The 134,679-nt window shown below is 42.5% G+C and overlaps 2 protein-coding genes across 7 annotated transcripts; one reads left to right on the top strand and one right to left on the bottom strand.

Annotated features, from left to right (window-relative positions):
- The first annotated feature begins 19,639 nt into the window (after nucleotides 1-19,639).
- Nucleotides 19,640-89,015, top strand: tle2b (TLE family member 2, transcriptional corepressor b). Of its 4 annotated transcripts, XM_028403007.1 has the most exons (21): nucleotides 19,640-19,729; nucleotides 19,930-20,001; nucleotides 34,951-35,048; nucleotides 36,605-36,668; nucleotides 50,815-50,859; nucleotides 67,386-67,448; nucleotides 68,907-68,981; nucleotides 70,634-70,814; nucleotides 72,003-72,019; nucleotides 73,902-74,042; nucleotides 75,953-76,006; nucleotides 78,390-78,557; nucleotides 78,856-79,015; nucleotides 79,594-79,763; nucleotides 79,847-79,923; nucleotides 80,894-81,143; nucleotides 81,427-81,674; nucleotides 82,212-82,359; nucleotides 83,301-83,451; nucleotides 83,552-83,628; nucleotides 85,948-89,015. In XM_028403007.1, the coding sequence occupies exons 4-21, from the start codon at nucleotides 36,648-36,650 to the stop codon at nucleotides 86,053-86,055; spliced, it is 2,154 nt and encodes a 717-aa protein (XP_028258808.1). In that variant the 5' UTR covers nucleotides 19,640-19,729; nucleotides 19,930-20,001; nucleotides 34,951-35,048; nucleotides 36,605-36,647; the 3' UTR covers nucleotides 86,056-89,015. The 4 variants fall into 4 exon arrangements, with proteins under 4 accessions (XP_028258808.1, XP_028258806.1, XP_028258807.1 ...); XM_028403005.1 differs by lacking the exons at nucleotides 19,640-19,729; nucleotides 19,930-20,001 and adding an exon at nucleotides 24,159-24,967 and having other exon boundaries at nucleotides 70,637-70,814; XM_028403006.1 differs by lacking the exons at nucleotides 19,640-19,729; nucleotides 19,930-20,001 and adding an exon at nucleotides 24,159-24,967 and having other exon boundaries at nucleotides 79,663-79,763.
- Nucleotides 89,016-91,741: 2,726 nt separating this feature from the next.
- tle2a (TLE family member 2, transcriptional corepressor a) lies at nucleotides 91,742-124,147 on the bottom strand. 3 transcript variants are annotated; one of them, XM_028403802.1, is made up of 20 exons: nucleotides 123,621-124,147; nucleotides 115,217-115,386; nucleotides 106,503-106,566; nucleotides 104,028-104,072; nucleotides 101,702-101,764; nucleotides 101,320-101,424; nucleotides 100,664-100,877; nucleotides 100,269-100,285; nucleotides 99,467-99,562; nucleotides 98,988-99,032; nucleotides 97,849-98,010; nucleotides 97,343-97,469; nucleotides 96,257-96,453; nucleotides 95,874-95,953; nucleotides 95,102-95,351; nucleotides 94,580-94,827; nucleotides 93,690-93,837; nucleotides 93,435-93,585; nucleotides 93,105-93,181; nucleotides 91,742-92,807 (listed from the first exon to the last, which is right to left on the bottom strand). In XM_028403802.1, the coding sequence occupies exons 1-20, from the start codon at nucleotides 123,642-123,644 to the stop codon at nucleotides 92,700-92,702; spliced, it is 2,391 nt and encodes a 796-aa protein (XP_028259603.1). In that variant the 5' UTR covers nucleotides 123,645-124,147; the 3' UTR covers nucleotides 91,742-92,699. The 3 variants fall into 3 exon arrangements, with proteins under 3 accessions (XP_028259603.1, XP_028259604.1, XP_028259605.1); XM_028403803.1 differs by having other exon boundaries at nucleotides 101,350-101,424; XM_028403804.1 differs by having other exon boundaries at nucleotides 91,743-92,807; nucleotides 101,383-101,424.
- Nucleotides 124,148-134,679: the final 10,532 nt, after the last annotated feature.

Here is a 134,679-nt window from a genome sequence, read left to right as displayed (position 1 = left end):
GGCTAACCAGACCAACAAACAAAGACTGTCAGTGTTGTGATGTGCATCTGCTCTGGATTCCTTGCTAATTAATGAGAGGTTGTTTTTTTTACGACAGCACAGAGGTGTTTACTGCAGTGACCAAACGTTCCATCTTGTGTCTGTTAGACTAAAGTTTACATTAAAAAATGTCTCATTCTGCTGTTAAATAAGCGCAGACACACCGCCACTGAAGGATGATCCAGATCTGAGTCTCCGGAACGCCTGAGGGGGGCCCTGTAGTTCACAGCAGCTCCACCAGGAGGAAGTGTTGATTTATGTTTACCAGCACCTGTAATGAGGTGAGAGCAGCAGGTAATTGCTCTGAGGTATTCTCACATGTACCTAGGTCTCTGTGTGTCACACTGGATAGGAGGGAGCTTCCTGTTCTTTAGGCTGCGTTGATGAAGGTTTATCTATTCTGCACTGTGTGTACCCACAATGGCTGTTACACCTCAGAAACGGCAGATCACGACCTGTTCAGCACCTGCACATAATCCTCATTTAGATGCTCTGTCTATTAGCTCACAGAAATAAATTGGTTTGATGCATTCACAACTACTTTACATCATTCACACACACACACACACACTGGTAGGCGGGTAGATGCAGATCTCATTTGTTTTTTTTTTCCTGAGTGAATGACAGTGTTTTTTCTTGGTTTTCATCCTCATTTTCTACTCACTTCCCTGTCACTCTCTCTGTTTGCCTCCCCCCCCCCCCCCCCTTGTCCACACAGCCTGATGGTGTGTGTGTGTGTATACATGTGTGTGTGTGCAGAGAGAGAAAAGAGAGTTGGGCTTGTGGACCCTCTGAGTTCCTGTGGTTGGAGCCCTTCTTCCTCCCTTCCTCTCTCTTCCTCTCTCCCTGCAGACAGCTCTGGATCTGACTCTTAAATAAATATGAAAGTGCCCTATTTTTTCCTCTTTGCGTCTGAGGATTCACACACTGCTCACTGCCGCAGCAAAGGAAGGGGAGGGTTCCTCTCATCCACTGTTTTTTCTTCTTCTGTAGAGCTCAGTCAAGTTGTTTAATTAGGGGCATCTTAATAAAAAAAACACAGCTAATGCTGTATTATAATTTTCTTAAATCATTTGGACCCTTTGGTTTTATATAAAATGGACAAACTACCTCACATAATCCCAAAATGAGGTGAAGCTGGGGCAGGCGGAGCCAGGTGTGTTAACAGGATTTAGAAGGCAGAGAGTGAAGTACTTTCATATGGAGCCAGAGTTTTAGTACTTTGTCTTGATTTTTCAACTTGTTTCCTGCTTATTCCTCCGTTACACAAGGGTGTTATATGTTAACCTTTTCAGGACCATAAAAGTCTAATGAAGCGGCTGTCTTTGGTTTCTTACAGCTGTTGTCCACACATACAGATTCAACAGCTGGACATCAACAATTTAAAGAAAAAAAAGCCGAGAAAAGCTCAACTTACTGCCAGACAAGAGCCAATCATTTTTGGTTCCCACACAAACGGATATGTCACTGCAAACACAGCCTGTCCTGTGCTCAGGAATCAAGCTGTACAACAGGAAATTAAAGGTTTACCTGAGTGAACTGTGGCGACTTCATCAGAAAACAACCTATGCGTATTATGTGCTGGACACAAAGGTAGTGTGTGTGTGCGTGCGTGCGTGTGTGTGTGTTGTGATGCAACGTGGAGGTCACAGGAAGGCAGAACCTGGAAAGCTGAATGCAGCCGACATGACATGCTGCTCACTCCGCTACATAAATCTAACACACACTTTTCATTATATACGTGTCCTTAAAGACATCAAAGCTCTGCTCGCTCTTTTCCTGCCAGGCACTTCACACCATTCAAAGGAGAGCTGTCACTTACTGCTGCTGCTGTTCATACAGTGCTTAAAGAGGACGACAGTCGGTCTCTGCTGCCTGAGTTCTGGACATCATGTTGAGGGGAACTGACTCTCACAAACCAAGAGGTTTGGGAACCTCTTCTTTGCATCCGCACTGTGTTTGTGTACTAATGTGAATGCAAAGGCTGTGCACTGGAAAACTGTGTGCATGTGATGAGTGTGAGTGAGAGAGAGAGAGAGAGAGAGAGAGCGAGCGGCGGAGAGCAAGAAGCATCTTGATTAATCATGATTGACTCATTCAGAACCCACTCGTCTTCCCCCCTCGCTCCAGCTCTCCTTTATGGCTTGATTACGGAGACGTACTCTATCTCTCATTACCTCCCCCTCCTCCATCCCTCGCTCTTTTTCTTCATCCTTTTCTCTTTTCACTCTCTCTCCCTCTCTCTTTCTTCATCTGACACCCCCCCCCCCAACACCACCACCACCCTACTCCGCCCATCCACCTCCCGCCCTGCTGCGCCAGTTTATTCATCCGTCCCCTGGAAAGGAGGCTGTCAATCTCCGTCTGCCACATCTCCATCCTCCAACACTCCATCCATCCATCCATCCATCCATCCATCCATCTGTCTCGCCCTCTACATCCTCATCCTTCGTTTTCTATCTTTGTCTCTCTTCTTTTTTTGCCACTTTGTGACTCTCTTACACACAAAATTTTCTTCAAAGGCTTCCTCTATTTATCTTCATCCATTTTTTTCCCCTCTGCTGCATTCAGAGTGATCTGTCGTTCCCTGTGTGTCTGTGAGGCGCACTCAGAAATGGAAAGAAGCAAACACACACACATTTCTCTCTCTCTCTCTCTCTCTCTATCTGTGTACATGTGTGTGTGTTGGTGTCTCTCAGCCTCAGCTGGAGGAGCAGTCAGTGTTGACACATCTCAGTCTAATACAGATGCTTCCAGAGATGCAGCCTGGGAAACTGTCTCTTGGCCTGCTTTTCTAATCTTGTCTTGCAGTTCCCCATAGCAGACACACACACACAAACATAAACACACAGACACATCGTATGTACATGCGTGAATATCTGTGTGTACAGTATCTGTACTGTGTGTGTGTGTGTGTGTGTGTGTGCAGCTGTTGATTTTCTGCAGCAGACAGAGAGATGAGACACTATTCAAACTTTAATGGAGTCACACAGATACAAACAACCTTTTCTTCCTCCCTCCTCGGCTGTCCTTGTCTCTCCTTGGACCTTCCTCTCTCTGCCTCCCTCTCTCTTCCTTCCGCTGATATTTTCACCTTTTTTCACCTTTTGTCTCTCCTCTCTGTGTTCTCCACTCCCCTCTGTCTTCATCCTCTCATCCTCTCTCTCCTTGCTCCTCTTGTTTGCGTCTTTCATCTCCCACACTTCATGTTTGACTCATAACTGTGTGCTTCTTATCTATTACTCACCATCTATCTCTGCCGCTCAGCCTGTCTTACTCTGCTGTGTCTCACCAATGTGTCATAGTTTCTCTTCTCTCGGGCACAGCTTTATAAAATCTTGGCTGATTGAATAGTCTCCTTTACTTCCAATGTCCAGGCAATTGTTGAACACATAATCTGAATCTATTTCCAGTATAAAGCAGGTGCTTCTTCTGTCTTGCTGGAAAGGGGGCATTAAAGCAAACAAAGCAACAGATCCTCACAAATGAACAGAACTTTCAGTTTACTTTCACCTTAATGACAGATGGCCATGATATCCACTAATGGTCTGGGCCAAACATCTGGCCATAGGGCTGACGATCATGTGTATAAGGGCTGCCAAAATCCACAGAAGAAGGCGGAGAGGTGAATTGCTGTGAGTTTGAATGGCAACACAACAAGGCAACTGGGCTTGTTGTTCATGGAGGTGATTTTGCTGCTCCTCCAAGCAGGTCCAGGTTCCTCTCGAGCTCTGGAGTGAAAACGACCGGGATGACTTAAAAACCTCATTGACATTTTTACATGTTACAATCTTGTGTCCTCTGTTGGACCATTGCTTTTTGTCGGTGTGATGTTCTTCATCACTTTAGGTTACTTCATGGTGAAGTTCAGGAACAGATTGTGGTTTGTCACCTTCACTTCATGCCAGATATGGTCCATATTCTAGGTCTGTAGGGGCTTTAAATGAAAAGATCAATGCTGCAAATCAGTTGAAGTAATTTAAGGGATTTTAGAATCGGAAACTGGACTAGCTCGCCTCTTAATAATCATATTTCTGAAATATGTCCTTAAAACGTGTTTGTTCTGGTTTATAAATATGCTTCTCTGTCCTCATCAAACATTTACAGTGTTCTGCACAATATACTGGTTTTCATGTCACAGCTTTCTTCTTTCTTCTGCCTGCTGCGGCACTGTGTTCCTGCCTCATTTCTAACAATTGACAATCATTAGCGTAACCCATAACCATCAACAGGAATGCATATCAGCTCTGCATCCATACGGAGCTCTTCATTTTGCTCCAGAGGTCAGAGACTCCACACAGAGTTTTTAATGGATGCATAACACTGATATCAATCTTCAATTTCTTTCATGGAAATAAAGGAAATAATCTCTGACAACTGTTCCTCTAGTGTCTGCTGGTGCTGTTTAAAGGAGATGAGAGGATGCTGTGAAGTTGTTTTTCTTGGTTTAATAACAGAAAAAACATTGTTTTATTCTCCTCTGTCCTTTTTCCATTTGATTTTCCTCTGTGTCCCCCCTCCGCTCCCCCCTCTGCCTCCCTCTGTAGTCTCACTGCCCCCACTGGTAATGTTGTTCAGTGTGGAGCCCTCCCCTGTGTGGTTAGTGGGCTGTTACCCAGCTGCCTCTGATACTTCCTGCCTGTCACTTCCAATCCTGGTGACAGTGCGCCTAAAACACACACACACCCACACCATAAACTGTATGAAACACATACACACACACTTTCTGACACACCGTCGTTTGGAAAAAAATTTTTCAAATGATATGCAAAACACACACGATCCTGTAAAAGCCTTTTGTGTCCAGATGCACACACACAGACATGACACACTTAGAGACACTTCAACACACACTGGCAGTCGTACGTATGTAAACGTGGAAGCACATGTGTAAGACACACACACACACAGCAGTGGAGTAGACTCCCCATCGCTGAAAGCCAAATTCATTTAGCGCCCTCTCCTCTGTGTGTGTGTGTCTCTCTCTCCAGCTCTATTTGCAGCCTGCACGCCGCTCCTCCTCCTCTTCATCTCCTGGCTGCCAAAAGAGAAACCAGGTCTTCTTCCTCTCTTCTCTCTGTCTTCTTGTCTTTATAATCATTTGGTTCTCATTTCTTCTGCTTTCTGTTGCACAGTTTTGTACGTTTTTACACTCACACACACTGTGTGTGTAAATAGATTAATAAATCAGGCATTGGTGAAGCAGCGTTGGAAACCCCCAGTCTACATCTGCAGCTTTCATCCACTAATGCTGCTTCCCCAGCAGAAGAATTCTGGTATTAGAGCGGTTCCAAGCAAACCAGCCTGCATTTTAAACAGTTTGTAGATGGACTGTTGTGTCACCATAACAACAGACTTCTCATTGTTTAGCAGCAAGCTTTTAGCATCTGATTGTAAATATTTACTTCAATTTGAAACATGTTCCGTTCCATTTCTCATCAGGTTGTGCTTTTCATGCAGCTTATTGCTCTTCATCGCTCCTGCCTTCCCACACATGCGTCCTCCCAGTCCCTCCTCCATCCCATCCACACCGCATCCTGGCCTCCGTCAGTGGAGATGGATATTGTGCCCAAAAAAAAGCAAAAAAAAGCCCATTATTCAGCTGTCATGGTGATGTTGAAGGTGCAGGGATCACAGATGGAGGCTTTTTTCAAGGTGAAAAGCAACTTTGTATATTTAAGTCACAAGATGGCACATGATGATTGGCTTCGTTAGCACAGGGGACACGGCATTGGCTGGATCCTAAAAGTTAATTCTCACCTTCCACCAGTAATAATGCAGAATTTTCTGTGGTCATGGTAAATATTTGTTATGTTCTGTAAACCTTCTCACATGCTGTTCTCACTGTGTTTCAGGCTTGCTGTTACTGAGCTGCCGTCTACACTGATGCACTGCACCTTGGTATTGTGATGATCAGTTTGTTGTCCTAACGACAGCAACACGGAGCTGTAAACTTTGAAGGACAAACTTTTGAATGGACCACGCTGGGCTGACATTCACCCTCACAACTCTGCAGATTGTACTGAGGTGTTGTTAGCATGTTTGATATGTGTTGACAGTGTGTGGGTTCACGGTCGGCCTGTCCCTTCTTCCTCTTCAGCATGAGCTCACCTGTCCCCTGCGCCCGGCCTCTGTTGTTGTTTCTCGAAAACACTTTCATCCTGATCCTCATTACTAATTTATCCTCGCATCACCTCCATCTATCAGCGCTAGCTCAAGTATGAAAACACCTCAGGCTAACTCGCTATAGTGGTCTGCTTCCTTCTCACACCATGGAACCCTCTGCTTCTTTTCCCTTTTCTTTGATGTACTTTAAAAATATCCTCTCTTTTCTTTGGTTCCTCTTCAGTTACATCTCTCTTTGTACATGTCCAAGTTTTTTGTTTTCTGACTCTTTCACTGTGTTTATACTTTTCTTATGCGCTCTTATTTCCCTCCTGTTTTTCATTTCTAGCTGCATTTATCCAAGCTCTCCACTAAAAGCAACCATTACAATGAGTGCCAATGACAAGATAATGGCCTCCTTGTAGTTAGTCTCTTAAACACAGTAATGCTAATGTTAGATCCTCTCGGTGCCTTTGTGTGCTTCACAAATATATTCCTGCCAACATGTACTTCAGAATCCTAATTTTGTTGGTTTTCTATTTTTTCCTTTGTTGTTCATATTAAAAATTTATACCAGTCTTCTGCAGAGCTGTTGCTCGCAGATCAAGGTTGCGAACAGTCTGAACTGCTGTTGATGCTGCGGAAGATATTTAGACACTTTTGGATTTTTAGGCTTTTTCCACATCAGATCATCAAGTGTTTTTGTTGTTCGGAGCTGCTCCGTGGCAACAATTCAAACTTCATAAATACATGGTTGTTAGGCTGTAAAATGTTAGGTTTGCTCAATTACTGAAATGCTGATTCTTCAGTGCTATACAAGTGTTTTCAGCTGTCATAGCTTGTGTTAGTGTGAGAGCCTGCAGCCCCGCAGATAGAAATCCATTAAGGTCTGTCCACACAGGTTATCCGGAACACTGTCTGTCTGAGTGAAGTACATATTCATAGTCCTCAGAGGATGTTGTGCACTGATCCTCTTTGTTGGTGGAATTTTATGTGTAAACTACATTTGTGGTTTTCAGGTCATATCAGATTGATTTATAATGTGCTGTTAGCATCCTAAAAGGGGCGGGGCAGTAAGGAAACCCATGTGACACAGATACAGGAAGTGGCCCTATCTTATATCTGAACTGCATCTGTGGCTACACTTTCCCAATGAAAGCATGTTAGCACAAATTAACGTGTTTATATTAACATGTTCGTGTTACAATACATACAGCCATGTCTAGTCAATCAACAACCTCACCGGATTGTTTTTCTTCATCTGAACACAGGGATTGAACTTCCCAGGCTGGATTTGCATTATTACAAATGTCAGTGTGACTTTTTATTTTTGAGGCTTTATATAGCTACAGATGCACAGGAGAGAATGATGCTGAGAAAACACAACACTGCACCGCCTATTGTTAAATCCATGATTTTAAACCATGCATTTTGTTGTATCTTATAAACAGTACTTTCAGAGTGAGATCAGGAATGTACTGGTAGGCTGCCCATGTCTGGATACCTGCGCTCTGCAAAGAGGATTGCATGTAGGTGGCTATTAAAATAAATTGTTTCTCCAAAGAGACTCTTCTGCCAGCTGAATTACTTAGTTGTCAGTAATAAATATAGCAGCTTCACACAGACTGGATGAAGATGGAAAGATACATTTTTTAAATTGCTTAAATTGGGCTTTGGTTTGTGTAAATGTCTGCCACCTCCTTCTCTCTCTCTCCTCCTCTCTTCCTCCTCAGCAGTCCTTGCAGTCTTGCTTTCCCTCCTTTCTCTTGTATTTTTCTCTTTTTCCACCTTTCTTTCAATCTCTTCCTTTCATTCCCCTCTCTCCACCTTCCTCCTCCTCCTCCTCTCTTCCTCCTCCTCTCTCTCCCTCCCTGCAGACGACCATATGCAGCTTTGTAAATGGCAGAGTGCTGTGTGGTTGTGATGTGGTCTGACTGTGGTCTGTTTGCACTGCCACTGCGGTTCATTCTGCTTACCAGCTTGTTGCTTCACCCTGTCTGGACCCGGCCGGCTGCCTGGCTGGTCGGCCGGGATGGTTGACTGACTGCTGCGTAATTTAGGCGGTGGAGCAAATGCATGCACACACATGCACACTTTCATTACCGCAAGCCTGTCATAAACTTCTATGTCTGTCTGTCTGTAGTCAGCCACCAGAGTCCTGTTGTTGCTCCGTTTCCAACAATTCTTCAATATAAACACAGAATAATGACCTACAAAGATGAAATACTTAATGTGTGGTTAGCTGGGCTGATTGGAGTTAGGATATCTGTGTAAAATGGTGTGTTTAGGTGCAGCCTGTTAGACAGGGAGATGTCCATGCAGAGGAGAGATGATGGTGGAGAGAGAAACTATTTAGAGAGAAAGTGATGGACTGTGAGGGTTTTTGTTATTTTGAGTGAGACAAGAGTAAAAGTGCAATAATAAGCTAATGTGCTCAAATGTTGTTTGAATGTCTGCAAGAAGGCGAGAGAGAGGGAGAGAGGGAGAAAGTGAGTCAGACAGAGGGAGAGAGGAAGCAGGAGGAGGGGTGCTGCCAGAGGGTGAATGTTGGAACATAGAGCATGCTGTGTTGATTTGATTAAATTCAGTTCTGTTCTATTTGCAGTAGGCCTAGTTACTCAGCTATATTTGTACAGTGCTGTCTGCTGAGTTTTAACAACACCGACACAGATCTGTGCGAGAGCGGGAGGCCTGGGATTAGGCTGTAAAATACACTTTTGAAAAGGATACACCAAGTTTTGAAAGAGATTAACCCCGTTTGTCACTTGTGTGGTTTATCTAAGCTGCCACTGATACTAAATTATTAATCCACGTGTCCCTTGTTTGGTTCTGTGCTCCGTGCTAACACTTTGACACACAGTTTGGAATAAAAATGGAAGACAAACGTCACAAATTAAAAAAACAGACCTTGTAAGAGAGCTAAAATTAAACACCCAGCTGTTATTCTATTATTTTAATAATGATTAATTTAGCAACTCTACATTATTTTGAATAGCCATATGAAATGTCTTTTGTATATATAAAACATCATTAAATTCATTAAATTCAAATGTATATTGCCTATGCATAAACTGAATTTCTGTGTGTGGATATCATGGTAAATGTGGAAGCATGCAAAACAACAACAAATCTGACCTTTTAACCTGAACTTTGCATCTACATGATATCACAGGGTTGCGTATGGATGGTGCATCACTCTGGGCACATTTATAGTGTCAGATGCACTTCCAGGATGTTTGGCGTATGCAGGTGCAGCAGATGGAGATATGTTATACCTCCAGCATAATAAAAACGAACCCATTTAAATCTAAATTCAAAGTCTGGATCGTAGTACTCTGCATGCAGCAGTGAAGGCAGCCGCACTAAGAATAAACATTAGAAATGTGTGCTTTGGAACAAAGGCCTGATCCTCTGCTGTTCCCTCACCTGCACACTAGCTGTCGCCACTGCACATCTTTCTTGCAAAATATGGAACGAATGGTTGTTTCTTCTCAAAAGCATCCCGAGTATTCTGACAAGAACCTTTTTTCATTTCTTTTCTGTAACAGTGTTTGACACCCCCCCCCACCCTACACTCCATCCTGCGTCTGAGCAGGGTTCTGTGTCTGATAATTTCTTTGTGAAACTGCAGACAAGCTTTCAAGACAGGAAGAGGCTCTGCTGTTTGAGGTCAGATACGTACACCTCTGCCTTTTAGACATCTTTCAGTAAAATGGACAAAATTAGGTTGTTTCAAACTCACAGGATCGGTGCCTAAAAGCTCAGCTATAACAGCCGAGAAGCAATGACACAGCAGTGTTAGCAGTACAGCAGCCAGTCAATGTCTCTTCTGCTCTAACACTTCAAATCATTTAGACCAATGCTGCAGTGTGTGTGTGCTCTAAATGCAGTGTTGCTAGTTAAAATCATTAAAGTCTCTGACAGAGAGTTCAATAAGTAAATATTTCCTGAAAACAAATACAATTCCAGGTATAATGAGCTGGAAACATAGCTCACTTGTGGGAGCTGAAACCAATTTGACTGAGTTTAGTGTGAGATTCAAAGTTTCTCTGTGTGTTTTTGAATTTGATGGATGGATGGAGTCAGTGTGTCGATGGTGAGTGTATAGCGTTCTGAGTCAATGTCTGGTGACAGCTTGGGAACAGTCAGCCAGCCAGCTCCTGTCTCAGGGGACACACACACACACACACACACACAGCCCAGACTGGCTTGATGCTCGCTCAATGTCACTTTGACATTTACTCTCTCAGGGAACGCTGCTGTCACTGAAGATGATGTGTCATAAAATGGAGGCAAATTTTTTTACACAATGATGTATACACATACAGCAATTCAATAATATTATGCAATATTAGTATTAGTATATAGTTATTTTACCAAGTCAACTCTCCACATTTTAATTGGTCTTATTTCACACACACACACACACACACACACACACACACTGTGGCTGACCATGTTGTCCCAGCTTCCTGCCAGATGGTGTCATTTGGTCAGACAAGGTTGCTCTGCCCCACTTGCGAAAAAAATGTCAACCCTAACAAGTTATTTAAAGGGTCACTTCATCCAAATTATATATATAAACAACAACTCACCATTATTGATGTCTAGCCATGCACATATTTTTGTACATGTGTGCCTCCATCCGTGGTGAATGGAGGATTGGGTCTGGCTTTGAAAAATGTTGCATTTGAAAACTAACCAGAAGTGTGTGTGTGTGTGTTTCCACAAACAGTGTCACAGTTACTCTGGGTAATCCGCAGAACTCACTGCTGAATACTGCACAAGATTTTAGCCAACCATGCACTCCAGTGCAAACCTCAGTGTTTCCTCTCTCATCCTTTGACTCCTGCACTTCCCTTAACCCTCCCTGTCTGTTCACCGACCCCCCCCCCCCCCCCCCCCAGCATCCTTTTCTCCCCCCTCTCACCCCAGACAACCTAGTTCTTCCATCTCTGTTCATGTTCTTTTCAGTTCATATCTGTCAGCCCCTGATGATGCCATTTCCTCCTTTCATTTCACCCTGTCACAGATACGGTTGCCACTGTGAACAAGATTGCTAGACCTGAAGAGTGTGTGTGTGTGTGAGATGGAGGGAAGGGAGAGGTGTGTGCATGGGTCTCTGTGAAACTAGGTTAATGTTTGTGGAGGTTAACTTGTGAGTGTGATGGCTGGTTTGCATGCTGTGGCTCTGTCTCAGCTGGTTAACGTTACTGAGGTAACTGCTGGCAGACTGAAGTGTTTGTGTGAAGCGGATGCGAGTGGTCTCAGTTCAGTATAGGGTTAATATTGCGGATTAGGGTGGAAATCCCTGGTGGAACACTTTTAGAGTCTGAACTTAATTGGTATGACACGGCCCAGGCAGAATGCCAAATGTGTGTGTGTGTATTGTATGTGTTCATGTTGTTGTGATATGTGTACACATTTGTCTGCAGTGACACTGACTTGCATGTATGTGTGTGTGTGTGTGTGTACACAGGGGCCAGGAAGAGCTCATGTCTAAATGTGTACACCATGTGTGTGCATACATATATGTGACACGGTATACAAATGCACAGCCTGGTGAGGCTGCTGGAAGATGACCTCCTGCCGTGGAAGGCCGCTCACCGTCACTACACAGGCGAACACTGACACCGCAGAGCGGGGTATCTCCCAGGAAGGTGTCCGTGCAGTTATCCACACTGACAAGGTGTCAGCTCACTGTGTTTTGAAACATCTTGGTGTTTAAAAAAATCAGCATCATCTCAGTTTGAGGGATTTCTGCTTCAGTTTGTAACCACATCTAAAATCATTCAAAACAACTGGCAAGAAAGCTGAATCAGTGAGGGCACTGTAGCTGGAGAGGTTTCAACCACACTGACAGCAGAAAATCAGGAATGCTCGACATGTGAGACGAGGAGTGCTCTTCCTCCATGACATCACTCCACTCCACATGTCCACAGTGATGATGGCTGCCACAGGAATGAGGGTTTTAGGTCATCCAGCATCCAGCATTTTCATTAGTCCCCTTTTTTTCAAGATTAAGCACAATCTCACTAGCTGCTGTTTTGACAGAATGATCCCATTGATCCCATTGCTGCTCTGAAGTACATCCTGATGGGCAGACATGCCGACTTTTACAAAGAAGTGATCTGTATGCTCCATAAGCTATACTGAAAACTGAAAATTGAACAATCATCGAGACCTTTTTAAACAGAAACCAGTGCAAACAAATCTCCTCCTCTCCACCTTCTATTTTCTTTTACTCTGCATTATGGTAAAAATGCCTCATTAGTAATGAGTCATTACATTTTTTAAATAAAGTCAATATTTAAACAAATATTGCGGAGACTGTACCAACACACACATTCTAACATTATATTGATTTGTATGAGGTATTAGTGAGCCATCTTGTTTTGAAGCACTCTGTCTAACCACAGAAAGCAGCAGTGAAAAGTAGAAATAAAGTAGAAAATGGGGCTGTAATGAGAACTCTGGCTCATATTCTGCTCCGTGTGAGGCTCTGGGTTTGTCACGCCGGTCGCTGCCAGTTTCCATTACCTAGTGCAGAGTCCGGACCTGCTCCACTCGGGCTCGGAGTGCTCTGTTTGCTCAAATGGTCTTGGCACGCTAATGTCTAGAAGCACCTCACTCAACAAACACTGTGTCGAGGGAGCAGCCTCAGAGTAAAGGGTGTAAAAGGCAGTTAGGATCACTTTGCTCATACGCAAGGAAAAGCTCGCCTCCCTCCGCTCTCTGCCTGCCTTACCTTTAATCTGCCATGCATACAACACAAGCTTCAGACATGTGGAAGAGTAAATGTTGCACACATCCTCTCTGTCTTCTTTCTTTTATTTTAGTCTCTTACTATGAATTCAGACATTTAACTTGTCCAGTATTTTGAGCACATTTGGGTAACCTTAGCTGTGCATGCTAACATGCTAAATTAGCATTATGCCTCGTCCCCACTCCTGTTCTGTTACTTTGCCAATATGGCTGGGCAAATACTGCACAAGATGGTGACTATATTAAATGTTTGCAACATACAGTAGATACTATTTAAATGATTGAGTTTGATAATTTATTAAATACATTGTTGTCCAATCTCATACCTACTGCAGCTTTGATTGACAAAATAAAATAGGGATTTTTGACACCTGTGAATAAATTTTGCTAATCATAAATGTGGACACTGTAGATGATATTTTATATATTTACTTATTTAATTGTGTAAAATGTCAATTTGACAGTTCTCATAACTTTGTGAGGCAAAGAAATCCCAGAGAGTCAGATGAAAAAAAAAATCATCTTCAACTTTTCTCTTCTTCTGTTCTGGTGTTTCTCCATATGTTTCTAACTCTCACAGAGGCTGTATGGGTCCGGTGTGTATTACGTATGTGTGTGTGTTTGTGCGGTGCATGCCTGCTCTGTAAGGCCAGTTGAACAACAAGATATCCCCCAGGAATCTCCAAACATGGCATCATGAATTTTTCAACACTGACATCAGCCATCTGCACCTCGGCCAACACACACACACACACACACACCAATCCAGTATTCCTAACACGCATACATGCATCTGCTCTCTCTCAGCCCGTCTCACCTCCCTCTCCTCCTCTGTGTGTGTTTTAGAACACTCTGCATCTGGTTGCAGAACCCCAGCCAGAACATTTTACACTTACATAATGCATTCTACTATCAGAATGTTTAAGAAGAAGGAGACATAGAGCAGACAAGGGGTGAAGACAAGAAGGCAAAGTGAGGCAGAAAGATATTGATAATTCTGTGTCATTGGGTTTATTGATAAAGTGACAGACCATTTTTCCAGTCCAGTGAGGCAAGCTGAATTCTGAGTCAGATGAGAAATTAAGGGGAAAGCAATGGTATGCAGGATGTATAAAGCAGCACACAGAGATGAAAAACAAAACAGAGCAGCTGTGCTGCTGCTGCTGGATAAATGACTGGCTATCACACAGTAAAGAGCTGCATGGCTTTATTTTCCTGGTCTCAGTGAAAATGATGAAGACAAGAAAAATGCAAAGGCACACACACACACACACACACACACACACACTCCAAACGTGCTTTGTTCAGTAGGGAACTGTTGACTTTTAAAACTATGGTTGCCTTTGTTAATCACTGAAAAAAGACAGTGTTAATAGACCTCCTCTCTCTTTTTCAATCTCTCTGTACTATCTGTCGTTTTGTCTCCTCCTCCACACAGCCGGCCATCAGCAGGAGGGCCCCCCCTTCTGAGCCGCGTCCTGCTCAAGGTTTCTTCCTGTTAAAGGGGAGTTTTCATGCCACTGTTTGCCTTCACTTGCTTGCACGGGGTTCAGGCTCTTGGTCTGAACGCAAATGCAGCTAGCAACTTATCCAGCTTATAAGACCCCATTCACACTGGAGAAAGTCTTCCAGCTAGAGTAGGATTGAGCCCAGACAGCCTTTAAGCTGGATGCGTTCAGACCTATTTTCAAATCTGGCTAGCACACACTTTGTCCGCACTCAATCCAGCTTCATCCAGCGTGTTTACTCTCCTCCAAACCACTAGGTGGCGCCTCGTAATATACAGAGTCCGTTCAGGCCGCGGTAGGACCGCGTGTGAGCATGCGCCGTGCAGTTTTTTGTCTCGTGTTGCGCCCCTGAACCGGAAGTATCATGTCGCTAATCGGAAGTATCACATCGCTAGCCGGATTCGCTAGCTGCATTTGCGTTCAGACCTGAGCCACATTTGAGCCAATCCGGCTAGATCCACCTCCGAGAGGTGGATTGAAATCAAGCTGGATATAGCTGGATATAACTGGATTCGCGGTGTCGCGGTGCCCGATTCTCGCTCTAGCCGGATTGATTTCCCCAGTGTGAGCGGGGTACTAGAGACAAATCTGGTGGCTATACAAATAATACTGAAATGAATTGTGTTTTCATGATGGTGTGTGTGTGTTTTAGACTTCATGCGAGCAGCTTTGTGAAGTAATGTTTTTCAAGTCAGCACGCTAACAGGCTAACAGTGCTGATGTTTAACAGATATTAGGGTCACCTGCTGAGTTTAACCTGATAAGATGCGGATGTACATTCTATTAAAATTTAAGTACCGGTAATGGTCATCCATTCAATAGTCTGATTATCTCTGTGTAACAGCAGTGGTGTGGTTGTTTGGTGCTTGTTAAAATCACCATACAAAACTTGCCAACAGAGACCAAATATGTCTTTGTAAAATTAGTCATTGTAACACAGAAGTCTATGGAGACTGACTTGCTTTTGAAACTGGCCCCTAGAGGCTGTGGGCTAAACTGCACTTTTTAACACAGTGGGCTTCATTTCTCCCCAGAGGTTGCTTGATTGTCGTTAACATGCAGGGAGTGTAGCCAACCTGCTGGTGTCTTCTCTGCCACTTCTTTACAGGCAGCAAATCATATTTTAGATGACCTCATGGTGAAGGATGATGATAGACCCTAAACATTACAAAGTGATGCTAAAGGGACAGTTGCTTGATGCATCCATATGTGATAAGCCTGGTAGTTTTGGTGCCCGTACACAGTCAAGAATACAGACATTATCTGTAGAGAGTAAACCGTCATCTTTAAAGAAATGTAAACATGTGCATTACTACTGAACAGTTACACATTTTACCATGAGGGTCTATGGGGTATTGACTCACTCAAGAGACAGAGAGAGTGAGATGATGATGATGATAATGATGGCAGAGGAGGAAGTATTTCATTTGCTGCAGTCTGCCTCAGTCCCAGTTAGTCACAGAATTGGCTTAAGCCAAGCAGGCTGAGGCACAGAATACTACAGCCTGGAGGGACTCCACACACACACACACACACACACACACACACACACACACATATACACATAAACACACACGTAAATTATGCACATAAAAATGCACACACTGTACATGTCCACACCAACATATGTACAAACACACACACAGTAAGGAACAGGCACAGGGCCACACCCTCCTCATGTGTATGCACATATATGCACACATTCATATTTCATACAGCACACACATTACAGTATAGACTGACAGACATCCATTTTAAAACGGTTTAACCTTCATAAGTGACAAAATGAGGCAGACTGTTGATCTGATCTTCAGGTGTTACAGTTCATTCATTAATGGGAACACGTGTTCTGTTGTTTGCCTCTGTTAATTTGACAGTGTTCAGAGCACAATAGAGGTCCTGATGGCTCCTTTCAAAGAATAGCCTCCTGATTTAATGATGCCAAAATTAACTGGACTAATTAACTGATTGTATATGGAGCAAATGCTGCTGCTGTGTGACCTCCATGGTCACCTGGATTTCTCACCACACCCATCACAGCAGCGGTTATTTCCATTAGTAATTATTTGCACACAACACGCTGAGATCTTTGAAAGCTAGCAAGTAGCAATTAGTGTCTCTGAAAGGAAATAAGCACATAAAAGGCCTAAAAATACTCTGACAGGACACTGATTGGTACCAACCACAGTGGTTTGCCTCTAGCACATACCTTAAATCCTGGTAGGATCACAAATCTAACAATACAGCTGCCTTACATAAAAAAAAATAAACAACTTAAAGCTCGTCATGATTTCACATAGAAGTTCTTATAAAATGGCAAGACTAACAACCCGTCAATCCAGAAAAACCAGGAGGTCGATATTTCTGCCTGTAAAAAGTGGGAACAGTGAGCGCATTTCTCTGGCTGCATCCCTATGTGTTCTTGGGGGCAGGGACCGAAAATGGTGACCGTGTGTGATTTCTTGTAAAAAATGTTGTCTTTTTACCAACCAAAACAAAACTAACAAATGAGGAGGGAGTCAAGTCCTTAGTAATAGTCCTCCACTGGACACCCATCCATCAAGCCTCCACCTGCCTCTGTACTAGGAGGTCTGCAGCTTTATTGGTCTCATGATAAGATGACAGCCAATAAGATGATATGCTCCATAAATGCAAACCTAAAATAATGTTGAATTACTGTCTTCCACAAGCATGCATTGTATCAAGAAAGTATTTGAGAATTCCACTACTGGAAATCCCTGTTAAACTATTTTTGTTGGGTGAGATATCAGTGACACATACAACAAGACATAATAAACTTCAAATTTTACAGTGTGTCTGAATATAGAGCCAACAAAAAACTATGTCACTGTCTGCACACACACACACACACAATACACAAGTGGAACAGTTCTTTCCTGCAGCCAGAAGCAGGAAATAAGTTAGATGAGGCCAGTTATGGCACAGAGTGTTACTGCACATGTCCCACACAACCAGCCAGGAAGTCACACTGATCTTAAACATACACAGTTATACTCAACACACGTCAATGCATACACAAGCAGACACACACACACACACACACACACACACACATATATATATATATATATATATATATATATCCATACGCAGTATAGCCAAATGTTTGCACTGCAAGGTCAGGAGATCACATGTGTTTGCAGGCACTCGGGGACCTGTAACACACTGCAGGTACATACACATGGCAGTTTTATTTGCCCTGTGTGTGTGTTTCTGTGTGTGTGTGTGTGTGTGTGTGTGTGTGTGCATACGGTTGCGTTCCTCTCTTTGTGTGTTTCAGTGTGTGAATAGGCGTCTATTTATCCACCATCAACCAGACCAGAGTTTATCCAGACTCCCACTTCATTGGGATAGAGTTTCTCCCTGTGCCATTTCCTATTACTGTGTGCATTAGTCAGTGCAGATCCACAGATCACTTTATTGACTGACAACTGTGTGCGTGTGTGTGTGTGTGTGAGAAGGTCAAACTGTGATAGATTTCTCTTCCAAGTCTTGTGAGTCATATCTTATTTTAAAGTAGACAAAAAGTAGAAATCACAAAAGATAAATAAACAGATTTGATTAGAAACTCAAAGTTCACCTTTCAGCTGCAGTCCTCACAGTCCTGCAGTCCTTCACAGTCCTCAGCAGAGGATGAAGGTCTCTCATTCCAGGTTGGAGGCTTTGATCCCTCCCTGAAACAGCTGGAAGCTCCAGAAAATCCTTCAGGTCTTTTGTTTATAAAGTATTATCCAAATAGAATAGAATGACTTTAAAGATGAACTCTCAAATTCAACAAACCAAAGAAAACCTCAAAGGATCCCTGATGATCTGCTGCAGAGGAGTTTGTTGTGCATCTCAATTCTAATAATCTAAAACAACAATGATAAATGTCAAGTTTTGGTGTTCGACCTTTAAAAAGAGCAAGTGAGTGCTTCTAGACAAACAACATGGGATAAAACTCCTGCTGAAGAAGCAGAGACTCCAGTTTCTCGGTTTTACTGCCGACCATGCAGGTGATGCAGCCAAGAAGAAGACTCTTCTCCGGTCATCTGCATCACCACAACAGAAAATGGCCACTGCTCAGCACCACCGCCTGCCATGATCTCACTGTTTCTTTAATAAGTGTGTACAGCCATGCATATACAGCACACACATTTATGAAAATGACGGCATCCGCTCGGAGAGGAAAAAACAGCATGTCCCCCGTCCATTAAGCTTTACATCAGCCTTCCACACAAGAAAAGACAAGACAGTGAGCAAAAAAAGGGAGTCAGCAGCTTTTTATTTCAGCTCTGCAGCAGCAGAGGTGAAACCCTGTAAAATGTGTACTGTGAAGGGAGTCATCATGGTGGAGCATGTTCTGTTAAGAAACACCATCACCCTGAAATGAGCTGCAAGAAGAGATAGAGAGAGAGCATCACATATTAAAAAAACCCAAAACAATAAAAACAAACAGAGGGCGTCATATAGGCAGTGGTGAATACAGGACCTGAAGACCATGAGTGTTCTGTCAGGGTGTATTTGTACAATTTTATTTGCCTGTTTTTTAAAAAAAGCAGCCATGCAAAAGCAAGCAAGAATGATCCAAACTAACACGGGAGACTGCCGCATTTCAAAGCAGCCTCTGCAGGTTGTGTCACAGCTGACTTTTTTTTGTAGGTTATTATTTATGTTGCCCCTTTGCCTGTTATTTTAGTTTCGGTGCATGAAGGCCACACGTTCTTCTACTTCTTTTGATTTTTACTGTTTGAAGTAGAATAGAGAACATTGGCACAAAAAAATCTTTAATTTTGTATTAGTGTGTGTGTGTTCAGTAGGAATAGTGGGATTGAAATTAACGGCAGAATTTACTGAGCATTTATGTAGCGTGACTGACAGTGTGCGTGCGCGCTAGTGTGTGTGTGTGTGCGCGGGCAGAATAATTGGAACTTCAATGCCCACAATCCCCACAGACTGCTCCCCTCTCTCTCTCTCTCTCTCTCTCTCTCTCTCTCTGTGTCCCTCGCCTCCGCCCACACCCATTCAGCGGCCGGCTCGCCTCGTGATTGGTCTGGCTGCTACGTGACATCAGAACCCAACGTGGGGTCCGCTAATCACAATTGGTTAGAACGAGGCAACGCTTCCACCAATCAGAGCGCAGATGGAGTCCACAGCCAGGCAGGAGCTGTTAAGGTGGACCGGAAGAGACGCGGATGTCCTTCTGTACAGTCTAAATAGAGATGTGTAAGAGTGAAACTTGAGGTTCTCACCTTGGGCTCGTTGTTAGTGTAAGAAACAGTACAGGGCACGTGCAGTTACCTCACTAACAGGTGAGTTGATAAGTTGTAAGTTAGGACGTCATAAGGTTTACGTAAAATGCTGCTTGATTGGCTGCTGTTTGTCATTATTTGTCCATATCGAATGTGTATACTCACACAGGCTAAAATGGCATCGTCTGTTGTGTTGTGTTTACCTTGTTGTTCTTCACCAGCACATTAATAGGCTCTGTCCTACTTTAACTTATCCAAAGGTGTCTCTGAAACCAGGATAGTTGTTGACATGCGCAGAACACAACAGGGGGACACCTAAAACCTGATCTAAGGTACAGTAGCATCCAGAGTTTATAAGTGTATAAGTGTTCTCATCTGAACCTAAACTGTTGTCAGTCTGATACAAATGTTTGCTTCTGTTGTGGGATTATATTTTTCTTCATCTAACATCTTCTGGTACTGCCAGGTTTTAGGAGCCACTGTGTTTATCCCTGAATGTGCTGCCTCCTCTGGGGGTCATCTCAGACTGCACCCCTGCTTCTCCTCATCTACACACACTTGATATTTTTCAAAATCTGTAGAGAAATCTGCAGTTGTTTTCCAGTTTTCAGCTGTAAACATACACTTTAAGACTTTAAACAGGCTTTAAAGTTTTCAGTGTGTGCTTTGTGTCTTTTTGCGTCAGGGGGTCATACATGTAGCATTAGAATGAAATATATGAAAAAACACAATAGCAGGCCTACTTGTTGCAGCTGACAAATGTGCTAACGATGACTGTTTGGTAAACACAACTGTGAGCTTTGCAGTTGTGTCACTTCTGGACTGCGTTGATGCCTGCCTCTGTCTGCCTGTGTGTTTGTACATGTGCCCATCTGCCTCTCTGCAGCCCAGTGTAAGGAGTCAGGGGAATAATTACCTGCATAATCCATTCTAGACAATTAGATAATGCTGATTAGTACAATGGGCTACATGGGGAATGGTGGTGTTTGTGGTGGGGCATCACTGAATGTTGGTGTGTGTCTGTGTTTGTGTGAAAGTGAGAATTAGACTGAAGGCTGAGGGGAGAATGAAAGAGGAGGGTCAGAGAGAAAGAGACAGTTCAAAATAGAAGACATTCATCTTTTAAAAATTCCTCTCTACATTTTGTGGCAATCTACCAAATGGACTGCAATATGTTTTTTTTTTGAGGAAGTGACTGTTCTCAGTGTTGAGGTCTGACCCCCAGCTCTGTGTGGAATTGAAAAGGATAAATGGTTTGGATGTGAATAATATGGATAAATAGATCTTTACTAGTGGAAATTTTAGTAAGACGGCTGTGCTGTCTATGAATTCTTTGAGGCCGCTGTTGCCTTTTGGTCCCATAATATCCATTATATCTCACATTGAGTCTGAGTGTGAGACTTTAGAGTCATGGCTGCATTTTTCCCATTCATGCTACCATTAGGATATGCTGCTGTAGCTGGAATATCATCATCCTTAAAGCGAAATCTGAAAGGTTGGCTTCAAATTTGTTGCTTTTTTTTCCCCAACAGGGTGTTTGTGCTGCAGATTGTGCCGTTGCAACTGTAGACCTGATATAATTATGGACAAAGTGTCTGTGATACCAATGTATGTTTTTGAAGAGCCACTTTGAGTCCCTGTGGGAAGCCTATTGCTATGTTGGCAACGTCAAAGTCCACCTAATTGTTTAATATAAGCAAAGAGGTGGAACACGAGTAGCCCCGGGGCAGGCAGTCGAAAAGTAGGAAGTTGAGCTATGAGTTGGCACCTGCCTGCTGTCAGATTAATCCTGCCCCTGATTATATGCAATTTTAAGTCTTAACATAATTAAAACAAGTGAGTCATAAAAAGATTCACCCCTCTTCAGTTGTCACTAAAAGGGAACTTATTAAGAGAGACCAAATGGGGATTGAGTCACTTTTGGAGCCAGCTCCTAGAGGCTGCAGGGTAAACTGCAATTTTTAACACGTGCACTTCATTTCTCAGCCCTGGAGGTTGCTGCTTGGTGGCACCCTGTCAGTGATTATTCCTGAAGTGTGGCGAGTGCTGTGGATTAACCTGTTACTAGAATGTGTTTCCATCAGGCCCACATCAGATTCCTGAAGAATCTGGAAGATCTGTCATAAAGATATTAAAGGTAGGGTAGGAGATTTTGAAAACTCAGTGAGAGTCAGCCAGATTTTGAAAGTAAACATACGCCCCTCTCTCTCGGAGCTCACCCCCAAGCCACGCCTCTCAACCAGTCTGTGACTTCGGCCATCATGCACGTACCTCTCTGATGTGCGCAGAGCAGCAAGAGAGTGACAGCCAGCCAACTATACGTGCAGGGGCACCTCGTAGGATTGGCTGATGTTTTTAGCGTTTTATAGCTTCCACAGATGATTAATATTCTTCGTTTTAAAGCGAAACTGCCGAACTAATCGGTTGCTATCGGATTGTAAAGAGAAGTTACACTAATTTAACAAAAAGTGCATCAGAATGAAATCTCCTACCCTACCTTTAATAATGAATTATAATAGAGCGGTGGTTGATATTCTGTGGCCTAAGATACAAAGAGATGGGTTCATTACATCCACCTGCATGAGGATTTTGCCGAAAGTCCTGGCGTTTACCTTTTTTTAGTCATCTAGGAATGTGGACCTACACTCATACAACACCTATGTTATTCACCTGATTTGAAACAAGATGAAGAAGGAGCTCAGCGATCACTATTTGAAGAGGCCAAAGTCCAAGATGCCGACTTCCACCATTAGTAGTTCAAGTCAGTAAGACACAAATCAAATGTGTCTGAATGCTGAAACTATTGACCCACCCCTCACCCTGCAGCTTAAAATAATGTATAGGCTAGTTGAAATTAGCTTTTACGTCTTGCTTTCCAATAACTAGACATCATTATCCATCCATAGTTACTCATTAAAATAGCAAGCACAGTATCAACACTTGTTGAAACTATTTTACAATGAATTTCAGAGAGATTAACACTGGAAAGCATTAAGTTTCCCCCAAAAGGATCCACAGTGTTTGGTAATAGACTGCGCTGGATAATAGGATGTCTGTATGTGACCTTAATTGAGGCTTTTGAGCTGCCCTCTGGCTCACCCGCTAGTTATCAAATGCAGTTTCTGTCTTACTGGAAACCCTCCACAGATGCCAAGACTGACTGTGTCCGATTCTACAGTGTCGGATTAATGCCTGTTTGATCAAGTTCAAAGGCAGAGCTGCCCTGGATAAACTCATTATAAACCGCGCCAAAAGATGCCTGGGCCAGACTGGTGGACTTTACATAGAAAGGCTTTAAATAACAGGTCTTAGTTGGTCCAGGTCCATTCTGAGTACTCCTGTAAATAACATGTGCACCGCAGCCAGCAGTCTAAAGTAGGCAGGCAGACATTTTTATCTCACTGTAGTGGGGATATTTCTGGGGTGTTACAGTGGTAATCCTCCCGACACTCGACTTATTGATTTTGAGGCATCCTTTGGTGGTGAGTGGACGAGACTTTGTGTATCTGCCCTGGAGTTTTGAACATTATTTCACAATGATTGTAGTCTTATTTTTGTTTATGGTTCTTGATGGCAGGTCTGCTGATATGAGGCTTACTATTTCTAAGATGTAATTATTTACTAATTTTCTTAAAGAAACACTAGCTAAGTTCAGCGAATCAGGTAGTTTCTTATATGTTTAAAGTAGGCACATCTTGGTTAGAAAGGTGTTTAAAAAGTATCTGTTCTGATACTCTTCTCACTGTGCTGTGTGGAGATAATAAGCATAGACTGTGAGAAACTCTGTGTTTCTTGAATAGCGGCTTCGGAGCTCAGTGTTGTGGTTCAAGCACGGGGGACTTATGCAGATGTGAACAAGTTGTGATGGCTCCAACCTGTTACTCAAAGTCCATATCTTTAAACTCTGTACAGTTGTCACGAGTGGGAAATACCAGGCTATGTCACCAGGCTATACTGGCCTAACAGCTCTGCGTTTACTCTGAAATGTAATGATTCATGCAATTTTTACTCAGTTTGACGTGGCATTATCGTGAGTGTTTGAGGGGAGTTGGAGTCCACTCCTGGATCTGTAATTTAATCTATATTGATAGCTAATAATAAAAACTTGCTAATAAAGGTGTCACTGTGTAAGTGCAGTTATTGTGTGTGTGTGTGTGTGTGTGTGTGCGCGCAGCATGTTGAGTGTGTCCATAGAGCTGTCATGAATTTGTGCATGAGTGTTGGAGCATTTGTGTGTTTGAATCTAGATTCATATCAGTATGAGTCTGAGTCTTTGTGCATGACTGATTGCTTTGTCTGTCTGACCACAATTGAAAAGGGATCCATCTCTATTGCCTCTCTCTCTCTCTCTACTCCAGTTCTTGCTCTGTGTGTGTGTTACTGGGTGTCTCTATCTGCTCAGTTCCACCTTAAGAGGAGCTTTAGCAGCCTGTCGTGTTTGTGTTGAAGCCAACAGGCACAATATATTACAGTCTAGGGCTTGCTGCTGAAAAGCCCGCTGGATCCTCCACTGACCTGCTGTGCTTTCCTGCTTTCCTCTTGCGTTTTTTTTCCACATTTAGATTAAAAACAAAGCTCTCTCTCTCTCTGTCTCTCTCTCTCTCTCTCCCCTCCCTCCTTCTTCTTCTTCTTCCTCTCCTTCTTATCCCTCTTCTTTTCTGCGGCAGCAGTCAAGGCAGAGGCTTCAGTGTGTCAGAAGAGAGGGTGAAGAGGAGGAAAAAGCAGAGAAGAAGAAGACTATTTGGTTGAGCTGAGTCTGTGTTTATGTTTTTATGTTTCGCCATTGGACAGCTGAGCAGAAGAGAGGGAGAAGAGTGGGAGGAGGAGAAGTAGAAGAGGGGAGCCTTCCTGGATGAAATTCTCTGTCATGTCACTACGTTTGGACCTTGACTGATCAGCGGGTGAGGAAAAAGGAGAGAATTACTGTGAGGAAGACGAAGAGGTAAAGTGAGAACAAGAAGAAACTTGGACTCTGGTTTCAGTGGGGGAGAGAAGAAGGAGTGGGTAAAGTCTGGTGCTCCGTTTTATCATGGCATTATTGGATAAACCAACTGAGGGACTGAGTGTTCTCCAGTTTCTCATCAGGAATTCACTTTAGAAGGCACAGACAAGTAAAGACTGCTGCATTTACCCCAGCTGAAAAGCAAAGACCGGACTTACTGAGTGTGTGTGGGTTTGTGTGTGTCTGTGTGACCGGTGGAGGGCAGAGGAGTGGAGGGCCAGGGGACTAACCTGGCCATCAAACGGACTGGCAGCCTCTCCTCTCCTGGGATCATGTACCCTCAGGGCAGGCATCCGGTAAGTACCTCCTCATGTCTCTTTTTCCTGTCTGTCTGACTTTTTCTGTCTGTCTCTCAACTCCAGTCTTCCTCCTGCTCATTTTTTATTGTTCTTGTCACTACTATCTTTTTTAAATACGTCCCCTTAATCTTCATGTCTCTGTGTCCTGTTGTTCAGCTTGTTGTTCCTCACTTGTTTAGTTACTGTAACATGAGGAGTGAGAGTGGGGTGTTTGGACTAAGTGGCTCCCTCTTATGTACATCTCCCTCTTTCTCTCTCTCTCTCTCTCTCTCTCACACACACACACACACACACACTCTGTCAGCTGTGACCAGGTGCCTTTGAGATCTTGCTGATGGTTGGTTGTATAGGAAGCATTCGACTGATTCTACAACTCAGCTTATATCATGCTCATGGGTGTGTGTGTGAAAGTACTATGTGCATGTTTGCATTATTGTTTATACATCTGTGTGTGTGTACATGTGATACTGTGATACTGTACTGAGTGCACGGCAATATGTGTGAGAATAGATCAGGCTGCATTTGCTGTGTGTGTGTCTGCAAATGACTCTACGCCTTCAGCTGTCCATTTGTTCATTTCTGTTGCTAAGAGCACACACACACACACACACACACACACACACACACACTCACAGAAGGTTTAATTGATAGTTAAATTCTACTTAATTCATTTGCGGAACCACTAAGAAAGGTCGTGAGTGCACAAGTGCTTTGCCTTTAATACCTCTTTGAAGTCCCTACCTCTTTTTGAGTCTCACCCTCCATCAGGACTGAGAATTTGCTGTTAATTTACCTGCTAGGGTAAAATAAAGGTTAAATACATAGACTAAAAAGCACAGAAGGATGAATGACAGCTTAGGCTCAGTCTGGCTCAGGCCATTCGTTTCACAGGGGCCCCGGTCTGGTTGCTATAATCAGATTTGGTTGTCAGTCTCTTTGTATCTGCTACAAATGGGTCAGTAGCCACTTTGCCTCACAGTCAGCCAGCCAGCCAACCACTCAGTCAGCCAGCCATCCAGCCAACTAGCCATCCAGCTAGCTATCACACAGAATTATGAATGACATTTTCACAAGAGGAAGGCATGAGGAATCAATTATATGTACAGAGAGAATGCTAATAAGCCAGCCGCTGGAAAACAAGTGAGAGAAAGATGCTGAGAGAAATACAGAGACGTGAAAAACAAAGGGAGAAAGTGAAAGATGTAAGAGCCAAGAAAAATGAAAAAAAGAAAAGAAAATGAAAGAATTCTTTAAAAAAGCATGGCCGGGGGTGGAAAGAGAAATGAAAATGAATGAGAGATGCGAAGGAAGAATAGAGTGTGAACATTCCTCTGTTCTCTCCTTTAGAGGCGTATCAGAGAGCTTCCTGCTGCGATGCTCTGCGTTTGTGATAAAGTTCAATCCCAGATTGAGCCAACTCCAACCGATCGATAGGCTCTATCTAGCTTTTTCTGTCTCTGTTCTGTTTTTCTCCCTCTCTGTTTTCCCTCTCTCTCTCCTCCTTCCTCTGCGGCCTCACTCTGCCAGAGGAACTTTATTTCTGGTGTTGCTCTGAAATGTGATCTGTAGAGAGGTGTGAGGGTGCAAAGAACGGTTGTGTGTGTGTGTGTGTGTACATGCATGCATGCAGGTGTGTATTTGGCTGTCTTGTGTGTTGGTGGTTTCAAATTCTGGGCCTGTGTATACATGTTATTATGTGTATGTGCAGGCAGTTGATCTTCTTTCTAAGTAGAGCTAGAATATTCTTCCTGTGGCTCTTTTTCATTATAGGTCATCGTTTAGATGCTTTAATTGTCCATTTTCTAATAGACATAACCCTAGTAATAGTCTTGAGTCCTTCATTTGTTTAAATTATAGCAGTATCAGATAAATTCAGGGAGGAGCAGCACTGTAGCAACACCCACTATGTCAATATTATCTTCTTTTTTTGGCTAGTTGGTGATACTGATAGATATGCACTATTTTCACTAATTTGGAAACAGATTTTTGAGTTGTCAGTCCATTGGTTAAACTTGAAGTAATATTTTTGTTTTGTGAATTGGGGACATAAATTGTTATAGACTGTGATCTGAAGAGGTTTCTTCCACTGTCATACCATGATATCGACTGGCCACTTGAAGTTAGTCAGCTGAAAATGAGGGTTTCCTCTGTAGGGATGATTCTATATCTTTGCTGGTGTCAACCATACACCGTGGCCTAATTCCTATCAGCATTCCTTGATCGCATCTCCTTTCAACCCCTCAGTGTCCCTCTGGGACATAAGATAAGAAAAGGTGTCCTCAGTATGAACAGATGAAATGTGCATCCAAAATCCAAACAGTCTGACTCTCTTCTCTCTTACCTCTCTCTGGTGGGAAAGGGTTAAAACTGAGGCTGATTTGCCAGGCAAGCAGAGCTGTAATTGGTTCCACTGGATTTTTGTGGCAACCTTTATCAGAACTGTGTGTGTGTGTGAGGATTTGTGAGAGGTGTTTTTGTTTAATTTGTGTTTTTTGTGTGTGATTTTTCTTTTCAGATGTCCCTTTTGTGGCATCGAATGTATACGTATTTGTTTGAGCAGTGTTGCTGTGCTTGTTGATTCAGATGTGTGTTTGTCTGAGAGTGCATCTCCATTATGATGTTCGGTGTGTGTGTGTGTGTGAACAACTGGAGGAGAAACACTAAAAGTGACTACGCTCACTAAGCGTGAGCAGGTTTTTTGCAACAGTGTGTCTTTATGTGACCGTAGACTGACTCTATGATATTGGTATAAATCTGCAGGGCTCATAGCATCTGTTGCAGGACGTCTGTCCTTCTTATTGCTGGAGCTGCTCCTTTAAGGCTTTGGCTGCACGTTTAAGATGGTCTTCCTGCTGCAGAATGAATTTGAGATGCCTTCCTGCTTGTGTCGTGTGATGGATAACAATCTAAACATCTAAAGTGGCTAAAACTTTTGCACATGTTAGTATTTGTCCTGTTCCTGTAAAAGAGCTTGTGTGTGTGTCTGTGTGTGCGCAGTGGGGTGTGTGTGTCTGCATTTGGGAGAGGAAGGGGAAAAGAGAGTGGTGGTAGTGGTTTGTGTGCGTGCGCCTGTGTGCAGTGTATGCCAGCAACAATAACAATAAATAACGTCCCAGTCCAACCTCGACTGTTGCTGTCAATGTACGGGCCTGTGATTAGCTGCCACACCCCAGGGAGAGAGAGAGAGAGTGAGAGTTTTACAGTGTGTTTTCATGGTTAACAGAGGTGTGAGTAACTGTTAGCATGCAGACAAGATTCTGCATGTATATTGTATATGTATGTATATGTATATTCTGTATGTATGCTCACCTGCCACAGAAATAAGCACAATTCCTTTGTCACATGTAGGCTTCTGTTCTTCTCTCCCACACATTTACTTAAAGCTACAGGCAGTAGTTGGGTACGGCTGTGTGTGTGTTCACTGTCACCCTGTGAGTTTGCACAGTACAGCTGTGGTGGCTGTAGTATCTGGAGGATGAAGATCCGAGTTTATTCTACAATAAAGAGAGACAGTGGAAGTGAAAGTAAAAAAGGGGAAGGTTTGGAGATGCTGAAAGTGTTCAGTACTACTCTAATATTTACTATTGTGTTGTCCATGAACACCAGGGAGTGTATGTGAGTGATATTCCAGAGGACATGGGGTTCCAGTGTGTGTGTGGTAAACTTTACTAAACAGTTGGAAAATTGTTGCAGCCAAAATGTATAATCATGTGTGTGTTTGTTTGTGTGTGTTTTGGGAAAGCTTCCTTCTCCTTTGGCCACGCAAAAGGTAACATTTATGGCCAAGTAAACAAACTAATGCCAACTATTTGGCCACAGAAATTGCCTAATGAGGGCAGAGACACTTATAAGAGTGTTTCTGTGTGTCTTACAGTTGTTTTTTGATGTGTGCGTAAATGAGCATGAGATGTAATTTGTGACTTAATTTTGTTGTCGCACTGACAGTACTTATCTAGTTATTAGTGTGTGTTGAATATGCGTAAGTGCTTGCTAATGTATAGAGGTTTTTAGACATGCAAATGTGTAGTGTTGTGTTTGCTTTCTCACACATTGGACCTGTCTCTGTTTTTTTGGCGTACAGCTGGGTCAGGCAGTTTGTTTTTCCCAAACATTCGGGGCTGTAATGAAAGCCATGTACGGTAAACAGCGCAGCGGAGTGCTGTCACCTCCCACAGATGACACTCTCCCCTCATTTCCATTGTCCTTGTCTTGTTTGCGTTTAATTTCATTCAGCATTTCCAAGGCAACCATTTAAAGATGGCAAAAAAGTCAAGTAATAACAATACAGCTGCAGTGAGACGACTCAGCATAACAAGCAGAGAGCAACTTCTGATCAGACATCAGCCTCCACTCAGATTAAGTCTGCTCTCTGATTAAAAACAGGCTATTTTCTATCCTCAAATCCCACGTTCTGTGTTCTTTTCTTTGCCATTAAAAGAAATGATCAGAGCGAGGCTTGGATGGAGTCCAGAGACTCATTTGGCTGCCAATCTTACCCTGATTTGTAATCCACCGCTGGCTTAGAGGCTGACTGGTGAGCTGCAGCATTAACTGGGTGGTTCCCTGATTGACTTGCTGACTGGTTAACTAGTGAAATGACAGGCTGCCTGTCTGACTCTCACTTTACTAGCTGGTTGGCTAGCTGGACGACTGACTCACAGACTGGTAACTAGTTGTCAGTCTGAATGACAGGCAGGATGCGTGAGTGGCAAAGATGCTCACGGTTCTCAACACGATCAGGACTTTAAATATTTTTTTCATGTTGGGATGCACAAGGTGTTATTTACTGCATTAGCTAAACCTTTGGGACTGTGTCCATATAGCTTTTTATTCTGCCAGAAAGCTCTGGCATGGTGCTGGGAAGCACTCCTGGCACAACCTCAGGTTTCTGTTTCTATAATAGCAGGAATGTGAAAACATAAACCCACAACTTTGTTGTGATAATTTCTGTTTGACGAATCGTCCTCTAGCTTACGAGTGACTGACAAGTCCAGAACAAGCTTCTTCCCCATTTTCTTGGTTACAATTGCAATGAGTCCTGCACATATGACTGTATAGAAACAGATGATGGTGACACTGCTGCCTCTCTGAATAGTAGAATTGATTGAACAAAAAAGACGCAATTCTCCGAAAAAGAATAAGGGGGTTCACCCTTCGAGGAGTCTGTAGAAATGTAGGCAAAACGCAGGCAGAAATGTGTATGATGAAAGAGAGCATGGGGGCTTCATAAAAGAATGGCTGATATGTACATCACATTCCCATTTCCCCTCCAGGCTTTGGTTTATCTGTCATCCTAACACAGTCTAAACCAATGAGCTGTAGCTTATGTTCATTCCTTTCTCCCTTCAGCAGACACAAACACTTGCACACACGCAGATGTGTACACAAGGGGCACTGACACTCCTCTGCCACACTTGGCATTTCTCATCTATTCATGTGCCTTTTTCCTAAATATTTCACCAGACAATTATTATTTCATGTGCTATCTGAATGTGTCTCTGCTTGTCTCAGGGAGACAGAGGCCAAAGAAAGAACAAAGAGTGAGGGCAGAAGAAATGTTTTGTTCAAATGAATGCGTCCATGCATAGGCATGCCTGCTTTATACCTCGAATACTCATGTGCCGGTAGGCAGTGTGCCACTGGCTAAATAGATAGACGGAGACGACAAACAGACAGATAGAATCATTTCTTTCCCAATCACTCCCAGACCTGCATCTGTTTCACAGTTGTTGCCTCTTCCTCCACAGGGATGGGATCGGCAGCTGCTTGAGCAGAAGACTTACAGACAGACAGGCAGATTGACCTAGTATTCAATTGATATATATATATATATATATATATATATATATATATATATATATATATATATATATATATATATATATATATATATATATATGTGTATATATATATATATATATATATATATATATATATATATATATATATATATATATATATATATATATATATATATATATATATGTACGTCTCCACACAAAACCACTGAAAACTCTGTAGTACATATGCCAGGCCTATGAGTGATGCTGTAACCTTACCACAGAAACACGACATGGGGCATGCACACAAATGTAAACAGTATAACATGGATCTAAAAACTTAATAGTTATTGTCTGCTTGCTGTGGTAGTAGAGGAACAGAAGATTTTGCTGTAAAAGCAATAACAACTTCAGTAGTTGTTGTCGGAGTGAGCGCATGCAGGTTTAGGCAGAGGTGGAGCTGTGAAGTCATTCTTTCAGAAAAGTTGAGTATTGGGTGTACACACGGAAACTGTGTTTTTCTAAATGTATACATTTTGGGACCCAGTTTCAAAAGTTAGCCTTTTCAAGCTCCTAAAATACCAAATTAAACACCCATACAACTTGTCACCATGGTACCCAAAAATGGGTTTAAATATAACAAAGTGTGGCTGGAGCCTGGTGCCCATTGGTATAGCAGTCAATCGGCAAGAGGTGGGGTACACCACAGACAAGTTGTGGGTCTATTGCTTTGACAGCTGAGCCCCCACTGTGGCTCTATACTAGATAAAGTGGGTTAACTTAATGGATGGAAGGATATAAACAGAACTCTACAGGAACCTTCAAATGTGATGCCTCAGCATAGTGACCATCATAGTGACTGACTGTCATTTGATTGAACATGCTTACACGTTATCGTGTCACTTTTACTGCTTGTTAATCAAGTCTCGCAATAAAACTCATGACTGACAGACTGACGGTTAAATACACAGATGGACAGATACTGACAGACAGGTGATGGTAATGACCAGTCTATCTCTCCTCCATCCTGTTATGCGATACAGTAAAATAAGCTTCAACCACCACTCCCCTCCCTCCCTCCCCTCCCTCTGCACATAGATAATCCTTCCTAATTCTCTGCTTGCTCTTGCCAGCTCGTCCAAATTGTGATTGACTGCTGTCCCACATGGTGTATACTGTATGTTTGTGTGTGTGTGTGTGCGCGTGCATCCGTGTGCATGTGTGTGTTTGTGCACACATATGACCTTTTTCTCTTTCTGTCTTCCTCTCCCTCCACCTCCACCTCCTAGATTAACTGGATCAGTTTTAGGTTTCAGGATCCCCTATGCTCGGGAATATGGCGTTCTCACACATACACACTCACACGCACACACGTGCACATGTATACACATGACAACACAAGAGGTGGTAGGCTGTTTTTTTGGCCCTTTGTGATGCGCTCTAACAGTCTGGGCTGCCATCTGTCACAATACAGGAGAGATGAAACACAACAACGAATGTTTGCTCTGGCGTATGTACGCTATGACTCCATCTTTGTAAACATTGCCGACCTTTGCACATATAGCTCACATATGTAAGACACCAGGTTTCCTGCCATTACTATTAAGCCTGAACTAATTTGATTCCAGCTTTTTATATTCGTCTCTTTACCCCGATAGTCAGAGCTCGGCACAAGCTGAAAATATTTCTCCTTTTGCTTCAGGACCTTATAACTTTTTTTTGTATTTTTCATTTCCTTCTTTCTCATAACACATTTTGTTGCTTTGGGGTCTATGAAAATCATACAAAAAGGTGCAGCTGGCCAATAAGAATTTTTTTCAGTTTTTGTCAAGCAGATAAAAGAAATTTAAATCTCTCTCATCAGGACACTGACAGGACACCAGGTCGACATCAACGGTGGCGGCAGATCTCTTGTATAATCCTGATCTGTGACTATGGGCTTTGTTATATGACTTAGTGCCGCTGATGTAACCGGCCAGCAGCACTTTGTCTGTGTGCGTTCACATGTCTGCGTGTTCATGTGTGCACGGCAGCAGATGGCGTGAGCAGTATTAACACAGGCCTACGGACAGTACACGGGATAGAGCGCCGAGGCGGCAAAGACACCATGACTCTGTCTCTCTCTGTCTCTCTCTCCCCTTCTCCTCAGTGTCAGTCGGATGAATGGCTGGGTATCTCTCTCAGTCAGCAGCCATGCCGCACTTTCATCATCTGTCTCTCTGCTCGTTCTTTCATTCCTCTGTACGGATGTCAGACAAGTCCATCACTCCCTCCATCCCTCTGTCCATCCATCCTTCTGTCTGTCAGATGAGTATCTATCTCTCTCCTGACTTTTCTTCCTCGTCAATCCATCCCTCTATTCCCACCCTCCCTCTGTGGGTTTGTGTGTCCTCTGTGCCTGTGTGTGCTTAAAGTGTGACTACATGAGCAGTAGTGTTTGTCTGTTTGTTTATGTGTTTTTCAATGTGCTTATGGCCACGCAGGCGTGTGTGTGTGTGTGTCTGCGTGTGCCAGATCGCTATCTCTCCCCCGCTGCCCCTCCCTCGTCCCCTCCCCTGCTGAGTGTGTGTGGTGTGAATCAAGGTCAGTAGGGATCTGTTGGCAGACACCCCCATCTATCCCCCCCTCCTCCATCCCCTGCCTCATACCCATCCACACAAACACACCCAAAGCTTTTTTGTGTGTTGTGCCCATCCAGCCATCTAGATGTCCCCACTATGTCTGCCTCAGCTCAGTTTAGCTTGGACTCAGCTCGGCTTCGCGGATTAATTACTGGGGAACCCACCGCGTCTCTGACCTCCACCGTCGGACTAATTGAAATCTAATTGAATTGTGCTTGTCTAGACTAATGAAGCCCCGCCACTGAAACCGCCAATCTTTTTGCCGTAGCTGTGGCCCGATAGCCACCCGGCTGCAGCTCAGATTGGATGGCCAAATGCGTGGCTAAATGAACAGATGACAATGCTCACCAGATATGAAAGACGATGCAACCACATAAAGTCACTGAATGTTGGCATGTACTGGTTCGCATTGTTTTTAAGTTGCACTACTACAAGTAGTTTTTTTTTTATCTGCCAGCAGTAGAAATTGTAAAAACCCGTGGGCCGAACTTGTGTTTGTATTCCACCTGTTAAAACTGTCCCCACAGTGGTTCTTTCTTGTGGTTGTTTTTCGATCAAAAAATGTTGACCTTGACATTGATTGGTACAGAAAGTAAGACAGAAGAACAGCTGACCCAAGGAAGAAGAGAAGGGAGGGAGGGAAATCTGAGAAACAGACTAATGAGGAGGTGCAGGCTTTGCAGCTTTATTACACCACAGATTAAAACTCCACAAAGTCTTATATGTCACTTCCAGGAATAGGAATATAAAGAATGGTGTCTTTTCTCCTGGTAAAGCTGCTCATTGAAAGGGAAACATAAGTCAAGTGGTGGCAAAGACACCTGGCAGCCTGTATCCTGTAGGAGTGGGAATATTCCAACCAATTCAAAATGAGAGGGAAGGGGAGAGGAATGCAAAAATAGATGGTGTCTACTTACATAAAGATCTCCTCTGAGAATAGACAATGTTAAAAAAACAACTACACCTTCAAAAACATCAACAGTGCCCTTGTTTCTTAAACTTCATGAGGACTGTGGAGGTAGAAGGGCTGCTGTCGAAAGCGCTTTAGACAGACATGGAGGGCTGCTGGTGGTGGACCCCTGGGAGGTGCCTGTTTTGTTGGGCCTTCTTTGGCTTTTAGCAGGTGAGAGACGGTGCCGTGATTCCCTATAAGTTATTCATTTGATGTTTCCTCCCTTCTCAGCTCTTTGTAGGCTGGAATACATTAGCAACCTGGCAGAGTGGAGAGGATGCTAATGTGGAAGAGAGGGAGGAGGAGAGGAAGAAAGGATGGGGACAGTGGAGGGAAGGAGGCAGAGTCATTAGAGGAGGAGGGGAACAGAGAGAGAGAGGACAAGGCTTTATGATGTGTGGGAAGGGGAAGTGACCTTCCCTCTCACTTTCATCTTGGCTTTTTTCTCCCCTTGCCTTGCTCCATGGCACACACACATGGGCACACACACATGTGCACACACACACACTAAAATGTATAGTACATCTGCAGGCATACAGTCTTCTCCTGAACACACACACACATAGTACACATGATACACCTCAGTATCTGCTTTTCATCCATTCTTTCTTTCTGTTTCCTTTGCAGGTCCCCTTGCAGCCTGGCCAGTCTTTTAAGTTCACAGTCCTGGAAACTCTGGACCGAATCAAGGAGGAATTCCAGTTCCTCCAGGCTCAGTATCACAGGTATGCACACCCTAATACACATATACATACGTGTACATACAGGATATGTGTTAATAATAAATGTATATATATATATGTAATGTGACTTCATAATTGACTTTCCTCAGTGTGATTATATACTTTCTGTTCTGAAGAACAGTACGTCTCCTCAGTTGTTATTATGGAATCAGTGCATTGATTCAGCTCAGTGGAAGTGGGTGTTACAGACTCAGAGATAAGTGACTGATTGGTTAAAGTTAGGTCCTAATCATGGACAGATGGCACGATTATTTTTGTTAACAAAAAACTGTTTTTAACACCAGCTTCTCACATGATAGCCTACTATGTAGCCTGTCAGTCTAGAGTTGAGGTGGTTTTTTTGTTTTGTTTTTTCAAAAGAAAATCCCAAATTTTGTGGTCAGCAACACAAACACATCTGGTTCTAACCTTTATGATATACAGCTATTTACAGGTTTTTTAAACAAAGCAAAAGTTGACTGTTTTCAGAAGGTTGTAAGGCTCATGTATCTGAGTTTGTAATGGAATACTTTTTTTATTTCTATGTTTAAGTCAAAATATTATCTCTGAAAAATGCCAAAAATATTTTGAGTTTTTCAACAGACTGACCTTGTATCAACCTTGACATGAAATGTCAACAAAAAGAACGTATATATTTAATTCAATCTTTAAATACAGCTGCTTTTTAGACATTTTGTGGTTAATATCAGTTTTTCGCACATATAATGAACAGCTAGGTTCAGCTTTTTTTCTACAACTGGAGCTCACTGATAACCATGTGATCATGTGGCTGACCAGCAGTGACCTTGGCTCAGAGAGAGAGAGAGAGAGAGAGAGAGAGAGAGAGAGAGAGAGAGACAGTCATAGGTTGCTCACACCTCAGTGGGCAGTCTGAACAGCCTGCTGTGATACAGCCACACTACATCACTACAGTGTTTAGGCTGTGAATCAGCACAGCTCAGGATAAACAAAGAGCAAAAAGCTTCTCATAATAATGAACATCTCATTTTTCTGAGTATTGAATTTCCTACCTCAGCACGAATGTTTAAACAGTCTAGCAGATGTCAACACACCTGCAGCAAAACCTTTAAAGGGGTAAGTGTGGGAGTTTGTAAAGATTTTGCTTATTCAGTCCATTTTTGACTTGTGCAATGTTGTGAAAGTAAATTTTACAACTCCAAACCAACTACCGGTATTACAATACTTTGCACAGTATTCTACACATGAAACCTGTGACCACAATTGCACATCCTCCTACGCACATGTGCAGTATGTATGATGGATTGCAGCTCAGGATAAGACACACCCTGCTGGCTGCTGCTGCCATAAAGGTGGAATTTTTTTGTGTCACTTTCAGCACCAATAGAGCGTAGTAGCACAGCCTCATGGTGAGAAATCATTCTTTTTAGTGTCCTTGCAGGGCCCTAAACTGTATTTGACCCGAGTCCTGTGGAAATTCTAAGTCATATCTCTGCATGCAAATAAACCAATCTACCATGTGTGTGTGTCTGTGTGTGTCTGTGTGTGTCTGTGTGTGTCGTCTCTTCATCCTGGGGCAGCCTAAAGCTGGAGTGTGAGAAGCTGGCCAGTGAGAAGACTGAGATGCAGAGGCACTACATCATGGTGAGTCCAATCACACCTTTACCAGAGCTGCTACAGCAATTTGTTAGTCCAGGCCGCTCAGAAACTCTGAAAAGGAGTCTGATGGGTCTTCATACAAGAATTACAGTCAGGATAGGTGTGTCAGCGACTTTATAGAAGCTGGATTCATATGTAGTGTGATTCTTCTCACTCTGCCCACTTACTCTTTAGATCAAATAACATAAAGCGCATTTTATTAAATAATACTGGAATGAAAATGATGGTAACATCCAACATGTATAGATTGCTCCCTCATGCATAGATTCTTTAAATTATTTGCTTTGAAACTTTACTTTGAGCATACTTTTCTTATGTCCATATTTCTTGCCACATCAATTCTTCCTACAGAGCGTCTATAGTTTTTTTTTCTCTGGATCAACTTTTTGTGTGTTTTCTCTCGTACGCTAACAGACTGAGCTCCCCGTGTCGGTGTGCCTGTGCGACTAAAGGCTCACATGTATCGTAAGCCTTCGTCTGTGGTACAAAACCCACACAGAGCCGACCAGAATACGATATGCACCATCTGCTAAGCTGCTCGCATTTCATAAACCTGGGAGAGCGGGCAGGATCAGACCCGTAAGCTAGATAGACACACAGATGGGTAGACAGAGAGACAGAAAGACAGACAGACAGACAGACAGACAGGCAGATAGACTGAAAAAAATAGAGGGGAAAAAAAAAACAAGCAGACAGACGATCTGGCAGACAGACAGATGGATATAGAAGAAGCACACAGACAGGCAGCAGTTTAGTAGCTAAAACACACACACACACACACACAGGAGGCACAGGATATGCATTCTTTTACAACTACACTCAACCTTGTTATTGTGATCTTATGAGGACATTACCCTATGAAAACATGCAGTAAACGCTACGTCTTTCTCCAAAAAACAGGATTACAGTACAACAAAACCAAAAACATGTTTTTGACTGAACAGACATAATGATAACAGTACAGTGCTGAAGGGCAGATGACACATGGCGTGTAAAGGATAGATACAGGATAGTGTTTCATTGTAACAATTGCACCATACAAAGAAACAGCTATTATGTCAAACGTGTTGAAATATCTACTGAAAAAAGCATGCTACCTGCAGCTTGTACTACAAGATGGGCCCTTGCTGAACATGTGAGAAAACCTTTTGTCAGTCATGTTGATGGATATTTAGTCAACAAATAAAACAGTAAACACAGATTACTAATGCTGTTGAAAAGCACTAATGAGAGCAGGGTTAAAGTTTAGTATGGCATCCCCTATCTATCGCACATGGAGGTATAACAGATCTGCTCCTGTCTGTCAGCTGTTTTCTCTGATCAAAGAGGACCAGTTCAACAGAAGTTACATAAGCTCACTTTAAAGTTATCAGTTAACTATTGATTCTTTCAGAATTATAGCTGACTTTTAACAGGAATTCTTATTGAACCTGCTGTACAGTATTTATGTGATTTGTCTCAAACTCTGCCATAAAACTTCTTCAAAACTTCAAAGACTTATTTTCCTCACACTTTGAACTTATTTTATGTTCTGGCAGCTTTAAATAAAAAAGAGGAAACTTGTTTACTTTCCTGAGATAGAAAGTTGTCAATCTGACATAATTTGATACTAAAAAAAATCTTTAAACAAGGCCACAATACGGGAAGAAGATGCATGAGTACATAAATACAGACCAGAGCAGATCACACACAAAGCAAAAAGATAGATTTTCAAAAACTCCCTAATTTCAGCTGTGGTTTTACAGAATGACTGTGTGCAGCAAACATCCACCTTCTCCACTGTAAAGCCCCTCCCTGCCTCTTATACAATAGAAGAGGTGTTGAGCCAGCATAGAGATATTTCTGTGGTTTTCCATAGACGGAGGCAGCGGGTGACATTTAATCGAAGTGTGTGCACATTAAATATCAAAACCATCACATTGACTGCACCGTCATTATACCAAGGATGGAGAGATATAACACACTGCTGGATGTTCAGGTTCAGCGCAGGCTTCCCTATGGCACAAGGTCAGGGAGATGTGGAGGTGGATGACACATCTATATAGGTTAGCATGGCAGACATTTAGCACCCTAGGCTATATCATTCAAACAAGGGTTCACTGTGGTGTAGTGGATGGCTAACACAGTGTTATGCTACTTCATAGGCATGGCTCAGAAATGAGAGGGAGGGGTAGAGGGAGAGAAAATGAGAGGAAGGAGAGAGAAAGAGAGGCTCAAAGGGAAAGATAGCTTGAGAGAAAAAAGGCTCAGAGAGTGTCAGACAGAAAAAAACAGGGCACTGCTGAGGGAGGGATACAAAGGGAGGCAGAGATAAAGAGAATAGAGGAGGAGAGGGAGAGAGTGATGGAGACAGGAGAGATACCAGAGAGAGAGAGAGAGAAAGAGAGAGAAAAAACAAGAAAGAGAGAGATACCAGGGGATTGGAGAGAGGAGAGAAAAAAGATGCTGTGAAGGGATGAAATGGAGAGAGCGAGAGAAAGAGTCTGCAACACAGAGTGCAAAAGAAAGAGATAGTGATGTGTTTGTGTGGGGGGGCGTGAAATGAAAAAGAGAGACAGAGACACAGAGAGAGAAAGAGAGAGAGAGAGAGAGAGAGAGGGTGCACGCACAGACACGTAAATAATGTGAAGCAACAACGGACTCGCTGCGCCCACAGAGGAGATAACCCAGAAGGCTATATTTAGCTCGTTAGGCCTGTCATCCACACTGAGGCCTGTTTCCACTGGCTGGGACTCTGCTCACCATGCTGCACTGCTCCTGCCTTTACTATTCATCAGTTTTAAATATCAGGATGAGGGCTTGGAAAGGAGGCACATTGTCATGCAGGGTTATAACTGAGACACAGTTTCTCTGTGAAAGCTTAACACATAAAATGACATGACAGTTAAATCATCATTTTGTGTCTAAATGTTGCAGTGTTGGAGAGTTATGTGACACACTTCTACCTGTTGTTGCTGTCGTTTGTGTTTCTCTCTCGTCTTTATTTGTTTTATTTACTTTCAAACTTTTTTCAGAGGAAGCTCTGGTACAAGCTCACCTGTTAGTCAATTAGAAGTCAATCCACACAAACTGTAGGGGATTGCTCAGGGGTGACATGATGGTTTCAAAAGCAAGTCAATTCTCATAGAGCTCATGTTAAGATGCTTATATTTATATTGCTGCTGTGAATTTTAAGACGATAATGTATAGAGATGGAGTCACTGCTTGTGCTCTGGTACATATTTGGATTAATAAAGACTCAGGCACTAAAAAGAGGCTGAAGTCACCACACTGAGCTAATTTGTTTTACAGTCTGTGGTAATAATAGACTGAAAAAGTTCCAGAAGGTACTTTATTTGTCTGCACTGGGTGTTAGCCAAACTTACCAAAGTGATTAGTAATTTGACTGTGACAACATCCCACCAATGATCTTGGTATTTGTTCACAAATAGCGGGATCAGTTTTCAGTCCATCTGTACTGATAATGTTGAGTCTCAACCCTTTTTATGTTTTCATTGTTTTGACAAACAATCCAAGAAAAAGTTGTGTTTTTCACCATGCAGTTTTACTGTGTTGCAAGATATTGTTATGGTGTTAAGTTTGATTTCTCTGTTTTACTGCTTTAATTCTATAGTTGGCAAAAGAACATTTACACATTTCACACTTGAAGAGATGATGCCATAACCCACTCCACTTGCTCCTGTCTGCAGAGTGTTGCTGCTGCGGTGAAGCAGCACAGGCAAGGCTTGGTTGAATTTTGCCTGGCTCACTTCTTTTTGTCTGTATAGAGCGGCACTGGCAATGTGCAACTTTAGTGTTAGCTGCAAACACACAAACATCAAGTCGCACACATTGAGAGTGTTTGTGGGCGTCTTGCTCTTCTCCGGCTGTTGTATTTATAATTCATGGCTCTCAGATTTCACCACTCTCCTGGAATTCCGCTGTGTATTTTTAAATAAGGTTGCATTGTAGCCCCGGTTAATCAGGGGGCGTAGACACGTCGGTCACATGCTTACAGAGAGTGCAGGCAGGATTCCCACCGGGAGAGCTGTTTTCACCTCAGCAGGCCTGAGGTTGAATCTTGCAGAGAGCAGATACATATGGACGAGGCTGAGCACAATGTGAAAGCAGGGGAGGGTATGAAGCTGTTGTCTTGCATCATAAAACCTCCATAAAGCCATGATTTTAATGCCAACAGACCTTGTGTGTTAATCTCCCCTGCCTAGATATGGTAGATATTTGATTTTATGTGGGGTAAAATAAAGGAAAGACTGATCCTGACATGACTGCTGTTATTCCAGGAAGGCAAAGACAAGACAAAACTCTTACAGGGGACGGTCTGCCTGGCCCCTTTAATATAGCGAATAAAAAAGACATGTCTACTGGAGGGTGACAGCTCACAGTCGGGAACATTAGGTGGCCTCTCGATCACCACACCACTGCATTAGTGTGTGTGAGAGAGAGAGAGAGTGTGTGTGTGTAAATGAGATACAAAGGAGCTGCAGGGTTTGGTGTTAATGAACGGCCATAATACTAGAAGGCAGCTAAATATTGTTGCACCAAATTTCATAACATTTGTGAACTATATTTTCCTTCCTGAGCAGCGAGACAATAGAGCTGTCGTTATTCTTGTGAAGTACTGTTCATTCATCTGTGGCAAAAATTATACTGTTCAATCTGTCATAAGGTAAACTTTAAACTGTTCAAGCGATTAAATAAGGTTTCATGGTACTAAACCCTCTGAGAGGTAATGTGTGGAATGATTCTGACTGCTTTTTAAAAGTACTACAGTGACAGACATAGTTACCTGTGTTATGTACTGAATGTTGGAAGCCTATACTTTTAGATCGTCACCTGACTGCTCTACAGTGTGTGAAACAGATACACAAACTTGATCCAGGCTACTAGAAGTGACTTCATCTGTAATGATTAGTAGATTCATTGTTTAGGAGCATATTTTATCCTTCCAAGTCACTTAATGTAATTTAATTGTTTTGTGCACACCGACAAGAATGTAGTGTTTTTTTATGCATATGTACACATTTCAGCCATTTTATGGTATGAAGTTAAAAAGCCCTCTTTAGAATGTAGGAGAGGCTGTGGATGGTCCCAGCCCACAGCAGACCTTCACCCTGGAGTCCAGCCTGTGGACATTGTTGTGTCACTCCCATCTCATTTTCCACTTGGGTTAGACACAACTTGTTGAGTTAAAGAAAGCCGGCTGCTGGCTGTCACAAAAGTTATTTGTTAAGTTATTATTATTACATCACTGAACAAAAACAGCAATGTTTCAGTCAGAAAACCAAATTCCAGTTGCAAGCATTAGTTTAAAATTTGTACCTCCTGTCAGACACAAAAAAATAACTATTTGTGTCACAAAACCATTCAAAGTTTAGTCAAGTGTTTGCCGTCTTTTGCCATATATTTTCTGATGTGTCTCTAACCATGGCTTGTTTTAGTAGTTATATGTTTTTTTTAAATAACTTGTGTGTTTTTTGTGAGTATCATACCATGTGTATCGGGATTGCATCATGGGGGTCAGTGTTTTATCTCATGCCATGCGGTCATTTGTTGGAACATTGTGAGAATGTGTGTGTGAGAGAGAAAATATCTGTGTGTGTTGTCTGTTCAGTACAGCCCCTCAGGCGGGGATGAAGTGTGTGTGTGTGTGTCTGTGTGTGTGGATTAATGCAGTGCTCTCAGCCTCTTACTCCACTCCCAGCTCATCTGTCTGATTCAGGCTGACACTCTGTGTTCTCTTCAGCAACATTACAGTCACAGACTGCTTAGAAGGGGAAGGGGAGGAGGAGGGTGTGTGGAGGAAAGGAAGGAGAATAGAAGTAATAAGGGAAGTGATGGAAGAGATGAGGACAGTGAGACAGAGAAAAATAAAACGGATAAAAGGGAAATCTAAAATAAAGACTCGGCATTGGCAGAAAGAACAGAAACAGTAAAAAAACAGAACAAGGACAGTGACAAAGAGACAGAGAGATGAAAGAGAAGAAAAGCTGCTCAAACAGAAAGGGCACAATTTTTTTTACATCAGTATATGATCGAGCGAAGGAGTGGGCAGATGAAGAGAAATGACAAGAATGGGAGAGAAGTTGAAATGAAACTGATGTGATAGCGGGGCAGGATCTGACCGGGGTTTTCTCGTGGCAAAGCAAAACGTTTCTCTGCCATCCATCAGAGGGAGTTGGCCAGGGGATTTAAGCAGGGCCAGATGTAGGGGAAGGATTGAGTCTGTTTTAAGAGTCTTAAACCTGTCTGAACTGTCTGGAGCAGGAGAAACAAACAGAACAGCCATATTCATAAATGTGCTGAGGTTTCCTTTGCAGAACACATAGTGTACATGTGTGTTTGTATACCCCTCAAACTCAAGGTCAGTTGTTGTTTCTGAGGCTCGCTCTGATGAAACTGGCTGTAAGAGAAGCTGCAGTGAGGCTGAATGTGTCTGCCGTGACTGATTTAGTCCTCACCCACTGACAGGACAGAATGGAGAAGTCAGAACCTGCTCCCCTCACCTCTGATGTGGGTTAGCACAGCATGCTAATAAATGTTTTAACATTGGCGGTGTGTGTGTGTGTGGGCAGGCAGATGAAAGAGACAAGCTCACTCGAAAGACATAAATGAACAATGCTTTTCTTAACACACTCACAAATAATACATGCTAGAGTAAACACATACCTGTGTAAGCTTCACACACACAGTATGCATTCAAACGCCACATGTGCAGCAGCGTGGAGTTGTACACACACTTACACGCACACACATGAATGTCCCATTTAGATAAATCACCTTGGATTAGACCTACTTCCTAAAGCTCATTTTAAAGTCTGCCAGCGTTCTTTGCAGAATGCATACAAGAGAGCAAAAGAGAGAGAGAGAGAGAGAGAGAGAGAGAGAGTCTGGCAACATCGTCTGACACTCTCTCAACACCATGGGGGTGGAAGGGAGGGAGGAGGGAACCAAAGAGCAAACACTCCCTGAAGAATGGAGGGGTAGAAAGGAAGGAGGAGGGTAGACAGCACAGGAGAGAAAGAGAGAGAGAGAGAGCTGAGAGAAGTGCAGGAATGCTTTTTATCTGTTTTGCCCTCATGAACAGTGCTGTGTGTGTGTGTTATTAGTGGAGATAGACGTTAGATATGAAGCATGTTCAGAAGAGTGGAGCGTTATGGTGTGATCAGATAAACAAGAATTACTCTGCAACCTCATTTATCTGAAGTAACTCGCCTGAACTGACATAACGAGTCAACACGCAATGAAAAGAATGGAATGATGATAATGGAAGTGAGTGATTGTTTTCTACAAACAATTTAAAGCTCCAGAGATTTTCTTCACATCAGTTACACAAAATGTTTTCTTGCAAACAGAGTTATGAATCATGTCAACATTTTAAACATTTTATAAAAAAGGAAAAATACACACAACTTTTGAACGGTGGCTACATATATATTTACTTAAAAGTCCTTTATTTGTGTTTATGTAGACTTGACTTAACAACCTTATAAATGCTGATAAGTCATTTCATGTGTGATGATTTGAATCCGTTTGGATAGAACAACACAGTTTGATATAATAATAATGAAATGTTGTCTGTTTTCATTACATTTGGGGATTGTTGACATTTTCCACAAATAAACTTGTTTTCTTTAGATTTGCGTCAAGGCTTTAACATCCCTTTATTTTCCTTGTATTTGTTTTTTAGTGGACAGATGATGGCAACGTCCACATTATAATATCGAACCGCAATTCATCACATGTCGTTTGGCACGTGGATTTACTGTAATCTACAAGTCGCAAGGATTACACTGAGGATATGTGCTGATGTTATACCAGTCTGCAAAATAATGAAACATTTGTAACAATAACCCAACTAAATAATGCTCCCTGACAGTGAAATTAGCACATTTTATATTTTTTAACTTGGCTAAATCCTTTAAAAAGACATTTAATTGCCCTTTACACTTGCCAGTTGACAAGTCTGCCTTTGTGTCACATCCTAATTGTGCTGCTGAAAAAAAATAAACAGTGGAAATCAATGCGGGTTCTGATCCATATCTTTCGCTCAAGTCCCTTCAAATTTACCACCTAAATTAGTTGAAGAGAAATTGGTGTCGTTTGTGGCAGAGATAGAAAAGAATCCTTGAAGTTAGCTGTTTGTGATGGACGTTGAAAGCTGGTCTGTCCACCTGCACTGGAGCTGGTGAATATCTGTGACTACTGCAGAGACATTTGACCTGATTAATACAGATTATACTCTGTCCCACTGAAAGCAAAAAAACAGATGTTAAGTGGGTGTTAGCAGTGAGGGGCTTTACTGTCTCACTCTCAAATGTATCCTGTCATTACTGTTCCCATCATTAGGTATTCAAAGTCTGTTATAATAACATAACTTAACACTTTAAATGATTCTTTAGAAGGTATTATCTGCATTTGTGTGAGAAATACGTGACACTGCCATTATAGTCTTAAAAACAATTCACACAAACACACGTACAGTACGCTCTTCTCTTCCTGCTCTCTGGGTGGGCAGTACTGGGTGTTCTTGGTAAAAGACAGTTTGCTTAAAGCCTCTCTGCCAGGCTTAACACACCATACACACACATACACACAGAGCACATCCACCACATGTGCCTTGCAGTCTGCTGCACACACATAGAGCATAGATCTTAGCGCTGAATAAGATGGCAGTGACACAGCAGAGGGATTATATAAGGCATCAGGGGGTATAATTGGAGGTTGAGGGAGCAGGCAGTTAACGGAGGATGAACCTATTAAAAAAAGTGACTAACAGACAAAACACACACACACTGTAGTGCAGCAATTTCAACTGTGCAGACAGCCACGGTGCAACTGTTAGCATAGCCCACTGCAGTGCACTTTGTAGTGCTGCTGTTAAAACACACAATGTTAAATTGTATTATGATCTATTCTAATTTAATACTTTTATGTCTGTATACTTTTAAATTCAGTCATGAGTTTCAGCTGTGTGTGTGTGTGTCAATAGACCAAACTCCCATAGAGTGTTAGTAGAGTGAAGTACAGATGGCACAAATGGTACAATAGTCACTTCACTGCTGTCTGGCCTACACCCACAGGACAACTGTTACTACATTTCACTCACTCGCTCCCTGAACAGCTAGTTATCAGACCATTTCAAAGATTTTATTTATCAACGGAACAAGTTACCGCTGAGTTACTAACTCCTAAATTCCTGCTGCTGTCTGTCATCTGTACATTGAACAGCTGAATGACGTACACATGTGTGTTCAGCTGTATGTTTTAAAACTTTAAGCTCTATCATTTTAATTAATAAGCACATATATACACTTGCTAAATATTTTGTAATCTGATTTTAAGATTAAGGGCAGATTTAAATGTCCTTTAAATGTATTTACGGTACATCATCTTCATCTCATTAACACCAGCCTCCATTTGGAGGACCTACTTGGTGACATTAATAAACAGTTATGTGTATGACCACTGCAGAGTGTGCTTTTAAACTGTTTGATGTGTACTGATATGATTGGTAAATCTGGGCAAATCGTGGGTGCAGTAAAAATATAGAAAGTAGCATAAAATGTAAGTTCTCATCTTGTGTAACAGTACGTTCCACCACTGACAGGGCAAAGTGTGTGTAATTTTAGAATTCAATGTGCCATTGATTGTAGCTTTTCACTCTGCTTTCTTCTTCCTGAACCTCAGAGGTGCATAGCTGAAGAAAAACACATTTTTTAATGGCTGTGAAATGCATTGGCATGAATGGTATTTTTAATTAAGCAATGTCCAAAACTTAACAAAGGTGAACGTTCTTTGCCTCTGGCTCTACAGAGCAGCCTTCCCATCACATCTTACATTACATTCCATAGTGTTATGCCGGATGTATATCAGAGACTGGTCAGATTACACATTTTTTACATTTTACAAATATACTCTCTATCCAAGCAACAGCAGTTCAGATGACCTTTTGATTCAATAATTTAACATAAGACATGTACAGGTACTTTGAAATACAGCAACACCTATGCCAGTTAAACTGAAATACAGATTGCTTTCAGTTCTGCGACATTTTTATGCTTTTAATTTTTAAGGGACTGCAGAGAAAGCAAACACACTTAATTTGCTCCTAAAATCTCAGCTCGCTTTATTTAAACTTATGATGCTTATAAGCTAATGGTTTAGATTTTTAGGCCTGTTTTGGGCTTTTACAACCTTGAAGCAGCAAAATATTTACAGCGTCATGCTCAAGATCTGGGAAAGTGTTAAAGAGCTTGATTTGTTTTCCAAAATGACTCTGACTTATTGAGATGTTGCTTTGCATACTTCAGAGAATGAGGATTTGGGATGAGGTTGCAGTTGGACTTCTAGCTCAACCTACCTGCACCTCCTTGGCAGCCATTCGTAGGTTTTTGCTTTGCTTTTCTTCTCAGCAGATGTAAAGATTTGTCTGAAGTTTCTTTCATATCTTGTCCAGATTTCCACAGTTACCATTAATTTCCGTTATACAGGAGAAATGCAGGCTAGACTAAATTGTTATCACATTAAAGATACTAGTTACTTTCGTCTTTACAGTTGTGTGCAGGTTGTTGAATATTATCACAGGTTGCTGTGAGTCTGTCCTCCTGACCTTCAAAAATGCCAAATAAAAACTTTTTAGTTTTCATTCATGAATTAAATGTAACAGCCTTCACCATGTGTGCAGTCATTTGCCCAGGGATGTTTGCCTGAAACTGTACAATCAGCTGATGCATTTTATTCCAGAGTGGAGTGCCCTTGCTGAGCCGAGCTGGTGAAATGAGTGTGCTGTTGTTACCTGTTGGGCTGTATTCAAATACAGATTGGGGGTGGTAGTTGTAACAGTCAGCTGTTAGTGTAGAGAGGAAAAACAGTGAGGATGTGAGGGGTGAAGAGGCTGATGGCAGAAATGGAGGGAGAATTAATAAGGAGAGACGGACAGGAATTGAGTAAAAAAAATATGGGGTGGGCCAAAGAGAGGTGTAATGATAGAGAGGTGAGGAGAGAGGCTGCTGAGAGATGGAAAGAAAGAGAGAGAACAAAGAGAGATGTCACATGTCTTTCATGTTGAGAGGGCTGGAGGAAAGGCAGACATGAAAACACAAAGAGCTACTCAAGTATATTTGTGTGTGTCGGCTTTAATGCATCTGTGTGTTTTCAGGTGTGTGTCTTATACTTGTGTGAAGTACGTACTACATTTTTTACATGAGAAAGAGATTCCAAGATCGCACAGGTTTTTTTTCGTGCATGAAAACATTTTCCTTTTTGTTGCCAGTGTCAACAGAGAGAAATAGAAAAAAAAAAAAAAAAACAGGGAGCTAAATACGCAGCAGAGGTGAGTGGAGTGCTCCACAGGGGAAGATAAAGCAGAAAATGTAGATATAATGCTTGACAAGGACAAGAGAGAGCAAATATACAAAGCATGGGAGCCAAAGTAGAAAATGGCAAAGGAGAGAACATAAAGGAGAAAAGATGATTGATACAAATGACTAAATGGAAAGGAAGAATGAGAGAGTGTGACAGACAGGGACAGAAATGGTACAGCTGATAGACAAAAACAAGGAGACATAAAAGACAGTATGAGAGGAGCAGGAAATGTGAAAGGTGGGATAATTGGCAAAGGACGACAGAAAAGGTGTTGACAGGAGAGAGTGAGAGAATAGTCACGGGAGAAAGAGGGTGACACGGGAGAGACACGGGACAAGAGGGTGACGACAGAAGATTGCAGACGTTCCCTTGGTTACACACAGTGGGACACAAAGGGTGAAAAGTTAAAGGATGTGGTACACTTTTATCTTGTCCAACCTGCTTTTTTAATGATGTTACTCTATGGCTGCCATTGCTCCTGACAAATTAGTAATGATTTATGTAGACACTAGATGCCCTGGGCAGGTAAATACATGCAACCTCTGAAGGTAAAAAAAAAGACCTGTACCCATTTGGGGATGGCTCCACAGATCCCCTCATTAAAATGTCCAACTTTACAGCAGACAACAGCCCCAAACAAAAAAGGGGGACCTCTAGAAATAATTTCCACAATTGCAGTAAATCCTTGGGAAGAATTTTCAATGAGCACACATTTTTATATTATAGACTTACATTTAGTCATATTTAGGGGAATTACTGCTTTGAGGTGTTTTCAGTATAAAAGTGTGACACTCAGCACTGTCCTAACAGAGCTTTGAACCATATAGGTGGCATCACAGAGAATCTACAGTACGGTATATGTACAAACTCATTGGAATCATATCCATATAAATGCATGAAGAAAGTCTTCATAAAGCTGAGAATATTATATGTGGTGGACACACCTTCTCTTCTTCTTGTTTTTCTTGCAATTTTCCAAGCTAAAGCTCAAATAACAGGAATTCCACACCCTTACTGACTAAAATTTAATATATACTTGAGGGAGAAAAACTGACATTGCCTTAGAAGCAGCAAAATATGTCAGAGCATGTCACAGCCTGAGGGAAAACCAGTGATAGAACAATGAGTCTGCACTGGGCTTCTTCAAAATCTGCCTCCTCTCTTTTGAGCTTTATTTGATCTTCTGCATTTTGTATGTAGTGTAGTTATGCAGAGACCATTTCTTTTTATTCCAAATTATTTACTTTAGTAGAATACTCCTACAGTGTGATGTGGAATTTGAATTTTGATAGAAAGGTACATATATGGATAGAGACAGATAGACAAAGATAGCAAGTGAGTAAAATGAGACAGGAAATAGAGAAATAGACAGAAATGGAGAGGAGAAAGAGTGTCTGACAGCCAGCAATAGAAGAAAGGGAATAACTAGAGAGAAGCAAAGGGGGGAGAGAGAGAGAGAGAAAAGGCAGGCTGACAGCGTCTGAAAGATAGAGATTGGAGTGAGAGGGAGGGACTGAATGAGGCGGGGAATAAATGGAGAGAAGAGAGCGATCATGTGAAAATGAGCAAGAGAATACAGAGAGGGAGAGAGAGGCATGTCTCACTCTCATCAGTCAGAGTGTTGCTCATCCAGCGGCTGAGGATGCTTTTGTCACCATGACGGATCCTCTCTGTCTGTATGCTGCTCACCGCCAACACCATTACAGAACATTACTGATGTACACACACAGAAGAGAGAGCCATGTATTTAGGAAGGGCACATGGACAGTCAGAGGTTCCAGCAGCATGTTTATTATTTTACACATTATGATAAGTGCATGGCACACTCTCCACGGATATGATGCATTATTGACCCTCTTTACAGCTCACATGAAAGATGGCCCTGTGACAAAAAAAACAGCATATAACAAACATATTTGAGATGCTGGAGCCTGCGACTGTGTGGCATTTCTTGAAGTATCAAAAGCACTGCCAATTAATGTCACAGTTGATTGAATTATTGATGAATCTGTTTGATTGTTTTAAGCTCTTTTAATGACATCTGATCATAGGAATTCACTTCCTGTGTAGCACGTTAAGGGAAGCAGAGCTGCTTTGTGGGCTCTAATTAGTTTCCTCTGCCAAGAAGGTTCTGTGTGTAGAATTTGGCAGATAGCAGAAGACGGGAGTGAACTCAAGTGTAACTGTGTGTTTTTTTCTCAAGAATATATAAACTATATTTACACCTTGTTCTGTAGTTGTCACAATACAAACCTTCGGATGGGGCTTGGAGAGTCTCACTGTGTTTTTGTTTACATTTAAACCTTGCAGATTTTATGTTAATATTATGTAATATAATACGGAAAAGACTCTTATTTAAATACAATACATGGTGTCTACAGGTATACAAATGCACACAGCACAACACACACTGACAGAGCCATGCTCATTTGGCAGCCTTACGTAGATACAAACAGTCTCACAGTTTAAAACCCCTGACAAACAAACACATGCCGAGATGGTGATCACACATAACACACGGAAACATAAATACCTCATTACCTATACACAGTACACACACTTGTGATACCAAACACACACACACACACTGCCTCTCCCTCTTTCCCATTTTTTCTCTCTCTCTTTCATTAAAACAGTGACAAACAGTGACATACGCAGGCTGCTGAGCAACAGATGTTCAACCGGAGACATTGTGTAAGACTGAATGTTAATGTGTGCTGTGAATAAAATGCTAACAAGGTTCTGTCATTTGTGTTTGACTCCACAGTACTATGAAATGTCCTATGGTCTCAACATTGAGATGCACAAACAGGTAAGAAAGCCTGGATTCAGTATGAGTTCTACACATTGTCAGACTGTTGTTGTGTGGCTGTGTGTGTGTGTGTGTGTACTCCTGTTTGCAGCAGGAGGTGAGTGTATTATTTTACACACACAAACCCCATTGCATGCAACTGAGTCATTTTGTGTGGGTTGGTTTGTGCTACTGTCTTGTCCCTGTCCTCTTCAGGGTTTTGTTTTTCCACTAAGTGCGCTCCATGTATGTAAACAAATTATTAGCAAAACATAATGTAAAATGTAGAGTCAACACCCAAATAATAACAAGTATTCCTCTTTCTGTTTAAAGTGTTTTAGTGCACGTCTGTGGAAAGATGATGAGAAGGGAAAAGCAGTTTTTTCTTTTTATATTTGGTAGATTAGTCAGTAACAAAAGGACAGCTGTAATTTTAGTAAAGGTAGCATGAGGCTAGGTGCTATTGCCATTGGAATTATTATATGAGCAATGAGTTTGTGGCATAAGTTACACACCTGTGGTGTTTCTGTGTCAGTTAAATGAAAAAGGCAAGTCAGCACCAGTTAATAAAGTTGTGATAACATCAGTGTTATGGATTACAGCAGACATTTTGATATTTGGCGGTGACACAAACGCTTACTTTTGCCTCAGGACCTGTTTTGGCAGCCTCGCTCCTGGTGCTTTTGAAGCTGTGTGCGTGATGTTGTGTCCTACATGCTGCCACCTTCATCAGACAAAGTTTACAGATATTTACAGCTTCATTCATGTGATCAGCTTTGGACTAATGCTTTGAAACCAAATCCTTGCCCTATCCACATGATCTGGCACCCTCACTTGTAGCTCATTCCCAAAACAAAAGAAGGAGCTGACAGAGATATGAGGTGTCTGGAATCTGTACATGGGTTATGTGTGAAAAAGACTATGTTATGTTAAATAATAAATGCAGTAAGTTTTATAAAATGTACTTCCTCTATTATTAGGCCTCTATTAGGCCATAGACTTGTCAATCACCCCTTGTATGTTTTGCTTTGTTGTTGCTGGCAGTGACTGACACTTGACATTGACAAGGATTAGCTATATATCTGTAGTATGTGTTAGTTTGGGTAGGTGTGTAAAATCAGCTTAACAATGTAAAGACCAAATACCGGGCTGAAAAAGGAAGGTCAGTGGAAATCGTGTACCATTTCTACTTGTCCTTGCTGAGATCTAGTGAATGAAGACATGTGTCTGATGAGCAGTGTGTGCTCTCAGGAGCAGGCGAGTGCTTGTCAGTCCCCACACTTGCGGCTAATTTGCTGCCTGTGCCGTGCGACAGGAAGAGGAGACAGTCAAATTGCATACACAAAGACAGGCAGACAGTCAGGTAAATGTCAAGGCAGACAGACACATAGCAGACATGAAACCTGCGGTGCTTCAGTGTTGACAGACCTCCATGCACATAGACAGAATCATTATCCAGTTGAATGGCATTCCGTTTAAGGTGACTGCCTGTGTCTCCCGTTCTCTGTATATATCTATCTGCTATGCTAACTCGCTCTCTGTGGTGGAGTCAGGCGCTGTCATAGAAGACAGGACAACAGTTTTTTTTGCATTGTGCAATGAGCTCTCAGCATGCAGAATAACAGTTCATTGTTTGAAGACATCTCTTCAAATGAAAGCCTCTGCACTCTGCACCTTAACCTCATAATCATTGTGTCATTTAGCTATCATGATAATTATAGCACTGAGACATCAAACAGTGGGTTTCTGTCCAAACAGAGTGCAGTGTACATACTTCAGACTTCACTCGTGGCTGATGTTGTCCAATGCTTGAAGTTAAGGGTAAGAAATATGAGTGACAGGGGCCTATTTAACATGGTTGGTATCATATTAAACTTTAATCTCTTTATTGTACTGTGACACCATGTGATTGTCTTTGAAGTTCTACTTTTGGTTGAAACTACATTTATATACTTCAAACTTCTCCTACCTGCCTGCAGCACCATGCTCCACCATATATCCTGGCTGTGATTGTGCCTGTGGTGTCTCATGACCACAAGAAAAGGTGCATGGCTATGTGAGCACCAATTCGACTGGTAACAAAATTCAGCACTGCTGTAGTTTGTCTGGTGAGGACAGGCTGATTTTTCTACACTACTCCAAAATCCAATTTCAGCCGTGGACCCGAGGTGTGACCCAAGGTTTCAAATGCAGCAGACTCAAAGGGAACTTTATGTTGGATTGTTGCTTTGGCAGAAAAGAGAGCAGACACAACTATTGACAGAGCAATAATCACAAAGAAAGAAAAGACAGACAGGCAAAATGAAGGAGGAAGACTCATGTTATAAGAGACCAGGAAATGGGAAAAACTACCACACAAGTATAGTTTAATAGAAGTATCCTGTTTATTCCTGTGTTGGTCACCTCAGGTTAATGTCAAATAACTATGATGTGGTGATTAATCAACAATTTTTGTCATGTAATACTACTCATTTTAGATTTAGCATAAACTGCAAAATACAGTGAAAATTCTACTTTAATCACAAGAAGGGAAACTATTACTCATCAGGAAGGGAACAGAGATAAAGAGAGACAGACAGAGAGAGAGAGAGAGATGGCTGGCAGAAAAGCCAGGCAGTACTGGACTGTCAGCTCTTGTCGCCAAAAAGAAGAAATGGACTGGGGTGCTGGCTGCACCTCTGAGAGATGGAGAGAGGGGAAGGAGGGAAAGGAGGAGGAGGATAGGTGGGGGGATGACAGAGGAAGGCCAAGAGAGGAAGATGTGTGGGGGAAAAAATAGGAAGAGTGGAAGAAAGAAATGACAGAAGGAGACCAAAGAGCTGCAGTCAGGCGAATTAGAGTAAAAAAAAAGAGAAAGAAAGAAATGAAGAAGAAGCAGTGTGGTGTCAGGAAGCAGTGAAGAAAGATACAAAAAAAGCCAGCAGGTGGGATGTGAGAGAAAGGAAAGGTAAAAAATATATGTTTGAGCAACAGGGAGGAAGTGTGCATATGTGGAGAAGATGGCTGTAAAAAAGGAAAGAAGTGTTGGGAACTAGTGAGAGAGAAGACTTTACCGTATCACAAAGAAAGAGAAGAGACGTAATGCACAGATAGTATAAAACAGAATAAGGATACAAATGTAGCAGAGGAATTATTGAGACAGAAAGAAAGCGGACAAGGACAACGTACAAAGAGATGAGGATGTAACAAAGGAAGAAGACATAAAAAGTGGGATAGGAAAAAGTACGATGATTTAATAAATGAGGGCTGAAGATATGAGTGTATGAAAAAGAGAGCACTAACAGAGCAAGAAAGAAACTGAGGAAAAAAACTGAAAGATCTAATGCTGGAAAAAGTGTAAGAGCAGGGATGTGAAGGAAAGTAGGAGCTAGAGATTAATTGAACGGATGAAAGAGGAGAGGGTAAACAGGAAGGATGGAGCCTTAGAAGAGACAGATAAAGACCTCATAGAACAGATGAGGGGGAAAAAAGAGATGGAGATGAAAATGAGAGCCAAGGAAAGAAAAGCAATGGAGGGAAAAAGGAAAAAAGAGGGTGAGGGGGCAGAGAAAAAGAGAGAGACATCAAGAGAGGGAGGGAGCTCTGAGCTGCAGCGAGAAATAATGAATCATGAATAGATTTAACAGTATCTGCTCTTATTTCCTCTCCACCTCCTCCTCCTCCTCCCTCGTCTCCCCCCTCCAGCTTCCTCCTAACATCCTGTCAAGATCACTGCCTCTCTCCCCTCTCCGTCTCTTTCTCTAGTGCACGCTCTGTCATTATCAGTGGCAGGGCCATCTCATGTCCCAGCATTAATTGAGCTGTAACAGTCATCTCTTTCCTTCCTACCCTTCCTTTGAGCCTCTTTTGATTTTTCCTCATCTATCTCTCTCTCTCTCTTTCACTTTTTAAATTTCCCACTTGGTCTTTAGCCTCTCTCTCTCTCTTTCTTTCACTCTCACTCACTCTCTTCTTCTCTGTCTGATGATTATATCTGAACAATATAAGGACTGAAGAATGATAACATCTCCCCCTCCGTCTCTCAGCTGTATGGAGACAGTGACATACATGCGCTCACACACAGACACACAGCATCTCTCCAGGTTCACTTCCATTATCATATCATATCATATCATATATACACTCGCTGTATCACCAGGAGGAGGGAGAGGCTAGAAGGACTTTACACTGCTCTCTGTGGTTGTTCTATATTCATTGATGTAGCACATCTGGGGCCGGGGTACTTATTGACTGTACCCCCTGCTATGTGCACATGCACATATGTGAAATTTCAGCCCCATGTAAGTTGGCACAGGGCAGCTTACAGATAGGATCATGTGCTGCATGTCTTGTCTAAGGTGCGAGGTGAATGGATTGACAGTTATTTCTAGCAGCAGAATGAGGAGATGATGGCAGACGGTGAAGAGAAAGAGGAGCTTTGTTTAGACTTGTGTCCAACCAGAGGCAGCGACTGCCTATAAAACCTTGTGACCAGAGTGCAGAGAATGTGAAAATGTGGAAGGCAGGAAGTGGAAGAGATCAGACAGAGCCCACAGCTGTGTCGCTACAACAAGAAGACAGTCGGTCACAGCAGCTAAACATTCAGAAAATGCTCTTCACAGGTCCATCATTCTGGTTTAAAACATATACAATTATATATAAGTTGGTATTAAATAGACCTTATTGTGTATTTGAGGGCCAGGCAGATGGAAAGCACTGGAGCCATAGATGCTTACTGTATGACAGGCCTTCATTTCAGTGTCAGTTTTGACAAATACACATACATTGATTGTACATCATTGCAGTTTCAGAAGCTATTTGTGATTTCAGCATCTGCGTATATGATTTCTTTGCTGGGACAGTGTCCTCCTGCAGATCCCTGGGGCCTAAGAGGAAGTTACTGTGGCAGCGTTTCACTAACTGCATCTGTAAGCGCATTCTCTACGAGTGTGCTGGGATCTGACTGTGCATCAAAAAATAATCAGATAACATCAGGGGCTCATCCTCACAATGTCACTGCACCACAGCACTTTCCTATCTGAACTAAACAGCACACATTAATGTCTTTATTATATCTTAAAAAGGAAATGGCAGCGCATGAAGGCCTGAGCTTACGTTGCATCATATAGCCACTCTCCTCCTCAGCCTTTCCACAATCATATCACAGGAAACAGGAAAATCCTGTCTTTGACTCCAATTTGGATGACCTGCTCTTGTTAATTCATTATGATAGTGTGTGTACAATGATTACCGCTTTTAGGTGTGCATAAATGTCACCCTGATTTATTTAGAAATCAATATCCCAAGGAAAGAAGTGGCTGCCTTTCTGAGTCTGGCCTGCGTGGTTGGCTGATTATAACACAGGATTTTACAGAAGGTTAACACTGAGCTGTGACACTAAGCTGTGACACCAATTTTAGGTTTGCTGGAGAAATTCTGCATGTTAGAAAATGTTATGAAGCTGGGGTTGAAAATGCAAATTTGTTTACCTCTTATTAGCCAAGTAGAAGATGAGACTGGGCAATGTTGTGCTAGTCTTCTTGGTGGTTTTGATACGTTTACAAATCGAACTGCAGGATGCTCAAATAAAAGCATTGTTAGCTGAGAGGCTAGAAAGGTGAATGGTTGAAAAAATGAATCATTGACTTTAATCTTGTCGTTTAGTTGTAGTTTAGTTTTTCTGTCACTGTTACTTTGTCACTGTCATTTAATTAGAAACGTATAGTTTGTGTTAAACAGACCCGTCACAGTGTTACAGGGCAAACATCTGTCATCTGCAACAAACTTCTATTCCATTTTCTTGGCTTTGGCTGACATGTTCTACATCAGTTGGCAGATTTTACATGCAATTTGTGTATTAACCGTCATACAATGTGACCACTACTATCGTTTTCCCGGTAAACTCTCATATCAGTCATAATTTCTTGCTTGGTTACTGCTGCTCTAAATTCAAGTATAATTTGTTGCACACATTCCCAGCTTTTGCTAATGTGACCTTATAAAACTGAAACTCAAGTGTCTCAAATACTGCACACCTATGAAATGAGCAAGGAAAAGTCCTCCTTTGTTCTTCTACAACATTTTTACCTTGAATTAAATGCTCAATTTGTAACATCTGAATCATTTACCGTACATATTTTGATCATGAATAAAGCTAAAACCCTGCAATCATCTAAATCATTAAAAAAAAAACAAAAAAAACATGAGCCTGGTACAGTTATCGTGTTAACACCCCAGTGATGGAATTCTTCTGGTGTCAGATATGTTTGGTGTCAGATATGCAGTCAGATATGCAGACTAACAGGCAAAAGAGGTGGCTAAGTTGTGTGTGTGTGTGTGTGTGTGTGTGAGAGAGAGAGAGAGAGAGAGAGAGCAGTGTGTCAGCGTGTCCTTGAGCTGGATAGTGGACCCCTAGCTGGTTACTAATTTTAAGCCATTTAGGATAATAACAGCATGAGATAAAAGCCTCAAAATTAGCAGCTGGGAACCAGTAAAGCAAAATATAAAACCTAATATAATAAGAAACTATTACATTGGATGGCAGAATACATTGTGACCAGTGCTCTTATATAAATCCTATAGTATAAGCTAGTGTTTTTTGTTATGTTGCAGACATATGGGCATTAAAACAAACATGCTGAAGCTGCAGCATCTCTGTAATGCCTGTGCCTCCTTTACTCCAGAATAAAGACCAGATTCACACCCTATACACACAGAATCAGTGTTAGCATATATATAGCCTTTACATAGTGTATCAGCATGCTAGATAAAGAGAGTGCGTGGTTCACAGAGCAGGCAGGATATTATAGGAGGCTGTGTTTGACAGTCAGGATGCTCGGCAGCCAGACTGTTTCCCCTGTGGACTCCTGAGGACAGATGAAGCAGCTGGCTGTCCTTCCTTCCTGTTCCCTCCTTTCATTTCACCACCACACATATGAGGCTGAGGGTGTGGAGTATACTGTGTGTGTGTGTGTTTGTCCCTGTGTGACTGAAACACAGTCAGTAGTCCAGTCATTTTTTTTCACTTTTATGTGAGTTCATGTCATAAAGCAATTTGTTTGAATTTCTTAGCAGGCAAGTAGAAAAGCATATTTGAATTTAGCTGAAAACAAGGGACAGAAAAGAGAATAAACAGAAAAAATGGACTAAGGAGGATTAAAAGAGTGAACATGCAGAAGAGGGAGCTCACATAAGAGAATGTTTATCTGCTTGCATTGTATAAAAAATGTGTGTATGCTCATCCTCCTGCCTAATTAGTCTGAGCTGTCTGGCCTTTTTATGTATGTGCTTGTACACGTGTGTGCAGTGTGTGTGTGTGTGTGTGTGTTTGGATTGTATATTTGGCTAAAGTTGTGACCTGAATCCTTATCTCACTGGGGAGAGAGAGTGAATGAGAATGAGAAAGGAAGAGAGTTCAAGCAAGAGATGCCTTCATTTTAACTCACTGCTTTGGTTCATAATAGGATTGGGCTTCTCTCTCGTTCCTTCTGTCCCTGTCTCACTCTTTCCATCTCCTCTGCCTCATATTTTTCTCTCTTCAATCCCACCTTCCAGTCAGGCCATAATCCCATGGTTGTGGTTGGATTTTTTTAACTGGTTTTATTTAAAGGCCTGGATTAAGACGAGCCTGCATATGTGGGTCAACTAGAAGAGGTTTTTTAAGGGGTCAAATTACATTATGTGTGTGTTTACGGTGTGCGTTTGAACTCCCTCTGATCAGTGGTACAGTCCCTCTTTTCACATGATGTTGCATCTGTGCTCTCCGTGTGCAGCTTTGATGTCTCTCCCTCTGTTTCCTTCTTTCTCTCTCTCTCTCTCTCTCTCTCTTCAACCCTGTGAGTGTATGCCTTTGTATGTGTAACAGAGCTCATTTGTGAATAATGAGGCGTACAGAAAGAGAGGAGGAGCTGGTAAGAGTGAGGTATAACCCTGTAGGAATGATCGAATTGAAGTTGAGAGAAAGAGAACTGAAAAATAAAGAGAAAAATGAGTGATTAAATTCCCAGGGAGCTATAGCCTTTTAGCGTAATAGCTTTGTCACTCTGGCAGAGGAGCTATGCATAGCTTCGCCGAATGTATTTGCATCTCTCTGCATGTGTGTACGCTTGCACCGTGTTTGTGACCAGTTCTTGAAATGGAACAAATAGGTTGGCAGTACTGTGAGTGAACCATTGCACAGCACGCGGCTTTTATCTTTAGCCATTTTCACACATGAAGTCCGGACAGCATCTGGAGAATCAAGTCTAGACATTGTCTACAGTTCCTTTTTACACATGCAACAAACAGCAGGCGATTGGGTCAGGCCTGCTAACAGCATTCTTCAGTTCAGCTTGGTAAATTTGCAACGTGCTGCATGTGCAGTGGTAGCTGTTTACTTTTTCTGGTGATATTGTGAATACTTTATTTGTATTACCTGATTTGTGTTGACATCTTTGATACATATTATTTTATTTTTCTATCTTATAAAGGTTAGCATTCTTATTTATGGAAGGCTTTGTTGTGTTGGTTTTTTTGTTGTTGTTGTGAAGGAGATACTATAATACTATACTATAATACTATAATTTCATTCAACTTTGCATCATGTGCTGTACAAATAACAGTGTGAAAAAACAAAAAAACACAACGTACAGGCAACAGCAACAATGCTTTAATCAGTGTCACTAGATACATAGATAGATCCAGAATACATTGGATCTGGATTATTACAGATATTAACACGTGTATTTTTAACACAGTATCAATAATAGATTTTATATCATAATAATCTTCTTTACCAGTTAGCTACAGTTTTTGCATACAAGCGACTCCAAACTAGGTGTCTCCAAATTGTAGGAGTTTAGTGATTATAATCTTTCATGAAATATTTCAACAATTATTAGATGAATGTCCCGTTTTTAAAAATGAATGTGGACTGCAGGAAAATGAGAACTAATGACCAAATACCTGCCAAATATTTTATTGGCTTTAAGCTGTCCTTGGACTTTACATCTCATTGTGTTTTTAATGTGTGTATTGTTTTTGTTTTTTTTAGAAGGGTGATTAGATTTTTAGAGTGTGAATGATGTGTGTTGAGCATTGTGAAGAACGGTATTTCACATTTAAAAAAAAATGCTGAATATGTATGCTGAAAGTGACAATAAACTAATACTACTAATGTGGCAGTGTTTCAATGCTAAGATGCTATCAAAATATATAAGCTGCTCCTATGACTGCTTCTCTGTTTCAGTAAGATGTGTTAAGAGTGATTACCAAAATAATGCGTGAAAGCAAATGCGTTGTCATGTTAATATAAAAAGTGTGATGATAAAGAAGACTTAGTGTTCATCTGTAGTGGCACCTGTACACATGGTCTGAAGTTAGCAACAGGAGAAAGTTGCAGCAGCAAATAAATTCAGGTTGTACAGTAGTTTTTTTTTGTATTTTTGAATCCACCTTAGTGCAAGGACGTTTTGGTCTTGGTCACATTTTGCCAGGAGGTATTGACTTGCAATAAAAGTTCTAATGTGGGGATAAACTCGGATGTTCCAGCACTCAGTCTGTGCCGGCCCGATCCAAGCTCTGCCCGTGGCTATAAAGCAGATATTAGGAACTGTGCAGTGTTGTGCCATAGTGCATTCATGTTTCATTTGTGTGTGTGTGTATGCCTGTGCATGTACACATCTTTGAATGCCTTTCCATGCATGCATGCCTTGTGCAGCCAGCTCTGCCACTCTGGCTATTTTGTGTCTGATTGTATTGCGGACGACAAGAGTTTGAAGCCGTATGCAGTCTGTCAATGCAAGCTCACCAGCTGGCACACTGTGAATATGACTAATAGCTTAGTGTATAATTTAGTCAGAGAGAGAGAGAGGTGTAGAAAGCTATAAAACTACAACACCAACTGTGAGGCACAGATTTTGTATCTCATAGTAAGATCCCTGTGTGTGTATATCTGTTATTTACAGATCTAGGGGCAATACTACACCTGAGCCCTTGAACCTATGTATTTGTGCATAAAGTTATTGTAAGTCCATGTTTCTAACCATGTTGGACCTTCATGTGTGAGTGTGTGTGTTTGTGAGAGTGTAGAAGAGAGCTGTCTGTCTGTATTTTTCATTCTAAATGTTTCTGCTGCCTGGTCCGCTGCCTATCTTGTATTGGTTCTGCACTGAAGGTTGAATCAGTGTTTTTATGTGTCTGTGTGTGTGTGTCAGAGAATGTATGTGTGTGTTGGTCTCATGCTGGGAGGCTGCCTGCTCTGCACACAGCTCTGTGTATGTGTGCTCTGCTCTGCTCTGTTTGGATTGGTACTCTTTAGTGTGTGTGTGCATGTTCGTGCACACAACTGTTTGCGGTGGCTTTTGTGTCTGTAGTTATATGTGTGTGCACAATTCTGAAAGTGCGTGCATGGACATGTGTGTAAGTGTTTATGTGTGCTATGCTGCTGCCCCCCCCCTCCCCCCTGTTTCCCTTCCTCTCCTTCCAGAATAGAGGGGCCATCAATCAGAGGCAAGGGGGATGGAGGAAGGGAGGGAGGGGAAGAGGAGGAGGAGGAAGAAGAGGAGGAGGCGAAGTGAAGGAGAGGAGATGGCTCCACGCCAGGGAAGAGAAGCTGGCATGCTGCCCAGAGGAGAGAGGGAGAGAGAGAATGTGGAGAGAGGAAAAAACAAGACTGAGCAAGAAAAGAAAAGAGAGGGAGAGTCTGAGCGAGAAGCAGGGCACAGAGATGGAGCAGGAAGGAGAAAGGAGAGAGGGAGAATGAGAAGGAGGGCAGAGAGAGAGCAAAGGAGCAAGGCCAAGTGCACTGAGGGAAAATTGAGCGCGAGGACAGAGAGAGAGAGAGAGAGACTGTGGAAGTGGGAAAATGAGCCAGCAGTATAGAGAGAGGAGACTGATTGGAAGGAGAAAAAAAAGAAGATAAAAGAGGGAGTGAGGTGGGGGTGCTGCTCATTGAACTGCTCTGCGTCTGCAACCCCAATCAGTGGGTGATTAGTACGTCACTGGCTGCAAATATTTACCTTAAACTGTTCACAGAGGAGAGAGCAGCCCAATTAGAAAGCATGGGGACAGAGATAAACTCCAGCATTGTGTTTGTGTGTGTGTGATATGTACACACCCTCTGACTTGAAAACAAGTCATTGCTGCAGACCAACCTGTGTTGGTCTGCAGCCATGCACACATACTACAAAGGTTGTAAGGCACAGGGATGCTGGATAACTGACAGATTATGTTGCTATTTTTTCTTAAATTTTAAAGCAGTAAAAAAAATATTGTGTAGAAATTTGGAAAATTGATCTAGCGTACACTCCAAGTAGACCAGAAAGTAGAGAGTATCTTCACATCTGTGGAGTGTAATCTTGGCCGAGTAGCATGATATTACTGTCCAAAATGACTTTACAGCATGTTAACTGCTTTTTGAAGGGAAAAAAGAAAATGCTGCTGTCCAATGATTTGCTTTTGATAGATGTAAACATTACAGCAAGCAGACATCACGCCTGTCCAATGATGCAATGTGATGCTGATTTATTATCAGTACTAAATCAATTAATATTATACGACAATAAACTGTTTTCTAAACTTTTTTTGGAAAGTTTTGAAGTTTGAATTACTACACCATTAAAAAAAAATAGACAAATGTTCAAAAAGGTATTTGACATTTTTATTTAGGAGCATTTACCCAGAACAGAAGAGTTCCTTTATGATCCACCCATCACAGGAGCTCCAAAGGTCAGAGCCTCAGCAACGTCTTCACCAAACTATTTTGTGTAACAGGTTTTTTCTACCAAGGTGAAGTTGACTGGGTATGCATGTTTTTTTTCATTACCATCATGTTTCACATTCTCGCTATGGAATGCATTCATCTTGAACAGTGATTTGCAGCTGGATTCTTCTGTAATTGGAGCTTCAGTTCTCTTTGTTGAACCATTGCTCATTTTTTCACCAACCTGTTTCCAAGGATTCAAACCAACAACTGTTCAAGTAACGAGTAAGCGAGCAGTACTAGGTGTAAGAAGAACATAGCATGCTATGAGAGACAGCAAAGAGTAGTTAGACTGAGTGGAGGTGTATCATACACACACACACACACACATAATGCTGGCTCGCTCAGCCATAGTGAGACTCAGAGGCTGGCACAGCTGGCAGTGCCAGAGCACACTGGGCACCATCTTCCTCCTCCCGTGCCAATCTCAACCCACGCTCATCACATTCAAATTCACCAAGCTTTATTGGCAAGATGAACATGGTCACTGTTGCTTGCCATCACACTGGGAGACCAAATACAATGCTGATCTTTCACAGGGAAGTGGCTTCCCCGTTGTTGCTGAGAGTGAAAAGTGTGTGAGGAAAAATGTGTGCCAGTTCTGTCTAGTCTTCATTTTTAGGTATTACATATCAGCCTGCATTTATTAGGTGCTACATCTTGTGCAAGCCTGAGATACAGTTACACAGCACAGGATGTCTTGTCATTGTGAGAAAGCAGTTGGGGTGCAGCTCCTTCTCCAGTAACACCGCGTCAACATTCAGATTATTTGTATTTATTTTATTATTTGTAGCTAATTAATTATAAATTGTAATGACTTAAAAAGTCCACATACAGTCTCATCATCCATCTGCAATGGTTTATTTTATGAGTGTTTTCTTTTTTAGGGCACCCACCGCCTCATTTACCCACCTGTCTGGAATATTTCTACTTCAGTTAGTCGTTTTCTACCTTCTCCAGAATGCCTTTTGACAGCCTTCACTGAACAGGCAGGAGTGTGTTGCGTTTGTGCTGTGGGTTAAACATGTGGGTGGAGAAAGCAGCAGCTATAGTGATAGCAATTGCAAAGTAAGTGCAGAAGAATGAGATTTTTCCAGTCAAACAGTGAGAATTATGCCTCTGATACAAAGCTGGTCTCTCTGTTTCTTTGGTGCATTCTGGTCCACAGAGCTGAACGGAACAGAAGTAGTACGGTTTCTTTCTGAATTTCTACTTGATTGAATTGGTCAAAAACAAATTCATTGCTTTGAAATTAATGACCTTTACCTTTAGACATCACATCATTTCTGCTGACCACCCATTGCAGATGTAATATTTCAGAAAGGATGCCACGCTCTCCCCATTTACTTTGTTGTCGCCTGCACTTTAAATACAGCTGTTGTGTTTTGCATTGATCTTATACAGTGTTTTCACATCCATCCATTTGTAAAAAATGTATGCAGACAGAGGAGCTGAAGTCAAAGAAAGTGTCGTACAGTAGAAAAACATTGTGACCACATATATATCATTTGATACACTTTAGCTAAGCCACATCGTGCTTCCTGTATTCAACTCACAGTCTTATCTTACATGCTGTCATTCACTCTGACAGTCCTTGTGATCATTTAAAATAAATCAGTGTCTCTGGCAGTGTCTCATGTCTTTGAAGTGCTTTGTAGGCAGGCTTTTAGTGTTTAGACCTGCCCATTCTTAGGAAACAGCTGCGCATGTATAGTATTGACATAGTTTAGGTTTGGAAGCATATAACAACATAATGCTGTCTTATCTTTTACACATCTCAGTTAGATCATTATACAGCAGCCAGGCTCTGTGTATTTTCCTGGTTTGTATTTTTATCATCCTGTCAATAATCTGACAAGATGGCAAGTCTAAATGTGCTCTGTGTGTGTGTGTGTGTGTGTGCGTGTGAGAGATACGTATACAACCAGTTGCAAAGAGCATGTGTGTCCCTTTTCCTTCCTTCTCCTTCTTCTAATTTTATACTCCCAGTCTTTTGTGTTTTGGGGAAATTGAAAAGCTGTTCTTCTCTCTCCCTCACCTATATTTTATCTCTGTTTCACCTAAAGCCTCTCTGTGTGTGACTGTATGTCTCCATGCCAGCTGGCAGCATATCTGCCCTCAGGTGTTTATTGACTAGCCCCCCCCCCCACTCTTCCTTTCCATCTTCCCATCCATTCATCGGTTCATCCGGCCCACGCTTCCCGGTGCCTGTACTTTGGCCGTTTTTTTTAACGAGACTGCGCTGTGTGTGTCTCCGACAGCTGTCCTGGCTCGGACCACTTTAGCCCAGCTCAGCTTGATTCTGTTGTAAAACTCATTGGTTCATTGATGTCTTATTGGTGTGCAGAAGTTTACTCTTCAACATTGTGTTTTAAATGAATAAATGTATGTCTCATTTATTGCTAAACCTGTTGAGAATTAACACTCAACTTCACAGCTCAGATCTGTTAATTAGCAGTTTACAGTCTGTGTTCTTTATTAGAAATGAGACACAGAACCAAATGTTTATCCTAAGCTTCTTTTTTGTCTACAGTACTTTGGTTTAGCTTTCCAATAATTGGTTAATTGGTATCAAAATCAAATTGGTCATGTGGAAAACCATTAGTCAATGAACACATTAGATCACTGAATTCCAATTTTTGGTCCTGGATAACATTTTAGCTGCAATTCAAAGAGGCAAATTCATTCTTTTTGTAACCACAGAATAGAACTTTTCCACATAGAAAATTGCTCTGAAAGTACTGAAAGTCCATCTGACAGCTTTTATATCATCCAGGTCATCCAAGTCTCTTTCCTTTGTACTGTTTGTTTCTACTCAGCTCTTTAATCTTCTTCTATTTATCTGGTTATGTTTATTTGTAAAGCTTTTGATCAACGTTACAGCCACCTAGGTTAAAATGAAAGCAGCTGTGTAAGACAACTGTGCTGAGTTCATTTCTATTCAGTTTGGACAGATATTCAGACTAGATGAAGCACTTAAGTGAAAGAAAGAGTGCGTGAATTTCCACAGTTTATTACAGATCAAGTAGTTCTTTCAACAATAATCTCAAAAACTTTGCAGGTTGAGTACGTTGCTGAATAAATATTGGAGAATCTTTCCCAACTTTGGTCAGTTCAAACAGAGGAACAGATATATTTGTTAAAGGAGCCTGTCAGAGCTACCTGCTAACAGGGCGAACATGGTGAGGTTTGTGCACTGTTGCTGGGTTCTTATGGTATTAGTACAGAATGGCGGTAAGAACTTTATGCTGGTTCCTGTACATGGGAGTGCTTTGTTTGACTTCCAGCTGCAACAACGGAACAGATCGAAGCAAAGCAGGAGAAAGTCAGGCAGGCTGACAGACGTTTCAGGAAATAAAGACGTACCGTAATTGAATACAGGAAGACAAGAAGTCTCTGAATTTAACTAATATTATCATCATTTTCTAGCTGGAAAAAAAGTGTATTTTTTTACTGTTGACATTCCCTTTCCCATTCTCACATCTCTCTGTGTGGTCAACACACACATGTGCATGCATACATTGACACATGTCCTGTGTGATGCATACAGTACATGGTATGATGTGATGAGGCAGTGTCTGTCCTTGGAACGGAGCTGTGTCTGATGATAGCTTTTTATGAAGTCATGATGAGAGTGGCTGTAACTGACAGGCTAGATGATTGTGTGTGTGTAAGAGAGAGAGAGAGAGAGAGAGAGCCTTTGTACGATGGTGTGCATACAGCCCTGTCAGTCATTGCGGTGCCCTCGCTGTCTGTCTCTCTTCCTCTCCAATATCATTTAAGCCAGGAACACATGTTAGTGAGGATGGAGTGAGAAAAAGAGAGAAGGAAGAAAAACTGACAAAATATCAAATATATCAGCAGAGCAACAAAGAAAAAACAGATGAGATCAACTGATGTTATGAAGGAAGAAAAAAGGCAGCTGCGCGAATAGAGTGAGGACAAATTATAATAGAGAGAAAGGAAATAATGTAGAAAAATAGAAAGATGGAAGAAAACCAGACAAATGGAGGCGAGGGAGATGTGAGAGAGAGAGAGAGAGAAAGAGGGGGAGAGGAACGGGACGAAGAGGATGAATAGGGTAATAATGGCTCAGTGTGAGAGCTGTTGTAGAAAAAGAGAGAACGGCTGAGTGAAGAAGAGAACAAAATGAGGCTAAGGGCACTCAGACAGATAGAATTAGACACACCGCAGAGGTTCAGTGTTTGTGTCTGTGTGTGTGTGCGCTTTTGTTTTTGTATGTTTGTGTTGGCAGCTCTATTCAGAGAATGGGTTTGCAATTTGTGTGTGCGTGTGTGTGTGTGTGTAGCTCTCACCATTTACAGACCAAGAAAAATCATTTGTATGAATTTTCCAAGTTTTTATGAAATGGACAAATGTGACAGGTGGTGAGCCTGAGAGAGAAATTCTCTGAGGTTTTGTGCTCTTTGGAAAAGTGCGTGCTTGTTTGCACATATGTTAGTGTGTGTGTTGAGAGCAAGGGATGGAGAGAGGACTGAAGTGGATGAGAGTGTGTGAGGCTGAGCTAAATGAGAGTGTGAAGGTGCTAAAAGATGAGACGATGACTGGAGCCACCTCGGCTGCTCCCGCCCACATTCCCACACAACCTCCTTCTCCTTCTTCATAGAGATGTCACTGACAGAACTCCTCGCTCATTAAGAACGTGCTTAAATGCAACAAAGGCTTAATGTGCTGTAGAGGTGTATCATATGCTCTGTGTTCATTGTGTGCTTATGATCTTACAATATGCAACATGATTATATATCCCCCCTTCCCTCTCCTTCTGTCTCTCTCTCTCTCTCTCTCTCTCTCTCTTTTTCCATCACAGGCGGAGATTGTCAAGCGTCTCAGTGCCATCTGTGCTCAGATCATCCCTTTCCTCTCTCAGGAGGTAAGACACACACTGCCAGACACACATACACATGTACACAATATATGCACACACATAAACATGAGACAACCATTCACACCCCAGGCCGATCGATATAAAAATGTCAGCATATGAAGTATAGCAGCGAATGCATTTGCTGCAAGTGTTAACCGATACAAATCGTTTTAAAACACAATCTCAAAAAATGACCCCAAAACCTCAGATAATAAAACTGATCACATCACTGGAGGGGCTGTGGATGATGAGAGCTGATGCTTGAAAGTTAAAAACATTCTGCTCTGTTAACGTTTTTATTTAAAACATTTTTGGAGAGGATTTGAAAATGTTATTTTTATTCTCAGTTCTTACAGTTCTTATCATTTTGGCAGTGGTGGTCTTCCTCTCCTCCTGCTCTGACTAAAGCATCTTTTGTTCTTATTGCCAACAACTCATCCAGGCATGAAAACATATAGTATATAATGACAATTGCACATGCTAATAACTCAGTATTTTGTCACTTCTAGATTAAGCCTGTTTATTCAACGTTTGTGTTTGTGAGAACACAAGAAAAAGCAAATCAATAAACAACATGTAGATAATTATAGGATAAATAAATCAAAGGAAATGTATGAATCTTTAGTTTAATATCTCATCAGTTGTGTTTCATCAACTTTGTGGGTAAACAATTAAAGATTGTGTTCCTTTCTTTATATATGGTTCCGTGATTATGTGCAAAATGGTCTATCCAAGGGTCAGTGTCACTGAGAACAAGTCTTAAGTTTGGCTATCTTGGATTTTTAACTTGAGAATAACACATACTGTTGTTTTTTAGTTTCTAGATCTCATTATATGGAATTAATTAATTGTAGTGCTTCCCTTAATCTCTTCTTAAGACTGACCTAATTTTATATTTTTGCTTTAATAAATAACAGGAGAAAATGAGTAAAGATGGATAAAATGTATTGTTCTTCTGAGTCATTAGAGTTCAGCAGACATGGGTGTGCATCAGATTAAGATGTGAGTGTGTAGATGAAACCTGCAGACACATTTTTTTTGCTTGTAAGTGTGATGAGTGTAGTAAAGTGGAGACTGTGAGGTCACAGCTCTGTCAGTTCCAGCAATATTGACACAGTGTGTGTGTGGTGTGTGTGTTTGTGTGCAGGTGCTGCAGCACACGTGTATGTTTGCGTTTGTGTGACTGATTACGCTGGGATTTTGTGTATACAGAGCTGAGAGTTTTGTTATTGTGGTGTTCAGTGTGTGTATGCGGCACAATGATTGTCGGGCTACAGTGTGTGTGTGTGTGTGTGCTCATGTTTGTGTGGTTTTTGGTTCTTGTAATGTCTCCTATGGCTCCTGACGTTTGACAGTAAATGAATGCAGTATAGACTACTCGTTGTATTCACTGCACATATGGTAACATATACTGTCTTTTCACTTCGGCATTGATTACCTGCATGTGTGTTTGTGTTTGTGCAGCACCAGCAACAGGTGGTCCAGGCTGTGGAGAGGGCCAAGCAGGTCACCATGGCTGAACTCAATGCCATTATTGGGGTGAGTCAACTTCATTCGTCAATACACACACACACACACACACACACACACGCCTAACTACAAATACAGACAATCCAGGGTTATTCTTGGATGTGTAAGTGTATGTTTGCAGCCTGGTAGGATAGTTAAGCAGCATCGGGGTGTTACGTTTTATATAATCAATCATACCTGGTCTCCTCTAGGTGTCTCATTGAGGAACAGCAGTTTTTCTAGCTTCATTTCAGTTTGCAGATTGTAAACGTTTGTTCAAGAGTTGTGTTCTTAAAATATTCAAGAAGAGAAAGAAATCAGTGATCACTATCAGACTGTTCATTTCTAATGACATTAGACCTCATTTGAGCCCTGATCACATTAACGTGTGCTGACTGCACAAGAGACTTTAACCCCCTCTGACCAACATGCAGCCAGCACAGTGCCTGTCACTGTTACTGCACCTTATATTTATATGTTACTTTCCAAATCGTCTTTTGTATCATGATATATATATATATTGTATTAGTCATCTGACCAACATCAGCAGCATATTATGCACATGTGGTCTATTTATATTATGTCCTACTCCCACAAACACAGTGGTGATCCTTAGTGCTGTGGTAGACGGGGCTTTCCACAGCTTGTCAGAGCACTGATCACATTACTGTCTACTTAAAGCCCTTTGTTCCTCCCAGCACTACAAACATTGCTGTCTCTAAGGTGTGTGCTTGAGTGTGTATGTGTATGTGTCTTATACGCCGACTTGACAAAACAACACAAGAAAACACATCATAATGCTCCCCTCAGGATAATAGCCTTCTTTATCTGTGACTGCTCCTTTGCTCTTCATTCCTTCTCTCTCTCCCTCTCTCTCTCTCCATTCTCTTCTTCTTCTCCTTCCTGCTATTTTCTGTTCATTTTCTTTCTGGATTTTCTCTACCCTCCCAATAATGTTCTATCATTCTCTTTGTCTTACTTTGACCGTGTCCTCATTTCTCCCTTTGTTTTTTTAAATGTCTTATCTTTTGCTCTCTCTGCTGCACTTTCCTTCCCTTTTCTTCCTGCACTCATTTACTCTCTCCCTGCTGTCTAATTCTCCTTCACTTTTCACTGCTTCCACCATGATTCCCTTCTGTTTCTCCTCATCATTTGCTCTCTGACTCAAACATTTATCCTCACTGTGTTTTCCCTCGGCCGTTCCTTCCTACCTCTTCCTCCTGCCTTTCCTTCATAATAAATCCCATTGCCTCAATATTCTTGCTCTTTTCACCAACTCCCGTTCTTTCATTCTCTTCTTGGTTTCTATCTCCAATGCCTTGACTTTTCTTTGAGTCTTGATCATTCAATTTCCTTCCCTTCTTTCTCATCCTTGGCATCCATCTCTTTCACCTCTTAATCCGCTAATCTTTTTTCACATCCTATCTACCTTCATCTTAATTTCCTCTCTCACTGTTGAGCTCTCCATGTGGATTTCATTTCAATCACCTTCTGCCTTTCTCATGTTTCTCTTTTACTCCTCCTTTTCCAACACTCCCCTCCCCTGACTTTTCACCTCCTGCTTGTTGTTTGTCACTCTTTCCTTTTTTTTGCCCAATCTTTTCTAACCACCCACTCCCTTGTATGTCACCCCTCGCCTCCCTTTACTTCTCCCCCGTTCCCTTCTTTCCCTGTGGCCACAGCAGCAGCAGCTCCAGCACCTGTCTCACCACGCCCCTGGCATCCCTCTGACGCCCCACCCATCAGGCCTGTCACTTGGGGCAGGGGGCTCAGGGCTTCTGGCTCTGACCGGAGCCTTGGGGGTGTCAGCCCACCTTGCCTCCAAAGACGAGCGCAATCACCTTGATCCTGAACACCTCAGAGGTAAAGGACTGCTAAGTTTTATTGCTCGGTTTTGTCTCTAAGCTACCAAAAATAATGAAAACAAATGTGAAACCTGGCTATGGAAATGAGCTAGTACATGGTTTTAATGTTGATATATTGGTTGTAGGGAGTTCTGCATGCATGCATGTGGAAGTTTTTAATGCTTTAAGTCTATGCAGCCATAAAGTTTACAGGAAAAATCAGCATTTGTTTTTGTTTAAGTTCAGAGTACACAAAAAGTTACAAATCAATGCAGTTATTGACCTTTTTGAGACATTATCAAGTTCAATACAAGTGAGGTAAAAGGCTCTGAGAAGAATATCCAGAATGCCTCTTTCTGTATTTACATGTGTGCTTTTTGTGTTGATCTAAATGTAATTTATGTTGTACTTAAATGGACGTAAAGAATTTGTGGCATGAAACTCTTACAGCTGTAGCATAAAAATAGATAAATGTGTCATTTTAGAGCAAATAAAATGCAAAGCAGTGTCGTACATCACTTTTGGCAGGCAGCTTTTTTTTTGGTAATTTGTACAGCGACTCACCTTTTGGACTGAATTTGAACTTTATTGTTTAGATCGCTGTCATAATATGTATATATGTATATGTACATAATATATGTGTATATGTATTCAGTGGGCTTGCAAAAGAAATGCTTTTTTCCCAATGAACTTCCATTCACCCCGATAGAATATCTTATCTTTGTGCTCTGTTTCAGGCGGCAAGCCAAGAGAGACTTTCTCATGAATAAACTGAAAGCTACAAAGAAAAAAAGAAGGAATCAGTGAGAGTAGAGAGAGAGAGAGAGAGAGAGAGATCAATGTGTTCATATTGTCGTGTTAAGCATCTGTGTAAGGGCTTAAACATGTCTGCAGCTGTGTGTGTTTCTGTTCTTACATATGAGAAGAAGAATGAGTGAAAAGATAGTGAACGTTGAAAGAGGCAGCAGGGGAAGACAGTGAGCATTGTCTGCTTGGAGACAGAGAGAGGGAAAGATAGAGAGGGGAGGGCAGACTGGAATCAGGCACAAAAGAGGGTCTGTATCTTTATTAGAGAGGAGCAGTCGCAGCCTAACCTTGGCTGGCTGTGGACTGCTGTTGTTATTATTATCAAGACTGACGTCAAACTTCTCTCTTCCCCCCCACTCCTTCCTTTCATCTTTTCTTCCCTTTCTCCGCCCAAACCCAGAGGGAGCACCCAGCAGGGTGAGTAGTTGTGTGTGTGCATTAATATAAGTGTTTTGTACACCCACATTTCACTCTGTGTGTATGTGTATGACAGTGATAAACTGAGGGAAATGGAGACGTACTGTAAAGTGGCCTCTAAAAAAAAAAGTCAGTGTAACGCTGGACTTCAGCCAAGAGCAGCACAGCTCCGCGCCGGCACAATAGCTGCTCATCACCATCAACCTTGAGCTTCTCAAGGTTTCATACTGTACACACCAGCTCACTGAGCTCACAGCATTACAACGCTATCTGGAAGGAATGACAAAACTGAGTTAATGGATGAACAAGCAACTGTTTGTTTATCAGCTGCACAAATGTTCTGGTAATCTGGAAGACTTACAGAACAAGTGAGAGGATTATAACCAGTTAATGGGAAAGGCTGCACAAAACACTGCAAAAAATCAGACAAGTATGATTCTCATAAAAAGTACAGCCAAACAGATCACACCACCCAACAGAGCCCAGCTTACAGTATCATTAGTTAATATTAAACATACTATTGCACAACTGCCATTGCAAAGTGAAAACATCAAGTTCTGTTCAGCCTGAATGGATGAACAGTCTGAGCATGGCAGACTGAGCTTGAAGTGTGTAACGCAATGGTTAGATTATTTAAGTGTTGCTGACATCTGAAGCATACTGTTCCAGTCTGTAGTCATATGAAGAGTGTTTTCCAAACTCACTCTGCATCTGTAGTTGCTGTAAACAACGAAACAAGATGAAGCAGGAAGCAGCTGATTTTCTTTTAAAAAGGCATTTTGCTATCACACTGACCTCTGGGACTTTCTGTATTAAGAGGCAGGAGGCACTTCACACATTACATGCCATTTGTGTGTGTGTTTGTGTGTGTGAAGGGTGAAAATTGGAAAAGGAAAAGAGAGACACTAAAGAGGAGGGGAAAAAAATGGAGAAAAAATATGGGAGTGCAGTTAAAAATACCAGTGAGTCTTTGTTCTGGCTTTTATTGTGAAATGAAAATGATTTAAGAGCGCTGCTGACTTTACTTTCCCTCCCTCGCTCTCTATCCGCAATGAAACCCTTAGCATAATTTAATTGCCAAACAGAATGCTGATTGTTAAGCACCAGGAAAATATTTCTCCCATGATTTGAGGTTTGTGTTGAACTTAGCCAAGCATTACAGCATTTGGAAATGGAGGGGAGGCAGGCAGGGGAGAGATGCATATCAATTGGCATTTTTCAGAGTCCTACACTGGAGAAACATGTCAGAATTTTAAATGGAGGGTGAAAAAAACAAGGCAGAGGAAGTCTGAAGAAAAGAGAAAAAGAAAAGAAGAGAGGGAAGTTTGTCGAGCTGCACTGAGGTCCATTGTGTAGTTTTGTCTCTCCTCTGTTGTGCTCCTTCCTGTCGGTCCCGTGGGCTCCTTCCTGTGTGACTCACTGGTGTGTTAAACCCTCACTGTTCTTGTCCTCCTCACAGGGGGACAGAGAATGACAAGTGGCCCGCACTGAACCTCTGGCCTTTCCCTCGGTGCAAAAACAACACAATGCTTTGATCGGATTTTTTGAGTGCTGAGCACCGGGACAGGCTGCATTGTAAATATGCCTGCACAGCTTTATTGGCCAATAATGAGAGTCATATTTTACATGAGGGCCGGTGTGTCGAGGAGGGAGCACTAATTAGCTTTATGGTCTGTCCTGTGTGCTGCTATGACTACATCCTCACCTGTGCTTACGTCTGCGGTTCCTGCTGTGTGTGTGTGTTGTGTTTTTATGGTGCTATTTTCCAGGGCTTTTTGTGTGTGTACATGGTGTATGTGTTTGATCACCTGCCTGTCACCTGCTTTGATAATGTGAGTCAGTGTTTGCATGTTTACAGTTTTGTGATTTTGTTTTTTTGCAGAGTAAATCAGTGTCATCAACGGACAGCCAGCCTGCTGAAGAGCGCCAAGGGCCATCAGGAGGTTACTCCTCCTCACAGGGAGGAGCTGAGGCCAAGAGGAGGCGCTGTGACGACAAAGAGTCCCTCCCTCCACACTCCTATGTATGTGTTGCATTTGAACGGGGAGATTAAAATATGCTTTTGAGGAAGCATGGGAAAAGTAAACATAGAGATGGCGTGTCTACAAACAGCAAATCTATCACATTAAAGGTACATATGCATCAGTATGATAGACAGAAAAGACGTCAGGAAGTGTGTGTGTGTGTGTACACATATTACACTGCCTATGACATTGTAGTCCACACGGGGGTCGGGGGCCCGTGGCCAATTAGAGCAGTGTTTGGTTTGGATGGGTCCAATGGGGGAAGAACAAGAAGCCAGAGGCAATGTGATGCCAGAAGAGAGACGGCCAAGGCAGATAGCTGTAATGAATTAGACGGCTGTGTGTGTTTGCAGTCTGGAGGATTGATTGACACTAGGAGCCTGTCTGTGCAAGACGGCCTGCAGCTAAATCAGTTTGGCATCAACAACAACAGTCCAAATCTTCCCATTAGTTCAGAGTGAGAACAAGCACAGATAGTTTCTACTTTCTGAATGTTTTTCCTCTTTTTGTCTGTCCGGCTGTATTATGCCTCCCATTTCTCTCTGTGTGCTTTTTTGCTTTTTATATCTCTCTCTCTGTCTCTTTATCACGGTGTCTCAATTTCTCTGCCTTACCCCTCGCTCCCTGCCTTCTCTCAGCCTTATTTTCTCTCCTCTTTCTCCATCTACTCTCTCTCTCGCCGTGTGTTTTTGTTCTACGAATAGGTTGCAGACATTGCCCTGTTTTGGCTCTGCATAATTAGGTACTGATGTCACTCCACACTAATGTCAATAGAAATATCAGGCCATGATCGCATCAAAGCTGTGTTGCCATGGTGACTAAGTGCCATCGTTCTCACCCCACAAAAACAGAGAGAGAGAGATGGAGAGATGGCGAGAGCAGAAATGTGCTATCGATGGAGAAAGAGCAACAGTGTGTGTGTGATGGAGAGATTGAAATAGCGTTTGTATGAATATGTGGTGTATAGTATCTCAGTGTTAAATGTTGCATAGTGGACAGACAGAGGAAGGAAGCAAAGAGCTGCTAGTGATATTGATCTGTGTGCACATTGTGTGTGTTTCTCTCCATACACACTGTGAGGGTGATGGAGAATAAAAAGCCGTCCTATCATAAAGGTAGAGTACAGTTAGGTAAGGTGGAGGCCATCCATGACAATATTTGAACCTGACACACTCCTCCTTCCATCAGAAGCTTCACCTCCCCGTCTGATATATAAGCTGTGTCTCGAGGGCCGCATCCTTCCAAGGATGCATTTGTAGACCAATTGCATCTCGGTGCAACAAAGCTGTCCTATTTTGAAGTGTCTTTAAAACGGACCTTCTGCAGCATGGCCTGGTAAACAGGAAGTCTTCCACTGTTTTGTTTAAAGCAATGGGGTCATAGTGTCCAAACTGTATTTCCAAAACCACTGACGTTACATCAACTCACAATAGACTGCACTACACCTACGTCTTTGCTCGATTGCGTCTGTTTTGTCTGCACTGGCATTATAGGACACTTTGGAGTTTGAGTAGTAACCCCTACCTAAAAGGGACTACAAAATTTTCCTTCTTTACGGCATACGTCACATCCACAAACGGCAGTCAAAAGGCCAAAGTCATGGCTAAATAAACTGAAGAAATTGTTGAAACAAGTCAACAGGAGACATGCGCAACAGAACGAGGCTACTGAGGTGATGAGACCGACAAGTGACCGAATGAAACAACAAGTAATTTGGCTAATTTGGCTACAAAACTGTGTCTCCAGAGAGGACATGCCATACATTCTTTGGGCAGTAAATAGTGTTATGTGGTCCAGGCTACTTTTTGTGCAGTAAACACTCAGAACAGTCAAAACTTGTTCTAGGTTATACCCCAGCTTTAAGGGAGTTTGAGAAATCATATATTCTTCTGTCTCCTTTGCTCCTCAGGACAGTGATGGGGACAAGAGTGAAGACAATCTTGTTGTTGACGTTTCCAATGAGGTGAGTCCCCAGTCTCTTATTTACATAATTTCTGACATACTATGTGACTACAATTTATAATGCATCATATAAATAATATTACATATTGTCTCCTGACTACATAACACTTTGAAGCATAGAAACTTTCAGGTTGTTGTTTTGGTTGTTTTAGTGTCACTCCATTTTTAGTATGCAACATGCAGCTATTTAAAGTAAAGATGCTCAGATAGACCCACTGTATTCAACCTGCCCCATGCTCTAAATGACAGGCCCAAAGATTGTTTTAGTGTGTCTGTGATGACACTATGCATGTTGAATCCTGAAAGCTTGCTTTGGGCTGGAAATAGCTGATAAGTTGTCCAGGACAAAAGCTAAATGTTGCAATCTGGTTCCTCTCTACTAAAAAGACATTCTTAGTCAAGTCAATGGCCAAGAACAACAACAACACAAACTAAAGTAGCATGCATTTAAGGTTATTACATGTATTTGTGACACTATCAGCAAGTATCAAAAACAACTACAGAGGTGCATACAAAGCTCTGCACAGCACTAGCTTGTAAATATAGTGGTGAATTTAGGAGGCAGGCAAAGTTGTGAAGACTACAAAAAGAGCAAACAGCGACAGTTTGCTTGCTTTGCTATCTGCATGCTGGCTACAGGCACAACTGTATAGATACTATTATTTCATAATATTTCAGTTTCTCAGCATTTTCCACCTCCAATATCTAACTTACTCACAGAACACTTCAGCATCTCTCCCACACGTCTCCTCGCAGACATGTCCTTGTGCAAACTTTTCTGTTACAGAAAATATCTTTGATTTTGTTACAAAACCACAAGTTATGAGCAGCCTTTAACCAACTGAAGCTCTCTGACACAGTGCTGCAGCCCACACATGAATAAAGCATGAATCCAACATGGGGAGGACCAGTGCTGCTCCTGGGAATTACTATAGATGTGCTTGGCACAGCTTTGAATGAGCCTCCACACCCTCTGCATAACCCTGTCTGTCTGCCTTTCTGTAGTTCAGCTTTCAACAACTGTGTGTTTAAAGCAGTAGTCTAACTGCACTGAAGGACTTCACACTAAGTTTGTGCATATTTTAGTTCATTTTCTTAAAATGCTACAGTCACCAGGGCTGCAATGAAGTGTGTGTGTGTAGATCTGTGAAACGTGAAACAAGTCAGCAGGTATGTAGCTAGATCAGCTTTCCACTGCAGTTTCCTTGTAAATAGGAAGAGCTCCTATGTAAGCTCATTATCAGCTGCTTGTGTTTGTGTTCTCCTCTTGTGAACCATGTCCACACACACACACATTTGCACAAATGCTCTTTACTTATCTCTTCTTATCTACCTCCTCTGTGTGTATATTTTTGGCCTCTTGAAGCTTCTGTTCTCCCATCCCTCTGCCGTCTCCTTTTTTCTTTCACTCCTTCTCTTCCACACCTCTCACCCTGCTCCATCTTCTCCTCCTTCTCTCCTCCTTCCTCTCATTAGATAACTGCAGTCTGTTTCATTTAATATATGCAAAGCCGTTTATGCCCCTGGAATATTTTAGTTCTTTAAATACTTCACGCAGTGTACAAAAATATGTTTCATCTAAGCCCTCTGTATTTTGATATTGCACACAAAAGCGGAACCGGTCTCTTGTGTGATTTGGAAACTGGTACAAAAGCAGAGAGAGAAAAAAAAGTGACAAATGTGGGTAATGGAAGAAAAAGGGAGGGGAGTTCTCCAGTGAATAGTGCTTGTGCATGTGTGTGTTTGTGTGCATGTGTGTGTATGTATAAGAATATACATGTATGAATGTGAACATGCATGCAAAGCGTATGTGTATGCAGTGGCAGTAGATGAGCTGTGTGTGTGTGTGTGGTGCGTGCGTGTGTGTGGTGCGTGCGCACGCACGCGCATGTGTGTGTAAGCACTAAAATATCTTTGCTGATCACTGTGACCCAGAGAAAAGTGCTTACTCCAGCACACTGTTCTGGGGGAGGCAGCGCTGGCTCAACACTGGCTCCAGTGATGAAAGCATCTGTAACAGCAGCATTATCTCCAGGTCCAGCAGTGACAGTGTTTTTTTTCTTGGGTCATGAAGGTTTTTAGATCTGCTGCCACACAGGAGAAGACGTATGTATCTGTCTTTCTGTCCGGAGTAAGAGGAGCATTAGTTAGGAAACGAGGATAACAGACAAAACTTTCTTGTAGCAGTATTATGTGCAGCTTCTACTTTAATTTTAAGGATCACTTCTTTAAAGAAAAATCAAACTGCATCACCAATTCTGCACTGTATGGATCCAGATCATGATGAAGTGTGTGTAGTGAAATCGAAGGACAGAGAGCAACATTTCACACTCACACACACTTCACAATTTTAAATAATTTTCTCATCTCTCTTTCTCATTCAGGAGCCAAACTCTCCTGCCGGCAGTCCTCCTCATTCACCCCAAGGAAATGGGTTAAACCGTGCACCCACCCTGAGGAAAGAGCTCCCAGGCTCCTCAAGCACAGGGGAGGCTCCCTCCACCCCAAACCCTCGCAGCCCCACCCCAGGCAAGGCCAAGGACCCTGCACAGGTACAATACTAAGCGAGCTGCTGCACTCTCACCTTCCTTCTGTTATGCTAATATTGTGGTAACTTTACCAAGACGTTTTGATTATTTTATTCTGTGATAGGAAAATAGATTTTTTTCCCTTTATATCCTCAGGTCGTCCGTTCCTGCTGCGTGTTACATGTGTATGTTAAAAACTACAGTGTGACTAATCCACGGCTCATTAAACTGTTTCAGTAGCTGTACCAAGACACTTGATTGATCAAAAATGATCATTGATGTAATTGGTTATATTCATCGTGTTTTACTGATGTCTCTGCAGTTGGATAAATCTCAGTCCCCATTGTCCAAATCTGGCACCCCGTCCCCATCCCACCGTGAGGCCCTTACCCCAGGTGCACCAGGGGCACCAGGAGCTCCTGGCCCCAGCACCTCCTGCCTTCGCTTGGTCACCAAAGCAGCAACCAGTGCCGACCCCCTTGGTGAGACTGACTGTTATGTGGGAATTTTAACATTCTAACTGATGATAATGTGGCATTTATGTCATTGATTTTCAATCACTGCACATACATAATTGTTCGTATTTGTAAACCACAAACTCACAAAGATCAGAAAAAAAACCCAAACTGTACTCATGACCTTCAAATCTAAGTGCTCATAAAACTTTTATATTTTTAGCTGGACAAAACTGAGACTTTGATGCGACTTGCACCCAGTCTGCCTCTCCCTCTCATGCCATATATCCTGTTGTCCCTCAGTTTTCCATTTCCACATGCCATCATGCCGTAATAATAGTTTTCTTCCAAACCTATTGAATTGCTCATTGTTGTCCTCCTGAGCAAGGATTTGTAACTGCTCCACTGATGCCAACAGAGACCACAGTTTCACTGCTCGAAATATTAGTCTAAAAGTTGGTTAGTGTCTAAATAAATCAAGTTAATGAAAGAAAAAGATTTCCATTCTTCTTAGCTCCTCTGTGACTGTGTTTGTGTACTATATATTGCTTCCCCTCTTTCTTCCCATCCTTCAATCCCTCCTTCCCGTTTCCCTCCCTCCCCAGCTCTCCGCAGTCCCATGTCTGTGCCCCCCGGTTCATACCCGGCTCATTTTGGCGTGGTGTCCCACGCAGGACTGAATGGGGAGCTGGCCAGTCCGGGAGGTTTTGGTGGGGCTCTGACTCTCTCCCCACAAATCAGTGCAGCTGCCAGCGCCTACTCCCGAAGCCCCATGGTGAGCGAGGGCTTTAGATTTAACATCCTTCTGTGTTGTTGTTGATTCAAATAATTAATTGTATCTCCTTTTCCTCCCTGTAGGTGGCGTATGACTCTCGGTCTCACCTGAGGGCCCCAGGCCTGTCCTCCTCTCTCCCTGGTTCCTCTGGGGGCAAGCCGTAAGTCAGTGCACTTATGCACAGTTGAATTTCGTCTCCAGCATGCACACATTATAAACAGAGTCTCATTATAGGAAAATATATATTAAAAGGTAATAAAACCTGAATGTAAAACACCTACTAGCATTAAAATATATGTATTTTCTGCATGGAAACTTGCAGCATTGTATCCCAGTTACACAGAGCAGTTAAACTGTCACTTTTATTTTTGGCTGATGGTGATTATAAAGTGTGAAAGCTCATGTCAGGCCATGAAAACAGTTAGTTACAGACGACTGCACATATTTTTGAAACTACCTCAGCAATAGTCCAAAAATATTTGGATTGGATGGCATTTAAATGAGTAGTAGCTGCTGCCCTCTTTGTGTTTTTACAACCCCAGTAGTTCTCAGTGTTGCACATTAAATCTGTCTCATACCTAAAAGCCCTGCATCGTGGAAACACTGTGCAATGCTGGATGTCTGCAGCACCTACTCAGGCACATTTATAATTTTTCTCCATTGCTGATTGAGGAATGGTGTTGTTTTTGTCATTGCAGAGTAGCAATTCATTTTCACAGTACTAATTTGAAATCATAAAACAGCTTCAGCTTCCAACCGCTACAGTATTGATCAGCCATTAGTAATGCCACACTGAGTCTGCCCTGTAATACAATCTGCCATTATGCATTCCCGCCCACAGCTACAGTGAGCCCAGTAATTGCCAGAATTCGAGCAAATAATACTGGAGTTTCAAAGCCATTTATGCTGTCGTCATCTGCGATGGCTGTTAGTGAGTTATATGTGTTTACCTGTAGGGCTCTTCTGTCACTTGCTCATTGATTGATTGATTTCATTTTTGGCCCATTTCTTGAGTACTTCACTCTCCCTCACAGTGCCTGCTAGTCCGATGTGTGTTTGTTTTTTGCTCCAGCTCTTTCATTCTGAAATATTGATTTCTTTCTCCTCCCTTCCTCCTGTTTTCTCCTCAGTGCCTACTCGTTCCATGTGAGTGCAGATGGCCAAATGCAGCCGGTGCCCTTCCCCCCAGATGCCCTGCTGGGTCCAGGAATCCCTCGTCACGCCCGTCAGATTCATACCTTGAACCACGGAGAGGTGGTGTGCGCCGTCACCATCAGCACTTCAACACGCCATGTCTACACAGGAGGCAAGGGCTGCGTCAAGGTGTGGGACATCAGCCAACCAGGAAGCAAGAGCCCCATGGCCCAGCTGGACTGTCTGGTGAGACATGAGGGAGAGGAGGGATATACTGACAAACACACACATATCAACCCATGCAAACAAATGTGTGTATGCACAGTATATTCACTGAGCAGATTTGTTTTTATTGACTGTGTCATCTTTCCTCCTCAGTTTTGGTAACCGATATCAAAATGTCCACATTAATTTCCTGAATGTCCCCGGTGTTGCCATCTGTCTGAGAAAACCTCATGCACTATTTTTTTCTCCTTGATCCACTTACAGTGGGCGCTATCTGACTGGTTTCCTTATCTTGCCCAATCAGAACAGGGATAACTACATCCGCTCCTGTAAGATTCTACCTGATGGCCGAACCCTTATTGTTGGTGGGGAGGCCAGCACGCTGTCAATCTGGGATTTGGCCACGCCGACTCCCCGCATCAAGGCGGAGCTGACGTCCTCCGCTCCCGCCTGCTACGCCCTGGCCATCTCCCCTGACAACAAGGTCTGCTTCTCTTGCTGCAGTGACGGCAACATCGTCGTCTGGGACCTTCACAACCAGACGCTGGTCAGGTAAAGAGGAGAGAATGTTGAAGGAAAATGGGTTTCTCACCTCCAGAAAATTTTAGTCAGTAGGAGGAGGAGCAGAAGTAGGTTGGAAAAAGGTTAGAAGATGTGGAAACGTTTCAAGAAGTTTGAGCCAAGAAAAAGGAGGAAGAAGAAAGAGAAAACAGCCGATAAAATATGGAGGAGAAGTTATTACACTCAGGGACTTCTTCAACTGACCCCATGGTCAGATAAAATAAGCGGGCACACTAGCCAAAGGGGATGTGGGTAGGATAAAAACACCAGGTTTTGGCAAGGTAGGCCTCAAACAAAGAGCCACTGAAGGAGAATGTGAGGGAATGCTGTGCTTAGGAGAGAGAACAGGATCAGGTGTGGGTGGGGTGAGGGCAATGGGTGATATGAGGGGAGAGGATTCAAATATATTTGGTCTGACACCACCAACAGAAAAGAAAGCAGAAGGCTGTGTGTGTGAGTGTGTGTGTGCGTGTGCACCTGCAGATATGTGTGTGTTCTCTAAAGCTTGTGTGTTTGTCCATCCGACAGGCAGTTCCAGGGCCACACAGACGGAGCGAGCTGCATCGATATTTCCAACGACGGCACCAAGCTGTGGACAGGAGGGCTGGACAACACAGTCCGCTGCTGGGACCTCCGAGAAGGACGCCAGCTGCAGCAACATGACTTCACCTCACAGGTACACACATTTAAAAACTCACAGGCACACATATACATCCAGCAGGTAGGCACACGACACAGTGCAGGGTTTCCTGCAGCACTCTGTAGTTTGAGTGGCTGCCTTGACAACAAATGTCCCCCGCCTTGACTACGTCCCCCCAAATAAAATTCGGCTGCATCCACGCATGCATAGACAGGAAAATGAGGCTGCATCACAGCATCTGTTGGTTACATATGTCCTTGCAGGGCTGCAGCTTTATTGTACCATACATTTAATTCCTGCTGCTAACGGGCACACAGCCTCTCTCGTCCCGTATGCACCCTCTCACACACACTCATGCACTCTCATGCACGCTCACCCCCGCCCAGGCACACACACACCCACTGTCCAGTTTCTTAAAGGAGACATGCCACTCTTTCATTAAGATAGGCTATATGCAATTCCTTTAGGTTTTGTCTGCACAGACACACACACACACACACTTCGTCTGTCACGTTCACTCTTCACTGTCACAACAGGGCTATAGAGTTGGCCACTGTTGTCAAGTGTATCCAATCCACTGTGTAATGACTCTCTCTCTCACCTTCTGTCTCCACATCTCTCACTTTTTCGCTCTGTCTCTTTGTTTACTCTGTTTGCCTAATTGTTTGGCCTTCCACCCTTAATTTTTCCTTTTTTTTTTACTTCCCACCATCTTGCCTTTTTTCTTTTTTCACTCTTTATCTCTTCTTTTTGTTATCCTGCATTCCTCATTCCACCCAATTCCTTCATCTGTCCTCCCTAACACTGTGTATTGTTCTGCTTCTTTCACCATCCTTATCTTGTTTCCTCCCTCATCCTCCATTCCCTCACATCTTCTTTCATTCAACGTTTGTTTTCATTTCTGCACCCTTGCTGCCTCATTGTTTTTTTTTTTTTGGTTTCTACCTTCATTCATTCTTTTTCCCTTCCTCTTTCAGATCTTCTCTCTGGGCTACTGTCCAACAGGCGAGTGGCTGGCTGTGGGAATGGAGAGCAGTAACGTAGAAGTCCTGCACGTCTCTAAACCTGACAAATACCAGCTGCACCTCCATGAGAGCTGCGTCCTCTCCCTAAAGTTTGCCTACTGTGGTACAGATATAATTACTTTTACTGGTTCCTATTTTTTGCAGCCACTGACTGACAAATAGATAGTTTCCTTTGTTTAACATTTGGTACTGTGTTATTTTAGGAAAGTGGTTCGTGAGCACAGGAAAAGACAATCTGTTGAATGCATGGAGGACACCGTATGGAGCTAGTATTTTCCAGGTAACAACTGGCACACTGCTATGAGGATGTTTATATTCTGTGTAGACGAAGCCATATGTATGTATAAATATATATGCAAGTACATGTTCAGAGCATGAATAGGTTTTTTTAAACCATCTCAGCTTCCTGTCCTTAAACTCTCCCTGCACAAAACACACACACACTGAACCCCTCAAGGCGAAGAGAGAAAAAGATGACAGGGTCCAAGGGAGAGTAATGATAAATATTTTTTTACATTCCAGATTTGTTGATCCAAGGTGACTTGTGGAGGTTTATCAGAGGATGCAGGCTGATGAACACACACACACACACCATCTTGTTCAATTGCTTCATTTGAAGAAATGTTGAACATGAATATGCAGTGAAGCAGTATTTTTAGCTGAGCCAGTATGTCAGGGTGTGAATGAAACTAGAGAGGCAAGTTGAAACTTTTAAGCTGAACATTGTGTGTGTGTGTAAAGCAGTGTGGCTGTCACATTTCTGTAAGCTACAGTGGGCAGCAGGGTTGGCGGCTTCTGTCTGTCCCTGTGGACTGAAAGGAGAATGCTGGCTATCTTGCTTTGTTATCCATATGCCAAACGTTCCTCCTGCCAAACAGCTCCCTCCTGTCCCTGTGTTACACAGAGCTGCTCTCTCTCCCTCCTCTTTCTCTTCCTTTCTGGTTTTATCGCTGTCCTTTTCCCGGTCCCTTCTCTTTAAAGCTCCTCTTCTGTTCTGTTCCTATGTCTCTCCTTGTCTGTGTTTATTGTTGTCCTTTCCCCCTCTGTGCTTTCTCATATTTATCTTTTCCTCCTGATCGGTCTGTACCATGACTCTCTTCTTTGACCTTGTTGTTTATCGTTGTTTCTAGGTTTTCTGGGTCATCTCTGGCATATCTCTCTCTTTCTTCTCTTCTTTGTCTCATTTATAACTACATTTCCACAAGAGCAAAATTAGACAAAAAATGTGAGGAAAGTCATGAGGCTTCAGTCCTCTAACCTTCGCAGTCTTTTGTTTAGGGAGCTCTAATTTGAAAACTTTGGAAGATCTGTTTTCCTACATGTCCTATCTCACCTATTGGTTGTCTGAGTTGTTAAATTTGTACTAATTTGATGTTGTCTGGGTGGTTCTTGGTTTTTATGTTAAGCAGATAATGGCTCTAAAATTGAAATGTTGATAATCAAATATTTATGATGCAGAAATACCAATCAGTCTCTGAGCAATCAATCTGTCCTGGATCGTCAGGAAACCCTTTTTCTGATTTTTTTGTTTTTATTGTTTTAGGATATTTTGCTGTCCTAGTGATTAATCAGTTAATGAAAACTACCGTAATGTACTGAAAATGAAAATAATCCTTATTATTATTTTAATATTATTTAATAGAGGACAGAACAGGACAAAGAAATGGTCTCCTGGGTCCATTCTTTCATGCATTCACCAGCTAAAAAGAGCATTTTGTAGTGATTGTAAGTCTTAGTGAAGTGCAGCAGGTTTGTTTGCTATAAACCTTTAATTAATGTAATCATAGACCTAACTAAGAAATAATTATGTTTAACAGCAGCATAGGTGGGGTTTCCAGGTGTCTAGTCTTCTTACTTTCCAAACTTATCCTTTAGCCTGTCATTGCTTCCCTCCCTCCCTCCCTTCCTCCACTCTTTCTTCTCTCCTGCTTTCTTGGTATAGTATGAAGGATCCTGTGTGAAATGGCCTCATACTGGGGCCTTGATGATTGACAGTCCCACTGTGTATGTAGCACAGGAAGGAGGGGAAGAGAGGGAAGAGGAGTTTAGAGGGGAGGAGGAGGAGTCGACATGAGACAGGGGGACTGAGGAAAAGGAGAGCCTAAGAGGAGGAGGAAGCAGAGGCGGAGGAGAGTCTCGGATGAAAGGAAGATAAATGATGATGGAGCGGGGGGGATCATCCAAAGTCAGGTGCCCAGGTCTGGCTTTCAAACACAGAGGGAATAAAAAGGAAGGATTGTGCATTTTGCCAGTTCGCGCAGGCCTTCAGACTTGTGCTGCTAGTGATGCTTAAACCTGCAGTTAATGAGCCAGCTTCTTGCCAGCGAAAGGAAAAATAAAAGCTGCGTGCCTCACATTGATGCAGACGAATGAGTCAGCATCCTGGAGCAGTGGAGTTGTCTGTTTGGAAATAATTGCCGACTGTTTTGAAATGCAAATATGTCTTGTATGATTGAGTATTAAGTGATGAGTCATATCTTTTCTAACATATCTCTCTCTCTTTGTGTTTCTTTCTCTCCATCTGTCTCATCCATCTATCATCCCACATCCCTCTCTCTCTCTCTCTTCTTTGTGTCTGTGTCTCTCACCCTGCTCCTAGTCCAAGGAGTCTTCATCTGTGCTGAGCTGTGATGTATCTCCAGACGACAAGTACATAGTGACGGGCTCCGGGGACAAGAAGGCCACGGTGTATGAGGTGGTGTACTGAGGCGCAGGACAAGATGGGAAGAGACAGGATGGAGATTTTTGGGGTGGGGGTTAGGGGAGGGGCAACTACTTGCCCTGCCAATCACTCCTGATCCTCATTACATCAGCAACACCTCTGTCTCCGTCCTCCTGACCCTCACCCCTGAAACACCACTCTCTCTCCCTTTTTGCTGTGATATAAGCTACTGTGGAAGCTCCCAAATGCCCCCTCCCCCCTCCCCCCTCCCCCTTCCACTCTTAGCCCAAGGATGAGGCATGATACCACAGAGAGAGGCAGAATGGGAAGCAGCAAGATAAGAAGGACAAAGGAAAAAGGCGGTGGAGCAGAAAGATAAAGTTGGAAGGAGAAAGAAGCAAAGACGAGGAGAAGAAGAGAAAGCGAAGTGCGGAAGGAAGAGAAGCAAAAGAGAAGAAGAAGAAGAGGAGGAGGAGGCAGGGTAATTAGGGCTGTTTCCTGATTAAGAGCTCAGTGGAAGGGAGGCCCCCAGAGGAGGCGTGGAGTGGCACTGTGGGAGCGCCAGCCAGGAGCACTGATACCACACAATCGATTCATTAGCCAGACAGTGGAAGCCTTAATGAGGCTGACGCCGCAGCTCGATCTCCCCAGCGAGAGGTGTCAGGAGCTGGGGAATGATGACGCACTGAGATGGAAGGGGGCTGCTTCAGATATCAACATACACTGACATGAGACATAGACCTATTCACACACACATAATGCACACGTCATCGGGACAAGAACACACACACACACACACACTTCGTTACACCCCCTTGAGGTAATTGTATGAAGAGAAGAACACACACAACACACAGAGCACCCAATTAAACATTCATCGCAGCGCTCCCCGTCTCACTGCTTAATATCTATTTTATTTTGGTCTGACAAAGGCAGCGTCTAATGAGCAGCAGAGTCAATGGGATTCTCCCGGGGCCCAGAGACACAAACAGAGAACATCAGCCGAGCTGTTCCTTCTAATTCCTCTGGATTGTTCTCCTGACACCGGGCGCTGCACTCACTCTCATTAAAGGCACTGTCAGCTAGATGAAGTAGCAGTACGCCAACTTCACTGTAAGGCAGACAAGAGGGCAAATTAACACCGCACGATTACGCTATCAGCAGCAGCCAACTAAGCAGCGACTAATCCGATTCCTTTCCAATTTTATGCAACTAGTTGCTGTTTTCATTTAGAAACCAGATGAGATTACATGTTTATCAGAGTCATTATCTCCATCTCTGCCTGCCTGCTGATGTGCTAGTGTTCAAAGTGCTCTGGCTAAATCATGCTTGATAAGCTATTGATTTCTATTGATTAAGAAAAAGTTTCACATTTTGTTTAAAATACTTCTTCACTCTTTAGCCAAGCTTAATATGAGAGGATGTATGACACTCTCGTGTATGTATGCCACACGTGAAACTAGCTCAGCCCATTGACTGAAAGGGGAAACAGCTAGGCTTGTTCCAAAACAATGTGCCTACAAAGATCAAGATATTCTACTAAAAATTGTGTTTGGTGCACAATCATTTAAAAAAAATGGCTGTGAAACAAAAACAGAGACCCCCCCCCCCCATTAATAAATGCTAAAATTGGACGACCTGTGCTAAGCTAGCTATGTCCCCCTGTCTTTGTGCAAAGCTGAGCTAACCAGCTTCATAACAAATATGAACGTGGATAGCAGTTTTCTGTGACAAAAGAGTGAATAAGGAAATGAGCTGATTCTTTAAGCCCAGTTCTTCGGAATCTTTCTGGCAGGCAAACTGTATATTGGAGCTATCTGCTTCTGTAGAACATGCGTCACCAATGTTTTGTCTAAAAAGGCACATTTCAAGATTTTCTTATTACTCATTCATTCAGTATTTTTTATGAATAGTGATTGCTTGTCTTATGTAACAATATGTTTATGTATTGGGGTTGCCTATGACTGTGTTTTGGGTCTGGGGAAGCAAACAGAGGGGGATGCACTCGCACATGGAAACAGAAAATCAAGGAGGAAAGATACTTTTTTTAATCTTTCTTTCTACTTTTGTTTTTTGTTTTGTTTTGTTTTGAAATCAGTGTACTTTTTATCCTTGGTGATGGTGACAGTCAGAGGGCGTACAGCATCAGCAATCCAGTATAAAGAAAAAAATAAGACCAATATGGGAAAAGAGCTTCTCAGTCCACTGTTTGTTTTTTTATTTTTTCCCCTTTTCTTAAGTGCTAGTAAGCGTACTTTAGTCTGTTTTCAGTCCTTATTGTGTAGTTTTAAATGCTGTTTCTATTGAGTCTGTGGTCTGTGTACAGCAGGCGTTGGCTGAACCAAGACAATATATAGATTTATCCATTGAAAAGGTTCCACTTTGACTGCATGCTTGTTGCACTGAAGCTCCACTGCTGATGGAACAAAATCAGATTTCAGTCAGTAGGTTGTGAATGGTCTCACAGCCACCGTTTTATAGAAGAATGAATTTTCACGACAGTATGCAATTTAGTTCAACTGTATAAAATTTTAGCAAGGTACCTCTCTGTGTTTCTTGCTGCTGTGATAATGCAGAATGGAAGAAATCTGATGGACCTCTGCGACGGCTGCGAGGAGTCTGTACAGTTTAATGCCTTTGCCTGCCTCTGTCCCTCTCTGCCTGACAGCCACAGGCAGCAGTCCTAAAGGATATTGTCATACACAAAGCACGTATACTACTCAAAATGATGCTGTACAACGGCTATGCATTTAGTGGTATAGCGTGAATATTTGAGACATTGTATTTGATACTTTTCTCTGGGTAAAACTCTCCCCTGCCTGTGCTTCTTTGTTCTAAATGTATAAAAACTCTTTTTCTCCTGTTTGACAAGCTCATGTTTCATTTGTCTTTTTAAAAGCCAAGGATTTTTTTTATGCACTGTGTCTTCCCTCCTGATGCGTTTCCCATGTGCTGTACAAGAAATACTATGTGTGAAAAATAAACCAAACTTGTGTTCATCCTTTCAAGTGTCTCCTGTGTTAATCATTTCACTGCACAGTCAGACCACCACAAATACCTCAACACTTACAGGCCCACTTAGGGAGTGTGCAAATTATGTTCAAACACAAAGATTGGACTTATCACTTGTGCACAACTGTACAATGCTAAATGGTGGGTCAGAGGTGTGTGAATGTTGTGGATGGATACAAATCTTTTTAGCTATTGTCTGTCCTATAATTAGTGAAACCATCCATCTACTTCCTTAACCCACTTGTCCTGTACAGGGTCACAGGGGGTCGCCAGTGTATCGCAGGGCTAACAGAGACAGACAGGCAACCTTAACTAACCTATCATCATACATGTCTTGTATGTGGATGAAAGCTGGAGAAAACCCACACCAGCGCTGGGAAACGTGTAAACTTCACCCAGCCTGATTCGAACTAGGAACCACCTTACTGCAGGGATAACCACTACACCACCTTGAAGCCTGAGACTGAAACCAACAACGGGAAACTGTGGAGGCAGGTTACAGAACAAGTATGACAGAAGTTAAGGCTTCCAAGCAAAGCTACCTTTTGACCTGATCATATAGTAGAATGGACTGAATGTGGAGACTAAATGCCAACATAGACTCACACATGTTCACTCTAAAACGCTGTCTGACAGATTGAGACAAGAACCAACCAAACTAATAAAGACGTTTACGGAACAATGGATATTTTCTTAGACTGCAGGAAACACCTGATATTAGAATGCTGAAAAAAGCCAGATAACCAAAGAGGGATACCAGATACAGACGAAACTCACAGGCCAGGTCGCGGGTTGCTAGTTAGGTTGTGGGTCATGGCGAGTTGCAGGTTGGGAATGGGGCTGAGTTTTAGGCTGGTCGTTCGTGTTGTTGGACAGAGCATGGGTCGGCAGGTTGGGTCAAGGTGTTCATGCAATCAACAAATCTGTGGGCTGCTTGGCTGCAGGACAGGAAGCAAAAAAAGGCTCAGGAATGGTTAGAAGCGTACAACAAGTTCAAGCTGCTGCCCCACAATCCAACTGAGTATCAATGGAAGGTCCAACTCATTAAGGCCCCACCATGCAACAGAGACGTATGTAAAGGATCTGCTGCCGATGCCACAGAACACCTTCAGAGGTCTAGTCGAGTCCATGGCTTGACAAGCTGTTTCGCTGACAAAAGGACAAACAATGATATTAGGCAGGTGGTCGTAATGTTATGGCTGATCAGTGCATGTTGCACTAACACATGCAAAATATATTCAAACAATGGCTTCCTTCCAAACCTTAACTTTGGACTGTCTTACATAATAAGCCCCAATAAGGTAATCATAGTAACGCTGCTTACACCTACTCTGACTTCAATTCTTTAAACCAAGTTCCCACTGAATAATGTGACTGAAACACAGAGCAGGTTACCGCCCTGTGTTCCGTTTACAGTAGTGGGGAACCTCATAACATCATGCTCCAAAAGAAGCTGATTGCATTAGTATCCATAGGTACACCTGCAGTCTTCTGTCCCAGACATGAATGCTTCTCTCGTTTCTTTCAGGTTCCTTCTTCACAGTTGAAGCTTTGTCTTTGGCAGAACAGTGACTACAACACCCATAATCACTGAAGAACTCCCTCTTGGGCATTACTGTGATAATAATCCATCCCACAAACGGTGCACGTCACCTTTGTCTCACCACACTACAAGCTATGTCTGCACAAAAACACAACAGTAAGGATGCATTATTTACCAAGCTGCAGTCACAAAGGAGCCGTGAATCACAGCCTGCTCATGCTGTGGGTTTGAATCCCCAGACGCTTTCTCACACACCTGAGGATGCAGACGTCTACCAAGAAAAGCTTTGTGTTGACACAGAAATGTTTCCATCACAGGGGAGCAGAAGCAGTGCGCTCTCCATTCACATCATTTTTCATCTAAATATTTCTGAGCGCCTTTTTGGCACCACACTGTGAGCACATGCTTTCCTGGCTGTTAGGCTTTAAAACAAATATTCAACAAATGATTCCTTTTTCAGTTTTAAACGTCCGAGTTTAAAGTCTGGCTAGAGCCTCAAACACACAGACACACACACACACACACTTGTATCCATGACTTCAGAGGACATCACATTACTTCACTCAAGAGTTTCTACCATGTATATAATTTGATTCATGAAAACAGGACAGGCCTTTTGTCCTCAAAATGTCTGTGTTAACTTACTTTTAGGTTCCTAAAAGATAAGTAATTCCACACAAACACTCCCTTGTTTCACTAGTCCTATAGGGATTTTCTATTGACATGCATTACCTACAGTACCCTCAACCATCACACTGTCTAAAACCAAGCCTTGACCATGAAAAAATGCAGTCCAGTGCTTAATTTGATCCCCACAGGACACAGGAGTCAGCTAGAGGCAGCAACAACACATTAACACACTGATACTGGTACTCCATAGACCACAAGGAGCCGGACAACTGAAAACAAACAAAAAATCTTCAGCCAAATGTTGTCTGGTGTGTGACCCACAGAAAAGGCACACACCAAATATCAGATGTACTTCTTTAAGGTCCTTCAGTAAAGACCTAAACAAAAACAAAATGCACACAACACTGCAGACAGAGATCTGATCTCAGACAAACACTGTCCTCTTTGTTTTGACGCAACACACGCGGTGTGTGTTGTGCCAAAACACAAGTCACACATCACATCCTCATTTACCTTTAGAGAACTTTATTTACATGGCCATATATAGCATGGTTCATGATGCAGTTGTGAAAATACCAGTCTGTGTCTGTCTGTCTATATGTGCTCTAACAAATACAATAGAAAAAAAACATTTAATGATAAAGATGATGTAGCAGAGGTCATGTCCTGAAACTGGAGTGTATCTGCTTGAATTTTCTGTCCTGTGTTTGAAGTTGGTTTCCCTGAAAAAATCTTCAGAATATTTATTCTTTTGTAGAGAAAGAAAAACAGTAGAACACTCCGAGTCTGAGGACACTTCAGAGGAAACCAAGCTCTGTTCTGACATGTATGGAGTGGAGACGATACAATCATGTTGCTGCTGGAACTTAAACAGGAGAAGAAAAACAAAAATAGCTGAACCTCACAGCACAACATCCCACCATCTGCCATGCATCTGCTGCCCCGAGGTGCAGCCTCATGCTGTGGACCGAGCTGGACCCGACCGGGCCAAAACCGGGCCAAGCTGACTCAGGCTTGGATTTCGCACAACCATATTTTTCCATTGAGAGTTTTCCAGCCCACCTTGAACCCACCCTACATTTTCTCAGTCTCCCATCCCTCTCCACTCAAAGTGGTCCAACTGTTTGAGAAAAATTCAAAGGCTAAAAAAATATGTTTTTTTTTTGCTAATTTCTTGTTTACTACAGAGGTTTTATTTTGTTTTAAAAAAGGAAAACAAGAACAAAAACAAAAGTTCTTTGGAAGAATCCCACAATTGCGCAGCTATAGACTAACCAGCGTTCTCAGAGCATTAAAATCAAAGTTCAGTTTGTTTTTTTTCCAGAGATGTGACTTTGTGCCTCTTTGCTTCTTTCTCTTTCATATCTTTCACAAACAAAACAACAAAGTAGAAGTTGAGTGTCTCTTGTTTTCCATTCCACCGACGCTCTGTACAGTCATTGGTGCAGGAGGGAGCCTCAGCTCCGCTCCCTGGTTATTCGATTTCTTTTAAGCCAATCAGAGTTCAGTAGATGACTTCGTATACTGTGGCTTTCTTGTCCCCAGAGCCGGTGACGATGAACTGGTCGTCAGGGGAGATGTCACAGCTGAGGACTGACGACGACTCCTTAGACTGGAGAGGCAGAGGGGAAGCCATATTAGCAACTAACAGTGAATTAAATATTCTTTGTACAAACAGTGATGCAGAAATTCACATCCTAGTTTAAACAGAATCTATTTGTGTCCCAAAATAACCCCTCAGATATTTAAACAAGAAGATTAAAAAAAAATAATCAAGTCAATATGTTTGAACTGAATCTTTTCCGGGCTGCAGACCATGATTTCTCATGTCAGCATATTTCATTTTTATTTTCATACGCACATATATAAAACCTCTGCTCTGTATAAAACACAGTATTTGATGCTCTACCTGGAATATGCTGGATCCGTAAGGTGTCCGCCACGCATTCAGGAGGTTATCTTTGCCCGTGCTCACAAACCATTTACCTACAGGACAAAACACACACGGCCATCAGCAGATAAAGCCTCTGGGGAGGTGAGATATGGAGAAGGCTGAGAGGATGTGCTGCTTTTGTAAAGAAGAGGAGACAAGGAAAGAAGGGGAGTGTGTCTGAATAATGAGAGAAGCAGAAGATTTGTTCTGCTTCTCTGTGATTAAACACCCTCAGGTACTGTGATGTAACCCAACCATCAATCTAGTCAGCGTACAAGTGTGTGTGATGTGTGTGTGTGTGCTTACCACAGTAGGCGAATTTGAGGGAGAGAACGCAGCTCTCATGGAGGTGTAGCTGGTACTTGTCAGGTTTGGACACGTGGAGAACTTCTACATTACTACTCTCCATTCCTACAGCCAGCCACTCGCCTGTCGGACAGTAGCCCAGAGAGAAGATCTGGAGGGGGAGGAGGTGATATGAAAGGAGAGACGAAAGAGTGTTAATGATCAAAGATCAATGATTTGTCTGGACTGCAAGAGAGCAGAGTTGTGTGTGTGTACCTGTGAGGTGAAGTCATGTTGCTGCAGCTGGCGTCCCTCTCGGAGGTCCCAGCAGCGGACTGTGTTGTCCAGCCCTCCTGTCCACAGCTTGGTGCCGTCGTTAGAAATATCGATGCAGCTAGCTCCATCTGTGTGGCCCTGGAACTGCCTGCCGGGTGGACACACACAAGAGGTTTGGACACAAATGCACATTGCCTTCCATCAACTGCTTAACTTTGCTTTTTTCCATTGCCAGCCCTTCAGTTTCTTGACAGATCTCCTCCAGGCATATTTAATATATATAATGAAACTGCACCTTGAATAATTTTCTTTAAACTGTGAACAGACCCAATTTTAAGTGGACCTTAAAAAGGACCACACAATTGGACACTTAATCGTATCTCCAAAAGATTTAATCCTATCAAGCTAGAAATAAAATAACACAAGAAATACATAATAAAACAAAAAGTGTGGTATTTTACACTGAATATGTGGGATTCAAGGTTCGATTTTCTTAATAAAAACATTTTCAATAGGAAGCGAAATCAAAAAAACCTTTATGTGAGAGCACAAAAATAAGAACATGCAAAGGTATTGCTATAACTGTTGAAGACAGACAGGGAGGATTATAATTTGTAGCCTGTCTGTACAGGTCTTATTTTGAAAAAAATAAACCTAAAAATACACAAATGCTTTAAATATTAAGCCTTCATTGGTTCCAGTTTCCTTGTCAAAGCCTACTCTGACATTTTCTGAAATTACTCTCGTTCCCTGCTTAATTTACCTTTTTCTGCCGCTCATCTCGTAACTTACTAGAAAATAACCTGCTTGCTGGCTCCTACTTCAACCAGCTCTCTCCTCCTCATCTGCCCAGAGGAAAAGATGATGCAGCTGTTTCCTTCATTTCTTACCTGACCAGCGTCTGGTTGTGAAGGTCCCAGACGACGATGTTGCCGTCACTGCAGCAAGAGAAGCAGACCTTGTTGTCAGGGGAGATGGCCAGGGCGTAGCAGGCGGGAGCAGAGGATGTCAGCTCCGCCTTGATGCGGGGAGTCGGCGTGGCCAAATCCCAGATTGACAGCGTGCTGGCCTCCCCACCAACAATCAGGGTTCGGCCATCGGAGAGCAGCTTGCAAGAGCGGATGTAGTTATCCCTGTTCTGATGGGACACAATAAAATGATGAATATGTTTTAGATATTGTAGTACAGTAACTTACGTGTGCTGCTACAGCATTATTACTGCAATAAATAAAGATGCTGAAGCAATTGGCCCGAGGACAACAACACAAAGGTGATTCATCATCCAAAGAGTGTTTAATGTGTGAAAAACAAGAGCATCATTTGAGGTAGTAAAACAACAACATTAGACACAAAATGGTCAATAAGGCTCTAAACATCGGTCTACAAACATCCATCTAACTGTCTCCCCTTACCAGACAGTCCAGCTGGGCCATGGGGCTCTTGCTCCCTGGTTGGCTGATGTCCCACACCTTGACGCAGCCCTTGCCTCCTGTGTAGACGTGGCGTGTTGAGGTGCTGATGGTGACAGCGCACACCACCTCTCCGTGGTTCAGAGTGTGGATCTGACGGGCGTGACGAGGGATTCCTGGACCCAGCAGGGCATCGGGGGGAAAGGGCACCGGCTGCATCTGGCCATCTGCACTCACATGGAACGAGTAAGCACTGAGGACAAAACAGGAGGAAGGGAGGAGAAATGCATGAATAACAGAGATGGGGCTGCAGTAACACGCTTAGTTTGATGGAAGAGACGGCTGGTGAGGAGTGACGGCAAAGACTTTAGTGTCATACCATGACATGTTATATGGAATTAAACAAACCAAGTTGGAAACATTTATAACTAAAGCCAATGGTGACTAGATACCTGAAAGATTCTGATACTCTGAATGAAGCAGCTCGGTAAATATCACTAACATCACATCATTTAAAGTGGCCACAAAGTAAAGCAGAGCATGCACACTGTCATTAGCTGAACAAATGAGCACAGATTTTAAACAAAGGACTGTACAATCTGACCTAAAGCTGTGAAAGCTGAAACATTTTCCTCTACAAAACCTTTTATTGTTGAACTTTACTTTTCTCCTCTGGTGTTGTAATTGAAAAAGAGAAGAACCTGAGCTTCTAGGTTCAGTTAACAGTGAACAGGTGAAGATGTGAGTGATAGCAGGAGAGGAAGAGGACACTCACGGTTTCCCGGAGGCGGCTGACTGCAAGCTGGCAGGCAGCCCAGGGACCCTCATATGTGGGTGTGGAGACTCGTAGCCCACCTGGAAGAGACCGATATCTTAACATAAGAAAAAAAGCACTGGCATGAGGGAAGAGCAGGTTCATTAAAATGGCCGATACAGAGATTGTACTGAACAGAATAAAATGAAATAAAGAGACTCTGCTAAGTGCTAAGGTCATAGATTCTCAGCGATAAATGACAAAGCAGTAACTCTCCCTCTGAAACGTTAACTTCTTTTCCACATATACCTTCTTTGTGTGCCCTCTGACAGGTTTATACGCTGAAGTATTGCTTATGACAGTGACACTGGAAAGACAAATTATCTGCAGAGTGTCGAGCTCACCACAGGGGACCGTCCATAGCCTGCAGCAGCTGCTGCTGCTGCTGCCGCAGCAGCTCCATTCATCTGGGGTGAGACCAAGTGTAGACCAGCGCCGTAGCCGGCTGCCCCGGGCAGGTCACCATTCACTCCAGGGGGCAGGCCGAAAGCCCCTGGAGGGTAGGCTCCCTGCACTGCCAGTGGGTTTCTCAGACCCAGAGCTGGAGATAGGGGGAAAGAAAGGAGAGGACAGAGAGAATTACAAATTACTAAGTGAATAAATTTACTGATTGAAGCAAACATCAGTCATTTAGGAGCTTCAGATATAATTTGAGTGCAGGCTGGAATAGCATTTATTAATGGGACTCCTCCTGCGGAGCCTTACAAGAGACAGCTGTGACTGACAGGTTGTGCACAAACTGCAACAAAAGCCAGAACATCACCACTAGCTGCAGCACTAGACCACTACTGACCCCTGCTGGCCACCATGACGTCCTGCAGTGAGACAGCATGCGTGTATCTGTGTGTGTGCACTCATATAAACGTTCCACTATTTCCTCCGTCCGCACATGTAGGTGTGTCTATGCTTGTGTAGGTATGCATGCATAATGGTGTGCATCTGGGTGTGTGTGAGCAGAGCAGGGGCTAACAGGTGATGTGCATAAAAAAGGGAGAAAGAGATACAGTGGAATAGATGGAGACTCATTATGAAGCAGCTCACAGTCACAGTCCATCACCTCCCCTAATCTTTCCATTTAAAAAGTGAGGCGCGCTGAATATTTTTGCCCACAGCTGCTTATTAAGTCCAGATGGTGGTCGGTGGTGGGGAGCTGGCTGACACCCATACCAACTACTGCAGCCCATTGCTGATAGAATCGCTTTATGTAACAAAGTCAGTACATGCTAAAAACCTGTCACTGCAAATTCTGATTCATATTTTTAATTTATCCTCTGTGTGCTGTGAAAGATGATGTTGCTGAGATAAAGGCTCTCGGCAGTCTTTTTGGTCTCCTGAACAACACATTAACTTTATGAAATCAATTTTTTCATCAATAAAGTACTGATGAGATCTTCTTTGGGAAAATAAAGCAAGTTTGTGAAGTTTGTTACCGAGGGGGTCGACACCAGGCTTGCCCGGGACAGGCCTGAACTGTGGAGGTCCGCTCGGTCCTGGGGTGTTGGACTCCTGAGACATAGGGGTCCCTGGTTTCATACCCGGAGTGCTGGACTTCTCTCTCTAGAAGAATGCAGAATACGATAAGAGAAAGCAAAGTAGTAAGAGTGAAAAAAGACTGCCTTTAGAATCACATATATCAGCAGTAAGAATAATAACGAGAGTGACTGAGGGCAGGATTAGACCAGAGGAGCACTGAGGGATGTCAACAGAGTGGATGTGTGTGGGCTGTTGAATGTCCAACATACAGAGGCAAACTGCTGACCTGAACAAAACAACAGAACACTGTGTGCACACACAGCATGGAGACACTAAAGTCCTTCTCTGAAATGTAATATGTGTGCTCTTGTGGCTGCACATTTAAAGGTAATATTACAGACAATTATTCAATTGTTCCTGTATATGTGTGTGTGTGTGACATTTTCTGTGTGTGTTCTTCTACCTGTGGAGGTTCTTTGCTACGAGAGGGGGATGTGGCGCTGCTGGATGAGGCCAGGGAAGTGGGGCTGGCCTGAGGGGGGCCGTCCTTACGGGATGGAGGCATCTTGTCCAAACCATTCTCCCTGGATGAGTAGGACTGCACGCTGCGTGGGGATGATGGGTCCTGAGTTTAAAAAAAAACCAAATGTTTATTAAACAAGACAGAAATAAGAAATGTATTTCTCTCATATATCAGAGTGACTGCATTTATAAACAACAGTCAGTCAACTAACTGAAATACAGCACACATCACAAATACAACATTATTGATGGGACAAAGGATCCACAGACCTTAAAGTCTGGCCTAACAAACCAAACAGAAAAGATTACAAAATACATAACAACGTGCACACAACTGGATACACCACAATATCATATGTTTGATTCTACGCATTGTTTTGCCAAAAATGCTGTGTTGTTACTTTGTGATGTTGTTTCATGTATCTTCAGGAGACATGTAGGTGACAACAGTCCCCAAAGTTGAGTGGAAAAACCTGCCAACTTCATTTGAAACAAATAGTGAAGAAATATTACAGCAACCGCTTTTCTGTGTTCTTGTGGCTCCTGATAGACTTGGAAAAAACTGTCCCTTGATGGTGTGTTCCCCCTATTCTTGTTCTTGCAGGAATGAACTGAAAAGAAATATCTTTCTGGCACCAGAGGAGTTTTTTCGAGCCAATAACTCATAAACTGCCTATAGGCTTACTCATTACACGCACAACAGACTCTTAGGAATTCTTTTGGACATTAAAGATGAGAATTTAAAGAAAAAGCATATGGCCCATGCTAGGTTTAAACTTCATTTTCTAACCACCCTCTTACTTGCTACCCGCTTAGTCTGCATCCAGCAGTCGTGTCAACACCCTCAGATATTAGGACCCTTTTAAAATGTGCAGGCAGGTTGGATTCCAGTAGAGTTTGTGTACCTATGCATCTGCTGGCTGTGTGTTGCTAAATGAGGGCAGGCAGAGGCAGTGGAGGAATAGAGGGGGGTTATTGTTATTATTACTATTCATACAGTCCTGCTGGGTATGTTTACATGATGTATGCAGATGAAAGCGGTCAAGTGAAGCAAACACAGGCCAGCGGCCGCCTACTAACCTCATCCACCACCAAATTATCATCACTCTTATCCGCATCGCTGCCCTGTGAGAGAAGGAGAGAAGGTAAGAGGAGTTCTTCCTGCTCTGCTATCTGATGCATGTAGATTACATGTAGAAATATACAACACATGCACAAGTGTTTGTGCATGTTTTTGAAAGGTTTCCATGTTGACATTTTTTATTACCAGAGATTATAATAAAAAAAACTACACATAAAGTCAGAGATTCATTTATCTTTCTCTAAAATTAAACCCTCATAAGGTTTAATATATCTGATCTTCCACAGATGCTCCAGCAGTAGAGTAATGACACAAGGAAGTGTGAATATTTCAATTACTGTCTAGAAATGAGAGCAGGTCTCCAAGGTCTGCTGGCCTGCCGCTGTACAGACACCACCACGTCATCAGACTGCCAAAGTTTGGTGAAACTTTCCTACAGTTACTCAAACATTTAAGAGTGTTATGAAAGCGTCCTCACATAGTCTGTCATGAACTCCTTCTCATCAGCTTTCCTCTTCTTGCCGTTGCTGAGGTAGTCTGCTGAACGACCCTTATCCCCATTGGACAGAGAGCTCTGCAGAGAGAGAGGGAGAGAAGGAGAGGAGAGGGGATTGAATTGAGAAAAGCAAGACAGAGGGCAGGGCAGTGAGGCAAGGAGCAAAGGGGAGGTGTGTGTGTGAGGGCACAAAGAAGAGGAGAAGATGAAGGTAGGAAGGAAAGAGGAGTGGAGAAAAAGGGCGCGAGGGCCGTAAGGGAGGAAGAGGGTGATAATGAGGTGAGAGGGACTGCATAAATCATGTCAGGCTCATAAGCTGCAGAGATGAATGTGAAAAAATATAAGGCTGCATCGATTGGCCAGCTCAGTGTAGGAGTGAGAGGAAGAAAGAGAATCCTTCATGTTTTCTTTAAGGCAGCAGAAAAGACTGGAGACTAAGGATTTTTTCTTTAACCAGTACTGTCAAAATTATATACTACTGAGATCTATAATCTGTACATATGTTATAAAATGCAGCTGCATCTTAAAATCATGCAATTTGGGAGAAATTAATGTTGCCTACATATTCAAAGAAAGGAGGATAATGATTGATCTGTCCATTGTTCATATTTACAAAATATGCTTATATTTTTAGTTTTAAAAACCATAAATAAAAAAACTTTTCAATCATCCCCTTTCATGTGGAAATCCATATTTCAGCACTGAGTTTACTTTAGTATCGAGCAGGGGTGTAGAAGTATGACTTGTACTAGACATAAGTGATTGTGTAGTGATTTGTACTCACTGGTCCTGCTTCACGGTCTGTTCATTCCAGGCAGCAGCATATCCAGGTACCAGACAACAGGGACAGCAAAACACAGATAAGAACACACACAAATGTAAGATTATCTGCCATGGTTTTACATCACTCTGCAGCTGATGACTCAGAGGAAAAACATCCCTGAGGAGTGTCATTATCAGCAACACTGCTGTGCCCTGCCAAAATTCCAAAGCAAAACCAATCATCAGAATCCATTGAGCCAAGCTTTGGTGTTTACTCTACTCCCACCTCAGAGAGCTGTTTTCATCTGTCAGGATGCAATCCAACTTCTTGTCTTGGCTTTAAACTCATCTGGAGTTTTACACTTATTCTTTGAGAGCCACAAAGTGAAACAAAAAGTATTTAAAGTGCTCCTGTACCTCTGTGCTGCTCTGCGGCGGCGGCGGCTGCTGCAGCTGCCTCGAGGTGCGCTCTCTCATCCTTGGCAGCGAGTTGAGCTCCCAGAGCCCCGGACAGGGCCAGAAGGCCGGACCCTCCTCCAAGCGCCAGGCCGGGGTGGGGCAGTCCTGATGGGTGCGGGCCCATTGGCAAACCCTGGGCATGCTGAGAGAGGTGCTGGGCCTGAAGCTGCTGCTGCAGAGAGGAAGACAGAAGAAAACAAAGAAGAGAGAGGAGACAGAAGAAAGAGAGATCTGGGTGACTTACGAGCACCAAAGCTTGGCAGGTAGTGATTAAGAAGAAGAAAAGGAGGAAGTAAACGAAGGGAACTAATTGCTGCGATGTGCACGAGAGGAAAAGTACTGTAGTCAAGACAGTGGCTCTTTAGGAGGGGAAGTTCTGCAGTCAAAGCAAAACAAAAGGAACTAAAGGGACAAACTGATATATTGTGCTTCGATCATTCATTATTTGATCTGGTCAATTTGGAGTGTTTTGGTGCCTGTTAAAGATCAGTAAAATGGTCGCCTCAAGCCATTATTGAAAAATATACATTTTAGAGTGGGCCAATGAATATTTGTTTTACTAAAAGAAAAAGAAAAGGAGGAAAAATAAAAATAAGGGAGTATAAGGTACACACGCTATGAGGCAGGGGGGGAAGCCCACGTACCCCTATCGAAGCATTTAGCTCCCCCATGGTCACCTGTTTGGCGCGTTCCATAGCCTGGACCACCTGTTGTTGGTGCTGTGGAACAAACCAAGATGTCAGTAAATGAATTCTCTCATATTTTATAATTTATGTAAAAAACTGCATTTATTCCATCCATTATATTCTCAGTATAATGTGAACGCAAACATTTGGTGACTGAAGACAATTAATGTGCTTTGAAGTTCTGTCCATCTGCAGCTCTTCCTCTGTGTGTGTGTTATTGAGTGTGTATTGTGTGGGTTGCTTTCACACAGAAGAGAGAATGTGTGTGCGTGTGTGTGTGTGTGTGTGTGTGTTTGCGTGTGTGTCCCACCTCCTGTGACAGGAAGGGGATGAGCTGAGCACAGATCACGTTCAGCCGCTTGGCAATCTCCGTCTGAAAGAGAAAAAAAAAAAAAGATACTGTCACTTTGATGAATAAACACACACACAAACACTTGCACTGCCAAGATTGAGCATGAACACAAAGCAAACACACACACACTCATGAAGGTTACACATATACACACAGAGCCTGACTGTGGCCTGCTTCTCCCAGGGCCAGTGTGGTAAATATTTCAGCTGCTTACATCTGGTCCATGCAAATGGAAACTCTGCCAGAGAGTTTGGCTAAAATATTCATGGACAGCATCTGCTGTGGCCACAGCCAGCCCACACAGTGTGTGTGTGTGTGTGTGTGTGTGTGTGTGTGTGTGTGTGTGCGCGTGCGTGCGTGCGTGCGTGCGTGCGTGCGTGCGTGCGTGCGTGCGTGCGTGCGTGCGTGCGTGCGTGCGTGCGTGCGTGCGTGCGTGTGTGTGTGTGTATGTGCGTGTGAAGGAGAAAAGATACAAGATTCGCCATCTTGGGTGTGTGGATGCGTTTCTGATGTGTCCTGGCATGACTGTTTGTCTGTCTGTGTGTGACTATACGTGTGTGTGTGTGTGTGTAAGTGAGAGAGAGCGTGTGTGTGTGTGTGTGTGTGTGTTTCTCCTGCTGGGGGTCAGTGATTCTTGCTGTGGGTGTGTGTCTGTCTCGATCTGCTCTACTACACAGCCAACAGCAAACTCTTCCTCCCTCCCTCCTCCTCCTCCTCATCGTCTCTCTTTCCATATTCCTTTCCATCTCGCTCTATTTATCAACCTTTCCATCTATCCATCTATTCCTCATTTCATTCCTCCCCTCCTTAGTATTAGCACAGTAATCAGTGCTACAAGCGCTGCCATGTAATATCTAACACACACATAAACATGTTTAGCGGCGGGCCCAACAAGGCCGTTAGGGCCAGTAATGATATGCAAGCAGAGATCATGACAACATCATTATGGCCGCAGGCTGTTTATCTTGTTGACAGCTAGACTCTGTTGTGTGTGTGTGTGTGTGTGTGTGTGATAGTATGTGTGAGAATGCATGTGAGTGTGTTTGTGTGTACCCATGCTCACCCCGCCCCATTCTCTCTCTTAAGTGATTTATTGATGCCGGACTGAACTTCAACCCCTCCTTTTTCTTGCTCTCTCTCTCATGTGCGCTCTCTCTCTCCTATTCCTCTCCCTTACCCACATCTCTCCCTCCCTCCACTCTCCATTTTTCAGCCAGCACGCCTGCCCTCCACCCGCCTTCCCTCCATCCTCTGAATCCATCAGCCCCCAGCCCAAGGGAGACACAATGATTTCTTGTTAGAGAACTCCAACTACTAAATGACATCTTCAGGAGAGAGAGAGAGAGGAAGAGGGAGAGAGGGAGAACACAAGCAATTGAGAGAAAGAGGATAAAGAGGGGATGACAAAATGGGAGAGAGGAAATGAAAAGAATAGGTAGAGGAAGAAGAGGAAAGGGCAGATTGGGTTGAGGAAATGACAGCCAATGAATGAAGGACGAGGGAGGGAGAAGAGAGATAGACAAAGAAGAAACAAAAGGAAGGCAGGGGAGGAAAATTAAGATTGGAAGGTGGTGATGGTGATGGCGATAGTGATGATGGTGATAGTGGCGACGGTGGTGGTGGGGGGGGTTGAGTGGCGGAAGCAGCACGTCAAAAGTGAAGTGATTGAGATGGTAAAATGAATGAAGAGAGAGAAAGAGAGAGTAGAAGAGAGGAAGGCAGTGACCTGATTTAAAGTGAAATTCAGCATGGACTGTACGTCTGCAAGGAGACTGAGATGGAAGGAGCACACAAAAAATAGAAGATAAAGAGAGAGAAAGAGAAATCTATGGGAAGGAAAAGAGACAGAGATGGTGAAGAAATGGAGATTAAGAGAAAGGAGCATTAAAAAGTCACAGCAAGACATCAAGTGAGGAGAAAGGAGAGAAATAGGGAGAAGGGATGGAGGAGCAGGGTAGCAGTTTGAGGGACAGGAGGATGGATGGAAGGAAGGACAGAGAGGGAGGGAGTAACAGACAGGGATTTATGATTGGCAGGAGGGAAGGGCAGAGTATTCTCATCTGTCTGTGCAGAAGAAATGATTTCTGTTTGTGGATCCTATTAACGCCTCAGCAGCATAACATGGCTCTTTAAGTCCATCAGAGAGGATTGGCATAACGGTGGTAGAGAGACACAGATGATTCCATTTTTCCAAGGACAGCAGGAAGTGATCATAATGAGAGAGAATAATGCAAAGGTTTAGGAGGTGAAGGAAGACAGAGTGAGAGACCTGAATATGGCTCACCTGTTTGTGCATTTCAATGTTAAGGCCGTAGGACATTTCATAATACTGAAACAGAAAGGAGAATGTCAGTTAATATACACGACTGTATGTGAAGAAAAATCAAAACATTTTCTTGGAGTGGGTGAAAACGGCAATATAAGATGCAGGCAAGATGATAATGTGATAATGAAAGACAGGAATATTTTGGAACGTATGTGCACAAAGGATAAACATAACATAACATAAAAACAAAAAGCTTCAGTCTGAGTCTGGTACAATTCTATATTGTAATTCTATATTTTTCTTACTGACAACAGCTCCCACACATAAGACTCACAGAAAATACAAGTCGGGTTTGTTCAGAGTGTTAGACACGTCTAAATATTGTCAGTTTTTATACAATAAGGACAGAAGAAGCCTTCTCATCACATTCTTTAGTGGTTAGTCAAATACTTTTATGAATTATAAATTTACAGAAAATAATAAAAATCAGTCATTTGGCGTTTCAGTTTGGCTCTTTTTTGTGGACCATTTAAACAGGAGGAGACTTACAGAGCCAATTTCAGGTGAGAACAAAAGCCTAGCACAGGGTAGCAGTGTAAATGGGGTCTGCTGCCAATTGGTTAAACAAACCAGTGAAAAGTGAACATGTAGCATTAAGCAGAAACCAGAAGCAATACAAAGGAGAAGAGACAGAACAGACCAATAAGAAATAAATAGGTAAAACGCTGGGAATTTGAAGGTTAATCACGTAAATGATCACACTACTTCCAGCCATTCCTGAGTTCCTGCAATAAAAAAGCACCTATTGCTTTTACAAAAATGAATCCCAGAGTGTGAGGACAGTCACACAACCTTTTCCTTTGCAAGCCCAAGTATGTGCACTCAGGAATGCCCATATGTCCCTAAAAGCACAACGCCACTAATATCACCTTTAATCTGCTGAAAAGGCACTGGCACTAAAATGACCCTGAGAAGCCAGAAATCAAAAGTGACGCAGGGAAATTGTCACTGGGCACAAGAAACTGACAGACTGCTACAATAATCGTGTCTAATGTGAGGTATTTGACCCAGGCTTTTATTTGAAAGTACGTGGAGTGCAGGAGCCGCTGAATGCCACCGAGAGAGAGGGAGACAGGTGAGGATCTCACTCTCCCACTCCTCCTTTCCTTCAGAGATGGACGAAAAGGAGAGCATTTTAAAGTCAGATGCCTTGAAAAGTGACAGGCTGACATTTGCTTTTCAGCGTGGCTGGTTGTGGAGAGAGGAGATTGGCAGTTGGGCAGCCAAAACAGGCTGGCAGGATGGAAGAGGAGATGGCAGGGGTCCTCTCTCTCCAGACATCTTTCCTGGCAGTTAGCGCACATATGTGCAAGTGTGCAGGTGTGTGTGTTTATAGCACAAGTCTGCAACTGTGTGGGCGTGTGTATCTATGCGCTTTGTGTGTATGCTTTGCAGTTGAGTGTGTGTGTCTGTGTTCACGGCATGTGTGTGCACGCTCTTCTTTCTGTGCCTGTAAGCCTCCATAAAAGACGCCTTTCCTGGCAGCTGGCAGCTCTGCTTGGCAGTCTGTGTGCCAAGTTTTGCCTGTTGCTTAGCAACATCCAAACTCCTCCAAATCATCAGCCAGCAAAGGAGACCTGGCCTGTGCTTGATGCCAGCTACCCCCTCCTTCCCCATCACTGAAACTTCAATCCCCCCACACAAGCCCCAGCTTGGTGCCAAGATTGCCACATAGCTCTTTTTTGGCACAGCAGGTTGTGGGCAGCCCACACTCCATCAGCTGTGGTTGTTTATGGCTCTGATCACAGGTGAATCAAGACTGCAGGTTTATGGACTTAAAAAACAAAGGAAGACAAAGAGTTTTGGTCTTTTCTTCTATTCAGAATACACATCTGCTGACCATGTATATCTGACTCATTTTTCCAGAGCATCATTTTGTGATTCAGACCACTGCATTATAACTTACTCCACCCTCAGTGAGAATATGAAAGGCTTGAACCCTACAGCAATATCTAAACAAGTGGACAAATGCAGCAACAGTACCACAAACATGGAGGAAAGTGGGAACATAAGGCATGTGTTACAGCCTGCATTAGTGATGATGACAAAGATGCAATCACTGAGATGATTTTATTTTTTTTTACATCAATCAATAAACTAACTACGGTAATAATAAATTTATACTAAAAAATAATTTTCTTATGAACAAAAATTCAAGTGATCTAACATTTTAATTGTTGTCTGGACGCAGTTGGCATGGAGTCTTTTCAGAGCTGAAACTGTTTTAATGTTGATTTATTTTGTAGCTCTTTAACATGTGTTTGTGAGCATGTGCATGTGTGGTCCTGTGTGTGGTTTTTTGGTGGGTGTTGTTTGGCAGCTGTTAGCAGATGAAAGGGATTCAGGGGACTTGGCACTGCACTTGTTGTGAGTGAATGAGAGTAGATATGGTGTGTGTGTGTGCATGTGAGAGAGAGACTGTGTGTGTCTCACCATAACGTAGTGTCTCTGGATTTCAGTCTTCTCTGTGGCCAGTTTCTCACACTCCAGTTTCAAACTGCAAAGAAAAAAAAACAAAATTATACCATTTTCATCTGTATCATATACCCTAAAAAAAACATGCAGTGAAATTAGCAACATAACAACAAATGACTCCCTAGCCTCTTCCGCCTCGCCCACTCTCCTCTCTCTCCATCACTCACTGGGGAGGAGCGAGCAGGGTGACTGGGGTGCTGACAGCCCATTATCACCTCAGAGCAGAGCAGAAATAGACAAAGTCACGCTTGGGGCCTGAAATCCAGCCAAGACTGCAGTCAGGCAAATCCAAGGTGTCTCTCCTGCTCTCCTTCTCTTTCTGGACAAGTTTCAATGTATCCATGTGCTTTCCATTCCTCCTCATTTTGTTACTTCTCCAATTAGCAGGCAGCATGTCTGCCTTTGTATAAGCCTGTCTGACCGCTCCCTCTTCTTTCACCTTTGATGACACACTTTGGCACAAGTTTCACTGAGCTTAAAGTTTCTGCTTTAAGTGGGTCATATGTGCCAATTCTGTCTTTACAATAACTCCTCACCTCTACAGGACAAGCCCAGTGTCTGCTGCTCAGTCTGTTAGCGTTACAGGCGATCACAGCTACTCCAAGTCCTGGCATGGAGTCTCACACTTACGGTACACACATCTGAGGTGATAGCAGCCAAACACCTCTCCCACGTGTCCCATATTTCTGTCTGTGCTCTGCATCTACACATCTCTTCTCGCACCCAAACCAGTCCCCGATGTCCTCTAAAATTTGACAATGTCAGTGGCTAGATTTGCAAACACATATACACACAATCTCTAAATGTGTTCAAGTCCAAGCACCTCACCCAGTCTCTCTCTCACCATCATCTCTCTTCTGTCTCACACCACAGAATTACACTCTACCCGGCCCGGCCCCCCCTCCCTCACCAGAGGGTAGTACAATTTGGGCCTTAGGCAGTTTACACCAACTTGTTTGCGTGCAGCAGATAGATTGATTGGGGGGCTGTGGTGATGTGGGTGAAGGGAGGTGTTGGAGAGGGGTGGGTCGTTTGGTGGAGGAAAATTAGAATATGATTAATACCACAACATTACCCCCAGCCGCAACAGGTAATAACAGCCCCTTCCACTCCCTTTCTCCATCATGGCGTGCACACACACACATAATTGACTCATTTATCATTGCCAGCCAGTTGAGGAGAAGAGGGACGAGGAAGGAGAGGGAGAGAAGCAGGACGAATAGCAAGAGGGGAAGGTAGTGGAGGTGGATGAGGAGAAGGGAGGGTAGTGAGGATTAAACCCCCCCCCCCCCATAGATTTTATTACAGTGGAATTGCCTCTCGGCAGAAGTCACTCACAGCTGGGCTGAGAACTAATGCAACTGTGTGTGTGTGTACACCAGTTCGGAATGTGACTTGAGAAGTGGCATGACTGCGAACACAAAAACGGTTATCGATCAGCACAGAGATAATGAACGTTTGTTCCCTCTGTGCATCTGTGATTAAACATTTTCAGCAGCAGTTATTGTTTTTATTTATCTTTTAATCATTTTATGTGTGCAATAATGAAACCTGTAAACTCACGTCAGGTAGCTTAAATCACAAAAAGCAGCAAAACAAACTTTTTAAACAGGGCCAGCCAATAAAACCATCTTAAGTTGTTGTCGTTTGTTGACGATAGTGTTAAAAGTGCATGTCCAAGTTATTTACCAGAAAACAGCGCTTGCACCAACAGGACCAGGAGATTAATGAAAAATGCTGTACAATGTTTGATTTTTGAGAATTTAAAAAATATAAAAATATAAAACATATGTCATGAATTTCACAAATCCACCTTGGCTCATCAGATTCTGTTATTAGTTAGTAAATGAGCAATGCCCACTTGTGCCATTAAACCCCAGAGTCACAGAAGGAAAGAAAGACAAAAAAAAAAAATCAATGTGTCCACAGCTGTAAAATCAGTCCTCTGTTTTTTGGCCTGGTTCTCCAGAGCATTTCAAGGTTGCACACCAAATGTGTATGTACACACAGAGTATGTGCAGATGGACACTTTTTGTGCTTACAAGAAAGACCCCAAGGTCGCACTCTGAAAGCAATAACCATTCCCCACAAAATGGACTTCAAGGAATGGAATTACTGTGTGAGTGTGTGTTGCCATTATGTGACTGGAGGAGCATAAAAGAGTTGGGAAAGGTGGGGGGGGGGGGGGGGGGGGGGTGAGGGAGAGAGGGGAGGAGAGCGGTGAGCAGGAAGTAGGTATTTCATGTCGAAATGATTGCCTGTAATAATTAGTCTTTGGCTCAGCACCATTTACTGAAAGGGAGGGTTTGGAGGAGGTTTGGAAGATGGAGAGAAAGACATTGCAACACAAGGAGAAAACAAGATTGAGTGAGCGAGCAAGGAGAGAAAGGAGCAACAAGGAAAAGGAGATATGAACGTGTGTGTGTGTGTGTCTCCACGCCTGAGCCATGGTGGGCTCAGTTCCTCCAATCTTTCACTGGCGGTGACAGGAGATAAGATGATCAGCCGAATGCGCTACAAATCTGCAGCCTGCCAGCCTTCAGACAGCTCTGTCAGTGCTGCACTGCTACTGAACACACAAATTCTCTTCACACACTCACACATCCACACAAACAGACCACTTAGAGCATGGGGAAAATTTAGGCGCGAGTGTGCATCAACACACCAAACCACTCACTGCATATATGTAAGCCCAAAGAGAGCTAGTATGTAAGCACATATACACCCACATACACAGACCTGCTGCATAAACACAGAACACACACACACTTTAATGAGAGCCTGCAGACAGTGAAGCATCTAATTCTGCACTTTGTAGAAATGTGCCTTTTTAGTCACCATGTTTGAAACAGGCTACTGGGTATTGTAAAAATGTCAATGCTTTCCTTTTTAGCATTTGTTTTTCTGAACAATACTTTCCCTCATTGATTATTCTACTGAAGGAACAAAGACATTTTCATATTTTTCTTTTCCCTTTAACATACTTGTCTGTTGCTTTTAGTTGTTTGAGAATATTTTTTTTAAATTGTGTTCACAGAGATAAAATTCAAGGGAACATCAATTTTGGGAACTGCAAAAGCATCCCAATCGGTGTCGGGAGATAAAACAATAATTATGCAAATGTATTTTCTTTCTTGGCAAATAAAATCAGTTTTAGATTAAGTATTAAACAGAATTACAAAAATGAAATATTTTTTTCTACGCACATCAAGCAAGCGATGGAGTTATTTTCATTTGTTCAGCAGACATTATTCTGGCCTGTGTGTGACACTGGCTATACAATGCAAAGGTTTAAAGTTAAAATGTGACACTAAGTCACATAACATGGAGATGTAATTGTGATAACAGCTGCAGTACAAAACTGCGAACTGAATAAAAGAATTAAAACCAAATTTAAGATTTTTGTTATTGGACAAGTAATTTGGGAAAGATCAATTAATTAATAAGAAACTGCAGATTAACCATAGCACTTTTTTAATTTGTTTTTTTATTTAAAAATCATAATTTTGTTAAAAAACAAATTTTATTAAGTTGATGCGTCGGTGACGACTCATTTAAATGCACTTAATATTCAATTATCTTAGTTAAAACAAAGAATACCGAGATGAAAACAGTGAAAAATTCATCCAGTTCTGTCTCTGTCCGACGAAAGCATCGTCAGCATCATCAGCTCAACATGGTGAGCCGTCTGCATCACAACTGTCATAGTCACCATCCAGTAAAGAACCACCTATGTACTGCACACACACACTGTGACTGCATCAGTGTTGTGTCAGGACCATTTAGCCTGCCAGCCACCAGGTATGTGACTGTTCACTTTACATCTCATTAACTATTGATCAACCTTTCCTCTCGGCTCCACGGCAAAAACCTCCAGTCCCTCTCTCTCCTAGTTAGCCCGTCTACAAGCAGACACACACATACACAAACACCAGGGACCCACCCAACGTGCCCGTGTACTCTTTCATCATCATCTCTCAAGGGCAAGTACAAAAGCAAACACACACACACACACAAGCTGGGCTCTCATCACACAATAACAGGCAAACTGTAACCTGGCCCCTGCTCCACTGCTAGGCTTACTTTAACGCACGCACACACACACACACACACACACACACACACACACACACTTACACATGGAGAGGATAAACACAAAGTAACCCAACAGAAGAAACCACAAACCCTCAGCCCGCCCTAACCCAAATATAATTGTATCATTTAGTGAGTGACAGACTGTTAAACACAGTTCATACCTGATGTTTTTATCCAATTATATCCACACACACCCTACATGTGCTGCAAAGATCAGAACACTGATGGTGGTCAAACTAAACATGTCAGTAAACATAATGTGTCTTTTTGTGAAGTATAGGAAAGAAATACCACACAGAACACAGAACCACACAGGAGAATATATATTAAATATATATATTTGTATTATTAGATATCATTGCTTGTGATGTAACTTTATCACATGTGTATTCATCACAAGCCAGTAGCATTAAATTTCTTGATTTGTATATAAAAGGTAACCAGCAGCCATTCTCAGAAGTCTTTGTGTCGACTGCTGTAATGAAAACTCTGGAGCAGGACATCCACCTGGGACATTTAGTACCCCGGTTTTAATCAGAGTTTCTCTGAAGCAATGGACCGACCAGCATGTGGTGCTCACTTTGAATTAGGGATTTAAGTTCTTCGTCTAATCCTGCAATTACATTGAGATGAATAGTTTAGCCTATAACTAAAAAAAGATAGTAAATAACTATAGTCTGAGGTGACAACTGTCTTCACTATAGTTTAAACACAGTACCTGCATCAATAGTTAGCTACTCTTGTTATGTTGTATTTGGGCAGAGATGAGTGGAGGGGCTCTTTAGTGATGAGTGGCAGCACATTAGTGGTGAGTGGAGAGCCTATCTTACTCTGCAGACCACACACACACACACACACACACACACACACACTATAATGCAAGCGCTCACCAAGAAAACCTGTGCGTGCATTTGTAGAGAAAGAAAATTACAGTAATGAGAGCTCCTTGTCAGCAGCTCCTCCCGTCTTCCTTCAGTCTGCTGATTACAGCCCGTTTAGATAGTTAACACCACACACACACACACACAGCACCAGAGCAGCTGACCCAGCAGTGACCCTTTAATTAATTAACTCTTCCCTTTCTTTAGCTTGGCTAGTAAACTTGCTCATCCCATCCTACTAACCGCACATGCCACCAAAACCAGCAAGCGACACATACATTTAAAAATGCATCCTGCCACACACCCATCCACACCCCCCCTCCCTCCACACACACAGTTGCAGCTCATCAGTACTAATCTCTTCCCGTCGTTTCTTTCCTGCCGTCTAATCCAACATCTATCAGAATCTGGCCACCTTCCCTGCAGCCAAAATACACAACTAAGCCCTACTATTTCTAGACAACATCCATTTGTGTGTGAAGATAATTGGGGAGGCCCGTACATGTGTCTAAGTGTGTTAAGCACATGCATCAGACTGGAGGTCTGTCTGAATGGCTCAGTGTGTTTTGTGTGTGTGTGTGTATGTGAGCATTCAGTTCATGCTTTCCCCTGCAGGGTGAATAGAGCACAAGAAGGTCTGATTACACGAAGGTGAAGCCTGCAATCAGATGCGGCTCTACCTGTCTGCTAAACAAGGCTAATCCTACCCACCATCTCTATCCGTCTGGTCCCGTCCAAGCTGCTGCCAAAATTGAACTTTTTATGGTTTCATATGGTTACACCTTTATGGAAAGAGCCAAGTGGTTTTATTGTGCTGCTTGCTATGTTAAAGAATAACTCCTGTTTTACTACATAATGGTTGTTTTATGGCCCTGAAGTAGCATATGGCTCAAGAGAAACAGACGTGCATGACTGGGCTACTTGGTGATTGTCATATACAGACGTAAAAAGCCTCTAGTCAGCGCTAAGTGAGGTAATTTAACATTTCTTCAGTCTTTCAGCTGCAAGTCATCATTAAAAATCACGTCAACCATTTAAAATACATTTAAAATGACAACACGTCTAACATTGGCTCATAATCTCCACTTTATATTAGACATACACATAGCTGGACAAAAAACATGGCAAAAATATGGCTTTTGTCAGCAGCTGGAAGGCGTATAATAAACATCAACGCACACTGCAGTAGGCACAGGTACTTGTCGACTTCAGCATTTGTAACCTGCACTTTCTCAGACACAAATTCCATCCCATTCTAATAATTGAACTCTTAAACACTGTTCATTCAGCTTATAATAGACTGAAGTTTCATATATATTCTGTATAATTGTAAGATTCTTCCGGCCAGGGGTACTATACTGTCGATGCACATCTCAAACACAACATGAGCAGCAGCCTGAGTTTACTGCTGTTGGTATGCCAATTATCAGCAAGCCAAACCAGTCATTCCAATTAACAGGTTCATACGTAGCTGCCAGATTAAACGTGCACCTGACAGATATGTGAAAAGATTCCTGATGGCACAAGCTGTTCAAATAACTGTTGCTATTGTAACAGGCTGGTTTTCAGTCTTAATCTGCTGGTGTTTTTGTGCTCATTCATGCCTGCAGGCTGTTTGAGAGGCCTGTAAGACAGTTAAACAATCTCTCAGGGAAACCTGAACCAGACCTGCTTGAACAGCTCACTGTGGTATCGACACTAGAAGGTACAGACGAAACCATGCAAAGCTTGCTCACTCCTCATTTACTGTTGATCCCGTTCACTAGTTCTCAGTACCAGTGCTTGGCACGAGGGCGAAGATCCAGGTGTTTTGTAACACAAGGTGTAATTCTGAACTGCTGCCAAAGGAACTGATCACGCCATCTCAACCAACACGTCCTGGGGAGTCTCATGTTCACTGAATGGCTGGATTTGTGTGCACAAAAGGGCAATGTCACATGGCAAATATATTTTGAGGCTCTTATTTAAAAAATGTTCACAATGGTTTAACCTTGAGCTGCCCTTAGTTTGCCAAGAATAAATGTTTATTAAGGCACTCTCACACATTAAGCCAAATTCAGTGTTCATCCAGGTAAACAGATGAAAAGTGACACCAAGGCAGAGAACACTCACTTTGTGCTAGATAAGTGTGTTAAAGGAATAGTGAATAGTTGTAACATCAGAAGACGGGAACACATCCACATATTTTTCTTCTGGTTTTGAGCCTATTCAAGACTAAACACGTTGAGAACAATGGCAACAACTTTACATTAAATGAGCCTGATCAATACAAAGTTTTAGGTCACACTCAACCATTTGTTCTTCACTGAGAACTAGGTGATATTTTAGTTTCAGTTTTGATCTATGCCATCAGTAGTATACTGTAGTAGTATAGCAGACATTAGCTTCAATGCATGAATGTTTACCATTTCTTGGCAACACTATCACCTGCTCAATCTTCCTCCTGCGTCCATTCACTTCCATTTTTCACTTTATGAAAGATCATTCAGATTTTACTAAATATAAAACAAGGGATTATTGGAGCAGCTCAGTCAGACGTCAGAGATTTGCTGACTAGAAGACTGGACCAGGCATGGATAGATGGGTGATTCAGGGATAAATCAGCAAGGAACTCCAGCAGTCTGACTGAAAAAGAACTAAACACACTGTGAATCCTTATTTATCCATTATTCTAACATCATGTTTTGATCTCAAACTCACAGACTATTTTGATTACCTGCAGTTGAAACACACATGTCCATGTAACCAAATTATTTTCAGATTATTCCCACTGTCCTACATTAATTCTGAAACTAAATATAGCTGAAACAACCAATAAGATTTAAGCAACCGTTAGACCAATAAGACACATGCACATACTCAGACTGGTAAGACTGTAATCTAGCAGAATTACATTTTGTACATTAATGTCAATGTAAATCTTATAATACAAAAAAATCAGAAAAAAAATAGTTTGGTTCTACTGCAACAATCGATTTTGTGAATTGGAACTGGTGATGAGAATGGCCAGAGAAATAAGCATAAACACACACTTGTGTGAACAGACCAACAGTAGCCGCAGGGGTTAGAGGGTCTGTGGACAGGGGGCAGCATACAAAAGAAGTTTGAAGTGGGACAGAAAAGGGAGGGAGGGGCCAGCTAAATCTAAGCAGGATGAGGGGAGAGGAGCTGGGGGAAGGCTGTGAAGGTGTGCCAAGAGAACAGAGAGAGGGAGAGGAAGAGAGAGAAGGCTGGGCCTGGGACTGCACAACCAGCCCAAATCCCACATTCAAAGGCATTCTGGGCACATTCCTGCACATCAAGCGCACCACACAGTCATGCAAAAAGTGTTGATGTCAAAACATCACATCGCATTATCTTGCATTATCTTAGTCAGAGGTCAAGTGTGCCTGTATGTGTCTGACAAGAGAGCAAGACAGTGTGAGTGGCAAACAATGCCACCTAGTACAAAAAGTTGAAGCTGTCTCAACTTTTGTGCACAATTTTATGTGATGAAAGCAGTCCTACTCTTTACCTCAGCTTTCAGACAGATGAGAAATGATTGTTGATAAGCTGTCAAATTAGGAATTTAACACCCTTCCTCCATCATAATTCATCTGTACCTGAAGCCAAAACAAAAACATGGCCAGCTGCATTCTGTAAACTCTGTTCATGTTTTGAGTGCTTGGTAACAAACCCTTAGACACACAAACCCACCTGTGGTACTGGGTCTGGAGGAACTGAAACTCCTCCTTGATGCGGTCCAATGTTTCTGGGTAAGTTAGTTTCAGTGACTGGGGTGTCCCCGAAGCTGCAGCCGCTGCTGCTGCTGCTGCTGCAGCTGCAGCCACTGAAGCGGAGGACCCGGGGGGTGGCTGCAGAGGTGCCTGAGAAAGAAAGAAAAAAACTGATTTAAGAATATTATTGAAAACAGAAAACAAGTTAAGAACAGCTAAAAAGTGAGTAATTACTGGCATCAGATTTCAAAATTGTGTCAAAAACATAGAAAAAATGACAACCACAGGCATGCCCGCTAGGGCCTGTCTAACACACAGATACTGTCACTGCCTGTAGAGCCAGATGTGAACGGGTCAGGAGAGCTTGGGAGGGATGAGAGGGCACAGTACAAGGGCTTCTTAACCAAATGAGCACACTTTGTTTAATTGCAAGTCTGAGCAGAAGAAAGAGAGAAACAGAGCAGTAGGAGGGAGAAAGAGGGAAAGAAAGGACCCCATCCTGGCTGAAGACCCCTCCCAACCCCTGTGTATAGTGTCTCTTCTCTGCAGGGTCCGGAGCAATTAGGAGACTACAACCATAGGGGTAATGCTGCAGGACAGCCAGACAAAGGGAGCTGAGAGCTGGAATAGGAGGGTGGTCAGGGCTGTCCGTCTGTCTGTCCATTTGGCTCTCTGTCAAAATAACAGAGTGCAGGGGCAGACTCTGGGAATGCTGATTCACAAGCTTCATGAGTAAAGATGGTGATGTTAAGTTTTTATAATAAGATTTTCTTGCAAGGAAACACTTAAGATCCAATAATTAGTCAGCAATTTAAATAAATTTGATCTTTTGTGCCAGCAACTGTTTTAAAGAAAGAATAAAAAATTATACCAAAACAGTCATGGATTCTATTAAAAATCCTGACACATTAAATCTCACTAGTAGATAATATTTTGCATTTGCTATTTTGCTGCAGATAAGCTTACAATGTTGTTGAATGGCATCAAAGATCATAAGGTTTTTTTATTTGATCAGATTTTAAAACCTGCCAATAAAAGTTACAAAGACCTTCAAGCTTCCCCTTACTTAATTCATCCAAGACAAATATAAATCAAAATATCAGTACCTGTTGGCAGGCGGCAGTAACTGATAGCAAGGTCACGAATTTGCAATAACTGTTTAATTACCAGGCATGAAAGAAGGTAAAATCATCTGTCAATCATTCTATCCACGCTAATAATTTAATGACACATCCGCTACAGGAGAGACCCTATGTTCTTCATCAATATATAGGAACATATACTGCCATTGGAGAATCCTGGCAAAGAAACAAAAAAACAGTATCTTGTGTCCCTAAATGCCACTCTGAGTGTGCCCTGCAGTTTTATTTTCTTTCAGGTGGGTAGTGGAAGTGTGAAACTCATTTTTCTCACAAGTGCATTCCTAACTGTGGTCATGTAGCTTCTCTACTCTTTGCCTAGCTGCCTGGGGAGGCTTGTTTCTTTATGGGAAAAATATAGGGGAAAAAAACATAAGGAGAGGCTTCATATTTTATTCCTGGTTATACATAGGTTCACTATCACATCTGCCAGACTGACTCAAGCAAATTGAAATTTTAACTAAACGGTCTGACTCTATATTAAGAACTATGCCTAATGAGACCATGATGAAAGGAATGCAGGGACTGAAAGGACTAGATATCTCATAAATTTGTTCTGACTCACCTCCACTTAGGAGATTTATTTTAAACACACCCGTCAGTACAACACAGTGTGTCCCAAAAACAAGCCGCCCACCTCTGCTGCTCAATAAAAAACAGCCTACAAGCACAGTTCAATTGTGCCAAATTTTTAATTAGGTTTAATAAACGATGCACATCTCAAATTGTGATGTCTTACACATCAACAATGTCTGTCATGCATTTAATTAACGGCTTAATTACAGCATCGCTCAACTCCAACACCTTGCAGAGTGCCAGGTGTGTATAAAAGATGTTAAATTAAAAACATATATGTCCAAGTGTGTGCTGATAGGAAATCTAACACTAAGGTTGTGCAGAGAGAGGGGGGAAATAAGATGATAAAAGTAAAATAAAATATAAATAAATGGGCAGATAAGATGGATGAGACTATTTTAGGAAACAGTTCTGAGAGAAGATGTAAATAGTCGAGAAAGGAGGAGAGGAAAGAAAACTAGCAGATAGAAGAGGGGCTGTGGCCTCATTGTTCCTCTTTCTTTCTAACAAGCTGCTCTCAATCTGTCGGCCAGATCCCCCTCCTAGAGCAGAGAGCCACACACACACAAACACACTCACCCCAACAAAGATACACACACACATTTTCAGTCTTCCTCACATACACACCCCTCTTTTCTTAAAAACCATGATTAAACACACACACACACACCACTCCTCTTTCACACAACGCACACACAGCAATTACTCTTCACAAGAGAAAAAAAGAGCACCAAGGCCATTTTATAGGAGAGTGGAAAAAAGGGGAAAAAGAGAGGGCTATCCTTTTTATCGTACTTCCCTCTCCTTCTTGCTTTTAACATTTTCATTTTTTTTCCACAGAGCCATATCTCCAGAGGACAGGTGAGAAGAGGAACAGCATCTCCCTCAAAAATTGAGGCATGAATGAAGCTAGAAAAGATGCAGAAATGTCTCCCTGAGGCCCACAGGACCCTAATGTACACCTCCAGTCTGCAGGTTAGCATTGTGGTTACAATGACTCACAGCCAACTTGATAGGAAGCATGTGACTCAGGAACAGAAAAGCACTGAACCCATCCAGCATATATAACCTCTTTCTTAACATCTCCTGTGAGACAGTGCTATTAGTCTGCCCCAACTCCTGATCTGACAAACAGCTGAGCGGGCTTTAAAGTGAGAAGTCCACGCCATTAAGCTGACCTGGTGACCTCTGAGAATGGATCTAGGCTGGGAGCCTCACCTGATAATCCCACAGTCAGTTATTCCCTCCCTCTCCGCCCTGTTCTGGCTCGAAAGCAAACAAGAGACATGCTGTCTGCCCTTGAACAAAGCTTACATAGACCGAAAATCACTGTTACACAATTACAGGCTAAAGCTTTCTGCGGCTCATTGAAAAGTCAGGTTCTGCAATACTGAGGAAAAACTACACAAGGTCAGACGACGTGAGGAAGGAAAGCTTATCATTGATATGATTAGAGATCATCTGATTACTCAAGTGTTTAGATAAATCAGTAGGGGAGGTGTTTAGAGGGCTTGATAAGTCTTTTGTTGTCAACCAGTACCAATGTGATCTGTCCTGTTCCAGAGAGACAGCTGAAATAGCTAAAGGCTAAAGTTATGGGTTTAAGGACACCTATTGCACAAGCTCAATGTGGAACACCATTTCTATAAACATGCACACGCTGTTCACACTAATCTCTCTCAGTCCTGGAAGGCCTAAGTCAATTGCATTGATTAAATGAGGACCTGGCGATGAAAGGAGGAGAGAGCACGAGTCATCTGTGAGGACAGAAAATTATTTAAATCACAGGACAATCCAAAAAAGCTATAAACATCCTAAATGGTGACATGAACACAGTGCGACCAAAGCTGCAGGACAGGTTATATCCATGCTCACATGCACAACGCAACCAACGACTGCATATTCTAAAGCATAGACGACGCATGGAAAGAAAAAACATTAACTGAGACCACATTATATTCTGACGTGAAGGGACCATTAACAGCGTGGCATTCCCTGAATGAAATCATTCCTGTTTTCATTTGAGTTACCTCTAATTACACCACAAGCAGCAAACCACTATGACCTCACATCCTTGCTCTAACCCCCCCACCCTCAAAAAACATGTGCACACACACACTCACAGATGAGACAACACGCCCACACAGGCCCACTACAAACATTAAGTGGATGTGTGCACGACGCAGCTTTCCCACAAGTATTTACAAGCACACATGCACTTTATTGCATGCACACACATGACTGCAGCACAAACGTCAATACTGACAGGAATCCACATGATGTGTCTCAATCCTCACTGGCCACACAGACCCACACTGATACATAATTTGCTAATGGGGCTGAAAGGGGCCATAGCTGTCATGACGTGGTTGTGTAACCATATAAATATTAGGTTCACTTTAAAGAATGCTGTTGTTTTTTTGTTACATTGATTTTTCTAATTTTTCCTTCTCAGCCGTTGCACTAGACCCCATCACCAAAATGGCACCAGCTTTTCTAAGGGTGTCTGATAGCTGGGAGCTGAAGCTTCTATCCGTTTGGCTGGTTCGAGCAGTATGGTGTTCTGCCATGAGGGACGATACACACCTTACTAGAATGTTGACAAAGTAGTTCAACTTTGTTGTGGGCGTGTAACTGCTGCAGATGCATCATTGCATTTCAGGCATTCTTTGGCAGTGTGTTTGTTGCCCTTCTTCATATAATGATGATAATGGCAACTATGTAGTAAAAACAGGTTCAACCACCTGTCAGTCACTGTGTATGACTTCAAACAATCAGATCAATGAAATAAAGGAGCTCCTGAAGATTTTTTTTTTTAGTTAGCAGACAGTAATTAGGTGGAGGACTTTTGCCATCTTTACCTTGTATAGACAAAAAGACATTAGCAAATGTAAGAGGTGTCACTCGCTGACAAGGAAACACAAAATATCTTTTATTTGACTCGAAACCATTGATGTGATCCTCCTGACACTAGAAAGACAGTGGGGATCAACAAAGTCATTGCAGGGGGATCCACAAGTGTCTACAACAGTTGTAGATATTTTCAGTCTGATCTGAAGTGGTGGATCAACAGACTGATCCTTTGCGCCGTGTCTAGAAAAACGCCTTACCAAATGTATGTTATTTGGTTTAGCAGACCTCAATATCCGTCTACTTGATGTGAGAAGATGCTTTGCCGCTGCCTCCCTTCATATAGCTCAGCCCATTAGTCAGGCCACTAATTACACTGCTTACCCACAGAGTCGATCAGAGTAAACACCCACCAAGCTTGCCGTCTCGTTCCCTCTCTCTTCCGACTGCCACAAAGGATGCAGTGACAGTGGGTCTGAATAGCATGCTCAAATGTGTATCTGTGTGTATCCACCCACGCACAGGCCTAAAACACACCTCGTCATCTCCAAGGGCCACAAAACGAAAATGTCAACATGCTGTCCTTTCTCAAAAGTGTTTGAAGTTAAAGCCTCCTGCTTCAAATTATTAAAACGTGACTGTCAACATCCAGCAGTCATTTGCATTGTTAAAGCTGCTTGCAGTCACAGCGTGGAAGAACAGTTGCCCACTCCTTACATCAAGCAGCTATCAACTCGGCTTTTCACCAGAGAAACGCGTTGGTAATCTCTCAATGATTCTTCCACTTTGAGGGGAGGGGTTGCAGAGGCACCTGTTTCATTAGTGCCACACATCTTTCTTTCTCAGTCCCCCCCACCCCCTCCTCATTCCCGTCTCCTTCCTCCCGCAAGCCTCGTTATTCAAATTTCCCTGCTGTCAGCCCACATTAGCAGAGTGCCACAGTTTGCCTGTCAGCTGGCTTAATTGCTGGAGGTGCCTTCTTTTATTAGGTAACCCCCCCAGCTTGTTTGTTCCTTCCACCGAGACACACCTCCACAACAGCTTGAGTAAACCTGAGATCCCTTCAGCCTCTTTTCCTTCATTTTCCAGTGGCCTCTCTCTCTCACTCTGTCTAATCACAAGCTGAGCAAAGCAGGCAAACTCTGGATCGATAGCCACACTCTGACCACTGGACAACAGTGGTGATAAAGAGCTAAAAGCATGCTAGGACTGAGGAGCCAAGGCCTTCTCTATTCTAACTGAGGGTGGAGAAGAGAAGACCTCATTTTAGTCTTCCAAAGTCTCTTCCCTCTTTGTCTGTGTCCCCTACATGACCTTATCTGTGTTTCGCTGTGGACATTAATTTAGAAAGACTCTGTCATTCGTATGATAAGATAGGAGATGAAAATGTGGGCCATGGTCACATTTAAGCTGGAAACCTCTCCTAAATGAATTACAGAATGTACATTTTGGTTTTGTTTTGTTTTTTTATAAAGGCCCGCAGATACCCAAACGTTCTCCCAGTTCTCCAGATATTAGTACACTGCTCTGGAGTTAAAGCTGCATCTTCTGACCATCAGATTCCAGATAATATAGTGGGTATATCCTTTTCCTATATTACACTCAGCATGCACACTAACACACTAAAACGTCTTGGAATGCTCCTGATCCCTTTAAGTTTGACAGCTTATGGGAAACAGACTTTTCAAAATGATGCAGACAAACATGTTTACTTCCTGATGGGTCTTGATCCATCAGACCTCTATCATGTGACCCCGTTTAGGAATTACTACTATAGGTTGATTCAATATGAAGGTCAATTACATGATTTGTGTGTTAAATGAGTGCAAATAAATTAGTTTGGACCAACAGGCAAATGATTAAAATCTGATTTTATTATCTGATTTTTATTTATCTGATTATAGCCATGTCTGATCTACTGTTCATGACCTCCGAGCCAGAACATAAAATCCTCCAGTGTCATGAGGACTTATACAGCATTTTCCATGAGACATAAGGTGCACTTTTATTGGTAAGGGGAACTTTACTATGCTTTTGCCTATGTTTTTGTGCACAGTTATGTCCACGTTTACAGGAAGAGTCAGGGAAGAATCTGCAGCAAGAAGCTAAAAAGATTAAAGTTAAACTTCCTCTGGTCTGGCAGACACAACCTGTGTGTCTAAAAGTGCACCTGAATGTGAAAACAGTACTGGTAAATTTGCATTTTATTCTTTGATGACTATATAGTTTAGGCTACATGTTTATGTGGGTCACTTCCTTCACAGCACACCAATATCCAGTGGTGACAGGTTACTGCCAGCCTAGCATTTCAGAGATTAAACAGTTTGCCAGGTCGAGTGAGCGACCCTTCACTCAGAGGTGCAAACAAGAGCCGCCGATGGCCGAAGACTTTCTGATGACGGCTGCCACACATGGTACGGCTGAGCTCTGAGGACTGGGCTAAACATTCCACCCAGACCCGCCGCAGTCTGCTACTCTCACCCTGGGACGCCTGCCCATACATTAAGATGTGGTTTGGAGCTCTCACAGGAACACAGCGAGGAGAGGCTGGATGAGAGGGATTGGGTTTACAGTGCAAACCACAGACCCACAGTTTGCCTCCTGCCCTGCCTTCCTGCACTCAGCTATACTGCATACACAGCTGCTGATGTGTGTTTGTGTGTGTGTAATGTTTCTGTGTGTGCTGTATGTTTGGTCAGGGGGGACTAACAGGATCGTTTTATCACACAGAGGAAGTAAAGGCTAAAATTTAAGTTACAATGCATGATGATGTAGGTGCAATTTAAGCAATATGCAAATGCACAAGGGGCTACAAAATGGATCTTTACCTGCCTGAGCAGATTTGTGAAAAATTAAAGTGGCACACACATTCACATGAACCTTTGCTTCACAGTGGGCTTAATCTGATTTCAATACATAGGACATGAATGTCAAAACACAGTCAGGGGTGGGGTGCAGGGTGGCATGACTGAGGGATGTAGAAGAGGGTTAGGCAAATGAGCAGGTCTTAATTGATACTTCACACAGCTGGAGGACCAGTGTTTATGTATTTCAGCCTGCTCGAAAGCTCTCCAGCTAAACTCGACTAAAACAAATTAAAGCCACGCAGCACAGATTTCACTCCTAACCTCTCCGAAATCTATCTCAAACAGAAGCAGCATACCAATTTCCTTTCTGTCTTCATTTTTACAGCCACATTACTGGCTGTTAAAAAGCACTATAGGACACAGTGGTTAACTGTTCAACCAGTGAACCATCAGAGACAGATTACACTTTATGTCGATGGAAAAAAAAGCAGAATTCGTGAAAACAATGAGTGGCACTTGAGAAGGGCAGTCCATTGAGAGAAGGTGACAACAAGCCAAGCTGACTCACTTCCCCTCCCTCATGGCTCGTGAAGAAGGGACAAACAAACACACACTTCATCATCTGGGTCAGCTCTGTGTGGAGATAGAAGGAGGCTCCATGTTTCTGGTGGTGGTCACCAAGGACGTGATGAGATTTACACACAAAGGCAGTCGGCAAAGTTGGACGTTGTTTGAGAGGGGAGCTTTGTCTGCCTGACCTTCATCACACAAAGATTAAACAACAACAACAAAAAAACGACACACACTATATCAGACTATCATAGTTTACCCACAAAGGAGTCCTGAAATACACAAGAAGGGTGACAAAGACCAACAATTTCGACTTGCACTTTCTTAATGAGGTTTTAAAAACACAACCCGGCGTGCAATGATACACATTAGAGGTTTAATCTATGAGACAATAACCTCATTAAACGCGTGGAGACTGTTACATAGCAGCTAGCCTACTTACCGGTGGTCGGTTTTGAGGAAACATTGTAGCCGCCGACTTGTGCGTCTCCGTGAGCGTTTTTGTCCTTCTTGTTTCTCCCCTTTGGGGCGGAAAGCTTCGTCGAAAAATACGAGCAGCCGATGTACTATTGTTGGTCTCACAGAGGCATTTGGCCCGGTTTCAAAGGTAATGGCAAAGCTAGTCTCGACTCGCTCATTCCTTGCTCCAAGACTCCTTTGTTCTGTGTTATATCTCCAGCCCCACACCGCACCGCACTCGACGTGTAGTAAAGGACGGGGGAGAGGAGAGAGGAGGAACACCCGGGTCCAAGGGAGCGCTCTCTCTCTTCCAAGTCCTCAACTTCGCGCTTCCAAGCAACTACAATATCGCAGATTGTTTCTCTCTTCGATGTATTTGCGCCGTCTGTAGCACACAGGCCAGAGAGAGAGAGAGAGGAGAGAGAGGGGGGTAAATGTGGTTTGCTTGTGGCTTCGGAGACGGACACAGCAGCAGCACATTGAATGCAGCCGCAGCCTCTTTTGTCTTGCTCGTTGGCCTGCACTCTTTTCACACAACACTCCCAGTCCCTCACTTCTCTCACCCCCCACCCCCCTTCTCTGATGCTCAATGGGACATTACATATGAGTAGTTATCTTTAAGGAGGGAGACCTGAGGACACGTCTTGATGCTTTTCTGTCCTCACATGATTTCATTTATCAGAATGAACATAGTGACGCTAATTAACAGGAAAAAAAGAACAAGTTGCAGTTTTTGCACAATCTACAAAGATGATATTTGCAGCTTGGTTTTCTTCTCTTGTTAGAGTATTGTGGTTAGGTTCATCCGCATATGGCCATGTAATTGAAAATGTATCCAGACAAACTGGGAATTTTTAATTTTTAAAAAAGTGCAAACATGTCTTTAGGAAGAAGAGGTTCAGAGGAATTGTTCAGTGATTGAATGAAATCTCCACGTGGGGCTCGGCCTCGGCACAGTAAACACTGGTAAAATCAGCCAATGACTATCCAGAACACCCACGTGGGGTGTGGTGACCGTTTGCTGATTGGAGGGTCTAGGTAGCACAATGCTCCACGCGTCAATCAAGCAGAGCTACAACCACTTTCAGTGAGGTTAACCCTTTCCTGGGTGCTCGAAGTGATTGAGAATGTGAGGAGTTGTGTGGTTGCTGTATCAGGATTCAGTGGTTTTCCCTTTTTCTACCCACAAGCCCGGCCATGCATTAAAAAAAAAAAAACCTACATTTCCCCCTAATTTTATCCTTGTCAATGTGGAAATCAACAGTCATGTGCATCATCCTGCTCACTTCAAGATGTGGAAAATTAATCACGGCCACGAGGAGGTGGCCAAACATGAAAAACAAAAGGCCAAGCAGATCTAAATAGGAGCCCAGCGAAGCATCAGAACCCACAGTCATGATGCTGCAACACATGCACTGCTGTATTCTGAATGTGCACATTGTTGTTACCTAGAAAAAGGAAAATTATTCCAGAGAAGAAGGCAGAAATGGTGGAAAAATTGGTATTCTGGTGGCACGACCCCTTTAGCTGGGCTCATAATTAGAGAGAGAGATATTGAAAAAGCAATTTCTGACAGTGGAAATCACAACCTGCCAGAGGTGGAGTTGGAAAATATAGATGGGTGTGTGTGTTTGTGGGAGGATATGTGTGTGTGAGAAAGACACAGAGAGAGAAAAAGGCAGAGAGGGGGAGGGAGGGAGGAGGAAGAGAATAAAGGATGAAGGACGGCAGGGGGGATGCTGAGAAAGACGAGCCAGTGGGAGGGTTAGGAGATTGAACGAGAGAGAGAGTGTGTGTGTGTGTGCATGGGTGATGAAAAAAAAGAAGTGTGTAAGTCTTGTGCATGTGTGTGTGTGCGTGTGTGTTGAGCAGACAAGTGAGAGAATGAAAAAGAGAGAAGGGTGAGGGGAGCAAGTGGAGAGGAGAGAAAGAGAGGAAGAGAGAAAGAAAGATTTTATTGCCATTTTTTCCCATGAATTTTAATGCACAGCTCTGGTCTCCCTCCCGGATTCTGGGATCACATTTATTAGAAAAAAAAAGTCATGAGGAATGCAGTGCTTTGCAGTCTGCTGCTGCACGGGGAGATGTTTCATGTTGTGTGTGTGAGTTGTGTGGACAGTGGGAGGGCTCACAGGATGTATGAGCCTGTGTTGTGTTGTGCTGTAGGGGGGAATAATAATATAGATGATAGAAAATGATAAGTGAAGGACGCATATTATTGCTATTGGCAGGTCAGATGAAGGAGTGCAGTAGGTGTATGTTTGTGTGTTGGCTGAACTCCAGTGATTAAATACACTAAGTCCACTGTGTGTCTTCCCTCTTCACATGAAAGTGGCCCCACAACAAGGAAGAGGACACAGTGGTCCTAATGCTACAGGACCTTCTGGTCCTTAAGAGACGCTGAGTTAACACAAACTGATGCTAACTTACACACACCTGTCTCACAGGCGGAAAGAAGTGCAAAGTGCCTGTGGAAGCAGCACAACTTTAGGCAAAGGGAGGAAAATGCAGCAGGTGAATTATCAGAGAGTAGCAAAGCATCAGGAGGGAGACACTTTTAAATGAGGCGATGAAAACAAATTCACTTTCCTCAAAACTTTAGACACGGTTCCATTCCTTTGTGGTTGCCAGCGGCAATATGAGTGTCAAACTGTGACTGATATTAATACTAAATGATGCTCCAATAACAATGGACAGGGTCCACTGGACAGACATCCCATCGGGACGATGAACCATCATTTCTTTGGTTTACTGGCAGGCGGCATGATTAGAGTGTTTATTACTTCGATCAATAACCGTCACCTGTCTGGTGCTTTGTCCCTGGACATGGACAGTTGTGGGATTATATATTAATATTACATCCAAAGACAAAGGATGCTACATTTCTTGCTTTCTTTCAAGCTTAAAAGAAAAAAACATAAACACACTGTATTGCTGAGTATATCTCTCGGCTCATTCACAGTATTTGCTTGAGAATATTTTTTATAGCAGCAATAAAAAGGCCAAACCTAAATGACCTAACATCACTCTATGGTAGAGGAAGTCTATGTATAATATATCCAGCTTTTTAAAGCATCCATCAGGTTGTAGTGACAGTCTGTCAAAACAAAAGTGCAAGGCCTTATTTCAGACTGGGCTGCAAACAGTGATTGATAAGTTTGTGACCTGAGACAAAAGCATTACATTGGCTTAAGAAGATCATGGTGGTATCACTAGTGGAAGTCGCTTGGTGAATGCATGGTGAAGAAATGGCCTACTGTATTCAAATGTGCAAGAGAGACGCTGCAATAAAACCTCCATGCAGTTATCCACAACAAATGGTGCATAACCAAAGTGAGAAGTGGATTTAGTAGAGACCCTGACTGAGATCCAGATTAATGAAGTCTGCAGGCAACATGGTGGACATTTGTTGGGAAATGCTACTGTGGGACTACCTGGAACAGGTTCTCACTATGACTAGTGGTCTACAGCTCTGATCCCCTGAGGCAGATCTCTGGAGCTAATCGGAGCATTCAGTGTGAGGAGCAGAAAAGAGGAATGTTCTTCAACCAGGACAACACTCAAGCCCCCAAGTCTACAGTGGTGATAGCTGCTGCCAGGAATATACTCCAAACCTGCTATATTCACCATATTTGTCAGCTTCAGACCACTTCCTGTTCCCAAAGACTTCTACAAAGACGGGATCTTGGGGCTCTTTGGGGACAGCAGTGGCGCAGTGGTATAGCAGGGTTGTCCAAAATGTCCGGAAGGTTGGTGGTTCAATCCCAACTCCTAGTCACTGTTGTGTGTTCTTGGGCAAGACACTTCACCCTAGCCTGTGGCACACCTTGCTAGTCATTGTATGACAGCCTTGACGAATTTCCCTCTGGGATTACTAAAGTGTCTAAAATAAAAAAATAAAATAAAGATCTGCATGCTTCACCATCATCAGTCAGTATGTAACAGTAAGAGGGGCTATATGGTAACAAAATAAAATAATGCAACACATTCAATCGCCTTTTCTATTGTTGAAAGTTCTAAGAAATTTAAAAATTACATTTAACATCAAAGTAATTAGTGGAATGCAAATCAATGCCCTATGAGAATGCAAGCAAATACAACAGAGGAGGTTTTGTTTAGTTCAACTCATTAGCAGACAGATCCCCTCTTTAAAAGCCCTCTGGGAAGTATGGGTGGTGGTTAAGGAAGGTGCTCTGGTTCAGGTCATAAACTTCTGGTTCTGTGGTATCCCCCCCTCCTTAAACGCCACACCTCTCCACGTTTTCCCCAGTGCCTTTAGGTAGGGTTTGAGAAAGGTCTCTGCTTGGCGTGGGCTTGAGTGACAGGAAGACAAGGCCACAGTGTTGTCATGATGGCACACCTCCCCGCCCCCACCCTCCCCCGTCGCCACTCTTTGCCCCCCCTACCCCCTCCCTTGTCCCTCATCAGACAAGCTGGGTGTCAGCGCAGAGACGGCGCAGTGATTTATTGGTCTCTACTCCTCTGGGACACCCCCACCCTCTTCTCCTTCTCCTCCTCCTCCTCCCCCAACACGTCTACACACACACATAATCTCAACCCCTCCCTCTTCCTCACACTCCCTCTGTCACCCCCCATTTTTCCCATCCCCCTCCACACCCCTCTGCCCAACCCTCCATCCATCCCCTCCCCTTCTGTCCTCTCCTGCTGCATGGCCCCTGGGGGAAAGAAGGGGTAATGACCCACATCAGCAGAGCTATGCTCACACACACACACACACACACACGCATGCACACATGCACGAGCGCACACACACACACACACACCCACACCCACACATAAACACACACACACACACACCTATTCCTTGCAGGCGGATACAAATAAATGCCTTTGACACACACTCTGTGACACACATACACACGTATGCACACATAAAACAGGCACTGACACATTTACGCCCACAGGCATGTGTATCTTGGAACTGAGGAATTCCACTGTTGTGCCGTAACATCGTTTCCTGGCTTAAAAAGTCTCCTCCAGTTTTTGGACCACATAACAACGCTGACGCGATCAATACTGAGCAATCTGTTTTCTATGGCATTTGCTAAATAGTTCCTTTTATTTTTCATTAAGACGTCATAACCTGCCTGACACAGATGGAATGAACACCCCTGTTTTTCATTTTCTTCTTTATAGATCAGAACAATGCAGTGATGTGTGTCTCTGCAGTGAAGTGAGATAAAATCTCTATTTGACTTTCCAAATGTCTGTCCAAATGCAGCAGCTTGCACAATTTGGCAACAGAATCCAAAACTGCACAGCACACTCACAGAAGTAACAATGAAGTGAGATTAGGACTTGTTTCATCATAGGGTCTTGTTGCAAAAAGACAATCTGAATGTGTGGGTAAAATTTCCAGACAAGGTCAATGTGATGATTCACATTCTCACATTTTCCTCTCACAGGCCGAGTTAGGGGAGGAAAAAAAACATCTTTTTAGTGGTTGATTTGGAATGCAGGCAGTCGATGCACACTGAAGGGAGAGTGAAGAGGTTAAATCTGAGCATTGACTTGCAAATGTTACTGACAGCGCTCTGCATGTGCTGTCACTCATCTCACACAGCGGAGTGATGCTCTACTGTGAGAAGTATACGCAGTCACTGCCACTGCATGGTTCCTGAGTGCTGCAAGGCACGGACAGGAGAGCAGGTCAGGTGTGTGTGTTTAAACAATTAACATAGGATGGAGATACATATATATATATATATATATATATATATATATATATATATATAAATGCAGTGAGGAAAAATAGAATAGAAGGAAACGGGGTTTGGCTCCAAAATTAGTACATTTACATAAAAGACACACAACTCTCATGAGGAACAAAAATCCACACATTGATGACTGCAATCTTTTAAAATGAGACACAACACTAGATGTTCTGCTGCTGATGTATATAGGAAATTATAAAGAATAAAAAAATCATGATATAAGTGTTGCCTTGCGTTAGCCTGGTTAACTCCTATATCAAATAAAGGCTCCAGTATTGTTGCAAAATCTCTTGTGTGTTTTTACCTGCAGACATACAGGCAACAACCTGCCTCATACTGCCACCTGCTGTTCAATAGAAATAATGCAACCAGGCATGCATAATGTTGGCACAGCACACGGCTTACCGTAATAAACACCGTGAAATCACGGCAATGCAGTGCAAGTGATAAACCATCGATTCAATATTCGGCCTGTTTTTCTCAGGAGGAAGATCGAAGTTAAAGTTACCTACTAGTGATAAATGTATAATAAATCAATGCATCAGTCAGCGGGCAGACTAATATCAAACAGACAGTGTGTCCACTTTAATAACTCACGGTCTGCTTTGTAGTGACATGATGACATGATGAAAACTTTCAACAGCTCCACGCAGAAAGGGAAACGTGGGAAGACGCCATTTCTCTGCACCTGGCTGCAATTTAAACCTCTCACCACACGGTGTCCCCACTACACTGTTGACATCTCTAGAACAGCATGAACCTCACATGATGGTCTTTTGTAAATATAATTAATATACAGTATAAACTTATTATAACATAAAAGAAAGACTTTTATAACCTTTTGCTAATCGATATAGAACATCAGACGATTCTTCAGCTTTTGTTATGTTTGATGTTATGTTTGAAGCTGCAATGGCATCTCAGTCACAAGTTACTCTGGACCTGAGTGAAAAAAATGTTATAATGATGTGAGGTGAGGCCATTCTGCTGTAAATCCCTAGTTTCAACTATCGGATGGCATCAAATGCATCATATTTTATTTATAACTAGTCATGTGATTTGTAAGTACAGTGTATAAACTTTTCAACAATGTGAAGCATCAGTTAGTTAAAGCTGGGATCCTGCATTCTTTAATTTAAAGGAGAACAGACTGATGACTTTTTAATGATACTGCAGTGAAACTATAATATCTGCCTCGTGGCTCACCAAGAAAGCTAAACTAAATATTATATGTTTTGTCCTCACAATTTGTGTCTGAAGGTTTTTCTTTACTCTTTTTATTGTTGAAGTAAATGCAGCTTTCTTTCTTTCTTTCTTTCTTTTGAAAGTTGCTGAAGTTTAGGGATATGAAAATCCTCTCCTTCTCCTTCTTGGCTGGCTGCATCCTCTACACTAACATTTTCCCTTCTTTAAGTCACTGTTCTGTCTTACCAGGCAGATTTCTGGCACAGGAACGCAACTTGTATTTTCCAGGGGAGACCAGCTGGCTCTTGAGCAGACCCAGGCCTCCCACTTCCCCTTGTGATCCTTCTCTCTCTGCCGCAGCTACAGGCAACAGATACATGCACGTGACAGCTACAGTTACAAACCCAGTTTAGTGAGGATTAAAGATACATTTCTGGACTAAATGATTTACAGAATGAGAGCTGTTCTAACACATTTTTTTGCCAACCTATGGATTCTAATTTAAAAAATATGCTACAATAACAGACCACATTTAGAACAATAATATCAACAGCAAAGTTGAATGACAGCTTCTAACTCCACTGGCAGTGAGTGTCTGTATACTCACTGTAGCTGATTTAGTAACAAGTCAGTCAGTTTAGTTTGGGTTCCACAAAAAAGTAGTTAAAGTGCCACTTAAGAAATATGTGGCTGTTTGTGAATAACCATCCCTTACAGTGTGTAATGCTGACACAGAGGGTTTGAGCTGCATGTGTTGATCTTACAGAGGGGTTAAATCCACACATAAGTTTCTGCTCTCAGTCCCCGTATGATAATACATAACTCTGCAATCTAAATGTGGAAACTCAAACATAACAGCATTATTAAAACAGACACACATATCACCCTTAGCTGGTTAGATGGGTGGTCTCTGCGTGAAGCCACGTCTGAGTGCTTTACAGTGTGTCCCTGTATATTAGTGTGTCATTTTGTCTGTGTAAACCTATGACAGAAACAAAATTGTGCATTAATAAGTACAACCTGAATTCGTCCATGTGGCCTGGACTACATGGCGCACTTCCCTTTGCAATGACATCACTCCTGCCTGAAACAGGACCTTGGGCTGTTTCCCAACAGAGGCTCTGTCACACTCAGCCTCCAGCGGCGTACCTGAGGTTTGTTTACCTCTTCTTGTCACTACTATTCCACAGCGGGACACGTTTTCCCCTCAACCGTAAATCCATAAGGTCTTGCAAGACTTGCAAGGGTCAAGGGGGAATGGCCTGAAGCCTCTGGCTGAGGCGAGTGGAATGGTGTGTGTGTGAGTGTGTAAATATATAAATATATAAATCCCTCGTCAGGGTCACTGGTGGCAGTGGTGAGGATGGCTAGCAGCCAGATAAGCTTCTGCTCTCTCACTCTCTCTCTCCCTGGGCCGCCTGAAAGAAATGTGCCATTATCCAGTGAGGCCCCTTCAACGGGGCCCCTGAGCACAGGACTACTGTCCAAGACAACATACATGTGCCAAGAGACTGGAGACTGGAGGCTGGATGCGAGAGAGCCTCAGATACCTCCTCGGACTGTTTACGACCACCTCCACTACAGCCAAAAGCTTCTCCTGCCTCTCTACCTTTTCCTCACTGCTTATATCTTTCCAGCAGACCACTGCCAGTGAGAGTGAAACGTCTGTGACAAACATGAAGCTGATTATTAAACTGATCCCTAGAAAGTTTGTATTGCTCAACTGCAGGTACACTCAGCTTGATTTGCATAAGGAAATGACAGCAGGCCAGCAGGCAGTTAACAGATATTTGCATGTTAAAAAGATGATGTATCTGGAAAGTTTCATTCCCTTCAGCTGTCCAGACCGAACATTCTCTGTCTCTTCTTCCATTACAAGAGACTTAAATGGTAATATTATTTGTCTGCTGTCTGTTCGGTTATTCTGACAGTTAAGCAACACTTTCCCAACAGATATAATCCTGTAATTAATAAATGATATGAAACCTCGTCATCATCATACAGTGCTGATTCAAATCATGGGTCTAATTTTTCCTCATTTCAGTCAATTAGATGTGCTTTTAGTACCTCATTGTGAGGTAATTTCCCCCCATCAAAAAAAACGTCCCTCTCCTGTACAGTTAACTTTAGTTAATCAGATCAAGTTGATTTCATGAGAGCTCACAACATGCAGCATGAACTCATGCTCCACGTATGAATTCAAACAACTGTCAAGGTGAGAGATTCTTCATCATCACCTTCATCGCTGCGTCTCTTTTAATCTTAACCTGTGTAATTACAATTGCCACCAACCAATCACTGCTAATCAACCTCAGCTACATAGTTAGTCTGCTATTACATTCTTGATTATAGAAGCAAAGAAGCACAGCGAAAACATGTGAACACAATTAACCATCAGCTACACAGAAATAGACTTGTATGCAAATCATAAAAGGATAAATTGAATTGAGTAATTATGTTCCAAAGGCAAACAGCTGCAGGTTAGTGATGTGGAAATGAGATAAAAATAAATGCTCACAGTGATTTGACTGTAAATGAAAAAGAAATATAGGAAGTTGTCCTTTTTGAGGACACACCATAAACAGGACTATAGATAAATATATATAATATTGGATATCCTCTTTAGTATGTGTCTTTAGTTGACTGTTTATATTAATTAGAATACAAATTTACATGAACTGGTATTTGGGTCAGGATCTGTGACTAACATACAGTAATTCCCTCAGCACATTAGTGTTAGGGCAGACTATTCCCCAGATTAAGTCTTTTGGGTTTAATTATGAAATAACATTCATATTTCAAATTATACAAGGTCCTGACGCTGGCTGATGAGCCTGCATTAATATGTCAGGAGTGTGTTTGTGAGTGCAGCAGAGAGGGGTTAATTAATGTGTCCTCTTTGCAGAAGCATAACTTTGAGAGCGTCTATAATAAGAAGAGAAAAACAACAGAGACTAGCTGCTCATTTCTGGAGGCATTTTAATTGCTAGAATGCAGCGCCAAGCTAAAAATGTCTCCACCGGCCTCCAGCATGAGAAAATGCAACAGACGCAGAGCGCTGTAACACCTCTGAATCAATACTGGAGAAAAGAAATACTCTGGTAAGTGTGCAGGTCAGACTTCATAAATCCACACATGTAAGCATTCAGAGTCTTCTCGCCTTTACTCAGGAAAGCAGGAAGGCAAGAAATACAGAGTATGACATTCTGTTGTCCCTATTTTCTTCTCTAGTCAATAAAAGTATGTCCCACATGACACACACACACGAAGTACATCTTTGTGACCCGATTCAGAACACATATATATATATATATATATATATATATATATATATTATATTATATTATATATCTCCTCACTCTAATTCATTACCCTTCCTTTGTCAGTTCTCTGTCCTCTGTCCTCTCTGTCTCTCAGCTCCTTATTACTGACACCATTAAACGCAGAGATAGCTTTGAGCCATTTCGATCCATTTTCTCTGAGATCTCTGATTCATCCCTACATTGAACTACATTGAACCATATGTGGGAGATAAAATTGAAGGAATAGCAGATACGGCCCTTATCCGTACTTCACTTCTGTTTCTGGTCCTGAAACTACAGTTTGTGACAATATGGCCATCGTCCACAAGGACACTGACCAAAGTGGGCTTGTCGAGTATAAATAACATCCAGTGTTGTCAACCACAGCATCAAAATGTTGGCAGCATGTCTCTTTTCTGTCAAGCTTTACTGCTTCCAGTACTGAGGTTTTCCCAAAACCTCTCATCTCAGGAGTCACTTCTCACCAGTCTCTCAGTCATTCACAGAATTTCATCCCTGCGGAGGCGACCATTCATGATTTGTAAGGGCTTCTAAGGAATGAAAATTTTTGCTGTTTATGTTTTTGACCATTGTCTGTAGGTATGACACACAGTATAATTTGGAGCCTATACAGTACTTGAGTTATAGAAATGAACTGAGAATAATTACTTATGGCATTTAAGTACATGTTTAGTAATTCTCTGCAGATCAGATGGAAATATATTCTAGATATTCTCTGCTGTTTTACCATACATTCACCCATAAACAACATAAATAATGTTAATACAGTATGCATTAAAAATGTATAGACAACACTCAC

Source organism: Parambassis ranga, chromosome 4, assembly GCF_900634625.1.
Source record: "Parambassis ranga chromosome 4, fParRan2.1, whole genome shotgun sequence".
NCBI classification, from domain to species: Eukaryota; Metazoa; Chordata; class Actinopteri; family Ambassidae; genus Parambassis; species Parambassis ranga.
Note: the sequence above shows the minus strand (reverse complement) of the source record. Positions and strands in the feature narration are given on the sequence as shown.

Excerpts from the sequence above, each read along its gene's own strand:
- tle2a (XM_028403802.1), bottom strand. The coding sequence starts at position 123,644 with ATGTTTCCTCAAAACCGACCACCG. Across the intron at positions 93,586-93,689 it reads AACATGACTTCACCTCACAG|ATCTTCTCTCTGGGCTACTG; the intron begins GTACACACACAC and ends CTCCCCCTCCAG. Across the intron at positions 92,808-93,104 it reads ACGGATCCAGCATATTCCAG|TCTAAGGAGTCGTCGTCAGT; the intron begins GTAGAGCATCAA and ends CTGCCTCTCCAG.
- tle2b (XM_028403004.1), top strand. The coding sequence starts at position 24,944 with ATGTACCCTCAGGGCAGGCATCCG. Across the intron at positions 36,669-50,814 it reads TGCAGAGGCACTACATCATG|TACTATGAAATGTCCTATGG; the intron begins GTGAGTCCAATC and ends TTGACTCCACAG. Across the intron at positions 78,558-78,855 it reads AGGCCAAGGACCCTGCACAG|TTGGATAAATCTCAGTCCCC; the intron begins GTACAATACTAA and ends ATGTCTCTGCAG.